This window comes from Pelodiscus sinensis, chromosome 1 (assembly GCF_052426305.1).
Source record: "Pelodiscus sinensis isolate ZL-2025 chromosome 1, ASM5242630v1, whole genome shotgun sequence".
NCBI classification, from domain to species: domain Eukaryota; kingdom Metazoa; phylum Chordata; order Testudines; family Trionychidae; genus Pelodiscus; species Pelodiscus sinensis.
The window spans coordinates 160359075-160503253 of record NC_143052.1 but is presented as its reverse complement, the minus strand read 5'-3'; the positions used below and the strand labels follow the sequence as shown (position 1 = coordinate 160503253).

Below are 144179 nucleotides of genomic sequence, written 5' to 3'. Positions count from 1 at the left end.
ATTTCATTGTTCAGTGATGCATTCCTTGTTTATTGCAGGAGTTCCTATGCCAGTTTTTTGTAAAATACTCGGATGTTGTTCTGAATAAAGGGTATAGTGAAAATGTACCATCAAAATCATTCTCACATGACACTAATTCAATTAAGCACCATATTTCCAGCCCCGGCAAGTTCTTTCTCCACACCATAGATGAAGCCCAGAACACTGAGCCTGATTGCACCCTGGAGTTTTTATAGTATTCTGGCCTCTGAAAGAAAAAGGTCGAGAATCCGTGATTTAAGACACACTTCAGTGTACATAACAGTCAGCAATCAAAAACAGCACTTGTTGCTGAGAACTTGTAAATGACGTTGTTCCCTTGGTGCTGTCAGTTGTCAAGTGTGAATAACACAGATGGAGGAACAGAAATGATAAAAGAAGCCACAGAGATGAATGTGTACATGATTTATGTTTAACTAATTATACATCTTTTCTTGAGTGGCACCATTTTCCTTATAAGGAGAGGATTAGTGGGTGTTTACCTTCATATTGGATTTTTTTGGGGTGGTGCCCAAAAAAGACAATTTCCCTAAAACTATATTTAACAAAGAATCTTTATGATGGGACTTGCATTGAATTAAGGAATGCTGACGGAGAGGGGTAATTTTGTATGTTATGCCATCATATTTTTGCAAAAGTCACAGGGTATTTTCAATGTGATTGTATTATATGACGTAACTACTGTTAGCTGAAATCTTTTCACATAAAATAACGTTGTGCCAGTTGGCCATTGGTGGAATCCTTAGCAGTTTAAACCTGATTTCTAGAGAGTTGCTTCTGCAACTTTTTTTAGAAAGTGAATTCAGTTTCCTTTAAAGTATCCGAACAGTTTGGTCAATAGTAGGCGCTCTTTGTCCCTTGGTATGGCAGTTTCATGCTGCTCCCAAGTATACAATGCAGAGTCTTGTCCTTGCAGCTTAGGTTGATATCTGCTTCAAATAAACTGTTCCCAAAATGGCTATGTCAGATGTGCTTGGAAGTCCATATTAGTTAGTTAATTCTTTGAATGGCATTTGGCATGCCAACTTTCGCTGTAATGGAGAGAGTGATTCAGTATCTACTGCATCTGTCAACTGATTGTTTGCTTGTGTGTGTGCGAGGGGGAAACGTATAGAAAGTATCTGCAAATGCAAAGTATCTGGTAATGCAAAGTAGTCTGTGGTGTAGGAATGTGGCTCATGATCTAGCTTTTATTTCAAACTTGACCAGAGATCTTATATCATTTTGGTCAAGTCACGTAACTTCTGGTGTATCAGTTACCTTAATCAGGAGAGCACAGTGCTTTATGTGCTGAGGATCAACTCGTTCTTAGTTTTTAAAGTGCTTGGCTCTTCCAGTAAAAGGAGCTGTAATTACAAAATACCTCATATTAGATATGATTTAATTGTGGCATGTACAGTTCCAAGGCCTAGTGTCATTCTGGAGTTAAGTGAGGGAAGGAGTATTAAGATTTGCTAAATTTGATCAGACCATTGTCAGCAGTCACACCCAATTATAGCATTTGTTTGGCTACCTCTCTGTTGACTAAGACTAACCTGTGTCTGTTTTGTATCTTGCACCATAGCTATTTACAACCAACATAAGGTCTCAGCAAACCAAGTGAGACCTGTGTAGGTTTTTAAAGTTTTCAGTCTGATGTTTTCTGATGAGTGTCCCAGATGCATGTTTTAACAATAACAGTACAATTTTATTGCAGAGGAAGCTACTGATCTAATTTATTTTGGAAGGTCTTCTAAGCGGACATCTACCTCAAGAATGATTGGACGCTATGGCAATGGACTTAAATCGTAAGCATGTTTTCTAAACCCTAGTGTCTTGATTATCTCTTCCTGAGTATTTTTTTAAATTCATTCCTTAACTCAAAAATGTAATGGAATAATTGAATATAATCCTAGTAAAACCAATCTTCTAGTTGGTCACATAATACAGCTCTATTTTGAACTCTGTATTGTTCCTAATACAGATTGTGCCTACCTAAACCCAGACTCTTTGGTCCAGCAGTATCCATGGTCTAGCAGGACCACGAATGTTCCTGGCCCAGAGAGCCCAGGGGCAGGGAGGTTAGTGGTGGCCCTGGGATGGGGGGGTTCAGGCGGCGCAAGGAGTCCCATGGTGCGACAGGCAGCCCTGAGGCAGGGAGCTCTGGTGGCATAAGGAACCTCGCATCAGGGGGCTTCTCTAGTGTGGGGAGCTGCAGTGATACAGTCGGGAGTGTGGCAGGGGCTCAGGCAGAACAGGGAGCCCTGTGGTTCAGCTATGAGCTGTGCGGTAGGGGTCTCAGGCAGCATGGGGAGTGCTGCGGCAAGAGGATCCAACAGTGCAACTGGGAATCCTGGGGCTGAGGTGTCCAGCCGGGGCTGGCAGTATAGCTGACTGAAGGCAGTGGGGACCGGCTGGAGCCACAAATGGAGCCAGCAGGTTCCTGGGAGGCAAGTGACAGGGGACATCCCATGGTCTAGCAAATTCCCTTGTTCAGGACCGGTCAGGTACCAAGGGTGTGAGACCACAGAGGTCCAACTTATAGTGCGTACTGAAGCTCCTGGTGGTTCTAGTGTCCAGTTATTTCTAAAGTATATTTCAAAATCGAATATATTCACCATATTTCCCTCAGGTTTCTCTTTTTTGTAATGGGAAGGAGAATTTTGGGGAAATTTCCAGCCATTTTCAGGCCAGATTCTTGCTAGTGCCGGGAGGCAAAAATAGCACTGCCTGTGCTAGTCTAGTCTTGCAAGTCCGGGCCAGAATCAGTCTCCTGACAGAAGACAGTTAATATACTTCCACTTCTTAGTGGTTCCGTTGGGCAAAGGCAACAGTATTTGCTGCTGTAGGATCTCCACCAAAAGAAACTGTTTGAGGGATAGTCCGGATAAGCCCCTCCACCAGCTATTCTGGCACTGAAGTCCAGTTTTGGTATAGCTGGCTGATGGAAAGGCCTTAGGACCTGATGGAAAGATCCACCATCACATGTAAGATTGCTGAAGGCTTGGTTTGAATCTCCCTCTCTGTACGGCTGATTTGATGGTTCATTAAGCAGCACAGTGCATCTTGTAATATGTGTTGTTCACTGATCCGTGATTCTTAATCAGGGGTGGACGATAATTTTTGGCCAGGGGCCACTTCAAAAACTTCAAAAATTTTTGAAGTGGCCCTGGCTTCCCCAGAAGGGGCAGGGCCTAAACTGGAAGGGGCGGGGCCATGATTGGTCTTGGGGTGGAGGAGCCCCTTTGCACCCCCTTTCCCATTAGGCACCCATGCCCCTGGAAGGGCAGGAAGAGGCTTCGCATGCTCCCCCACCCCCAGGCCAATCAGGGCTTGGGGGCAGGGGAGCGCGTGAAGTCTCCTCCCGCCCTACTCCCCCTACCTGCTGCCAGGAGCACGCGGCACTTCTGTCCTCCTCGCAGGGCAGGAGGAGGTTTCGCGCACTACCCCTTCCTCCAGGCTAATCAGAACTTGGGAGCAGGGAAGAACGTGACATCTCCTCCCGCCTCATGAGCAGCACATGATGCTTCAAAGCGCCGCGTGCTCCTGGCAGGGCAGGAGGAAGCTTTGCACGCTCCCCTGCTTCCAGGCCCTAATTGGCCTGAGGGCAGGGGAGCAGCGGGGCCTCCACGGGCTAGATCAACCCGTTTATTGGGCCAGATCTGACCCGCCGAGGCCCTTTTGCTCACCCCTGCTCTTAATATTCATGTGGCTTTATGTATGTGTTTTGCAACCGATAGTCTAAAACTCAAACTTTGTTAGTTTTGTGTACACTTTCAACGTGACAGGGTGGCTGCCTCATTTGGCTGAGAGGTTTAGATGAGGAAAGGGGTCCCTTAAGGTTTAGGCTCTCCCTGTTCACAAGAGCTGCTTTTTCTTGTGTGCCTAACTCCCATTGGCAGGAGTAGATATTTAATGTGAACATGTTAGAACATGACCATCAGGCCAATTAATTATATGCTCTGTCTTTATTACTTAAAGTAAATTAACATTCTGGCAACAAGCTAGCTTAGAGTCATGACATCTTCTCTATCTTTACTATAGCGGGTCAATGCGAATAGGGAAAGACTTCATATTATTCACAAAGAAAGAAGATACAATGACAAGTGTTCTCTTCTCTCAAACATTCTGTGAAACAGAAGGCATTGATGAGGTATCATTTTTTATCATTTGTTTTTAAATACTTTCAAATAGACCATAGGCAAGACTATGAAGTGCTTAGATCCCACTGAAATTGGACGGAATTTAGCCTTCTTGATCATTTGAGTGAGTGGCACTTTTAAAACACCTACCACGATTGCTGTGAATGTTACTGTGATGGGATTCTCCAGAGTGCAGACCCAGGGTCGACTGTATCCTCTACTCTGCAGCCTAGGCTGTGTCTCTCAATGCTTTGCTAGGGATAAGCAACAAACTCCTCCAGGTGATGTTATCCCTCAGCACAACCCCACACCCAGATTGAACGAATGATCCCAAGCCATTCATGAGTCACAGAGAGAAAGGCCCTAAATGAATCCCTCCCTCATAGATGAGCAGTGCAAATGTATTAACTGGTTCACCACTTCATCAATAGAAAGCGAATATATACATCAGCCTTTGCAAACCTGAGGAAGCACTGTTGTGCCACTGCCAACACTTCAGGCAAACTGACTGGTAAAGATAAACAGTTAAACAATTCATTGTCCAGAAAAGATTGATTGTAAGTGACATTAAATGATAGACAAAAAGTCAGAATTAGTTACCAAAACAAATAAAATATCAGCAAGCAGGCAAGCATTGCCCTATGAGGCTGGGCAATGACTGGATTAAGAAGTTTTTCACACCTATTGGATATGGCAATACGTAGTACACAGCTTTCGTCCTAGAAACCTGGGCAAGTCCTCTGTTGAAGTCTTCAGTGTCTTAGTTGTTTGCAGTATAGATGGGAGCAGGAGAGAGAGAGCAAGCATGGGACCTCTGTGGTCTCTGTTATACCCTTAGTCCCATGTGCTTGGAGGATGCAAGTCCAGGTATGTCGGGCGGGCAATACTGAATCCCCAGGCAAGGTTGCGCAATTGGTGTGGCCTCACGCAGGTGAGTCACTGAATTGTATCTCCCTTGTTGTCAATGGCTGTTGATAGTTGTTTGTCACCTCACCCGGACATTGGTTGCTCTACTTTCTATTGTCACTCAGAAGCTTATCTAGCTAATTCCCCAACTTACAGCATGTATTAGTGATAACCATACAACACAATCTCATAACTTCATATGTATTCGAGATACACATATTTAGATAGGTTACGATTTGGTGAAAATCATTGTTTTGTCTCCCGATACCTCGCATGGCAGGCTTTATATGAAAGATCACAATTATATATAAATGAGGAATACGGCAATTAACCAGGGGCTGTCTCAAAGCATAGAACGGGGTGGCCAACTTGTGCCTCCAGCCACATGTGGCTCTTCAGAAACTCCTTATATAAGTACCAAATCCAGGGCTGGAGCTACAGGTGCCAACTTTCTACTGGGCCGGAGGGTGCTCACTGTTTAACTCCCAGCTCTACCCTAGGCAGTGTCCGCCTCCACCCTTTCCTCCTAGGATACTGCCACTTCCTACCGACTCCACTGAGCCTGTCACACCCATGCTTCCCCCCTCCAGTGTCTCCCACTGAGAGAGAGCTGATCCCAGTGGGTAGGAGGAGAAGGAGAAGGAGGCACTGACTGGTGGGGCTGCCCGTGAGCAGGATGTGCTGAGAGTGGTGGTAGGGAGATGATCAAGGCTGGTGACACAGAACTGTTGCTTTTTGGCAATGTGCTTTGGTAAATTCTGGCTCCTTCACAGGTTTAGGTTGATCACTCCTGGCATAAAATGTCACAGTTATGTTTTAATAATTATTGCTTATTAATATAAATGAAACTTCTCATTTGTCCTTAGAAATGTTGTTTATGAAATACAGGCAGTCCCCGGGTTACATGGATCCGACTTACATCGGATCCCTACTTACAAACGGGGTGAGGCAACCCCGCACTAGCTGCTTCCCCGCAGCAGACCAGGGAGACGCGAAGCTAGCGCCCCCCCCCCCCCCCCCCCCCCGCAGATGACCAGGGAGACGCAGAACAGCTTTTCTCAGCAGACACCTCAGCTTGAGAATAAAGGACTGAGGGAAGTGAGGTTTGGGAGAATAAAACTGAGCTCTGGAGAAATGTTTGGCTAGAGTTTCCCCTACAATATGTACCAGTTCCGACTTGCATACAAATTCAACTTAAGAACAAACCTACAGTCCCTATCTAGTACGTAACCCGGGGACTGCCTGTACATAAATGGCTGTTCATGTAGAGAAAAAGTTGTCCAAGTCTGCTTTGTTTCTATTTTATTTTTCTTTATGGAACTGGTGAAGTAGAGCTTTATCAGGTAGTACACTCTGCCGACATCTGAAGCATACGCATAGACCAAAACTGATCCTGTGCTTCAGTCTGTTGGCTTAATCGCAATCAACAATTTATACTGTTTGGACCCTTCCTGTCAGATCTTATGTCAGATGGCGACCTGGTAGAACCAGTGAGAATCTTCCGTCTTTAGCAACTCCTTTCTGTCTCCCAAAATGACTAGATAGGTTTTGGAAAGATTCAGGCGTAGCTTTCCTTATTGGAATGTGAGTGGTTAAGAAGGAGGTATGATGTTGTAGCCCATAGGTTTGTCAGTGTAGCAAGGAACAAGGTAAAGCTCAGGAATATGACGAGTGAGGGATGGAACTGAAAACAAAAGTAAGAGAAAAGAGGGATCAATGAAAGAGAGGCATGAGAAATGAAAAATACAGCAAGAGTATCTTAATAGGATGTCTGCTTGTAAAACAACACCTGGAATCCTTAAATGCTATACCTATGCTACAAGCTATGGGCGTGATTGCACTGTTTGTGCACACATACTTGTGCTAACCTGGAGGACAGCATGCACATAAGTGGCAGTGTAGCTAGAGTAGAACGGGTAGTGGCAGCGTAGGCACAGCTGAGTCGAACTGTGTACAAATCTGCCTGAAACGTGGATATGTACTCATCATGGCTCATCCATGGCTTTGATGCCACTGCCTCTATGACAGCTATCTTGCTATTTATACTTGTGCTAGTTCTCATCAAGCTACCATGAGATTTATACAGGATCAGGGGAACCACACCCCTGTCTTGTAGTGTAGATGTAACCCAACACCATGTGTTCATAAGGGTACTTACTGGTATAAATATACTATACCAGCAAAACACCACTTGTGTTAACAAAGCTGTGCTTTCTACTAATATCTTCACCATCCCACAAGAGAAACAGGCTTTGCCAGTAAAAGCACAGTAATGCCAGTTTAACTGCGCCTACATTATGGGCTTCTTTTGACAGTTATGTCTGTTGAGGATCACACCTCTTCACACACTCAGGAACATAGCTATGCTGGCAGAAGTGTATAGTGTAGACATGGCCCAAGAGGTCATCTGAATGACCAAATACAGAACTGGACACTTTTATTTGAACACACTGAGAATTGAATAGAGATGGATGTGACACCAGAAAAAGAACGAGTACAGATGAGAGAATTTATTGGCAAGTCAGTAATTTCAGCTGTTTTAAATATGAAGCCCATTTTCTCTTGGCTTTAGGTCATGACTGACAAATTACCCTTCTCCTCTGTAAATTGGGCTTTACCCTCGAGCTTATGAGAATAAATGGGCCACTCTCTTGTCTCGGTCTCACAAAAAAGGAGGAAAAAACAGATTTATATTTTATTAGAACACTGCTCTACTCTCTTGCATCCCAGGAAAATTTTATGTCCCTGGCTAGTTGAGAATAGTTCCCATTGTGTTTAAAATGAATTCCCTGCTTGGGAATGTTTGAAGTTCAGAATTTTTCAAAAGGACAAATTTTGATACCCTAAGGGTTTGGCACAACTGTCATGTAAACCCTCAATAGTTCCATTCTGCATTGACACACATTCTGTATTGAATATGAAGATGTTGTAATCATAGCAGATTGGAGAGACATCAGGGATGATCTAGTGTTCTAGATGGCACTTGGTCCTGCCATGAGGGCAGGGGACTGGACTTGATGATTTCTCAAGGTCCTTTCCACTTCTAGTACTTTATAATACAATGATTCTGTAACCATGGATAGCAGTGACAGGTTTCCCTAATAAACTTGTCTCTCTGTGTGTGATTTTGCCTCTTTATAGTACGGTATAGCTTTTCATAAGAGAAATAGGCTCTTCTATTTGGGAGGAAAATAATTGAATTTTCCAATGATTACTATTTATTTTGGCAACTCTTTTTTGGCCTTGTAAGGTATCTTCATTGTTGTGTGTGTTCTAAAGCAGTCTTTCTTAGGTGTTTGGTATTGGGGGCCATTTGTAGAATCTGAGTCATTAATGTTCTTGACCATTCTACACCCTGTTCAGTAGGGTACTATATTACCTGCATTTGGTGCACAAGGACTGTGGCAGAGAAGAGTTGAACCTGGTTTTTCATAATCCCAGGTTAGTAGTGTGCTAGCCGCCTTCTTCAGGTGCTAGAACTGATTTCCTTAAGTCCTTAGCTAGGCATTGATGTTTGCCTCTAAAATAGTCCCTATTGTCAGGCCTGAGCCTAGTCACTTTGCAGAAATTGTGTGTGTGATACATTATAGGATGGCAAATCCCAGGTCTGGGAAATAAAAAATTGAATCTAATTTTTACCAGATTTCTTCTGTGGTTTTGTTTTTGTATTGATTTGATTTTTAATTAGTAGCTTTCTGTATCTTGATTGTGTAAACCTGTTTATCTTAAAAATAATTGTAGGATTACAATTTCTCCAAAAAATAATTAAACATAAAATGAAACCAGAACAATCAAAAATATTCAACTTAGTCTATTACTATTTAATATGTAATTGTCCCTGAAATATTGTTTTCACAATTTTTATACAGATGATCGTCCCAATAACCTCCTGGTCAAAAAGCACTAGAAAACCTGTCATAAGTGATCTTGAGAAATTCACTGTACAGATGTCTATCATCTTTAAATATTCCCCTTTTAACAGTGAAACTGAATTGCTGCAGCAATTTGATGCAATCTATGGGAGAAGTGGTAAGCTTTACCAAGCAATGCAATTTTCATGTAAGCAGTTCTTTAAAACACAGCTGTACTGAATTATTGTTAGAGAGGCAATTTGCTTTTAACGCTTATCGTGAAGGTCAATTATTGAAATTCTTATTTGGCCAGATGTTTTTATTAATAAGAAAATGGAAGTACTGGGGTGTTTACCCTACAGTCTGGCAGCTCTTATAAAGAGAGTAAAATGTGTATATTTTATTTGAATGTCAAAACTGGCACGTGTATATGAAAAAACGTCTAGAAAGAATTCTGTAATTCTCCATGCACTTTGGTCCTGACTATTTAGATTTCCTCTCTGCTCGTCCTTCTTATCTGACTAGCCTCTTCTCTGTCTTTTTACACACTGTAATGCTTAATTCAAGAGCCTTGTCCTCAGCATCACCTTCCATTGGGAAGAGTCTCTCTCTCACTCTCCATCTCCTCTCTTGATTCCTAAGAAAGTGTCTGTTTTCTCCTTCAGCCTGATCGCTGAATTCACCCTCTCTCTCCTGTTGCTCTGACTGTCTTAATTTTAGGCCTTGTTTTGAGTTAGTGTGCAACTGGGGTCTACCTGGTCATATGGAGCCTTCTAGTATGCCTTAACTTTGCCCAGTGCCATTTGACCATCCTCTATGTGAAATGTTTACATCCCAGCTTGCTCTGTACTAGCTGTATCTAGACAAGCCCTCAGTGTCTGTAAACTCAATTTGCGTCAGACACAATACTGTAGGTTATACATACATATTTCCATGGCTTTAGTTTAAAAGAGGCCACAAAAATAGCTGCCCTTATTTGGCTATTGTGTATATTATTTAGACAGGCTAGTTTGACAAGATTAAAAAGTAAAGAAGCACCTGAAAAGGATCTTGAAAGCTATTCTAATAGATGCATATTAAAGATGCATATCTTCTCTCCTCAGGAACTTTCATCATTATTTACAATGTGAAACTTACGCTCAGTGGCGAGCCAGAGCTCGATATTAGAACTGACCATGCAGATATTATGATTACCGGTCTTCTGGACAAGTAAGTGGTGTAATTACATTACTGGAGCAAAGATGTGACTGAATATCTGTAATCAGTAGTACATGGCTGCATACATCAGTAAAAGTATTTCATTAGGGAACTGTCAATTGATTATGAATGGAATGGAATGGATATGTTCTCCTTCAGAAAAGAGACCAAGGTGTCAGGGAAAAGCGATGCAGAAATGCCTTTCTTTGACAAAGTGATGGAGGAGGTAACATAAGATCAAGAGGCAAATATAGCATGGTTGGCCAGTTGTGCAAATGACGATATTCACTTACTAATAAAACTGGATAAACAAGGCAAATGAGAAATTATATAATAGATAAACATTCACTGCTCTCTGTGTTGTCTGTAACAAATGGATGGTATGCTCTTGGATGCCCCTTTGGGATCAGTGTTGAGGGACTGCCCGTGAATATTAGAGGCAAGTAAAAAAGTGGGTGTAATCCTTAAAACCAGCAGTATAACGTATCCTGGATTTTAGATGACTCTTGACTTAGCACGTCATCTTTCCAAAGCATCCTGTGTATAGAGCCTTTAGGTAGGTGGCCACAGTTTATTTCCTTAGAGGACTCACTAACCCTTGCTCCTTAAAAAATGAGGTTTAAGGGTTATTTCAAAAGAAGGTTTTTTGTTTTTTTTTCAAAATAACCCAGTCTACACAGCGGATTTTTTTTTTCAAAATAGGGTATTTCGAAAAAGCGCCCAGACACCATTATGCAAGTGAAGCACGGGAAATTCAAATCCACGCTTTATTTGCAGTTTCGCTCAGCTGCATTTGCATTCCTTTCTCAAAAGACGAATGCAGTGTAGACATACCCTAAGTGAATGAACATTTTAATTAAAAGGAACATGTAATTTTTTTTCAGAAAGGACAGTAAAGAGAAGGGACAATAAAGAGAAAGTTAGATAAAGGAAGATAAAGAAGGGATCTGAAGGCAAAGGAAAGATGTGAAAAACTAAAAGGGACGAGAAGAGAGGTTATGAAGAAAAAAAGGAAAAAGAAAAATGTGTGAAAAGGAAAGTGTTTGATTTGGTATCATAATCTGAGCATTTTCATAATGCTGTGGATAACCCTGAGTTTATACCAGTAGCATCTACTACATATTTGAGAGATTTTGTCTATTGGTCTGTCTGTGCAATGTCTATGTGTCTGTCTATCTGTTCAAGAGCTCCTCTTAAGTGGTAAGAGCTAGGACCATTAAATTCAGTATACAGCTTTCTCTTATAACTAAAAGCAAGGTAAGGTTTGGTTGTGTCAGGAAAATGGGATCGCTTCTCATAAAACTATACAGAAAAGAGACTGAATCATCAGGCAGGTGAAAAGTGGGATTCCCCCACCTTTTGGTACTGCTGCAGCCCTGAGCCTCACTCCCTTCCCCCAGAACCCTTTAGGGAGGATGGAAGGGCTGAAGCTCCCCCACCCCTATTCATATGGGAACATGGCAGGCTGTTCCTGTTCGTCAGGGAGCGAGGGGAAAGTGCACAGTTTGCTACATTACTTATTTTGGCTGGGCAGCACAGGGGCCAGATGAACCTGGACCTGCCTCAGTCAGGGGACATGCATACCTCCCACTGCCATGCCCACTGTAGCTGCTGTGGCCATGGAGAGGTGTTTCTCACCTAGCCCCACGCTGCTATAGTAACCGAGGACTGGCATAGTCCTCTCTCCCTGGGGAAACTTGCATACTGAACTCATCCCCATCTCCATCCCTGAGCAATGATTTAAATGAAGAAAAACAAAAATTGAGTTAAGGACCCGAGCAACGCTGGGTAAATGTTCTGGTAATAGATAAAACTGATGTAACATGTTTTCTCAAGCATGCTATAGGTGTGGATCTAGGAATACTCTCTTTCTTCAATCCCTAATGCTGTGTTCAGGAAGCAGACAGAACTTGGTTGCAAGTTGTTGAAAGCACAAAGTGCAGGGCTGGTGAATAATTTAAAATACCAATGGTACTTGTCACTGGGGGGTGGAAGCTATTTGGTCTGTGGGGGTCATGCTTATGATCTTAAAATATCTTTTGGCTGAAATATGGTTTTGCCTTATTCACATTAGTATTTTAAACACATATATTTGATCCATTAGAGATATCACCAGAATAAGTCATCTTTCTCTAGTCCTTGGGTTGCTTTAGTAAAGATTCCTTCCCCATCCCACTCACCCTGTCCAGCTTCCCCTCCCCTTTGGTAAGGCAGGAAGCTTGTCTTCTGACTTGGCCTTCTCCCACTGCCTGCATGGGGAATGGTGCCCAAAGATATTGGCTGGAAAGTCTCTTGTTCGTTCTATAGTGTAGTGAAGCTAGGGGCCCCAGAGAGCCCACTAGGGTGAGAGTCCTCCATACTCTCCAGCCAGGAAACCAGGAAAAGAAGGAGAACTAAGGAGATAAGAAAGGGATTGAGGAGCAAGGCTACCCAGAAGGGCTTTTTGCTCTCCAGCCCAGCTCATCAGACTGAACTCGTGTCTCATATTTTCACATCTCTTCCTTATCTATAAAGCACTGTAGATATGTGTGGCATAATACTATGGGGAAATGACTGTATTTACTTTCTTTACTTTACGCCTGAAGCTATGTGGCAGTGAATCCCATTGTTAGTGAGATGTTCATACTGTATATCAACAGCATCCCATTATAAATCTAATTTTGAGCCAAATCAAGAACTAGATTGTAGTTTTTAGTACCATCAGCTGAAGCCCACTGTACAAATTGCAGTTTATTGGCAAAGTTCTGACAGATTTACTCTGGACAAAACCTTCAAAAATCTTTTAATACCTACAGAGAGCACGACGGGGATCCAGTGCATTTTAGTTTAATGAGCCTGGGGTAGGCATCTTATCTTAGGTTATTATGCATCTAATTTTCTCCATGTAGTAGAGTTCATGCTTTGTGGTCTTGTTGACATACCAGATATTTCAGCCTTCCAGAACGATGGTCACTCAGAGCCTATACAACTATATTATATTTTGAACCACACATGAGAATATTCATTCAAGCTGAGAAAGTAGAAACCAAGCGCCTGCCTTACTGCTTTTACAGACCCAGGTGAGTGAGTCTCCTTTGTGGTTACACTCTGAGAGATTTTCATTTGCAATCCAGTGTACTTGAAAGCCTAAGTAGCCTTTTTGTCATGGTGGGAAATTGATTTTGATGGCAACGTGACTTATAATTTAAGCAAAGTTCAAATCGCATTGGCAGGCCAATCTGCTAAAGTGTAATCATCTGTGACAAATATGCTTGGCAGTTACCATGACCTGGGGCAAAGAACATGCTACATAAGATAATCAACTAAAGCGGGATTTTTGTTTTCACTTCAGTGCATCCAAGGTGCTTCTGTTCTTGTAGGAAAGATACCGTTTATTTTTAATTACCCTCTAATCCTGAGAAGTGATGGTCTGCATGGGGGTTGCTCCTAAAGCAAATCTTACTAAGCCCAGTTATGGCACTAATCATATTCCCACAGTAGTTAGAATCCCAACTCCTTTTGGTAACAGTACAGGGAATCTGACTAAATATACAAACTAATGTGATCAGTTAGTTAGTAATTTTCCTTCCATAGAGATGTTAAAAAATGGCTTTCATTGCGGAGGCTAGCTGTGTGGTTCTCTAGTTGGTATGTCATCTGCAACAGAGATACTAATATACAAAACTAGCAGAAACATTGCAGTGTAGTTGGGGGCCTAGGCACTTGGGTCCTATTAAAGGAGGCTTGTATTTTAATATCTAACATGAGATTTTTCAGACCACATGTGTAGGGTTTTCTTGCACTAGAATGATTAGTATACACACATATTGGGTGTGCACTGTACTGGATGAAAGGTTCATTTAGTATTCACCAGCAGGGTCTACTTGGACCAAATAATGTACAGAATGTTGGTGTGCTATAGCAATCACACCCCCATAGAGTGCATTACCCTGCTGAAGCCCTTAGTCTTCCCTCTGTGACTACCATGGTGGTCCAAGACAAGGAAAACTTATAGCTGAAAGCACAGCCAGATTGTTTCACCCATATGTAAATAAAGAGGCAAATGTTGTGAACAGGAAGACAGATTAGAGGCATATTTTAGAATTTGGAATTAAAATACATAAGTTAATACTTAGTGTCCAGTTGAATTTTTGCACAAGTGCTCAGTGTTGATCTAACTTTGTTCCGATTAAAGTAGAAGATTTTCTTAAATGAAAACAGAGTTTGGCCAACCTGGAGTGATTTTGAAAATCCCACTCTACGTGTTGTTTTCAGACACTTTAGGCTGCGTCTAGACTGGCATGATTTTGTGGAAATACTTTTAACGGAAAAGTTTTTCCGTTACAAATATTTCCGCAAAAGCCCATATAGATTGGCAAGTGCCTTTGCGCAAACGATTTGCTTTTGTGCAAAAGCATCCGTGGCCAGTCTAGATGCGATTTTGTGCAAGAAAGCCCCGGTCGCTATTTTAGCCATCGGGGCTTTTTTGCGCAAAACAGTTCTTCCCTGTCTACACTGGCCCACTTGCACAAGTATTCTTGCGCAAGACGGCTTTTTCCCGAGCGGGAGCGTGAAAGTATTTGTGCAAGAAGCACTGATTTTGTATATTACAAAGTCAGTGCTCTTGCGCAAATTCAAGTGGCCAGTGTAGACAGCTGGCAAGTTTTTGAGTAAAAGCAGCTGCTTTTGCGCAAAATCTTGCCAGTCTAGACACACCCTCTAGGATAAATCAGTTTCTTCATTAATAAATTGATTACTTCAGGATGAGTCCCCATTTATTCTATCTGGCGTAACACAACTGGATTTTATGGAAGTTGCATCTGTTTTCAGACTAGACTATCTCTTTTAGAATATATTTTATATCAAGCTGTGTAAACACGTGTGTAACTACCTATAGCAGTCCACACTCGAGAACACCATATATCTACTTTAAGTTAAAAGGGTATGTCTAGACTACATGGTTTTTTCAAAAAAACTGCCCTTTTTTTGAAAAAACTTCACCTGCATCCACACTGCAATCACGTTCTTTCGAAATTAAATTGAAAGAACGCAGGGGGGGGTTTCAACGCAGGGGGGTTTCCGAAAGAGCTCTTTCGGAAAAAGGCCTGTGTGGATGCAGAACAGGGTCATTTTTCGGAAGAAGAGGCAATCAAAACAATGCACAGGTGCCCTCGTGGCCGTTCTGTGAATCAGGGCTTTCTTTCGAGAGAGCATCCATGCAGTCTGGACGCTCTCTTTTGAAAAAGCAGATCGCTTTTTCAATCCGGTTTTGAGGTGTGGATGCTCTCTTTCGAAAGAAGCTTGATGCACCCATAGTGTTCTGATGACTAATCAAAAGGAAAATGTCAGATCCGTGACTCTAGTTTAGGGGTCAATAACCTTTGGTTCTCAGTCTGTCAGTAAGCAGCTGGCAGGTGATGAGATATTTTGCTTATGTTGATTGTCCGCAGGCATGGCCCCCTGCAGCTCCTAGAGGACAAGGTTTGCCATTCCCAGACAATGGAGGCAGTGGGAAGTAGCAGTCAGCACATTCCTGCAGCCTGTGCCGCCCCCCACAGCTTCCATTGGCAAACCACAGCCACTGGGAGCCGGGGTGGGGGGCCAATATAAGCAAAATTTCTCATGGCCTGCCTGTCAGCAGATTATCCTAACAGACTCAGCTCAGACTCAAAGATTGCCAACCCTTGCTCTAGCTTCTACGATTTAGACTTCTCAGACTATAGATCAGTAACTCGTGGCTTTCCTCCAGTACTCGTAGATGGCTTAAAGTTTCCAATCTCTATTTTATTACCCTGGTGGACCTGCTGTAGGGCTTTCCTGGAGCAGCTGGCCTTTCTTAACTTTGTTAAGGGGCTTGGATTTACAGTAATAGTTCTCTTTTCCAAAGCTACTAGCTTTTATCCAGATATACTGAGAGTGGCTCCTACTAATTGTGAACTATATTCTGTACTGAATAGATTAATAACAGAGAAGGAGTTTGCAGTGTAGAGTGTGCATATCTAAGCTAGGAACAGTTCAGTCACACAATACAATTAAATAAATTAAATCTCCAAATAACTGATAATACGTTTGTAAAAAAAAATTAAACTGGGTTAGATACTGCATGTCTTGGTCTCATAGAAAAGCAGTTAATGGAAGGATTTGAATGAGGCACAGTTGAAAGGGAAGAGATTCTGAGTTCAAGGGGCATTGTGTAAAAATATTTGGTAAATTAGGGTGCGTCTACACAGCAGGGCTTAGCTCAATTTGCGCAGCTTATTTTGAAATAGCTTATTTCATAATTGGGAGCATCTACATGGCACTTACTTCGAAATGAGCACTCTTCCACTGACTTCCCTTACTCTTCATACAATGAGGGTTACAGGAGTCGGAGTAAGAAGTCCTCCAGCTTGACAGTAGTTTGACATTATTTTGAAATAACTGCCTGCTGTGTAGACGCGGACTAAGTTATTTCGGAATATCGCCAGTTATTTCAAAACAGTGTTGCAGAGTAGATGTACCCTTAGAGAAGGAAGGGGTGTGAAGATGAGTGGCTTGGAATGAATGTAGACCAACGTTTTAAAGAGAGTAGTAGGAGATAGGCAAACATGTAACACAGTGGAATCATTCATTTTCTATCCTAGATTGTTCTGTAGTGTTGCGCTGTGGTGTTTCACAGCTGTCACGTAACTTCTTTACACATTATAAATAACAGGAGGTTGCTTATTAAGTGGTGTGTCGAATAATCTTTTTGTGTAGTTTGTGAGATTAAATTGGAAAATCATAGAATCATACAGCTGGAAGAGACCTCAGAAGGTCATCAAGTCCAGCCCAATCCCAACTAAATCAACCCAGCAAGGGCTTTGTCAAGCCGAGACTTAAAAACCTCTAGGGATGGAGATTCCACCACCTTCCTAGTGCTTCCAGTGCTTCACCGCCTTCCTAGTGAGATAGTTTTTCCTAATATCCAACCTAGACCTCCCCCACTGTAACTTGAGACCATTGCTCCTTGTTCTGCCATCCATCACTACTGAGAACAGCCTCTCTCCAGCCTCTTTGGAACCTCCCTTCAGGAAGTTGAAGGCTGCTATCAAGTCCTCCCTCACTCTTCTCTTCTGCAGACTAAACAAACTCCTTCAGTTTCTCCTCATAAGTCATGTGCTCCAGCCCCCTAATCATTTTGATTGCCCTCCGCTGGACCCTCTCCAATGCGTCCATATCCTTTCTATAGTGGAGGGCCTAGAACTGGGCACAGTATTCTAGATGTGGCCTTACCAGAGCCGAATAAAGGGGAATAATCACTTCTCTGGATCTGCTGGCAATGTTCTCCTAATGCACCCCAATATGCCATTAGCCTGCTTGGCTACAAGGGCACACTGTTGACTCATATCCAGCTTCTCATCCACTGTAATCCCAGGTCCTTTTCTGCAGAACTGCTCCTTAGCCATTTGGTCCCCAGCCTGTAACTATGCTTGGCATTCTTCCTTCCCACGTGCAGGACTCTACACTTGCCCTTGTTAAACCTCATCAGATTTCTTTTGGCCCAGTCCTCTAATCTATCCAGGTCACTCTGGACCCTATCCCTTCCCTCCAGCATATTTACCTCTTCCCCTAGATTGGTGTCATCTGCAAACTTGCTGAGGGCGCAATCCATCCCCTCATCCAGGTCATTAATAAAGATGTTGAACAAAACTGTTCCAAGAACAGATGGGGCACTCTCCTAGAAACCGACTGCCAACCTGACATCGAGACGTTGATCACTACCTGTTGGGCCCACCTTATAGTCCATTTATCCAATCCGTACTCCCTTAACTTGCTGGCAAGAATATTGTGGGAGACCGAATCAAAAGCTTTGCTAAAGTCAGAGTATATCACATCCACCGACTTTCCCATATCTACAGAGCCAGTTACTTCATCATAGAAGCTAATCAGATTGGTCAGGCATGACTTGCCCTTCGTGAATCCATGTTGACTATTCCTGATCACTTTCCCCTCTTCCAAGTGCTTCAAAATGGATTCCTTGAGGTTTCCCTCCATGATTTTTCTAGGGACTGAGGTAAGGCCGATAGGTCTGTAGTTCCCTGAATTGTCCTCCTTCCCTTTTTTAAAGATGGGCACTACGTTTGCCTTTTTCCAGTCTTTTGGGATCTGTCCTGATCTCCACGAGTTTTCAAAGATAATGGCCAAAGACGCCGCAGTGACACTTGCCAACTCCCTCAGAACCCTCCCATGCATTAAATCCGGACCCATGTTTAGCTTTTCTAAATAGTTCCTATTGTTGTTGGAGCATCTCTTGCATTCACAAGTGCCTACCTAGAGGACCCACTCCTCAGTTGGACCTAAGCCTAGTCCTGCCCAGGCTCATGGGTCCTCCATTTGAACCCTCTGCCATCTGTCCTACATTTCTGGGAAGGTGGCCTTTCTGGTGGCTATAATCTAATCTACAAGGGTCTTGAACTCAAAGCATATACTTCTGAGCCCCCTCACATGCTCCCTCACATGGTCTCTCATAAAGACCGAGTGCAGCTACACCCTCAGCCAGCACTAGTACCCAACGTGGTCTCCCACTTGCATGTGAACCAGGACATGTTTTTACCTGTGTCTTCTCCCTAACCCATGTGCCAGAACAGAGATAAATGCTCCATTCCATTGGATGTCAGGCTTGCCCCTAGCCCTCCTCATTGAGTGCACAAAGCCATTTCGTAAGTCACCACTGCTCTTTATTACAATCACCTAGGGTATGTCTACACTACAAAGCTAGTTCATAAGTCATGTGCTCCAGCCCCCTAATCATTTAGGGACGTTAGTTCGAACTAACTTTGATAGGCGCTACACAAGCACTCCGCTAGTTGGAACTTAATTCGAACTAGCGGAGCGCTTAGTTCGAACTAGGAAAACCTAATTCCACGAGGATTAAGCCTAGTTCGAACTAGCTAGTTCGAATTAAGGGGTGTGTAACCCCTTAATTCGAACTAGTGGGAGGCTAGCCCTCCCCAGGTTTCCCTGGTGGCCACTCTGGCCAACACCAGGGAAACTCATCTGCCCCCCTCCCGGCCCCGGAGCCCTTAAAGGGGCACGGGCTGGCTACGGTGCCCGTGCCAGGTGCAAGCCTGCCAGCACCCAGCCAGCAGACCCTGCACCTGGCACGGATCGAGCCACCCACCCAATGCCCCCTCAGCCCTCCCCCTCTTCCCGGGACCAGGCTGGCGGCTCTCGGGACCGCAAGAGGCGGGCACCTGCCTGGGCTAGTGCGGACATCGTGGACCTCGTCCACAGCCTCCGCACTAGGCACAGGAAAGTGGCCGGCTAGGGCAGGAGAGCTGCCAGCCTGGCCACCCAGGAGCAAGTGTGCAAGAGAATCAAGGGGGTCCACTGAGACCCCCGACCCTGAGCCCTGAGCTTACAATGGCCGTCCTGGGTCAGACCAAAGGTCCATCTAGCCCAGTAGCCTGTCTGCCGACAGCAGCCAACCCTAGGGACCCTGGAGGGGATGGACCGAAGACAGTGACCAAGCCATTTGTCTCGTGCCATCCCTCTCCAGCCTTCCACAAACCTTGGGCAGGGACACCACTCCTACCCCCTGGCTAATACCACTCCATGGACCCAACCTCCATGACTTGATCTCACTTCCCTTTAAACTCTGTTCTAGTTGTAGCCTTCACAGCCTCCTGCAGCAAGGAGTTCCACAGGTTGACGCTTTGCTTTGTGAAGAACAACTTTCTGTTACTAGTTTGAAGCCTGCTACCCATTCCTTTCCTTTGGTGTCCTCTAGTCCTTCTTTATGGGAACTAATGAAGAACTTTTCTGTATGCACCCTCTCCACCCAACTCCTGCTTTTAGAGACCTCTATCCTGTCCCCCCTCCGCCTCCTCTTTTCTAAGCTGAAAAGTCCCAGTCTCTTTAGCCTCTCTTCATATGGGACCTATTCCCAACCCCTGATCATTTTAGTTGCCCTCCCCTCTCCCACCTCCTTTTCCCAGTCTCCCCCAGTTTTGTTCAATAAAGATAGATTCCATTTTTGAACACAATTGTCCTTTATTTTGTACATCAAGAAAAGGGGCTAGGGATGGGTAAGTGGAAGGAGGTGAGGGAGGAATGGGGCACGAGCCCCCTATGGGGAGGACTGAGCTGGCTCTGCGGGCTTTTGGGGTGGAAGCTCTCCTGCAGCCCCCCAATTGCCCCCTCTCCCCAGATGGCAGCCTGCGGCAAGTGCAGCCGGTCTGATGGCCGAGTGCTGTGATGTGCCCAGTGTGGGTAGTCCGGGCAATCCAAGCCAGGACTGCTTTGCAAGCGGGGCACCCCTGAGAACTGTCTGTCCGGGGTGGGGGTCGTGACCCTTTAAGCACAGCCCTCGGCTAGCCTGAGACAGCATCTCCATGCTCTAAGTTCTTCTCTGATGCCCTGCCGGCACTGCTTCTGGCCATCCTTAAGCCCGGTTCAGGGTCCACTTAATGTGGACATGCTAGTTCGAATTAGCAAAACGCTAATTCGAACTAGTTTTTTAGTCAGGATCCGTTAGTTCGAATTAGCTTAGTTCGAATTAACTAATTCGAACTAAGTTAGTTCGAATTAGCGCTGTAGTGTAGACATACCCCAAAAGAATGAGAGAGCTTCCCATCTCCTCCTTGCACATTTTGTCATGGATCACATCTTGCATTGGAACAGGCTACAACTTACCTAAGATTCCAGCCCTGCCATTGACAGTGCACTCCACCAGAGTGCAGGCTTCATCTGCAGCATTCCTCATGCGCGTCCCTATTCCAGACACATGCAAAGCAGCAACATGGCCTTCCACCCGCACCTTCATGTCACACTGTGCCGTCACCCAACAGGTGAGGAATGATGCAGCCTTTGGCAGAGAAGCCCTGTAATCGGCAACCAGGTGAACTGTGACCTCTCCTCTGAGAGAACATTTTGGGAGTCATCTATTGGGATGAACATGAGAAATTACTCAAGAAAAAAAAAGGTTACCTTCCTCTCAGAACTGTTGTTCTTTTGAGATGTGTTCCACACGTCCATTCCACATCCTGCCCAACTCCTCTCTCTTAGAGTATCCTGACAAGAAGGAACTGAGCAGATGGCAGGTCAACAGGGATCTGTATACACCACCATGCTGCTCCAGAGGGCTACACAGGTACTGCTATGGGAAAAACCTGGGACAATTGTGTGCACAGCATGTGCACCACCAATTGCAGTGGACATGAGCAACACATCTCAAAGAACAATATTTACAAGAGGTAGTTAACTGTTTTTTTTTTTTTATAATTTGCAGCCCCCCAAGTCAGTCGCTCAAGGGGAAGTGATTGCATATGAGATGCTGCTGGCATGTTTCATTATATGCCACTTTGTGACTGATGCTTACCATAACTTCAGTGTTCATATTCTTGCAGTAGTGTAATAGTATTCATCATAAACTATATATTAACATCAATTTTACAGCACCAGAAGTATTGTTCCTTCTGAAAAATAACTGCCATGAATATCCCAATAATTGTAGAAGTGTTTGAAGAATTGTAAAAGACTTGTACAGGGATATTGTGTGGGGGCATGATGGGGGTACCCTGCCCAACGCTGTGGGTGAGGGGGGTGAGGAGGCAGATCTTCTGGGTGGCGTGGGGGTCTGCAGAAGGAGTCAGGGGCCCCCACACAGTGTGGCAGCCGTGGAGGGAAGCTGGGCAATGTGGCCATAGCCTACTCCACTCTGCCAACTCCTGGCCACATTCCTCAGGGCAGGGGGTGGGACAGTGGGAAGTAGAGTGGAACAGCCAGGAGCCAGAGGAGTGGAACAGCCTGGGGATGGGTAGCTCCACTTCCCCCACCACTACCGGTTACTGCAGTGGGGGGGGGGAACCATGCTGCTGGCACCAGACCCCCACTACGCCTCTGGGCCACGTTACTTGAGGGGAAGAGACAGGGAGAAACAGGGAAAAGGTGGGGAGGGAGTAAGACAGGGATAGGGCGGGAATGGAGCAGAGTTAAAATGGGCAAGATGGGAAGAAGTGAGGTCAGGCCTAAGACAGGAAGATTTCCCAGCCTGCCCCCAGGCTAGATAGGGGTGGAGCAGAGAGGAGTCACATGAGGGACAGGCCCAATATCCTCCCATGTCCCTCTTCAGTAGTTGCTCCTGGTGCTGTATGTGGAATACTCACTCTTTCATTCACTTTCATTCATTTCATCTATTCTATTTTAATCTCCTTTGTATTTTTCTTGTTCCATTTGCATGACCCTCTTTATCTGATCACGTTTGAATTATTGAGCCCATTATCCTGGTTCTCAGTCATTTTTAATGGACTCTCTTGAGATTTTGCGCTGTATTAAGTACACAGTGTCAGTTTCCTTTGTTAACATATTGTATCTGCTCTTGCTCACTTTTCAGTAAAATGAGAATACAGGCAGTCCCCGGGTTAAGTACAAGATAGGGACTGTAGGTTTGTTCTTAAGTTGAATCTGTATGTAAGTCGGAACTGGTGTCCAGATTCAGCCGCTGCTGAAACTGACCAGCGGCTGATTACAGGAAGCCCGAGGCAGAGTTGCTCTGCCCCCGGCTTCCTGGAATCAGCCGCTGATCAGTTTCAACAGGCTGAATCTGGACGCCAGTTCCGACTTACATACAGATTCAACTTAAGAACTCCAGGCGTCCCCAAGTCAGCTGCTGCTGAAACTGATCAGCAGCTGATTCCAAGGAGCCCGGGCAGAGCAACTCTGCCTCGGGCTTCCTGTAGTCAGTGCTGGTCAGTTTCAGCAGCGGCTGACTCAGGGACGCCTGGGGCAGAACAGCTGGGGTGCTGCTGGGTTGGTCCAGTAGCGCCCAGAGCGGCACTGCGAGACCAAGCAGCAGCGCCCCAGCTGCTCCACCACAGGCGTCTGGAGAAAAGCCTGGTCTGCTGGGGGGTGGGGAGGACGTACTAGCTGCGCCCCCCCCCCCCCAGCAGACCAGAGAGACGCGGGCAGTGGACCGAGACGCACCGCGGTCCCGCCGCCCGGGTCCTCCGCGGCTTTGCTCCGTGTCTCCCTGGTCTGCTGGAGACCAGCAGACCAGGGAGACAGGGAGCAAAGCCTCTGAAGACGCCGGCAGCGGGACAGCCGCGGTGCATCTGGGCTGTCCCTCTGCCCGCGTGCTCCGCGGCTTTGTTCCGCTTCTCCCTGGTCTGCTGGTCTCCAGCAGACCAGGGAGACGCGGAGCAAACCCCGTTCGTAACTGTGGATCCGACATAAGTCGGATCCGCGTAACTCGGAGACTGCCTGTACTTTTAGTCCTTAGGTTATCATAGTGTAATAATTTGTTCCAAATTGAGAACTTGATGTAATATAATGAGTTCTTCAGGATTCCTTATGATTTCATTCAGCAGGGTGGCCCTCCAAAAAACTGCAGAATTAGTTTCTGCCACCAGCTTCCCCACTCCCTTCCCAAAATCATTTTTGCTTTCTCCCCTTATGACTGGCTCTAAGTAGAAGTAAAGGAAAGCTGCTTTGGAAATTGCAGATGGTGAGATCTCTGTAATCCATATGTTGATCCTACATCCGTTCTCAGTAGGGGAACTGGCCATGGAACAAGCATTTCTATCACATTGACCAGCTTGAGGTGGTGCAAATTGAGCCTCCATCCAGTCTGGAAGCAATGGAGGCCCTGTCTCAGTTCTCTTCTTGCTAATTCCTTTAGCTTTACACTTAGGCTATGTCTAGACTACAGGGTATTTTCCCCCCTAAAAGTGGCCTTTTTTAGAAAAAACTTCACTTGCTCTAGACTGCTGCTGCGTTCTTTCGAAATTATATTGAAAGCATGTGGGGTTTTTTTGACAGCGGTAAACCTCATTTTATGAGGAAGAACGACTTTTTTCAAAAGAACTCTTTTGAAAAAAGGTGTTCTTGAATGAAAACAGGGCTTTTTCGAAAGAGAGCATCCAGATTGCCTGGGTGCTCTCTTTCGAAAAAGTGGATTGCTTTTTTCAAAAAAAGCAATGGCTGTCTAGACGATCTCTTTCGAAAGAAGCTTTTTCGAATTATTATTTTGAAAAAGCTTCTTTTGAAAGAAGTGTGTAGTCTAGAAGTACTGCAGAAGTGCTGTGAATGGGAGAGAACAGAATATTCTCTCCAACTCGCACCTGTTTGGGATCACACCTCTCCTGAGAAGGACATCACTTCCTTTCAAGTCACCTCATTGCCATCAGCATTCCCCAAATGTGGACACCTAGGCTGTGTCTACACTGGCCACTTATTCCGGAAATCAGCCACTTTTCCGGAATAACTTGCCAGCTGTCTACACTGGCCCCTTGAATTTCCAGAAAAGCACTGACCATCTCATGTAAAATCATCAGTGCTTTTCCGGAAAAACTATGCTGCTCCCGTTCGGGCAAAAGTCCTTTTCCGGAAAACTGTTCCGGAAAAGGGCCAGTGTAGAGAGCACAGCTTTCTTTTCTGCAAAAAAGCCCCGATCGCGAAAATGACGATTGGGGCTTTTTTGCGGAAAAGCGCATCTACATTGGCACGGATGCTTTTCTGGAAAAAGTGCTTTTCCAGAAAAGCATCCTGCCAATGTGGACTCGTTTTTTCCAGAAATACTTATAAGGGAAAACTGTTCCGTTTTAAGCATTTCCGGAAAAGGGTGCCAGTGTAGACGTAGCCCTAATGTCTAGTTTTCCAGTCTAGTGAGGTTCCTTGTTCTACTCTACCTCAGAACCATTTTCTGACACCTTGTGCTTGTCAGCATGACTCATTTCTTTCTATAGCCTTCATCTGTCAACCAACAATTTGGAAAGACTGGTGGTTGGTAAGGCCTGCTCTGTAACCTCCTAGGCTTGTGTGGGAAATAATTGTGGCCACATTTCACCATGATGTTTTCCGTGTAAGGATTTTTGATGTCTGCCAGTAAAGAGTGGCTTCTGTAATTTTCCTCACCACTGAATACTTTGTATATTATTCTGTATAGATAACTTTCCCTTCATCTGCCTGGTAACTTCTGCTTCTTGGCAGTCAGTATAAACCCCATCCACACTCCAGGTGTGCACATTTCACCAAGAAATTTCTCATCAAATGTACTAATTCTTCAGGCTTTCATTGAAGTAATTGCCTGTAGGTAGATGCAATCGTTGTCTGTATTCTGCAATATAATAATGAACCATGTAGCCCATCGCGCACTTTCATTTTTCTGTCATAGGTTGACTGTTTACACACCTAATCTTTTTTTTCACCCAGCCCACAGAACTCTTGAAGAAAAGTCAGGTCAAACTAGATCAAATGGCCTTCTTACAGTTAATCCTTGGCTCAATATATTTGTCTCCTTAACTTCCATGAGCTTGTGGAAGTTTCCACTTCAGTAACCACATCTCCCTCCCCATCCTCAGCCATGTAACCTCTCTGCTTGCTGATACTCCTGGCTACACACTTTTTTTCTGAACAAGATTATTTCTGTTTACCTTCCAGATGCCATTCCTACAGTTTTCAGTGAACTTCATATTAACCTTTCCTCTCCAGCCTTTGTCATGAAATCAGATGACATTAAAGAGGGCGCAAATTGTCACTGTGCATCAAGAAAATGCACTATGAAAACCACAACAGCTAAAATATCCTGCTGAATTGAACACTGTGCATTCAAAACTTGGCTTACAGTCTACATGACAATCTCTCTCTATTAGAGTTCAAATTTTCATAAATGTATCTGTATTCATTTATAATTCTGTCACATAGGCACCTACAGGTTGCTATTTTAGGTATGGTAAATTCACTACTACTTTTAATACTGGTTGGTACATTTAATAGTACTTCTGCATGTTCCTGTGTAGGAGAGTGAGATGTTCCTGTATAGGAGACTGAGAGTTGAGAAAAACAATTATGTAACAATATTTTCTGTTGCTCTTTCCTCAATCCACACAGACTTTCTGCTTTTTTTAATTATGAAATTAGTTATGGGGGATAATTACATTGCAGTTAGGTCCCCCTGTGATTTTTTTCTTCCTCTTTGGTTCAGTAGATGGAGCTATAACATCTGACTAATTTTCCCTTGTACAAGAACTAAAAGAAAGAAGCATAGCAGACAAAATGACCCAAAGAACTCTGTCGCTCAAAAGCTTGTCTCTCCCTAGCAGAAGTTGGTCCAATAACAAATATTACCTCACCCACTGTATCTCTTAAAACACGTTGATTAATAATTGTCTCATTTGGAAGTGAGACATCCTTTATTTTTTATTTTTTAAAGCTAATGTTAACACATATTTATACTGCAAGATATTGGAAGCTGACTATCTCTCTAGTAGCTTTAAATGTCTTCCTGTTTACTGTATCACTATGGTTTATCATTATCATACATGTGAAAGGATGGCCAAAAGACTTTAAGGCTGGTCTGGCAAATGTTCATGAACCTCTTGAAACAATAATAAAAGGGCTAAGCAGATTAATTCAAGGACTCCGAGCCACAGCTTGTATATAAATGATAGGAGAAACATCAACTACAATACTATGTTAAATTTACCAGTGCAACATTAAGTGACAAGTAACTTACCTAATTATTATTATTATTTATTATTTACAGTTTGGAAATTTCTCATTGTTTTTGCAAGGTAGTTTCATAGAAATCTCAAGTCCTTGGTCAGTCTTATTTTTAAACAGTATTTTCATCCACAAATCTCAGTTCAGTTCCAAAATACATGACTACTTAACTTCAAACTTGGTACCAGAAGAAATGTTCAAGTGAAACTTCACTCAATTTACTACTTTTCTTTGCATAGCTAGATTTTTATTTAAATGCTTACTGTTTAGATCAGAGTCTTCAAAATAATTAGATATTCATGAAATCTTTCCTCCAGTTGTTTTTGTAGTTCCATATTATAACAGATCCATTGACAGTTACTCATTTCCATGTTTATAGATAGCTTATACTTCATGTTGTTTAAACAGAATAAATTGATAATATACAGTGTATACACTCTTCTGAATCATTAGTTAAAGGGAACCACAGACCTGTCTACACTATGGGCACTGCAGTGACATGGATATGGTGCAGCAACACCATAGCATAGACACTTTCTACAGTACTCCAGAGAATTTTTCCATTGCTAAAGATTACTCATCTCCCTGAAGAACAGTAATTAGGTTGACAGAAGCATCCTTCCATCAACCTAGCTGTATTTGCACTGGTTGGGAAGGGCTAGGACAGCATAGAGTGGATTGTCACATTCTGAGTTATGTCAGCCTAAATTGTAAATGTACATCAGGTCCTAGTAATGAGACTAATTCACTTTTCAGATGTTTACAGCATCATATGACTATATCCCAGCATGTTAGATCATTCTTGATGTCTCAGGACCCTTTCCCATTTCAGGTTTATCTGTAAAAAAAAGCTTCCTGTTCTAGCAATTAGTAGTTTTTCCAAACATCAAACTAATTCTTGAGATCACAATATTGCTGATTTTTTTAAATACAAAACCACTCCAGTTCAATCTCTTACATGCAAAGTTGTCATAAAGACATCTTTTTCCATCTTAGTTTCCTCCACTGAGCAGTTTGGCAGCAATCAAAAGGACAGCAAGGTATTAAAACATAAATCTGCATAGTGACCATTATGTTTACAAATGTGTCCACTTTTGGTTATAGGCCATTCTTTAATTTGAAATTAGAGTCATTAAAGTTATTGTGCTGACAATAATAAAAACATGCATGTAAACAGGTGGCAGTGTGTAAAAAGTAATTGACGTTAAATATTATACTGTTATGAAAGTTGTCCCCTGACTTTTTAAAATCTGCTGCTTTATATATAGAATTGCATACTTGTTACTTGAAGTACAAATTCCTTTTATAAATGATATTAAGCAGGTAATGTCAAATTCTGCTGGTTCATTTAGTGCATTTGGCTTGAGTGATAGGTGCACGAGTAAGGGGAGCAGTCAGGTGCTCCAAAGGGTTGATATAGTTGTGTTGGTATGTGTTAAACTGACATGTTGTAATTCACCCAGGCCAGCAAGGGGTTGTTTTGTAAATCTGGATATCTTGTGGTTATAGAATTTTGTCCAGAGCTCTGATGCCAACAGCTGCCAGCAGTCCACAAGCCTCATGCTGTCTTTGTCCAGCCTGATTACTCTTTGCAGACTGACTTTAGTATCTGTCCGGCCTCCTGCAGTCACCTTACTGCAGGGACCAGTTCTTTTCACTTGCCTCTCACAGAGAAAGTGCTAAGTTTGCTGCCTGTTAAGAGACAGTGAAATAATCCAATTGGTCAGCTTTCTAGCACACGCTTCACTGAACATACTCAGCTCTGATGATTTTTAATGGAAGTAAAATGAGTTTAGCAACAAAAGAACATGGATTAAGTATTACCCAGTAAAAAGGATAAAGGTAGAGATGGTTACAAGCAAATAAAAGTAAAACTACACATCTAAAAGCTAAACTTTTAAAAGATACAGACGTTCCACATGGTTCCTTTCACCCACAGTCGCCTTTCCAGATTTTACTGCCTGGGATCCACCAGAGAGATCAGATTGTTTGGTTTCTTTGTCTCCTAAAATGGAGTCTCTTTCCATTCCTTTTATCCCCAAAGGAATTTTCTTTGTTTTGCCAGGGAAGAATGTCTCCTCTGGATTCAGTCTCCTGTGTCACTGTGGTGCAGGGGTCATGTGCTTTCTCTGTGGCTGCATCTACACAGGCAATTGGATGCCAAAACTTTTGTCATTCAGAGGAGCTATCTTCTCCCTGAAAGACACTAGTTTTGCTGAGAAAAGTGTGGATGTAGTGTGGGTTGTGAACAGCTTTTAGTCAGCTCGAACACTTGCACCCGCTGCTCATAGGGGTAAAAGTATTTTGTAGGCAAAAGAGTTGACATACAGCAGCTATGCTGCCTGACTTTTAGCAACAAAGCTGTGCTGACACAGCCTTGTCACCAAAAGGTTTATAATGTAGACAAAGCCTGTGTCCAGAGCTGATGCAGGATGTCTTGGTTTATTCCTAATATGTAAACGGAGGGAAATCCACATTCCTTTGTCCAGGACAAACATGTTGTGCACCTGTCTGGTTTTAAACAGGTTCTGGTAACATCAGACAGAGGGAATTCGTAACTTCACATATAATAACACATGCATTTTATAATGATAATGAACAGTGTGTTATTAGCTTTCATACGATAGCTTACACAGTACCTTTTGGATAAATACCATAGCGTCAGTGTTTGGTTTAGTGAGGTGATTAGGTCTAATGAGAGATAATGTACCCAGTGCCAGTGTGCTTAAGGATTCAGGGCATTTCTACGTTGCAATTAAAAACCCTCTACTCGTCCATGCCAGCTGACTTGGCAAGTGGCTCTGGAACTATTTTTAGAGTGGGATTCCTCAGCCGGGCTGGGCCCTCCCTAAAACCGTTTTGCATCCCTCACCACCCCAGGCTGGGGTCACACCTAGAGTTACCAGATGGGAGGGACCAGACGCTATTGCTAGTAATGGCAGTCTACTCCCACAGCTGGAAGTAGCAGCGGAGTCCTGAGCTGATAGCAGGACCTGAAACAGTAGTGCATTTTCCAGAGCTGGTGTCCTGGACCCTATCGACAGCAGGCTGCAGAGCCTGTGAGAACAGCAAGCAGCAGGACCCCAAAGGGTGCTGTAACTGGTGGGGTTAGCAGGACAGTGGAGGAACCCACCAGGAGTCCAGGACCTGGGGTCAATGGGACTTTGGAGGGGCTGCCCCCTGGGTGTAGAGAAGCCGGTTGGAAAACTGGGGGATACTGCGGCACCCCTTCCCACACACACACACCTCTACTTCATGTGCTTATGGACTCGGCCCTGTGGGGTTTGGACCACAGGGCTTTTTAATTGCAGTGCAGACTTCCAGGCTCATCCTACAGACTGAGTTCTGGGAAACTCCCACCTCACAGGGTGTCAGAACCCACTCTCCAGCCCATTTGTTTGCTCCTGTGACTGCTCTGATGTGTGCTGAAAATGCAGCTCATAATGATTTTACCATTCTCTCTTAACAGAATGTATCCATATATCATGTCATCATTTAAAGACATTGCAAGGAAAGAAATAAAGAAGGCAGAAGTGGATATGAAAATGGGTATGCCAGTCCTGAATTGGCCACTTTTATTGTACTGTAACTTTGCTTTTTACTTCAAAATTGTGGTTTAATTGTGCTATTAGTAAAATGTTTTGGTAAATGGAAATCAGTAACACTTTTGTAGCACTTCATATTTTTTATATAATCACAAGAATCCCACAAGTGCTCTGTTCCTGTTAAAGTATAAAACAGGAAAAAGCATAGTCACAAATTCCCTTGCAAGATAGAATGGGGAGCTTTAATTCAAGAAAGCAAGATTTTAAAAGAGAAGTACAGTAGACTTCCGATAATCCGGAACCTATGGGACCTAGGTGGTGCCGGATTATCAGATATGCCGGACTATCAGGAGGTACTATAAACTGGTTATATATATACTGTATACATTATATACTGTATATAAAGTGTTCTTAACCCTTTTTATTGTACATACTATATACAGTATACTGTAATGTTTTAGTTTTTTAAAGCATTTTTTACACTTTTTGCTCAATTTAGCTGCTGCCGCTGTTGCCTTGTGACTCCTTTTTTGCCGAAGCTCACTCACTAGGCTCTTGCCATTTTGATGCCGGACTATCAGGAGTGCCGGACTATTGGATGCCGGACTATTGGAGTTTTACTGTAGTGATTTTCCTCCAAAAGCCAAGGTCATCCTGAGATGGTGGGGAGACTCAATCCTGGGAACCAGGGACTCTGAAAAAGATTTTTGGAGTCATGAGGGATATTTATCTGAACATGAGCTCCCAGTGCAGCACTATGGCTAAAAGGGCTAATGCAATCCTGGGAGAAAGAGGAGTATCATAAGGAGGAGCACAGAGGTTATTTTACCTCTGTGTTTGGTACTGGTGCCACAACTGTTGGAAAACTGTTTTCAGTTCTAATGCCCACAATTTAGGAAGGATGTTGATAAGTTGGAGAGGTTTTAGAGTCGAGCTATGAGAATGATTAAAGGATTATATAATATACATTATGGACGGTGATAGACTCGAAGAGCTCAATTTTAGCTTAACAAATAAATGGTTGAAAAGTGAGTGGATTACAGTCTATAAGTACATAAAAGGGGAGCACATGTAATAATGGGTTCTTCAGTCTAGCAGCGAAAGGTGTAACACAATCTGGCAGCTGCAAATTCAGTATGGAAATAAGGTATACATTTTTATCAGCGAGTGCAATTAACCTTCGCAACCATTTACCAAGACTCCTAGTGGATTCCCCATCACTGAGAATTTTTAAATCAAGATTGGATATTTTTTTTCCTTGCAGATCTACACTAGAAATTATTTTGTGAAGTTTGCTGGCCTCTGTTATTCAGGAGGTCAGTCTAGATCAGTGTTTCTCAACCAGTGGAATGAGTGTCTTTAGGGGTACTCGAGAAGTCTGGGGGGGAAGGGAAAACATCAACACAACTGAAATTTGGAGAAAACTGAATTTTTGTTTTAAGTTTTACAGCGCTTTATTATTTTTGTACTTTTTACACCCAAAAATTTCATTACCCACCCGGCTGTGATTAAGTGGTTTAAACAAACGTGTTGCAGTGGTAGAAAAAAATTGTGCATGTCTGAGAACTGTAGGTACTGGGAGCACTTACAATTTTGGGGAGGGGGGGTAGGGATGCTTTATAAAAAAAAGGTTGAGAAACATTGGTCTAGATGATCAGAATGGTCTCTTCCAGCCTTAGAATCTAAGGCCATGGCTCTACTATGAGATTAGGTCTAATTTATTAAGGCTGATTTTTTTTTTTTAGCACACGCTTTTATAAAGTCAAAGGTTAGATCTCAGCAGAAAAAGCAACATTCTCATTGTTGTGGCAGCCTGCTAGATGCTTCATAATATATGTGAAAGTAAAGGGGAAAATGTTATGCCAGAGTGTGGAGTCAAAGCAAATTGCCCTGCCACTAATTATATGAGCAGCCAGATGACAATAAGGAAAGCATGTGGAGGGACACTGTAAATCGAAGAGAAAAACAGCACCTTCAACTTTACAAAACTGACCATGGCCAGAGGGCTGCTCCTAGGTGCCGGTTAAAACGGCTATCTGGTAAGCATCACCCTTATCAGGTAACAGTTAACTGGCTACCCATTCACATCCCTAGTTAGGATCTCAGGAAATGCTCACATGGTGCCATCTCAGTCATTCTCTAGGTGCCCTTTATTCCCTCAGATTTCAGTAAGAGCAGAGGATATGCAGCACTTCACAAATGCCTCATCTGAGATTTAAAACATTTAACAGTACCCGGTTGTCATGGTGTTTACTCAGTGAATGTTCTCTTTTCCTGTAGAGTATTTTCCAGTATTTTATAATGCCTCTGAGCATACTTTGAGTCATTGCTTTGCTTATGTTTTCTAGCTGAACAAGCTGTAGAAGAAGCTAAGTGTCGATTAAAGCATTTGGAAGAATTTCTTCTGCATGAGGTCAATGAGGTATTGTAGCAATGATAGTATTTCTTAAGCATATTCAGAAATATTGCTTGTTATAACTGATACTCTATAGCAGCTCATGTTTACTGGCCATAGGAGCCGGTATGAAAAATTAATTAGAGCAGCTATTTTGGAAAGATACCTATTTTTTTTTCAAAAACACAGGCTAGAAACAGTTTTATTGAAGGCTTTTGAAATGTAGCCTAGCAGTAATGTTAAATGCCAAAAGACAATAACTAGAACTTCTCTGTCAATTATGTCTGTACTGTTATTGAGGAGTTTTACAAAGATAAGATATCTAGTTCATTGGTCTTGGATTCAATTACATTTCCACGGAAATATTTTAAGAAACTTCACAGTTGCCTTTAAATGTGCTAATTTTATTGTATGGAGGTACTGTATTCATAAAACTATTATAACATTTTTGACTTCTTCATTGGGCCTCCAGCCTGTTGTCCCCATGCATTCATGGGGACTTGAATTTTTAATGATTTGCCTGTGAAATGCTGAAGGCAAGGCTTACTGTCAGTAGAAGGGCACATGTCATTTGCAAAATATGAAATTGTGAGAGATAGAAGAAGCAGCAAGTGTGGTGATTAATTCTCAAAACCTATTTTAAGAGTCCATCACCTACAACTTAACTTCTATTCTCCTCTCAGAAATATTCTAATGATTCTTTCTTTTTCTTGTAGAGTGTCACTGAAATTAATAAAAACAACAAGGAGTCCTGTGGCATATTAGGGACTAACAGATTTATTAAGGCATGAGCTTTCATGGGTAAAACCCACTTCATCAGATGAATTAGAGTGCAAGTTACAGAAGCAAAGATGTGTATATAAGGAAGAAAATGGTGGAAGTTATAAAAGCATTGGTATAAATAACTTCCATTCCAATTCATTTGATGAAGTGGGTTTTACCCACAGAAGCTTATGCCTTAATAAATCTGTTAGTCTAAGGTTTCTCAGGCAGTGTTCCCTCTAAGCTGCGCGGCCGCACAGCTTCACAGGTGATTAATCAGCTCCACCCAGTCAGAGGCTCCATGCATGGAGCTGACTGACTGCTTGGAGGGAACACTGGTCACAAGACTCCTCATAGTCTGTACCTTCAAAAACAAACACGGCTATTCCTCTGAGATTTAAATTGATGTTGGTGCTGTTTGGCTGGTCAGAACCACAAGTAGTTTTTCTCCTATGTCTTACCCTGCCCTTGTGCATCATTGACTACTCCAGGGGTGGCCAACCCGTGGCTCGCGAGCCGCATGCGGCTCTTCTCCCCCAAAAGTGCAGCTTGCAAAGTCACTCCTGCGCCCCCCAAATGGCCCCTGCTTCCGCACTCCCACCCCCCGTGCTCACCGGGGCGGCAATTGAAAATGGCGCCCAAGATGGTGGCCGTTGATGAGAGCCTGATATGGCCCAAAAGCCTAAGCTTGTTTCTTAAAGGGGCAGCCTCCTTTTTTTTGTTTGTTTTTTTGCTTGACAATTTTGGTGCAGCTCTTTGCATTATTTCCGCTGCTGTTTTGGCTCTTTGTTAAAGAGTTGGCTACCCCAGAACTACTCTTACTTGCACTTTATGGCACAGTGTTTTGGTGCAATGTGAAATGGCCAGTATCATTGAAGTTTTACTCTGGGGCCTCAGATATATATAATTGGAGGAAAGAGTTAAAACCTACTGCCTTGTGCTCCATTTCTTTGAGTTTTGTGCTCTGAGCAGCAAAGTGAAAATGTATCACTATATCCAGATTTAAGCTTTTGTGTACTAACTCTGCCTGGAAGCTTCCAGCTTGTTAACAGACTGTAGTGACAGATAGACTTGGAAGTAGGGTGGGTTCCAGAATATTGACTTTCTCAGAATTGGGTAGCAGGTTGCGGGGGAGACGGGGAGGGAACATAGGGTATTAATTGATGCTGTAGTAATTTGTTTTACTTCTCTTTCTCCTAAATGGAAAAGTCTGCTCAGCTTGCCTTACAGGATGCTCTAGAAAATGCAAAAAGAATGCGTGAGAAGCTGGAGGAGAAACAAAGGCAAGATGTGAGACTATTTAACCATTAAATCAGTGTTTCAGAAAAAGTGTCTGTGCACTATATGTTGTAAATATGTTTAATCCAGAGTCTGATACTTATAGTGCTTTCTCAAGTTTCAGCTGTTTCAAGGTGCTTTTCAATTACTTAGATGCTCCAGTCGTTTATTCTTTTCTGGAAATTTTCAGTCCTTATAATTTTTTGCTCAAGTCTTTTAGAAGGAATATTTTTATTTAGACACTTAGATTATGTTTCTTTCCATGCACCAGATTAAACAAATATTTAATATTTGTAATATGATTACAAAAATCTGGAAGACGCTCAAATGCTGATTCTATGATGTTGAGATATTGGAGAAAAATCGACCTTGGGTTTATTGGGTCAAATCTAAGCAGTATTACACAAGACATTTCAAAATCCCATACCTTGTCACATGGTAATTCAGTTAGAAATAGAAGTATGATAGAGACATAGGGCCATTGATCTTGCAAAAACAAGTATTTTTAGGAGTCTGCTTCCAACAAACCCTAACAACATTTTAAGGTGTGCTTGAGCCTACAACTCACAACTGTTGCCTAGATTAGTGTCAACAGCTTATTTTTCTAATTAATATCCAAAACAGTGCTTCAACTCAAACATCCTCTCTTCAGGGAAAAAAAGTGAAATTTGTAGTCCCTCAGTTTGGGTCCCTTTGGGAAGTTGGAAGGCAAGCCAGAGGGTGGATAACTTTCTGTTTACCAGATCCTCTTCAGCATGGGTCCAAAGGGTGCTCAGATTTTATCCATGAGGAAATAATTATTGTCACCTTCTCAATAAGGCTGTAGCACAAAATCTCCTTTTAGAGCATGCAGTGGCTGCGTGTGTCTATTTTTATGGCTTGCAAAACAGATTGCAATTGAACAGAATGAAGAACACCTCCTCCACATACAGGCATATTTGTCAGACCAAGAGTGTTACCAAGGATAACAAATTTACTTCAGTGTCCAAAGAAACTGAAGATTGCAGGTAAATATTACCCTGGTTGAAAGCTGTAAAATAATGACCTCTTCAGGTCAGACATTCAAGTAGTCAAATTGAAGGCATTCATGTTGACAGTATCTGAGACACACATACTTGCACTTCCTTGGGGAAGTGTGTGTGCATGAAGGGGGAGCGTTGTTTTTGCCTCAAAGTCACTACTTAAGCCTATTGCTACATTACAGCACTTCAGTACTTAACACAGTATTAGGTGAGGTGGATGCCTCATCCCGTTTCCCCATATCATGACTGTTAAAAGAGAGAAAGCTTGCTTTCTTTGTTGTCTGCCCTCCTGGCTATTGGGAAATTATTTCCCCTCTTTGTTCTTACCTCCTTTTTTCCTTTACCCAGTTTCTATCAAAGATGCAGGTCTTCCCCTTTTTAATCCTGCATGAAGAGAATAACGTGATTACATCTACCTATTTTCTCTTTACTCCTTGATTAGACTCTATGCTGGGCTCTTTGCCTAGTATGGCCAGAACAAATTGAGTGTCATTCAGATGCCTGGACTTTGCAAGAGCAACTTATGGGCTAAGACTAATTAACATAGAGATTGTAAAATCTTCTTAGGTGTGACAGTCCATACCAGTTATCTAATGACCCATGGATATGCCCATATGTAATCCATAAAGTGGTAAAATTGAGTTCAAACCTTGCTCGAAAGAGCAATTTCTTGCTGGTAGGTTGTCTAATGTATAGGGACAAGAATAAACTAACAGTGGGTAGGTATTTATTTCATTGGGCTATTTTCCTTTTTCTCCCCACAAAACCCTTCACAGTATAGTTAGGCAAGTTTCACTCCATGCACTCTGTCGACATAAATTTTTAAGTAAGTATGAGGAGAGAGAAACTAATACAAAGAAAACACTACTTCCATCAATGCAGCAGAAAAAAAGTCTTTGGTTACTTTGCTTTTTTTTTTTTTCCTGCAAGACAAGTAATTCTACCAGACTTGCCTTTCTGTTTTTAATGGCTTTAAATCTCAGTTTGATGCCAGCACTTCTGAACACTGCATCAGTTTGATGCCAGAATTATTTTAAGACTTCCTGGGAATGAGCCATGAATTTTGGAATGGATAACAACTCTGAAACAAAAAGTGTATAGGTTCATAGATTCCAAGGACACAAGGGACATTTGTGGTGATTTCTGTTGGAACTAGAGGATATTGTTGAGGAAACAAACCAAGTTAAGTGTAGAGTTTCCTCTTTAGGTAACAGTAAACACATTCTTGCTTAGGTGATCCTCACTTCAAGGAAAACCACTAATATTATTTCCTGAAAGTAAAATTCTCATTTCCCAGAATCTGAAGCTCACCTGTAGTACATGGGCTTTGTGTTCTTCTTTAACTGGTTAATGCTGCTACATTTTCTAACGTTACTGGCAAATGCAGCATATAAGCAGTGATTACACAATGGTGCTTACCTGAGAGTTGTCATACCAGTTTTAATACTTTAGGCTTACCCTCAAAACTGTGGTTCATGTTACTCGAAGTTCTTCATTCATGATTAGTCTCTTTGACAGGGGCAGTTCCTTGCAGAAAGTTCCACAAAGCCAATAGGAACGTTAACCTTTCATTTTTCAGCAGTTAAATGGGAGGAAACTTGAAGTGTATGGAATTATACAAGTCAACTCTAAGAACAAAACTGGCTGATTTTCTGTTGCTTACTAATGGATGATGGTTACAGTATGTTTAATTTTAAAAAAATTCATAAGCCAGAAACTTTATGAAATGAAAACAAGTGCCAGTTTGGGAAGGCATTTTTCCTCTACAACTGCAATGAAATAATGCCTTTAACTGTGCTCATATTGAAACATGAAAATTTTCATAGTAATTTGGAGGTTAAGTTGGAAGTTATCAGTTAGTGCTGTTTTCAAGCTGCCAAAGTGCTTTGGCATTCGATTTTAAGTACTACTTGGTTTGATTTTAAGCAGGAATTTTCTGTTTTCAAAAATGGGTGAATGTGATCTTCCTTTAATCTGTTTCCAGTAGACGGATGTATGTCCCATCACTTTGAAATCCAAGAATCATATTAATCTTTACAACTTTGGATATTTTTGTCATTGAGAATTAATTTTTTATCATATATATTTCTGGCTAAAGTGAACTGTTCAACCTCTGTATTTCCTAAACCAGATTAGCTGCAGCTATTAAGCTGATAACTGTAGATAAAAAAATATTTTTAAAAAAACGTTAAAATGAAATTTATGAAAGAAAACTGTTCATTTTACCCTCCTTAGAGAATTGAGAAGGCCAAAGAAGCTCTATTTAATTTTTGGAATAAACATAGAAAACAGAAGTCAAGATGGAATGTTCATCTATAACAACAGTCGCTTAATCAGAATGTATGAGAAAGTGGGACCACATCTTAAGCAGGGGTCTCAGTAAGCTTTCTTTATTATCACTCTCTCTAGGGACTTGATTTAAAACTTTGTTTTATGATGCAGGTATTCTATATACCAGCAGGAGCCTAAAATCCATCATCTCACCTCATGGAGGTTATTTCCTTTTCAAGCATATGAACAACTTGGGTTATTTATATATTTTTGAGAGTTATGTACATGTACTGAGGGAAAAGTAAATTATTCCAAAAATAGTTCTGTGGTTCTCAAAGTAATTTTTAGAGTAATTCACTATTGTTAAATTTGTGATTGCAGTTTGGAAATTGTTGATAGTTTCTCTGAGTTTTTACCTGCGTATAAGTGTTGCTCTTTTTATACCCTCTAATCCCTGATGTGTGTCTGTTCCTTTTCCTATCCTGCCCCTTCTGATATGTCCTTACAGTTTAAATCTTAGTATTTTGAGGTTTATTTCATGTATTCATTTGAAAAGAAGACACTTAAATACAATTCTGCATTTGACTCTGATCAGACAGGATGTTAGGCTCAGTTTTCTATTAGAATAATGTTACTGAATAGAAAATACTTATTTTTAAAATGAGGTGAGGGAAGCTGCAAACAAGATAGGTGATTTTTTTCTTTGAATTTGGATCAACATGCTTTGAACTCATGGTTTTATTTCCCCATTTCAGTGGTGGTACAGTTGGAATGGTAGATGTGCCCCTGGAAACCATGGAGCCAACACACAATAAACAGGCCTTTGTCAATGTTAAAGAATATAACCACTTGCTCACATCCATGAGGCATCATCTGATCCAGTACTGGAAGGACATAGGAATAAGTAACTATTTATTTTTAGCCTGGCTTGTTTTATATACAGCTGTTTAAAAAAATTGGTGTCAAATTGTTAATTTATCAAATACATCAGATACGTCAGAAGATTGTAGCTTTTACAGTCACCCGAGGCCGTCGGTGTGGACCGGGCACAGTAACAGCTTCAATTCCTTGTACAGTGCCCATTTGCAATATCTCTTAAAAGCTACTGGTCTCTCAGGGCTCATCTACACAGCAGGGCTTAACTTGGAATAAGCTATGCAAATTGAGCTACGTCAATTGTATAGCTTATTTCAAAATAGTTTATTTCAAGTTTTGGTGCTGTCTCCACAGCACTTATTTTGAAATAGAGCACTCTTCCTCCATCTTCCCTTAATCCTCATACAATGAGGGCTACAAGAGTCGGAGTAACAAATCCTCCAGCTTGACAGTATTTCAACATTATTTCTAAATAACTGCCTGCTGTGTAGATGCGAACTAAGTTATTTCAAAATAATGTTGCTGTGTAGATATAGCCTCAGTTGCAATATTCATTAACTAACATCTGTAGTTTACATTTCAACGGATTCTTCTACCACTGAAAATTATTAATATCATATCATATCATATCATATCATATATACATACTTCTTTAGGTCAGAAAGGAGTAACTTCATTCTGGAATGAGTTTGGATATATAAGTGACAAATGGTTGGATAAACCCTCAGATGCAATTCAGTACAAGAGAAGACGTGCAGAGGAAATTCCTGTCGTGGCTCAGTGTGGTGAGTTTATATATAATTGGATTCATAAAAGGAGATATGAGAAGAGGATTTAATGGGATAATAAAAAGCCTTTAAATGGAAACACCTCAATCTCAACTTTCCCCAATATTTTGACACTGTATACTGCTGTGCTTTTTTATTCTTCTTCCTTCGAAAGATCCTCATGTAGCCCTTGTGTTTCATTATCCTTCTTTTCCTTTTAAAAAGCCATTCAGAGCTGTTTTTCATAATTGTACATGTTCCACTTCTATAAGCTTCATCTCATCATATTTAAAGCTGCCAAAAAACTGCTGCGTGGTTTTGATGTGCTCCAGAGTGATTGGATTATTGGTAAAGAACAGCAGAATTGGAACATGGCTTTTGCTTTTAGTCAATAGTTAACCATTGCTTAAGATTAATTTGCCAAATTCCTTTTAAAAATTCTCCTTACATGGCATTTTTTGGTAGAATTGTTTCATTTTTCCCAGCAGTTTGCTTCTCTACCATGTAAGAATAGGTTCTTTATTGCTCTGCATCAGGACAGGATCAAACTGCAAATTGAGCAGTTTTTATTTGATTTGGGATTTTTTTCCAGTTTGTTAACTTTTGCTGCTTGCTTTTTACCAGCATTATCTTTGTATAGACCTTGCTCTTTTAACTTTGAAATGTTTCCTGAGTTTCCAGCTTCCTGTGGCAAAATTTGGGTTTACAGGCAGCTTGCTGTGCCTCTAGTATCCTAGCATGAAACTGATCTCACATTTCAATTGAGCACAGTATAATTAAATGATTACCGTGTTTTGTTATCCTACTAAGTAGCTTTGAGCTCCTGTTCCTGCAGTTCTGAGTCAGAAGTTTAATAAAAGGCTTTTTCATAAAAAAGCCCAATAAGTGAATTTTCCCACATCCCTGTCACAGAAATAGTGTTCCCTACATTAAATTGTCTGTTTCCAGAAAGGAAACTGCCAGTCATAAAAATGTGAGCACAGAACATGACATTTAAATTACCTCTTGAATTTAAAAAAATCAAGAGAAAAAAATTAATTTTATTACAGACATACCAGTTAAAACTTCTGTCAAGTAAAAATCATTGATGGAAAACAACGTTTTTAAGGTATCCCATTAGAGTACTTTTGTCCATTGCCAATTCTGAAACTATTCTAACATAACAAAAACCTCACACCAGCATGAAATTTGCTGTTTAGTCCCAGTTCAGTGCCAAAAAAAACCCCTCCATGTCCCTGGCCTTGAATCATCAGGACTCACTAACACTTCCCATAGATCATCAGATAGCTTCAGTGCTGAACTTTACAGTTTTATATACAGTATTCATTTCCACCCATGTCAGGGCGTGTTGCTTATTGGAAATGAGACCCTCAAAATTACATCAATCTTGTCTCTCCATCCCATTCCGATACAGATGTAATCCACCATTTGAAAGAAACCCACTGCATTTCAAAGCAGTCTGCAGTTTATTTCTTGGACACATAAAGCACTTCACAAATTTGTCAGATCTGCTTGCTAAATTCATGTCAGAATTAAAGAGAGAGGCAAGGTGCAGGAGGGCTGGGGGGAGAAAAACAATAGTCTATTTACCATATAATATTTCGTGATTTATCATGTCCGGATATAGTTTTGTACAGGTTGCATCTTCCTGGTCCGGCATCCTTGGGACCTGAGCAGTCCCAAACCAGGAGTTTGCTGGACCACCGACCCCACTCCCTGGCCAGTGCTCCTCTGCTGGCTGCCAGCCCTGATCCCGGACTAACCTCCTGACCTTTGATCCTGGTTCCAGCCCTGGCAGAGCTCCAGGCCACTGGCCTCCCTCTGCCAGACCATCTGTACTCCCAGATGGTAGCCCCCCTGCCACCAGCTTAGCTACTCTCCTGGGCCTGGCTAGACTCCCAAGTGCTGGCCCAGCAGTGCTCTGGGCCCAGCTGATGCTCCCAGCTGCCAGCTCACCCAAGGCTCCCAGTCGCCAGCTCCCCTGCCGTTGGCCCAGCTGGGTTTCTGGACCTGGTTGCACTCTTGCTCACCAGCCCGACTGAACTCCTGGCCCAGCTGAGGCTACCAGCTGCTGGCCCCCACTGCTGCTAGCCGGGCTGCGCTTCTAGCCCCAGCAGAGCTCCTGCCTGCCAGCCCCCCTGCTACTGGCCCAGCTGCACACCTAACCCTGGCCAGGCTTCCAGCCATGCTTCAATCCCAACCAGGCTGGGCTTCTGACTGCCAGCCCCTTTGCCCCCAGACTCCAAGCTGGCTCCCACTCCCAGCCACCAGGGGCTTTCTGGGCCAGCACAAAGTAAAGAGGTTCAGCCTATATCTTGAAAGCATTTGTAATGGTTAACTGCTCCTTAACTGATCCTCAAATATTTCAAAATGTTGATCCTGGTCTAGAAATTAGTGAAACTTTAGTGCCTCTAATATAGTTGGCACAATAACTACCACTATACAGAAATATACTCCCCACCTTTTCTTACTATTAATCCTAATAGAGTATTTAAACCTACATTGGGTCAGTTCTTGCCCAGCAGGTATTGCAGCACTTTATATTTTCCAAATGCCTACTGCAATGTGATCAGCTACCTTCCGGAAAGTGTTCAGTAACAAGTGTCCTTGGGGTAGAAATAACAAAATAAGTGACAGTGTTGGACAACATACACTAACTACCTAACATTACAGTAGTAATGTTAAATGGGAAGTATCTGTCAATCTGTATGTTAAATGTGAAATTATACATGGTGATTTCTTTGCTAACATGAGTCCAACTAACTGGATTTCCCTCAGAGAGAGAACAATTCTAACTTAGAAACTTCAAAAGGTGACCTGCAACTGATATGATTCGTGTAAAGCTATTACAGGGCCCTGTATGTTCTTTGTTTGTGGGGTTGGAAGCCTTATGCCACATAGAATGTGAGCTTGGTTCCTAATTTTCTGAGAGCTTGGGGGTGCTAAAATCATCCATTTCTATCTTTGATGGGTCACTTTGCTCAAGGTGGAATGCTGCCTGGCCTGGAATTTGGGGCAGCTGGACTTTGGAGGAATAAGGAAAGGGGAAATGTTTATTGCTTGTTGCCTTTTTTTTTATATATATATATATATATGACAGACATTTTCTAGACTTACTCTTAATATGCCGAGATTCTAACAGCTTCAGAGAGGGGTTAGTAGACAGAGGCACATGTTGAATGCCATTAATCACATTACCACAATAAATGGGGAGTGGGTTTTTTTTTATATTTACTGTGAGGTAGTAATTTTTTTCTAACCATTTAATTAGATGTCTGCCTTAAATGGAGGGTTCTGTCATCTTCTACTGATATTAAAAATGGATACCAGCATGGCATCTGGACTTGTGCAAAAATCCCTGGTCCTCTGGAGAACAAGTAAGCTTTTGACTAGCAATATTGTATCACTGATTAATATACTGATGAAGTTGACCATTTATTAGCCATTTCCTCTGAAGCCAGAGGACTGCAGTAAATGCAAACAGTGAAACATACGTGTTATAAAATATTTGCATAAGCAAACACTATGTGAAACTAATATTGTGATCATTATATTAGAGAACAACAACAGAAAAATGGGGATATATTGAACCTTTTTAATCCAGTAAGTAGTAGGTAGCATATGTATCAGTTCTGGTACTATACAAGTCTGTCTGGCATAGTCCATGACTTTAGTGCCAAAAGTTCCACTTCAGTGAAATCATGCTTGCCTCAATGCTAGTCTGGCATCAGTGTGGTCCCAACAGGGTGCTGTGTGTGTGTGTGCAGTATGTGGCAAAGAGAAAGACAGAGTGAAATTCTATGCCACTGGGAATGGGGACCCTTTTTCCTTTAGACAAAAGCTATTTTTAAGAAAAAGCAAACACATTCTTCCTGCACAGCCAAGGTATGTCTTTATTATGAAAGGTAAAAAATGGCATCCTATGTTTGTACTAAATACAATGAAATTACAGGTAAGTATTTTTTTTCTGACTGCCAGTCTCCATAATCCAAAAATGGGCTCTCACAGTCAAGCTTTGTTCCATATTCATCTCACTTGTCACATTATCAGTCCTTGTCTTCATTAAGCTGGGTTGCCATATAGCCACCAGTTATTAAATTGCTTGTGTGCATTGCACACTTGACTTCCTATGTCAGGGGTAGATGGATTGTGTTGTCGGAGGGGGAAGGGCATTGTGGAACAGCTCCTGAAAGCCAGTAACAGTTGGCATCAGCAAAGCAGCATCTATATTGACATAGCATCCATATGAGGCACTTATGTCAGTGGCAGCTAAATTTAAGTGAAGACACATCTACAGCTGGGTTGAAGCAAGGCAGCTTATGTTGACCTAACTGTGTAGTGTAGACCGGGCCTTGGTAGTCCCTGTGCAATTAGCAATTTAGGAATTAGAGCATTGCCCAAGTTCATAGTAAAAGTCTCTGGGGGATAGCTGTGTTAGTCTGTAACTAAAAAAACTTAAAATTTTAGAGACTAACATTTTTATATATATATATATATATATATATATATATATATATATATATATATATTGCTACTGGACCATTTTTAAAGGTTTTTTTTAGGTCATGGTATGTAATTCTGGTGCACGAGAAAGAATAGAAACCATCTTTCTTCCTGTAATTTGTGTTTGCACCGAGAACTAATGAGAGTTAAAAGTAGTAAGGCTTATTTTTTTCACTGAAATTAACAGAAGGGATGTGGAGTACATTCAGAGAACAGTTCTATTCTGTAAGATGATTCCTCCTTTAGTCACTTTGGAGGGCAGTACTGTACTTTGAACCATGGCAGGTAATTCCTTGCCAGACAATAGAAGATACCAGTGCACGTATTCCTTTTCACTCATTTTTGTCTTATATCGATTGAAACCTTATATTGTAGGTGTAATAGACCAGAACATTTACCCTCCATCCCTTTGGGCACTTTGAACAGACTATCACTGTCATTGAATGACAAAGAAAAAGTCCTCATAGACTCAATCCAGCGACATCAAAGGAAACTGGAAAACTTACAGTTCCAGGTAAACTGTTACAAATTAACCTTTTTTCCCCTGGAAGCATGGGTAGAAAAGCAGACTGTGTAAAAACTCTTGATTCAGGTAGAATATGTTCCATGGCATTTTTTTCAGTGATAGAGTTGGACTTGTTAATTAAAAGATAATCATTTGATTAACTTTGATTTATTACCTGTCAGATTCTGAGTTGATGTTTAGGGTTTTTTTTTTTTTTTTAAAGTGAATCATGTGAGGTGAGATTCAGTTCTACTAGTTAGTAAGAAAAGCAATATGTAATTGATGTTATCTTCAGAGATGAGAATTGAATATTTTTTTTTGCTTTATCATTTATTTTCTAATACACATTAGGATTCTAGAAACTTTTACTGTATTCTTCATTACCAAATTCTGAGTGGGAGTTATGTGTAGTAGATGAACTCCAGAAATATTGGTATCTTTTGACAGAATTTATATTTACTGGGTACTAAAAAGATAAATAGCTTAATTTATAGATGAAAAATAATCCTCTCATTAAAGCATATATAAACATTGTTGTCCTTTTTTGGTTTGGCGTGGTAGTAGATATTGAGGGCTTAATTGTTTGTTGGAAGTAAAATCAGTGGATTATGGTCAAAATAGGTTCCTAGTGTGACTAGTTCATTTTACACTACATGCTTCAGTCCTTGAACAGAGCTGGTCACAATCAGCATGTAGAAATACTATTCTTTTGGGAATAAAGCCAAAACACCAGTGCCTGGTTACAAAAGAAACATCTCTTTTCACCTAGGCATTTCTGAGGGCAGAAAGCAAACTCTTTACATTAGTGACAACGTTTTCAAAAATAACCTGATTCAAAACACTAACAGTGCTACGTTCTTCAGACTGAAAAGTGCTTGTGCTCGAAGAAGAAAGTTGTAATACTGTAGAAGAGAGCCATAACAATATAGAAACAGAAAAGACCATTCTGCCAAACAATCCATTTCAGAGCTCGCTCACCATATTTTTTGGTACTGAGTCTCGTATCTTATTATTTGTTATGGTAGCTGTAGTTTTTGTCCTTACTTACTCATGCTCACTCATAAATTTGCCTAATTCTGCTGAAATAGTCCCATGCAGGGGGACAAACTCCACAATTAGATTTTAAAAATCTTCTACCATTACTTTAGATAACTTAGCACACCTTGGGCATGTCTACACAGCAGTGTTATTTCGAAAAAACTTACGTTATTCACCCTGCCACCACTAAGAAGGTGGGGTCATGAACACACACAGCAGTGCCACACATGGCACAGAGTCATATCCACACTCTCGGGGCAGTGTCTGCTCATGGTTAAGTGTGGTGAGGGGGAGGAACACCAAGCCCCTGCCAGGGGACTCTGCCAAAAGGGAGGACATGGAGGGGACCCCAGTGGCACCCTCCCTGGCAAGTGGCATCTGCCATTCACACACATCTCCTCCAAACCCCCTCTGTCCCCACTGCCTGCTCTAGGGGGCGGGGATACAAGTCCTCTCCCTGTGGGATGCCACCACTGCCACCCCCAAATCAGCAGCACAGCCATGGGTACACGCATGGCCCCACAGTATGCTAACATCTTTATGGCTGACCTAGAACAACGTTTCCTCAACTCCCGTCCCCTTTCACCCCTTCTCTACCTACGGTACATCGATGACATCTTTATGATCCGGACGCATGGCCAAGAAACACTGGAGATATTCCACAGAGATTTCAACAACCTACACCCCACCATCAACCTCAGCCTGGACCATTCTACACGAGAGATCCACTTCCTGGACACCACCGTACAAATCAACAATGGAAAATTAGACACCACTCTCTACAGAAAACCCACCGACTCATATAGTTACCTACATGCTTCCAGCTCCCATCCAGAACACACCACACGATCCATTGTCTATAGCCAAGCCCTTCGATACAACCGCATCTGCTCTAATCCCACTGACAGAGACCAGAAGCTTCAGGATCTCTACCAAGCATTTATAAACCTCAACTACCCACCCAGAGAAATAAAAAAGCAAATTGAAAGAGCCAGACGAATACCTAGAAACCATCTACTTCAAGACAGACCCAAGAAAACCAACAATAGAACACCACTTGTCATCACCTACAACCCCCAACTTAAACCTGTCCAACACATTATCAATAAACTACAGCCTATACTGGAACAGGATACCATACTCCAAGAGGCTCTGGGAGACAGACCCATAGTCTCCTATAGACAACCACCTAACCTCAAGATGATTCTTACCAACAACCACAGGACATACCACACTAATACCAACCCTGGTACCTTCCCTTGCAACAAACCCCGTTGCCAGCTTTGTCCACATATTCATTCTGCTGATACCATTATTGGACCTAACCAAGTGAGTTATAAGATCAAGAACACATATTCCTGCGCATCCAGAAATATAATTTATGCTATCATGTGCCGAAAGTGTCCGTCTGCTATGTACATTGGACAAACATCTCAGACACTTCGCCAAAGGATTAATGCCCACAAAACAGATATCAGACAAGATCACAAAGAAAAAACCATTTTAACCAGAAAGGACACTCTCTCAATGACTTAACCACCTGCATTCTGCTACAAAGACCTTTTACATCTGCACTTGAAAGGAAATCCTCTGAACTGTCATTCATGTTAAAATTTGACACTCTCCGAGAAGGAATGAACAAACACTCAAACTATCTTACCCATTACCAAGATAGCTTCCCCAATTATCACCTCTAATACCATTAGCTCACAGACATCCCACTCTCCCCACCTCTAATATCATCAATTCACAGACACTTACCTTCCTTCCTTTCCCCCCCCACTGCATCCCCCTCCTGTTCTGAAATGTGATTTGTCCTTTTCATATGTGTTCATTTTTTTTAATTGTATCCTTTGGTATATATGGTTGTGACTATTTTCTTCCACTATTTGATCTGAGGAAGTGGGTCTGGTCCACGAAAGCTCATCATCTAATAAACCATCTTGTTAGTCTTTAAAGTGCTACATTGTCCTGCATTTTGCTTCAGCTACCCCAGACTAACACGGCTACATTTCTATCACTGTTCATGAAGAGAAGGCGAGCTGCCCATCGCCCCCCCTCCCGCCCACCTACAGGCTCCCTGCCTGGCTGGCACCTTCCCATTCCTGCTTGTCCCTGGGGCATGGGTGTTGTGATGCTCTCCCTGGGACATCTGTGCCCCTGCAGGAAAGGGACCACTGAGTAGGCCTCAGATAGCTTTGTTTGAGGCACATCACCTTCATCTGACCCAAGACCTTTTGGTGTCAGCTCAGAGATGAGGGTCGGGCTTCATGCACGCTGTCTTCTGTGATGACTGCCCTTCTCACTGTTCTTCACAGCTGGACCAGCTGTGAGTGAAGCATGAGCCACGTCTCCCACATCAGCCTCCTGACCCCATGAGATCTGCAGGTGCCAAACATGCCATGACAACCTCAAACGGGAGCACATAGCCTGCCCCTGTTGGCTTCATCAGTCTCTGGAGTGGCAGGACCATAAGATGGACCAAGACCTGGAGGAGTGCTGTGCTGACCAAGAGCTGCACTGCTCCACCTAGCGGGAGCTGTCCTAGGAGGCCCAGAGCTTGTGCACAGCATACATCACCACTGCCAACTACATGGTCACCGCGATTGAGTTGTGCATCAGCCACCCCTGCAGCTCCAGCCTCAGCTCCCGCTCCCACCCCTCTGGCTTCTCCCTGTAACCGCAAGAGGCAGTGAGACCACCTGAGGCAGGCACCAGTCCCAGCCCCATCCCTGAGCCTCTCCTCCTCCTCTCCCCTCCCAGGTTCTTTCCCCAGTCCCTCCTCAGTTACATTTACTCCAAATTTTAAAAACAGCTTATTCTTTCAAAACAAAAAAGTGTGGTTTATTGTGCCTGCAGGGGAGGGGTGGAGGAGAGGAAGGTGGGAAGGGAGGGCAGGGGAAGGGATGGGGAGGAAAGGCACAGAGGGGAAATGAAGAGGCCCCTTGTGAAGAGGCCCGGGGAGAGTCTCACAGGTGTCTTTGTCTGAAACTCTTCCTCAGGACCTCCCAAGTGCGCACAGCCGTGTGCGGCTGCTCAAAGGCCCTTCTGAGCTTCTCAGCCTCTGCCCCCCACCCTGGCAGGAATGTCTCCCCATTGTTTTCACACAGGTTGTGCAGGACAGAGTAGGCCACCAGTTCTTGGGAAATATTCTACTCACCATGGTTGAGCCAGGTGGGGAAGCAACAGAACCTCCTTTTAAGATGGCCGAAGGCACCCTCCACAACAATTCAAGCCCTGCTGAGCCTGCCGTTGAAACATTCCTTGCTTTGGTCAAGGTGTCCCATGTAGGGCTTCATCAGCTAGGGGAGCAAAGGGTAGTCTGTGTCCTCCATGATGCACATGGGCATATCCACATCCCCGACGCTGATATTGCAGTTGGGGAAAAAAGTGCCGGTGTGCATCTTTTAGAACAGGCTGGAGTTGTGAAAGACACAGGTGTCATGTGCCTTCCCTAACCACCCAATGTTTATGTCAGGCCTCCGTGATACACAAGGGTCTGCAGGACCATGGAAAAGTACCCTTTCCAGTTGATATAATCTGATGCCCAGAGGTCGGAGGCCTGGATAGGGTTGTGGGTGCTGTCAGTGGCTCCCCTGCAGTTGGGAAAGTCCATGGCAGCAAAGCTGGCAACGATGGGGTCCATGTCGCCCAGGATGATGACCCTGCACAGCAGGATGGTGTTGATGGCCCTCACCACCTGTAGAAAGATACAGAGAATAGCAGGGTTTCCAGAGCCCTCTGGAATTCCCTGAGTCCAAAACCCTGCCTGCAGGCACCACTCCTCAACAATGGAACCATGGCCAGTAGGAGCTGTGGTCTCAGTGCCTATAGATGAGGGGCAGCACATGGAGCCATTGCTGTACATGCCAGCTGCTTTCAGGAGTGGAGCAGGGCCAGGGCAGGAGTAAGCCTGCCTTTACCACCGAGCTCCACCACCCGGGATGCCATCTCAGTTAAATGGTGCCCAGCCTGAGCCTGTTTCCTGAACCCCTGTCCCAGCCTCCTATACCCAACCTGCTGCCCAGGACTTGAGTCCCCCTGCACCCAAACTCCTCCCAGAGCTTGTACCCTGAAACCCCTCCTGGACCCCAATGCCCCACCTAGGGCTAAGCCCGGAGCCCCTCCCACATTTAGGGTTGCCAGATGGTTTCAGCAAAAATACCGGACACATTTGACATTACATCACAATCTACATTACAACTTATTTCCCAAACAGAAAGCTCAAATACTGGACTGTCCAGTTCAAAACCGGACACCTGGCAACCCTACCCACACTCCAAATCCCTTGCCCCAAGACTGGAGCTTGCACCCGAATCCTTACCCCCAGCCTGGTGAAAGTGAATGAGGTTTGGAGAGGAAGGGGAATGGAGTGAGCAGGGGGAGGCCTCGGAGAAGGGGTGGAGTGGGGCAGGGTCTCAAAGGAGAGGCGAGAAGGAAGTGGGGGCAAAGGTATTTGAGTTTGAGATAGATCTTACATTGCCCTTAAATTGAAAAAGTGATCTTGTGGTTAAAAGGTTGGAGACCACTGATTTAATATCTTGTAAATAGGGAAGAATTGGCTTTGAATCTGAAGGTGGGAGGCAATTTGGATGAAAAAGTGGTCATAAAGTGATAGATTTAATGATTCTAAGGAAAGGAAGGAGAGGGAGCAGCTGAATAAGGACAAAGTACTTCAGCGGACTTAGGTAACTGGTAAGATCTCACGGGAAGAAAATGTAAGGGAAAAAGATCGGGGAACTGGAAGTTTCTCAAGGAAATAATATTAAAGGCACAACTTCAAACTTGGTCTTATCTCAGTATAGGGGACTGGACATTGTGACTTCACAAGATCTCTTGCAGTATTACATTTCTGTGTTGACCAGCATTAATTATAATAGTTGTAAGTTTCATGTATAGTGTATATTTCCTATATAGATGTGACTAACATGCAAGTTGTGGCTTCTTTAGGAGGCAGCACGGTCTTATAGAGCTGAAAAGTAGGAGTTGGGACACTTGCTTTGTGTTCCTAGCTGTGCCACTGACTCTCTAATGCTCACACTGTAAGTGAGTTACCTAACATCACTTTTCCCACCTCTAAAATAGGACATATGCTACTACCATATGAACTACACACAAAAACCTTGTGACTTGAGCAGAACTTCTCCCAGTCACTCTGGGCAAGAGAATAGGCTATCTCATTGTCCAGTCCTCACTCTAGCAAAGTTGGTCAAAAATGTTATGTGAATTACCTTGCTTTTGGTATTTTGGCATTTTTGCATACAGTGTCAGCCCCAAAAGTGTCTTTCTATTGGGGTGTCTTGTGCACCTGGGAAACAAGATGCCCAAATAGACTGGGATTGTCTGGAGTGCAAGTGTGGAATAATTCTTTACTGCCCATCTCTAATAAATATTTTAAACCATTTCAGATTTTGAGTTATTTCTCAAGTAAACTATGTTTCACATGCAAGTGAAGTATTGTCAGGTCAAATGTCACTTGGACCATGTGGCTGCTTCTATCAGGTGTAACTATTTGTTATTATAACAACATCAACCCAGAGATGAGATTGGGCCAGCTGTCACCTCCTTTCCTGCTTCTGCCCACCTCTTGTACTGTTGATGACATAGCTAGGACAGGGAACATTTTACATATGATCAGAGTTAGTAGTACAGAATATAGATTACCCTAAGTTAAGGATGGAAGTGCACTTGGAATCAGACACTGAAGTGGAACATGACTGCTGAAATGACTTAGTACCTGGGTTAGGAACCAGGGCCCAGCACAAACTGCTTTTACCATTCACAGATTATGAGACAGATTGTATCACTACATTTCTGGCACAAGTTGGGGCAGTGTGGAGTTATGTTGCCCCAGTGGAAGTTAGAAGTTAGTCTGTGTCTGAGCTTATTGCCATGTCAGGTATAATCTAACATTCATCTGTCCTTGGAACAGTATTTAAATACTGTATTAGTGGTTACCATAGACATGCCTATAACATTCTAGACAAATGACTCTGTTTTCCTTAGTGAGTGTGGTGTGACTTATGGTTTGCACTCTCTTGGCATGGAGCTCATTCTTGACTAAAGTCATTCCGCTGATTCTTAGAAAGCTTTTCTTAGCTCACTTACACCAAGTTTTATTTGTTTTAAGGAAACAACCATTTATTACTTGCTCCAACTATATTTGTGTGTTCACAGCTGGCAATCTAATCTCAGGCTGTTGGTGGTTAATTAAATTAGACAAATACCTACTCTCCATAGATATATCATAGCTTTTCTGTTCGGCTATAGCTGCAAGAATTGAATTAGGAATTAATTGCCTTTTACTGCCTCGACAGCTTTTGTTCCATTAAACCGATAGTTATTGGCCTGCTTTAGTTCATCTTACCCCCTCTCTTGTTTGTCATAAAATGGTACAATGGCTGTATGCAGCTACTTGTGTCTCTTGCCACATGGACCCAGATTGTCTTGGCAAAAAATGTCCTCACTAAATATTTTGGCTCTGACTCTTAGCTAGTGCAACTGGGATATCTTCTTGTAAGTCAATAGAGTTTGCCAATTCACACCAACTGAAAATCTGGCCCTTCATCTGTCAAATGAAGTACATCAAAATGGCTCTGATATATGAATATAGATGACTTTTACATAGTACAGGTAACTATAGTACTGGCATCTGGAACATCTGATTATCATACTTCATACTATATTTTATGCCAGATGAGCAGGGCTCAACAAACCGCTGATTCTACTCACCTGTGACGAGTAGATTTGTGCACCCCATTAACCGGCGCTGCGTGCATGCGCAGTGCCGGTCTGGTGTATGCGCGGTGCAGGGCTGGCGAGTAGCTCTCGCTGCGGTTTGTCAAGCCCTGCAAATGAGTATAGAGTGGATAGCTATGACGGGATGTACAGTCCCCACACTGGAGTGGAAGGGGTTAAGGAGCAACTCTGGGTCCAAGTAGCTGTGCCCTGCCAAACCTGTAGTTCATGCACAAGTGGTAGGAGGATCCTTTTCAGCTCTTCTTCCTGCCTGTGCATGCACTGCAAGCAGTCGGTGGAGGAGAGCAGACCTAGACTCTGAAACTCTCTAAAAAGAGCCCTACTGAGGCCTCTGACTACTGATGGTCTGTTCGATCTGCTGAGGGGAGCAGACTCTGGGTATCTTCAAGATCATTTATTTGATTTATGCTGTTTACAAGCTTTTGTATTTCTCTCTTGAGCAGGGAGGCTGATAAGAAGTGATCTAGGATGGCATGGTGCTTCAGGGTACTGAGTTCAGCTGTCTTCTTTGAGCTGTGGATTGGAATCTGTGGGCAAGGGGTGGACCCATGTTCCCTTATCTACCTTCTGATGGGTCTGGAGGCAAAACAACAGAGACTTGGGACTAGAAAGACCCAAGATCTCATTCTGGGACTTGGGCTGGGTGAAGCCTGAAGTCCTAGCAGGGCAGCAGAATTAGCCCTTTGTTGAGCTTTTGACACACCCTGGAACAGGTGGACACAACTTGTGGCCCTGTTGGAAGGCCAAGCAACAGAAGCGGACAGATTGCTACAAGACAGGAGTGGCTATCAACAGGGCATGTGCCACAATGGAAGAGCACTTGTCACATCCTCACTGATCTGTAGGTGTCACCTGTGTGAGAGTAGATCCCCCCCCCTCACAGTAGCTTATTACCTTTGCCACTTTTCTTTGTGTCTGAGGAAACAATATCAGGATCTCCACTGATATATCCCACTTCTAAGATAAACAGTATATTCTGTTGTAATAACTATCTTTCTAGATGACTTATTTTGTAGACGAAATTGATGCTGTCACCTTTATGTCTTCATTCGTCTGTTTGACTTGGCTAATTAGTAGTTACATATCACCTAACATAGGCAGTATAGTAAAAGGCTTCTCTAAATAAAATTAAAATCCTAATTTATATTCATAAGATTTAATTCCTCGCCATTCCGCTGTATTGCACATTACATCCTAGATATATGAGCCAGGACAGCAGTATTGATTTATGGTGAGTCAACTTTCTTGGCTCTTGTTACTTCCTTTTTAACATTTCTATGTATTATTGACTTGCTTTAAGCATTCATGTGTGCTTTAGATTAGGGTGATAATCATTCTCGTCCAGCAGAGTACTTGGCTTCCCATCACTTGTATCTGCATCAAATATCTCCCCATCTTGGTTTATCTTTCTTTGCCATCCTGATTTATCTGTAGCTGATCATCAATTTGCCTTTACTAGAAAACTGTATTAAAGTACTATACATGGGCCCTTCATAAAGTCAGCCTTGCTCATTTCTGTGCATATAAACATGATGGTGCATATGAGGGAGAAGAATCAGTGTCTGTGTAAAAACAATTATTCTGTATTCCAGCCTTTCTTGTTGTCAAAACACTGCTCACTATTGTCATTATCAATAAAGCCCTGCCATCTGTTCCATTGTAAATCCCTGATTTTTAGCATTTGTTAGAGCAGTAAAACCTCACTCCAGGCTGAAAGTTGGTTTACGAGACCTAATGTCTAGGAATGATGTGAAATTATCTGGACACTTTATAGTAGGTAATAAATTGGCAGCTCCTGCAGTAGTATGCTACATATGACATAATATGATGAAAAATGGCAGGGCAGAATAAAGAACATTGTTCCTTTGTCCTAAGCTAGAAGTGCACCGGATGGAAGCAACAGAAATGAGGTGGCGATCTTGTATTTGGAATAGTTCCTGAGTAGGCCATTCATGAGGGTTATGTGCGATTGAAAGAGATGGCGGATAAAATAGTGATTGATTTCAAGAGGACTGATGTGAAGGTGCAAATGTCAACAAAATGAAACCAGTTAGCTAGCTGGCCAGAGTTTGAAAAGTTTCACACCCTATGTGGAATTTAGGTAGTTTTATATACTGTTTGTTAGAGATGTTTACATTTTGAGTATCACAGTTTATGTAATGCAATACCTATGTGATGAAGTAGGAAATCTCCCGAGCGCTCTGAGCACTTCTTAGTGTATGGCAACATGCCACAGGTGACATGTAACCAGTGTTCATCACTAAATCTGGTCAAGTAAGTGGAACATTCCCTTCCCCAACCTGGGCTGTGAATGCTGACCCATGACCCCCTTGCGTACTATATCTCCATGCAAGGGGGCATGAATGCAGTCATAGCTTTCGTGGCTTTAGATGGCTCAAATATGCTGCTCTGGGGAGTTTGCTTCCAAAAATGGGGATCAGCAGAAACAGTAGTTGAAAAACAACATATTTGTATTGTCATTAGCTTTAACTGTTCATTTCTTTCTTGTCTGAATATCTTCTTCTTCGTTGCTATCTGAAAATTTAGTAATATGCCAGCTCATTTTTTATGGAGTGGGGGTGGGGTAGTATTCTTTCTCTATTCAAACTGTGAACAAAAGAAACTCACAGATGTGGCCAATGCACATATTAACTGGGCTATTAGCTAGAAGTGATTTTCTGTTTGATTCTGTCACTGATATGATCAGCATTACCAAGTCACTTAGCTATCTTACAGACATAGGGGGGAAAACTCAGAAAGACTGCTGCTTACTCAACTTCATAAAGCACTATGACATCTCTGGATTCTAAGTGCTAAGCAATATTGACTAAGTTTCATGTGGAAGATGTGAGTGGTAGTTCTCCTCATACGTTTCCCCCACTAGAACAGTTGTTAACCAAGTGAAACATAGGGTTTGTCACCATGGATGAGAGGTTAATCCACAGTGAGTTGATGTGTGTTAGTTAACATGCTATACCCAAGCTGCAGTTAATAATATACACGTGAGATAAAACTATATTCTCTTTCAGTTCTCATCACTGTATGCACATGGGGTTGAGGGTTTTCTGTGAGCTAAGTGCACGGCATTTTCAAAGGGTCCCTAGCTTTGCTCCTGAGCAGTGTTCATTCTGTGGTTTCTCTCTCTGCACATTGGGAGGGTGAACTGGTTGCAATATCTGTCGCCCCATTGAGTTCCATGATTGTGGGATAAGTAGAAGAAGCCCCTAAAATTCTGGGATTTGGTGTCAGTGGTTTTTTGGGAGTGGGGGGTGGTGGTGGTGGTGGTTGTTTACAAAAAAAAGTCCCGTGATTCTGCTCTCTCTGTCTAATGCTTCCTCTCCTTCTGGATGGGCTAACACCAAATTGCTGTCTGCCACCATGGACCCAACAATGCTCCACACTACTATGCTGACACCCTGTCATGTGGTTCAGTTTTTAGATACAGGAGGAACCAGTAAAAACACATCAGATGAACTCATGTTAACTTTATTGTGCACTGAATAGTAAAGGAAAGCAGTGCAAAGTTACACAATCTATTTCAATACATGGGATAGTTAGCACAGACGGTATAATAACACCTTTACCTAGGACAATACACAAACTACTCAGTTATAAGACTATGAATATACATATACTTATTCCTATGAATCTCACACATTCACATACACAGTTCCAATGCTGTTACCCTTACGATTGTCAGAGGGGAGGTCGTGGCCTCTTTCTTTCCCCACGCGTAGAGGTGTCCCCAGTGCATTGGGCAATAGAAACTGGTTCAACTTCTTGTTGCAGTGAGTAAGGTAATGGGGACACCTTACTCAATCCTTCCCACTGATTAGATCTTCTACCCCTATATTTCTAGCAAAGCGAGACTTGATCATTCTAGTAATATCTATCAATCAACTACATTTTGCGTAAAATACCTATTATGCCAATATCTAGGATGCATTTTGCAATGGCAAAATATTGCAAAAGAGCTTCATTAATAGTTTTTCTTGCTGTCTCTGGAATTTTTCTCTTATCAAAAAATGGGATGTACTAGTACCAGGTTGTTTCTGCTCTTTTTGTCCCGGTTTCGCTGTCCTGTACAAGTTCTGCATAATTGGGCAAGCATTCCTTATTTTTCCCACCTTTTCTGGCCTGGCCTGTGTGCATGCATACATGCATGCCCAGGTTTGAATCAGACCTGAGGTGCTTTGTTAAAGATCCATACTTTGGACAAGGCCAGAACGAGGCCTAGCACTGTAGATATTGTTCTGGTCAAGGGAGGGCTGTCCAGGCTCCCCTACACGCTTGCAAACATGCAGACAGGAATGGCTGTCTTTCAGTTCTCAAAGTCCGGCGATTTTGCGTTTTGGACTGTACCTGCCACACCACCCTCCCTATGATGCAGCAGTAGTATCTTCAGCATCAGGAGAGGAAGGAAGATGTGGACAATGGTGATACCAAGCAACTGCTTCTACAAGAGCTGTTCTGGGAGCAACTTCACACATTACAGTGCTGTTTCTGGGCTTAGAAAACCAGTATGGATTGGTGGGAAAGCATCGTTTTGTAGGCCTGGGATGACCAGCAGTGAGAGAATTTCAGGATGGTGAAGATGATTTTTCTGGGATCTCTGCTGAACAACAGTGGCAGTGTACCGCCAAGCAGTGCCCCATGCACAAGGACAAGTGGGTCACAATCACCACTGGGGAAACTGGCCACTCCGGCATGCTGTCAGTCCACTGACAAAGCAATACTGTGTAGGGAGATCCACTGTTGAAGCCGCTGTCCTGGATAAGACACTGTTCCAGTTCAGGACTATATTCTTAAAGATATTATACAATTCGTAGTAAATGAGGGCTTACTGCACTCTAATGAATGTTGTCTTGTGAACTAAGGCATTTTCCCTTTAACTTACTTGAGTTACTGGGAGCAAACCCCCAAAGGCAGACTAACCCTTAATTAGTAATAGCGATTGTGGAACTAAGACCTACAGTAATCTAAAAAGGATGACTGTACCTTTTGTGCAAGGATTCTGGAGGTAGCTTAGTGCTGGTACTAGGTTACTGGGGACAGTCTGTGCCCCTTATTAACTAATTCTGTTAACCATATTAATGCACTGTCCCAGAGATCCATTGTGTTAGGGGTGGGACATGTATATAAACATTCCCAGCCCTGAAGAGTTCACAGTCTAAGTGGACAAGACATCCAGGGTATGTCTACACTACCCTCCTAGTTCGAACTAGGAATGAGGAGTAACGGTAGTTCGGACTAGGAAATCTAGTCCGAACTACCTAGTCCATGCCGCGAGTAGCCACGTGGCACGGGGTTCGAACGAGCCGGGATTTAAAAATGGCGGCGCCCGGCTTATGCAAATGAAGCCCAGGAAATTCAAATCCCGGGCTTCATTTGCAAATGCGGTATGCCTACATTACCCCGCTAGTTCGAACTAGGAGGGTAGTGTAGACATACCCACAGAGAGTGGAAGAAGGAAATGTTATTCCTCTTTTAGAGATGAGGAACTCAGGTACAGGTTAAATAACTAGGCAAAGATGTGTCAGACCAGGGGTCAGTTCCCATCTCTGCCAGGCCTCCAACTGAGTACATTCTCCACAGTCTTCCTCTAGCTTCCTATTAGAAGATCTGCTTACAATGGCAAAATGAGTTGGCAGCTAATTTCCTTTCCGCTTTATTTTTAGCCCTTTATCTCTCTTTTCCAGGCAGCAGTAAGCTCTTCCTATGCTTCTCCACCTCTACCTAGAAGCCCACGGTGCAGTAAAGCTTTTGTCCTCTGTTTTACAATGGCAGTGCCTCCTTGTCATCCCCACCCTGCCCCTTCATGGCAAAGTGCCCTAGGGAACACCAGGCAGAAAGCAAATACTGCTTGTTTGTGAGGCAGATTTCTCACAGCATTGAAGTTGACCTCTGCCAAGTCTGTTCTCAGGCAGCAGCCTCTCATTTTCTATCAAGGTGAGAGACCAGAGGAGTTAGTTTCCACCTTCAAAACATATGGGGCAATGGATGGAACTCTAAATAGCACTGAAAAGATCCCCCTATCCCAGCAAGACATTTGGGTTGAGAATGTCATACTGAATAAAAATCTGTGAGATAGAACAATGGATTACAGGAAAAGTAACTAGCCTGAAATATGGAGTTTACCACCTGCTTTGGGCTGCATTCCCAAGCAACCCGACTCCGAGAAGACTCGGTCTCATGGGAGCCGCTACCAGCCTCATACCATCCACGGGAATCTCTTAACAGTTTCACGTCCTCTTGAACTCTCTCTTCAAAGTTCTTTTCAACTTTCCCTTACAGTACTTGTTGACTATTGGTCTTGTGCCGGTATTTAGCCTTAGATGGAGTTTACCTGAAATAGTCACACAGCGGTATCAGAAAATCACCACTGTCGTGGGTTACAAACTGGCATTCAGAGTACTTTAGACTTGTATCTCCAGTTTGTAACATGAGAAAGCTTATCAGATCATATGATGATGAAAATGAGTTATCTTTAAGCCACTAAAGAGTTCCTTTCATATGTTGCCCATACCCACTGTCTGCATTAGGACTGCTCATGTGTTTACCTTCCTGAATAAGGGCCACAATAAGGACTTATTTAGAACATTTTAAAAGTATCAAACTGCTTGTTAAGCAGTTTAATCTTTTCTACCAGATCTACAAAACAAGTTTTTTGCCCACATATCCCTGCCTTATCTCCATCTGGTTAAAAACAAAACCTTGAGCTGAAAAGACAAATATCAAAGAAACATATAAAGCCTGATTCTGCCAGTGTGAGTCTGTTGACTTGGTGGGGTCATTTCTGAGTTATGTCTGTGGAAGCAAGAAAATCAAACTCGAATTAAACGTGCAGCTAACTTCCAATTAACATGTATTATTTTGTGATTTAACTTTTGCTATGTAGGTACATGGCTTTTTTAGGAGAAGTCAATTTCTGAAGACATAGAAAAAATAATAAAGTAAACTTTATGCATTTTAGGTAATGGCATCTGAGGACGAGACTGAAGATTTGCCTAAGTGTGGGAAAAGTAAAGAATTTCTTTGGTTGAATAAAGGTAACATAAACAATTATTTGTGCTTTCAATGTAGACTATGTTTACAAAATTATATCGCTGTATTTAAAATAAAGTAACATTATACATAAGAGGGACCTGCAACTGACATGAGTCTCTCTTTCATATGACTGTTGGGAAATACTTAATTGAAAGCAACATCTTCCCACAGAGGCCAGGAAACTGACTATTCACTAAGGATATACCTATACTACAGTGCTATTTCAAATTAACTTATTTCGAATTAGTTAATTCGAAATAAGCTAATTTGAAATAACGCATCTAGACACAAAAACTAATTCGAAATAGCATTTTGCTATTTCAGAATAGCGCGTCCATACTGATTGGACGCTGGATCGCATTTAAGGACGGCTGAAACTGGTTCCAGCAGGGCATTAGGTCAGTAGTTGCTTTGTGTGGCTGCTGTCTGAGGCTATCTGAGGCTCGTGCTTAAAGGGACCCCCCCCCGGACAGCCGGTTCTCAGCTTTCCCGCTTGCTTGCCTATCTTGCCGAGGGACAGCAAAGCATTTTCCTCTCCGCCTGCTTCAGTCGCTTCTCCTTTAGGACACCACTGCAGTCGGCACCATGGAGCCAGAGCCGTCCCTGGGCACTCTAGTGCTCATGCTGAAAGCCTGGCAGCAATTGCTGGAGGCTACCTGGCACCTTCTGCTGCAGTCCAGCCCCCTGGCCCTTCCCCTGCCCCCTCTGGGGACTCTGGCGGAGCGGCGCCCAGATGCCAGCGTGCCCCGCTGCATTTGGCATCTGGACACCAGTAGCGACTGGTGGCACCACATTGTCCTGGAGCACTGGGGAGACCAACAGTGGACCCAGAACTTCAGGATTAAGAAGGACACCTTCCTTGAGCTCTGCAAGTGGCTCGCCCCTGCTCTGCAGCGACGGAACACACGCATGAGGCCCGCCATTCCCCTCTACAAGCGGGTGGCCATTGCCCTCTGGAAGCTCTCCACGCCGGATAGCAACCGATCTGTCGGGAACCAGTTCGGCATGGGGAGATCCACCGTCGGAGCGGTGCTCACGGCACTTACCAGCCAGGAGGGGGGGCTGCAAGGAGGACATGGGCTGCCCCAAGGAAAACAGGGGGAAGGTGGTGTAAGTGCCATCCCCGGGAGGGTTCTGTCTGTCCCGGCCGCGCAACAGACCAACCGTGGTGGCCAGGATTGCAGCAGGGGTTGCTCCTGGGAGTGGGGTGCGGGGCAGTGGCAGGGAACGAACACTCCCAGTCACCCAGGCGTCCCAGTGACCCTCGGTTTTGTGTCTCTCTCTGCAGGTGGTGAAGGCCATCAACAGGGTGCTGCTCCGCACCTGGATGTGGTCATCCAGGGGAAACCTGGGAGGAGGGAGCTGAGAGCGGGAGGCGAGGAGAGGAAGGGGGAGGAGAAGCTCAGGGTTGGGGGTCTTGCCAGCCCTCCCATCTCGCAGTACTGTGGATGCGGGGGCCTTGGCATTCCAGGGGGGGAGTGGGTATGGAGGGTGGGGCAGGAGGGATGGGGGGGCAGAAGAAGTGGGAGGGGGAACAGGGTGGAAGGAGGAGCGATAGCTGGGGCGGCCACAGGGGCTGGAGGAGCAGGAGGCAGCAATCGGTCCAGCAGGGCCTGCAGGTGCTCGCGGAGGGCACGTCCCTGCTCCCGCAAGCTCTCCCGCCGCAGCTGCAGGTCCTCTTGTACCCACTGCTCCTGGCTGTGGACCTGCCATCCCTGCAACTGCAGCTGCTGCCTCTGGAACTCCTCCAGGTTGCGGGTGCGCCTGCTGGCCCGGGTGAGGGTGGATGTTCCAGGCAGGGTGGTGAGCCCTGCACTCGCAGGTGCTGCGGCTGTGGTGAAACGAGAAGTGGTCAGTTCTCTCTGAGGACACAGTGGGTGAAATCCAGCCCCGCTCTGCAAGGCGAGGATGGCAGGTCTCCGAACCAGCATGTCCTGCTGTCCCCGGGAGTGTGGCTGGCCCAGGACTGCACCCCAGCCCCTGTGCTGCATATAGTGTGGTGTGTGGTGGGGAGATGGGAGATGTGCCCTGCCTCTGTGTAGAGGGGGTGTCTGGAGGGAGGGCAGCGTCTCTTCCTGGGGTCAGGAGCCTGTCATGTGCCTTCACGCATAGACGTATGTGGGGAACAGGCCAGGGCCCCTGCATGGCACCCAGCTGGGGCCACATGTCCTGGCTGGCATGGCAGATGCACAAGTTGCTCCCTGCTCCGTGGTCGTCAAGGCCGACGCACACGGTCCCTGGGCTCCCTCTCCCTCCACCCCGCATAAGGGGACCGTGATGTCACTCACATGTGGAGGCCTCCTCAACCTCAGATGAGGCTGCTGACGGGCTCTCCAGTTCGGCTCGGGGGTTCTGGATGCAGGTCACACTCCCTGCAGGCTCCTGGCTGCCGTCGTCCTCCTTTTCCCCTGTGTCAGGGGCAGGGCCCTCTCCCCGGGGTCGATGATGACCGGAGGGGCACGGACTGTCTGACCCCCAGGACCAGACCAGGGCCTCATAATGCGGGCAGTCCTTTGGGTCAGCCCCTGGTTGGGAGGCCCTGGCATATGCCTGCCGCAGTTCTGTAATTTTTGTCCGCACCTTCTCTTGGCTATACATGTGGCCTCTGGTGGCCAGGCTGACAGCCATGCAGCTGTAGACGGCCACATTCATGCGCCTAGTGCAGAGATTGTGGGCATTGGAGGCCTCCCCCCAAATCTCAATGAGGCCCATGATCTCTGTACTAGACCAGGAAGGCGCCTGCCTTTTGTGGCCCCTGCCAGGCTCCTGGGAGCCTGGTCCTGGGGAGCGGTGGAGGGCTGGTTGGCAGCGGGTGGCTGGCTCATCCTGTGCCAGGTGCACGGTGTGCTGGCTGTGTGCTGGCAGGCTAGCAACTGGCACAGGTGCTGTGGCCAGAGTCTGCCCCTTTAAGGGCTCCAGGGTTGCGGGGGAGCAGAGAAGTTTTCCTGGTTGTGCCCAGAGTGGCCACCAGGGCTCCCTGGGAAGGGCTAGAGGCCCCCTAAAATAAGCACTTATTTCGAATTAGCTATTTCAAATTTGGTATAATTCCTCGTAGAATGAGGTTAACCAAATTCGAAATAAGGGCTCCACTGTTTTAAATTTATTTCAAAATAGCAGTTTGTATGTGTAGACGCTATAAAGTTAATTTGAAATAACGGCTGTTATTGCGAATTAACTTTGTAATGTAGACATACCCTAAGAGGACAGATTTCAGTTTCAAAGAACAATTTATGTAGATAACTTCTTTTTTCCACATGTGTTAGTGTTACAGCATTCTTTGAAAAATTACTTCAAAGTAACGTGAACACTGTTTTTTCCAAGTTAATGTGTTTTGCTAAATGTTTAGGTTCGCCTGGCAGCAATCAGAAGCAGCGTGACTTACAAAGGTATATTTGTTCTGATCAGAAAAAAGCAACAAAAATATCGGGAAATAATTTGCCTTCTTCAAAATTGGAAAGGTGAGAATAATTATAGAAGCAAAATTCAAAGCCTCTATTCCATAATGTTTTGTAATGGTTCTGTAGCTAATGATACCAAATATTGCAGTGTTTTGCAAACACTGAATATACTATACAAAACAGTGAGTTAGGAATAAAGTCATAATCTCACATGTCATATTGATAACTTGAAGCTTCATTGTGAGGTTAAGATTTTTTTAATGATTTATGTCTTGAATTTATACTGTGTTGATAGTGGCTTTTGTTTTTTATATATATATATATATATATATATATATATATATATATATATATATAGTTTGAGACTCTAATCCGTCACTATTTGGTCCAGCAGCATCCGTGTTCGCAACCTGATTTTAGTTAGCCAGATGTTCATTACTATGGGTGTAGCTAAGTTTCCTGCAGTCCCATAAAAGTTTGTTTATGGCCACCAGTCCTGGCTCTCAGTGTTCTTTACTATTATTTAACTCTAATTTACTCTTAACTGTCTTCTAAGAGCCCAGGAAGAAATGGAGGTGTTGGTAATGCTGCTAGGCAATACAGGTGGCCCCCAACTTTTGACACGATTAGTTCCTGAGGAAGCATTACAAGTCAGAGGCATCGTAACTCGAACCCTCATTTACGATAGGCACCGTGCACCATTATAAATGCGGGGCCGAGGTCATAAATCACGAGGAGTAATGGTAGTTCGAATTAGAAAGCCTAATTCGAACTACCTACTCAGTGCCGTGTGTAGCCGCGGTCACGGAGTCCACACTAAGAGGGGGATTTAAAAATGGCGGCGCCCGGCAAGATGCAAATGAAGCCTGGCATATTTAAATCCCGGGCTTCATTTGCAACTTCGAATGACTACATTAACCACCCTAGTTCGAACTAGGGTGGTAGTGTAGACATACCCATAGAGAGGCAGCAGCATGGGGTGAGAGAAGGCAGCTGAGAGCTGGTACATGCCAGAAGCAGCTTTCAAGACAGCTCCTTGCATGTACCAGCTCCCACGGAGTCACCTTCCAACCCCTACACTGCTGTCTCTTTATCAGGGGGAGTCAGATGGGAGCTGGTGCTCATGGAGAGCTGGCTTGAAATGCCGCTCCCCCTGAGCACTGGCTTCCACCGGCTTCCCCCCTGCGTAGTGTTCTCAGGTCACTAAACATGTTTTATGTTCTTCAGGATTCCATGGTGTCGTTTTTATTTGTAGCCATGCTCCCCCTATGAACTCAATGATGAATAAGGGTGTAGCTACACTGCACTATTATTTTGAGATAACTAGCGTTATTTAGAAATAACAGTGAGAGCATCTACACAGCCATTCTGTAATTTCTAAATAACAGACAGCTTATTCAGAAATCTGTAAACCTCATTCTACGAGAATGCTATTTTGAAATGAGACGTGTAGTCCTTCCACTGCTGCTATTTTGAAATAGCCCCTCACCAGGGCCATTCTAAGTTATTCCTTCCCAGTGCCTCCTGGGGCTCTAAATCAAGATAGCACGTCTACATTAAGGAAGCCTGCCTTGGACTAATTTCGAGGCTTCCCTGCAGTGTATACGTGCTATTTTGAAATAAGCTATTTCAGAATAACTATTCCAGAATAGCTTATTTCAAAATAGCCACACAATCTAGATATACCCTAAGGGAAGAGAAATTGTCTCTTCAATTTCCTTTTGGTGTAATACTTAAATATGATCTTTGGTTTACTTGATATCCAGTGCATTGGGTAAAGATCCAGAAGGATGTGCCAAAGGAAAAGTCAAAGTTGTTATGCAAGAGATAGGCGTTGTAGCCCACACAGAAGAATCTTCTCAGTGTACATCTAGAAAGGAAACTATAAAAACATTAACATCTCTTTTAAGGTGAGCGTTAAGATAAATGCCTTAACTTTAATAGTTCTAATACTTTCACTGCATCTTACCAATTGCAACTGTTGATGTGACCTTCACTGAGTAGTGTCACAATTTAAGCTTCTGTTTCAGAGGTTCATAAGTGAATCTAACTAGAATTTAAATCTATGTAGACTGACCAAAATATTACAAAAACTGGATCAGATCGTCAAAAGCCTATGCAATGCACTTTAGTGTGGCCAGCTTAAATTGATACTTGTTCTCAGATGCTGTATGCAGATCAGGGTCTACATACTTAGACTTTTGCAAATGTTAGATTCAATCTATTCACTTCCTTGCACAATGTTGGTTGTATATTTAGAAAAATCCAGTTCAGTAAATGCTATGTAACATGCGCTAGCAAAGCTTTTAACAAGAACATGAATTTTTTGAGAATGAAATATGTTCCTCTTTTAACCAGTTGAGTTCTTGGGTTTTGTATTTTGAATAGCAGAAATTCTATTTTCCAGATGGAACTGTTAAGTATTTGGCTCTTTTCTTACCACAGTAGTTGGCTTAATATTTTTGTATCAAAAGTAATTATCTGTATAGCCATCTGAAATACTGTCCACATCCAATTTTGCAGCTAAGCTTTCAGTGGATAAAATGAAACTTGCAGAAAACCCATTTCCCTTCTTCATTTGTTGCATAGTAATTTACTGAGTGAAGTGGGATTTTACAAGAGCTTACACTGGAGCTTTCATGAATGCTGGACTTCTGACTTTGATTGCTCATATAATTCAGTTGCTGGAGCTAGTGGGAGTGAATTTAAAACATCAGGAACAAATACTGCATAGGAAGTGTTTAATTATTCAAGAATCAAATGCTTCATAACAAAGATTATTGGCTTGGCAAGCCATATAAATGTTGTAAATAACACTGTTATCGAACAACATAGTCACCCCATCCATGCTCCCTGTTTCAGCTATTTTTTTTATCCCCATGTCTGTAAAGGGCAACCACTATCCATTCAGCCAGTGGACTGAATTGATTTTGGAGCCAAACCACATCTCCCACAAAACTTATTGCTTAGTATGGGCAGTCACACTCTCCCAGGGGTTCAGAGCACTGTTAGGCCACATCCTTGAGCTGAATGAAATGGCTGGAAAGATTTTAGTCTGTGGTTGTCCAGAGATGCCCCCTTAGTGCAGTTCTTGTCCTCTCCCACTGATTCATTATCATTTTTCTTTCTACCTCAATCTGCCCCTCTGAAAAATAGGGATGACATTTTTTATAAATAATATCTTTGGGCATCCTTGGTTGAAAGACTATTTCTTGGTGTAAAGTACTATTCCAGCTCCTTGTTGGTATAGTATTGAAGGAGGAAGGATCGCTCAGTGGTTTGCACGTTGGCCTGCTAAACCCAGGTTTGTGCGTTCAGTTCTTAAGGGGGTCATTTAGGGATCTGGGGCAGATCTGTTAGAGATGGTACTTGGCCCTGCCATGAGGGCAGGGGACTGGACTCAACTCAATGACCTCTCAAGGTCCCTTCCAGTTGTATTAAAAAAAAGACCTGAACTGAAATTTCAAAAATTATATCCAGGCCTCAGGTCCATTTCCTTAACTTAGACACAATGGATCCCACAGAGTGTGGCTGCTGGATGAGTTCATGTTGTTTATTATTGTATTTAGCTAATTTAAAAACAGGTTTTTAATTTTTTCCAATTTGGTGGTTCTCATATTTTTTACCGAGTTCTGAGGCGCTATAGCATTTATACACACACGTTGGACCTCACTGGTCTGGCACCCTCGAGACCTGATTGGTCCCAGATGAGGGGATTTGCTCCCTTGTGGCGGTGCTGCTTCTGGGCTAGGGCTCCAGTCTGCCCCTGCTGCTGTCTCAGCCCCCTGGGACTCTCCTCACCCCCACTACTTCCGGGACTGGATATGCTACGGCCAGAGTTGCACAGCCAGGGCAGAGCTCCATAGTGCCAGAGTGAAGGGACAAGATGGAGCCCCCTGGGTCTGGGCCAGAGCTCACCGGCTGCTGCTGGGGCTGGAGTTCCCTGGCCACTGGAGACAGAATGGAGCCAGAGCTCCGTGGTTGCCTCTGAGGTTGGAGCTCGCTGGCTGGGGCCAGAGGTACACGGCTGTGGCCAGGCTAGAACTCCCCGGCCACTGGAGCCAGAACTCCCCGCCATGCCATCAGCCCTTCCCCTCCGCCCCCACCACACACACACACACTCTGGACTCCTGGCTGAGTCGACAATGCTCCTTACGGCACTCCTGCTGTGCTGCCAGACTTCCCTCTTCCTGGGCTCCGTTGACCGCTGCTGGATCAGGGAGTCCCAGTTAAGGGAGGTACAACCCGGGTGTATATATAGTGTCCTGACATATCTAAATCATTTCTTACAGTCCAGTCTGTCGCACCTGAGTAAGAGGGACACTTTTTACAACAAGTTACTGTTAGGTGTCTTGATTAGACGCATTCAGGCTGGATCCCTTGGACTCCACAGTACAAGACTTGAGGTTACTGACACACAACTTATTTTCTTGACATATTTTAGGGAAGTCCTGTTGTATTTTTTGCCAGACTGCAAACTGTCAAGAGAACAGCTTAATTGCATGTCTGCTGAGGATCTTGTATCTATGTTTAAGGTATGTGAACTTGCAATTTCAGGCTGTGTATGGGCAACTAGAAACAAGATGTCTCATGAGTCACACATAGAACCCTGAGGGGCTGCATGCAGCCCATGGACCAAAGAGTTGCCCATGACTCAATTACAACTGTAGCGAAGAAAAGAATGGCCAGCAAGAGGTTTCCTTTAAATCAAATTAGAAAGATTTCTTAGTACAGTAATTTCTCATTTAACACTATAGATGCGTTTCTGAAAACGTTCGTGCTAAGTGAAAACATGCTATGCGGGGTCAATTTTCCCATTAAAAATAATGGAAAAGGTGAAGGTTGCGTTTCAGGTGGTGGTGACAAAGTCAATTTTTTTGTTGGTGCTGGGTCGTCAACATCAGCATTAGATATCTAGCAACACAAGTCGCCATAGTTTGTTAAAACACAAAGATAAACACGTGACTGAGCGGAAGAACGCTGCGACCAGGTGTATTCATCAGCCCATGCGTATTGCCACTGTTTTCACCAACTTATACTGCCGCACAAAGTTGTCCACCACTTCATTATTTTTGTGTTATTTCGGGGATGGTCATGTTATTCGAAAAAAGTTCCCCCCAAAAAATTGTGCTATTGTGAAAATGTGTTAAGCGGGCATGTGTTAAATGAGTAATTACTGTACTAGAGGGTGGAAGGTTCTAGATCTAACTCCTCAGAGGTGTGTGACTCAACCCATCACCGTTTTCTGCAGCTTATAGAGTTTTTACATCCCAGCTTTAGCTTAGAATGAAATAGGTGAATAACTCATCTGTGGGAAAAGTTTCAGTGTGTCCTCCAGTGGGGACTAAAGATTTGCTTTGCCTCTTCAGAGTTCTTGCAACAACTCTCAGGAACCTGCATTTCTCTTCTCTCAGGTGCTCCTGGGTTGATTGATGTTTGACTCTGAATCTTGCCCTCCTTATTCCTCATTTCTGTCTTTGCATCTATTTAGCAACTCATTATTATACAAATGTTTCTTCACTACTACTAAGTTCAAGCATAGAAATTAATATCCTCATTATAAATATTAATTCTGCTTTATTTATGAATATAGCCAGAGGAGCCTTCAGAACCACCAAAGAACTCAACATTGTGCTGCGGCCAGGTAACACTATTTTATGTAATTGGTTTGTATTCTAAATTGATGTTGTATCAGGTAAGTAGAGTAGTTTTGTGTTGGTTTCCTAGGAAAAGGACATGCTATCATATATAGTCAGTGTAACTGTCTAACAAGAATTGTTATGGGGAAGCACAGTGATAAGGATTCATCCATGTTTTTTACAAACTAGAGTAGTCAAATGATTTAAGACCTATGATAAAGGGCTTGTTATGCAAGTAAGGGAATGCAGTTTCATATTTGTACTGTGTTACATGATCCTAATATGCCCATAGCCTGTTTTTATTGACAGTTGAGGATTGTTGATGTAATCTTTGTTCTGGTTACAGCTGTAAATGAACACTCACCATGAGATTTGTAAGGGATTAAACTAATTTCTTAATATCCTCCTCTCTCTCCAAGCCCTTTTTCTCTTTCCCGGGCTATCAATTCAAGTGTTGCTGCTAAGAGGATTTTAAAAAAGGGCTGTGGTGGGTGGATTGGTGAGGAAGGCTTGTAGGGTCGGGTTTGGGAGGGTTGGTTTTTTTTGTTTTGTTTAAGTTCTTAAAAAGCCATTTAGTGAGTCTGGAGGATATGCTGAGGATTCCCATCTCCCAACACAATACTAAAAGAGCTGAGTGGAACCTGCTTGATTCCACATATTGCGCACTCTATGTCTGTTTCGTATGCTAGATAGCTATGTTCTGAGAGATTAAACCTGCCAAAAGCATTCTGCAGCCAAATCATTTTTCTCCTATTTCTCTTGAAATTACTATTGGCAAATTGACTCTAATTTAAGAGATGCATCTGGGTGAACATTAAACTTCTTAATGCCTGACTAGTGACTTTAAATATTCTAATAAATTGAATTTGATTCCTTCCTGCACTATCACATGTCACTTAAAATTCCACTTTTACTGCCCATCCTGGTCCTCCTGTTTCAAATGTGCTGAATCAGCCATCGTGATAAATTAGCACTGACCAATTTCTCCCTTTGAAAAGCAATGTGTGTTTTAATACAATACATCTGAAATAATTTTTCTGCTTGTAAGTAAAATAAAATGTCTGTGCACTTCTATCCCCAGATCATGAAAGACTATTTTATTCAGTATGAGAGGAAAATACTGAGAAAAATTCAGTGCCTAACTCAGCATAGCTGTGAAGTAGCGTATGTTAGTGAACTGCAACAGAAACGCTGTGAGTTGCAAATAAAAGCTACTCAAGAAAAAATGAAGACTCTTCAGGAAAAGATGTCACAGTTAATAAAGCAGAGTCATCCAGTGCGTGGTATTTAATTCAGATATTTATTATTAATGAGCTATTGGCTTTTTTCATAAGGAAAAAAAGTACAACTTGTCCTGGGTTAGCTGTTTCAGACTAAAGTGCCTCAGTCAGAATAAGAATCTGTACATGAATTCCTTTACAGGTGGATTTACAAAACAATGATGCTGCACAGACTGGAAAGAATCCAGCTTCACTCAGATCCCAAGTTAGGCTGGCAATAGGGCAATTTCAAAAAACACCCTTTTACATGTAAACGAGCAGGTTTTGTTTGGGAATCATTAACATACTATCTGAAAAACTATGCTAAAATGGCTCACAGCAGAGCACAGACAAACTCCTACAATGGAAGAAGGTTAGCAGACTAATGACATAACTATTGCTACGATACGAAACAAATGGTTGTCTATCCCTTTTTTAATGACTCCTAACATTCTGTTTGCTTTTTTGACTGCCGCTGCACACTGAGTGGATGTTTTTAGAGAACTATCCACAGTGACTCCAAGATCTCTCTCTTGAGTAGTTGTAGCTAAATTAGTCCCCATCATATTTTATGTATAGTTTTTTCCAATGTGCATTACCTTACATTTATACACATTAAATTTCATTTGCCATTTTGTTGCCCAATCACTTAGTTTTGTGAGATCTTTTTGAAACTCTTCACAATCTCCTTTGGTCTGAACTATCTTGAGTAGTTTGGTATCATCTGCAAATTTTTCCACCTCTCTGTTTACCCTTTTCTCTAGATCATTTATAAATACAGGCAGTCCCCGGGTTACGTACAAGATAGGGACTGTAGGTTTGTTCTTAAGTTGAATCTGTATGTAAGTCGGAACTGGCGTCCAGATTCAGACACTGCTGAAACTGACCGCCAGTTCTGACTTACATACAGAATCAACTTAAGAACCCCAGGCGTCCCCAAGTCAGCTGCTGCTGAAACTGATCAGCAGCTGATTCCAGGAAGCCCGGGGCAGAGCAACTCTGCCTGGGGCTTCCTGTAGTCAGCGCTGGTCAGTTTCAGCAGAAGCTGACTTGGGGACGCCTGGGGCAGAGCAGCTGGGGTGCTACTGGACCAACCCAGCAGCACCCCATCTGCTCTGCCCCAGACGTCCTGATTCAGCCGCTGCTGAAACTGACCAGCAGCGGCTGAATCAGGACCTGGGGCAGAGCAGCTGGGGTGCTGCCGGGTTGGTCCAGTAGTGCCCACGGGCGCTGCAGGACCAATCGGCAGCGCCCCAGCTGCTCTGCCCCAGAGTCCAAAACAAAAGCCTGGTCTGCTGGGGGGGGGAGCACACTAGCTGCGCCCCCCCCCCAGCAGACCAGGGACACGGGGAGCAGAGCCGCAGCGGCAGCGGGGTGCCGCGCCTCTGAGGCTTTGCTCTGGCAAAGCCTCAGAGGCGAGGGACCCCGCCACGGCTGCGGCTTCAGTCTGGGTGCCTGTGGTCTGCTGGGGACGGTCCCCAGCAGACCACAGGCACCCGGACTGAAGCCGCAGCCGCGGGGGGTCCCGCGCCTCTGAGGCTTTGCTAGAGCAAAGCCTCAGAGGCGCGGGGAACCGCCGCTGCTGCCGCTCCAGTCTGGGTGCCTGTGGTCTGCTGGGGACGGTCCTCAGCAGACCACAGGCACGCTGACTGAAGCCGCAGCCGCGGGGGGGTCCCGCGCCTCTGAGGCTTTGCCAGAGCAAAGCCTCAGAGGCGCGGGGAACCGCCGCTGCTGCCGCTCCAGTCTGGGTGCCTGTGGTCTGCTGGGGACGGTCCCCAGCAGACCACAGGCACCCGGACTGAAGCCTCAGCCGCGGGGGGGTCCCGCGCCTCTGAGGCTTTGCCAGAGCAAAGCCTCAGAGGCGCGGGGAACCGCCGCTGCTGCCGCTTCAGTCAAAGCGGCAGCAGCGGCGGTTCCCCGCGCCTCTGAGGCTTTGCTCTGGCAAAGCCTCAGAGGCGCGGGACCCCCCCGCGGCTGCGGCTTCAGTCCGGGTGCCTGTGGTCTGCTGGGGACCGTCCCCAGCAGACCACAGGCACCGGGTCTCAAGGGGCAGCAGCAGCGGTTCCCGCGCTTCTGAGGCTTTGCTCTGGCAAAGCCTCAGAAGCGCGGGAACCCGCCCAGTGCCCCTGGTCTGCTGGAGACGGTCTCCAGCAGACCAGGGGCACCGGAGCAGCTTACGAACGGGGCTTTCTCGCCCCGACTTCCGGGGCGAGAAAGCTCCGTTCGTAAGTGCGGATCCGACATAAGTCGGATCCGCGTAAGTCAGGGTCTGCCTGTAAGTTGAATAGTATGGGTCCCAAGACAGACCCTTGCACTCTTGCAGGACCCCACTAGTTACCTCTCTCCACTCCGAAAACTTACCGTTTATTCCTACTCTTTGTTTCCTGTCTTTTAACCAGTTATCAATTCACAAAAGGACCTTCCCTCTTATCTGATGACAATTTACTTTACTTAAGAACCTTTAGGGAGGGACCTTGTCTAAGGCTTTCCGGAAATCTAAGTCTACTATATTTACTGGATCCCCCTTATCTACCTATTTGTTGACCACCTCAAAGAACTCTAGCAGATTAGTAAGGCGTGATTTCCCTTTACAGAAACCTTATTGACTTCACCCAATAAATTGTATTCATCCATGTGTCTGACAATTTTATTCTTTAGTATAGTTTCAGCTAATTTGCCCGGTACTGACATTAGACTTACCAGTCTGTAATTGCCAGGACCACCTATAGAGCCCTTTTTAAATATTGGCGTCAATATCTTCCAATCATTTGGTACAGAAGCTGATTTAAAGCATAGGTTACAAACCACAGTTAATAGTTCCGCAATTTCCCATTTTGAGTTCTTTCAGAACTCTTGAGTGAATGTCATCTGGTCCTGGTGACTTGTTACTGTTAAGTTTATCAATTTGTTCCAAAACCTCCTCTAATGAGACCTCGATCTGGGACAATTCCTCAGATTTGTCACCTAAAAAGAATGGCTCAGGTTTGGGAATCTCCCCAATACCCTCAGCCATGAAGACTGAAGCAAAGAATTCATTCAGCTTCTCCGCTATGACTTTATCATCTTTGAGTGCTCCTTTCGCATCTTTCTCATCCATGGGCCCCACTGGTTGTTTAGCCAGATTCCTGCTTCTGATATACTTAAAAAACATTTTACTGTTACTTTTTGAGTTTTTGGCTAGCTGTTCTTCAAACTTCTTTTGGGGTTTTCTTATTATATTTTTACACTTAATTTGACAAAGTTTATGGTCCTTTCTATTTTCCTCACTAGGATTTGACTTCCACTTTTTATCTGTCACTGCTTCTTTTACTTGGTTGTTAAGCCATGGTGGCACTTTTTTGTCTCTCTCTCTGTGTTTTTTAATTTGGGGTATACATTTAAGTTGGGCCTCTATTAGGGTGACTGAAAAGTTTCCATACAGCTTGCAGAGATTTTCCTTTTGTCACTGTACCTTTTAATTTCTGTTAACTAACTTCTTCATTTCTGTGTAGTTCCCCTTTCTGAAATTAAATGCCACGGTGTTGGGATGTTGAGGTATTTTTCCCACCACAGGGATGTTAAATTTTATTACATTATGGTCACTATTTCCAAGCAGTCCAGGTATATTTACCTCTTGAACCAGATCCTGCGCTCCACTTAGGACTAAATTAAGAATAGCCTCTTCCTATGTGGGTTCCAGAACCAGATGTTCCAAGAAGCAGTCATTTAAGGTATCAAGAAATTTTATTTCTGCATCCCGTCCTAAGGTGACATGTACCCAGTCCATATGGGAATAGTTGAAATCCCCCACTGTTATCGAGTTTTTTATTTTGATAGCCTCTCTCATCTCCCTTAGCATTTCATAATTACTATCAGTGTCCTGATCTGGTGGTCGATAATATATCCCTACTGCTATGTAAATGTAAAATATTGTAAAAATAATGTAAAATATTGAAGTGTGACAGATGATTTAAATGGCACTTCTGCTTAAACACTTTCTAATTAATATTACAGTGATGATGATGATTATTAACTCAGAACTCCTATCTTCTGTATTAGTATGTATCTAACTGTTGACCATATCCTCATAGGGTATAAATCTTAGCTCTAGTGAAATCAGTGGGAGCTTACATTTAACTTAAAAGGTACCAGAATTTGGCTCTAAATGCATCATGTGTTAATTGGGGGGGTAGTTTTTTTTTTTTTTTGCACTGATGTGAATCGTGTCCACGAAGACAGAAATAGAAACTTGTTCATGTTCTGTAAACTAAGTTGGCTTCAAAGAATAAGTGGATTCAGGCAGATGAATTAAATGTGGGAACTAGTCAGACCTGGGAGCGCTAAAAGGCTATGTGAGGAAATAAACATAAGGTACAAATAAGAAATCTAAACACTAACGTTTGCAAGGCGCTCCTGGTGTCTGGAAATAAACTGGATTTGTTCTGGACTGTCTCCAGGATCCTCCTTGAGACGTGGTCATCTTCAGTAGTAGCTGAGGTCTTTCTAGTCCAAAATGCTTCTGCTCTTTAAGAGAAACCAGAAATGGTATAGGATATAGAAAAAGCAGACAACCATACAGGAGTTGTTGACAGAACTCAGGAAGCACTGCCAGTCAGTCAAGGCAAACATGGCATTTCTCTTGAGGTAGGTGAGCTGGTCACTTTCCTGGCCAAGGTTAAGATTGTCTCTTGGTCCCTGAGTAAAGGAGCCAGCAAAACATTCTGGATAGTGCAGAGTCCCATACATTCACAGCCTCCCGTTCCCTTTTACTGCAGAAGCTAATGGTGATTAAGTATTTAAAACATTTGAATTTTGATATGAAATAGACCAGGTTGCGTGGTCCCTTGGGTGCTCTGCCACAGAAGTAACTCCTGTTTCTCATGCTTTTCATCGTATAAAGATTTAACCAATCTTTCCAGGCTTACAGCCTTCTAGTTCTGAAGCCCTTCATTACATTTACCTGGGTGTTACATAATGTCACAAAATCTTTTGAAATCTTACAAAGGCTCTTAATTGTATTATGCATTGTGTCAATTGTCTCTGTCACAGGAGTCCAGCTAGGGTTACGTCCAAGGAAGTAACATCCTCAGTGTTGGGTAGAGTTGCCATCTGGTGTGCCCCTCTGAGGTTCTGTGAGAGCTGACTTTTTTCCAGGGTCAGTGAAAACCAGCTACAGCTCAGTCATCTGGGAAAACCACTAACCAGATAGCAGTGTTTAGCTTAGTACACCTTTATGGAGGAGGGCTTTTTGCTGGTGGTATGGAGCTTATTGGAAATACAGCATGCCTTTTGTGGTGCTCCAGAGCACTCTCCTTCTTTTTCTTTATCTATTTCAAGCAAAAATGTTTCAGCCTCCCTAATACAATCACTCTCTCTCCTGAAGTTAAAGAACATCAAAATATTATTAAAGACAGCAAAAATCTGTGCCTAAGTGTTATTTACAACAGGTCTGGAAAACGTGTAGGGTGCTGGAGCAGTGAGTTGCTTTGTCATCTGAAAAAAAAATTGGCTAATGAGTACTATAGACAACATTATTTCAGTCCTGGCACCCTCTGAAACTGAAGACACTCAGCACCTTGTAAGATAAGATAGTAAATGAGCAACTGGTTCTCATAAATCATGTGTGTAATTTTTGGTTTAGGAGTTTAGTGAGACTGTCATTAATTATATTCTGAGCTAATGCTGAAGTGTTGCTATTGAATAGGTTTTCAATGGATAGGATGCATAGACTCCTTTAACTCTGGTCTTAAGCCTCTTAGTGCAAGTGTTCTTATGGTATAACACATTGTTGTAAAAATATCCTATCTGCCCTTCACTACCTTTCACATCCCCCTCTCCACACCATCCAAACCCTTTTGCTAACTCCCATCTTCAGTGGCCATTCTGTCTCTTCACTGGTCCTATCTTTTTTCAAGCTTCTCATTTTCTTCTGTAGGGTTCTGTAAAATCACACCCCCATCCTTTGTGTCTCTGCTTTCATGTTCTTTCTGCTACATGCTTTCTCTTGCTCGGATTACTTTTCTTCCAGATCCTTCCTTACCTGCCCCTATAAGTACTCTCTTTTCACTTTCTGTCACTAATTGCCATGCACACTCTGTCTCCTGGACTGTGGTTTTGGGTTGGTTTGTTTGTTTTCTGTTTGCTTTATCTGTTTTAGATTGTGTGTTCTCAGAACTGAGGAGAGACAGCTATATTAGTATCTTTGTAAAAATTATTTGTAAATGATTTCAAAATGTTTATATATCCCTACATGTTTGTTTTTTAGGGTGACCACTTAGATGACTTAAAACAAACCGATGGCTATCTTGAAGAGCTCCATAAGCAAGATGTGTGTCAATCTAGCATTGTAAGGTTACCCGTTGTAAATACAAACACAGCAGAGTTAGGAAAGCCTGCCAGGCCATGTGAAGAAATTTTGGATGTTTTCAAGAAATGAAATGGCTTGGTCTCATAGCTCATCCATTTCTACTATCACAAAGTTTAGGACCACATTGAAAAATTAATGTTAGCATAAATATGAATGTAAACTGTTAGAACAGAAAATTATCCTGGTTGGATTTTAATGCAATTTTGCTTGTGCTTTTGAAAAATTGAACCAGTCAGCTTCTCCTTTGAATCTTTGAGCATTATACTCTTGAGAAGTTGTTTTAATTTACCTTTAAGCTCTAATGTTCGTTTATTTGATGTTTTAACTGCATAGATACACACAGACCTGTGTATCTTACATTAGCACTTGGTTATAATAGATATTATTGAAGATTTATGTTTAGTCAATGAAGATAAAAGATTTGAAACGTTATTTTAGACTGTCTTTTCTAGATGTTTCCTATTATTGTATATTACAAATACAGTTTTTCTAGAACGTTTGCAAACCTTTGGCTAATTTATTTGCATTTATGAAGGGACTGTTTCCGGCTGTTTGATATTTAGTCTACTTTTCTCAGGCATTACAGAAAAATGCCTTAGTCCAGATGTCAGTGGGAGCTTGCTTGAATTACAAACTCCATCCTCAATCCAGCAACTGATAGCATATTGGAAGACATCTGCATCCATATAGAGTCTCTTTGAAGGACTGGAGCCCCAGAAAATACATCACCATTTGATCCACTGGAGTTATTTGAAAAATGTTTTTAACAATAGTTAATTTGTAATATACCTTTGTTTTTGAAGTCCTCTCTGGTTGTCTTACACAAACCATACTAGTACAGATCTTCACCATTTGCCTACTGAGATATTCTTGGACTTCTGGTTTTTACTTGGTTCTACCGTTCTAGGACTTTAACTATCTAATAATGGAACTTAAATGAAAAGCTCAGGATGTTGAATAACCCAAGCACAGACTTCACAAAGTGAAATAATAATAGTGTTTCTTACCTTAACACTCAGCATTAATGTTGGCAAATGTAGTACCAAGAAAGAATTTGCTGGTCTACACTGGCACTTCCTTGTTCTTCCGAAGAATTAACTACAATTACTCCAGTGTGCTTTAAATTGTTCAACCGCCAAGTTAATTCTAATATACTAAGAAATTATCTGTAAATTCTTACCCTAAACTGTTGATTTAAGCATGTCTTTCACAAACCAAGCAGCCTCCCAGCTTATGCTCAGAGAATCAGTAATCGCTCTCATCAGCATATTTAGAATTATAAACAGATCCACACTTCATATTTCTAACTTTGCATACAAGAGTGATACACGCAAAAAATAGGATATACATATTTAGCAGATTATTAAATTGATATGTTACTTTGTTGGGTTAAGTATATTCATATTGATAAGCCAAATTTCATAAAGCTTCAGGGGCCATGACACTGGGTACTAGACTAGGTCGACCATTGGTCTGACCCAGCATGGCCACTCTTATATTCTTACAGGCAAAAAGATGGCATGAGCTGACAGTAAACAGTAAGTGAACCAGCTTACATAATTTCCTCACATGCAAAGCCCTTACGTATGCAACAGAACAGCTGGGCCCCAGAGTTTACTGAGAAACTACACCTGACATCTCTATTCCTATGAAGTACTGAAACAAGTGTTGTGCAACTTTTTCAAAATGCCTAAATCTTATCTCCTTCACATCATTTTTACACTGGTTTAACTCTATAAACCTGGGTGTGAAAATCAAAACCTAGCCAGCCTCTTCTCATTATACAGAATGTCCTAGCACCATGAGAACTGAGTAGGAAGAAAGAATGTGTTTGACTGATAAAACCCTTCTGCATTTAAATGTGGACTAAAGGTAATCTCAGTAGGATACTATATTTACTTAACCTATATCTGTGGAGATCTGTAAGAGGTTTACAGTAGCTCTTAGATGCTGATTTAGTGTCTAAGTGATAGTTGTCGGCAAACCATTAGATCTAAGCAGCATAAGCATTTGGATGACTAAATACTGAAAAAGAGTACTTGGAATGTTTGACACTATGGGTGCCAATGGATCATCAGATGATATTGACGCCATGGAAATTCATCACTGGTATACAAAATTTATGAAGGAGTGCCCATCTGGACAGCTTTGTCTGCATGAATTTAAACATGTTCTGGGTCTGCAAGGTCTTACTTTAGAGGCAAACAAGTATGTTGAACAAGTATTTCACACCTTTGACATGAATAAGGTAAGAATTCATGGCTTTGTTGAAGCTGTGTAACTTGATTCACAGAATGGTATGTCTCAATGCTCTGGTCACACCGGTTATCTAGACCTATGATTTGGATATAATGAGAAACTCCATGTGAATATATTTAAAATTGCCAGAAGCTAGTGTTGCACTAGCCTTTGTAGTTGGCCTTTTGTAAAGTATCTTTGTACAATATTCTTAGGGTATGGCTAGACTTCAAGGATCTATCGGAAAAAGATATGCAATATGAGAAGTGCATTTTGCGTATCTTTTTCCGATAGATCTTTACAGTCTAGCTGCTCCGCATTTTGCATATCTTTTTCCGATACTTTTGTCAGAAGAGGCTTTTTGAAATTTGGCCCATCTAGACTGGGACAAATTTTGGAAAAAACCCTCTTTCAAAAGCCCCCTCTTCCTTGTAGAACGAGGAATACAGGGGCTTCCGAAATAGCGCATTTGCTCTTCCACAAAAAAAATAGGACGAGCAAACAACCCCCTGCAGTCTAGCCCTACCCATAGTATGTTCTGTATCAAATCTAATCACCAAAGCCTGAATTTCAAAGACTTTTTTTTTTAGAGTGTGTTAGACAGTGGAGTTTTTTTCCTATGAATCTACTTGAAAAAGAGTAATTGTTTGACTGAGTCCATGTAAAGCCATGCTTGCAAAGAACTGTTAAATATACTGTTCACCGAATGAAACATTTCTTCATAATGCTAAGTGTGCTGTAAATTATAGTTGGAAATGAAGTGTCCTCCAGAAATGGCTCCTACCCCAAAGGACTTTTATTCAACGCCTCAGTTTTCAATGTTGCACAGTGCGGTTTCATAGCAGCAGCTGTTACCTGCATCACTGCCTAGTACTCTGGTCATGTCTGTGCTTCATACAGAGTTCCTCAGATCACAGGAGTCACATCCAAATGAGCTCACCTTCCTAATTCTCCTCTTGGGTCTAGGAAGCACCTTGAAATATGAAATAATCCGACTCCCACTGAAGCCATTAGGACTTTAGCCATGGACTGAAGTGAGAACAGCCTTGGACTCCAAACTAGCAGGCTCACATCAGTAATTCCAAGGCTCACATGAGTAATTCCAAAATTCAGTGGATTTATCCTTGCTCACAAACCCATGGAAACAGTATTCTGACATTTCTTTCCTGTTCCAATGAACCCAGTGAGATTGGAGTGACTGCCTTAGTAGGAAAGCAAAATGCATTCATGACTCATAGCAGGGATTAAATTTGGTGATCCGAGGTGCAGACAAGGACCATTAATCCCAGCTTGTTTTAATCTTTAGACAATCCCTTTCTCTAAAGAGTTTAATTACGATCATAAGTTAAATTAGTATAAGAACATTTTCAAAATAATGGAGATTTGGGGCATTTGTGCATGCAATGGCTGCGATGTTACATTGTACCTAATGGCCCAGGAATTTCTACAGAGCTAATGTGCATTTTTAGCTAGTCATGTGATAAAATTGTATATTGGTAACTTTCATATTAATTTGCTCTAACAGGTTTTTTTTAATATTGAGAAATTATTGTACACGTAAGTGCTTTAATTTATGTTTATGTATTCTGAGTACTGCTGGTTGCTGTAATACAAGATTCTGCAGTGTACGATAGAATATTTTGCTCTGTAGTATTGACACTTGCTATTTATATTAACTTCATTTATCATTGGAGATCTCTAGACCACCCCATGGGGGACTAACTACAATTTGGTTAATCAAAATAACTAATTCAATCAGTGTAGCAGTGTGGCTGGCCACCTAGCAAGCTCTGAATCCATTAAAATGAAATCTGATTTGCAGGGAAGATATCATTTTTCTCTCTCAAATACTTACAAATAATTTTTTAATGCTTAACAATATAACATTAACAACATTTTAGTGACTTTCTTTAGCTGCTACAGAATTTCTTTGGCCATTTGTTAGTCTCCTACAAGAGCTTCTTTCAACTCCCCTACAAGTAATCTATGGTCCACAATGGCAGATCGTAGAATACTAGAACTAGAAGGGACCTCGAGAGTTCATCAGGTCCAGTCCCCTACTTTCACAGCAGAACCAAGCATTTAGATAGCTAAATGCTGTTACATTTAATTCAGCATTTTGATTTTATGCCAATATTTTTACACGGGTCTAGTGTTTTGTTGGTGCCCCAACAAATCAGGGTCTCATAAAGTGTCTCAGTTCAGGTTTCCAGGAATATAAATGGGATCTGAACACTTGCTGGGAATCAGATTTTTAAGGTGTCAAATGGAGCACCCACAAATAGAAGCACCTAGAATTGCAAATCACTTCCCAAAATATTGGTATAGATATTTGAAAATGTTTACTCTTTTAATACCAGCTTATACATTATAATATCTGCAAAATAATTTTCTGATATCTAACACACTGACTTCTCTGATTTCTGTTGGGATTTATCCTTTATTTTTATCAGATTGTAGACAGATAATTAAAAAATGTCTGTATGAGGGGGAAGAATTAAACTATGGATCAGCATGACTGACATTCCTACTTTTGGCAGCCAATTAAAATGGTGACTGAATGCTAAGTTTTGGAAATATCCATTCTCAATAAATTAATGAAGTTTTAAAATATTTGTACAAAGAAATGAATGTTTATTAAGATGATGTCAATAACTAGAAAAGGAAAACTATTATCAAAATAGTGCATGACTATATATTTCTGAATGAAATTCTAAATTTGAGAGTAGAAAATGCTTCTCGTGTAATCTGGTTTGGAAACCTTCCTAATTTCAGGGAAGTTTGACAACTTGTTTGTTTTAAGAGGTCATAAAATCCAACATAAAACTACGGGTCCCACACTTTTAACTTCATGTTTAATTATGGGTTTTGACCTGTTGCTTCTTTCCCATTCTGTAAGATACAGAGATATTGTATAATGTCATCTGTTGACTTATGTAATCTAAAAGAGTCTTTCTCCTAGTAGGGTTGTCACAGCAATAGATACAGGAAAAGCTATTGGAAGGACTAGAAACTGCACCTATATATTTTTTTTAGAATTAGTGGTATGCTTAAGACTTTATATTCTATACCTTTTACAGCCAATAACATTAAATAGGGTGGCTTCTATGATAAGAAAAAAGACTTTTGGTGTCTTTCCCTTTGCTTGCTCTTTTCATGTATCTTTTGGCTTAAAAAAATGGAACATCAAATGAATGAACTTGTGTGTTTTACTCAAAGCAGAATGAAATAAGGGCATTCCACAGTTGTAATCTACCTCTTTAATTAAATATATATATATATATATATATATATATATATATATATATATATATATATATATATTTAAGGTTACAGAATCCAGGTGTACAACCTGATGTCTGCAAAAGGGGTTAGCTACAACTCAAGTTTCCATCCCTCCTTGTTGAGAGTTGACCACATTTGAATATGAACAATGGGATCTGTGGCAAATCAGGGACCCATGCTTTGATGGTCATGGAAGTTCTCAATTTGAGTTTTGACCACTTTCTGTTTGCACTGATGTGAAATACCTCACTTTCTTCTTGTAAAATATGTTATCTGCTGAGCCATTCCACAGTCTTGCAGTCTGGTATCAAAAGATAAACTTAATTTAGGAAAACAAATTATTTGTTATCATTCTAGCCATTCTACAGTAAGATGTGCTGGGTTTTTATGGTCTGGTTCAGATTTTCTTAGTAGCTCTCTATACTTGATCTGTGTACTTGATCATCCTGAATGTATTGACACCTTATGTCAAAAATAATAACTTAGCAATGAAGTAATTCATGAGAGAAGCAGACAACTGTAGCTGCCAAAGAGACATATAGTACAATCAGTGCCTTTTGCCTGTGAAGAGCATATCAAAGTAAAGCCTGCAGCTACTTGAAGTGAAAATAAGCTCATAGCAAAAATTCTCTCACTACCGGGCAAATTCAGTCAGATAAGTCATGAGAAAATGCAACCTCAAAGCAAAGTAGTACTTTTGCCCAGAAATGTTTGCATCCGTGTGAAAGTGCTTAAACTTCACTTCGTACTAAAAACCTTTTCATGTGGCACAAAGGCAAAAAGACTTCAGCCTTGATACTTATCCTTCATAGCTGAAGAGAATATCCATTTTTTTAGCTCCAGTAGCACAAATACGTCTATCTCTTTTTGAGTAAGTGAAGGCCACATCCACAGCAAATGTGTATAACCGTAATTCCATATATTTTAGTAGAGCTAAGCCAGTGTACACTTGCTAAGGATTTTTCCCAAAATGTTGAAAGAATTTATAAATCAGATCTGAGTTCCCCAGTTAACTTTTTAGACAGCTTGGATTGTATTATAGTACTGATACATGAGTGCTGGAATAGAGTCTTTGATCAAGATTCCATGTACAGTTTCTTAAAGTCCTAAGTAGCAAAATGGTATGATATAAAAACACAGCAATACATGGTGTATTGTGTTTGGAATTTCTTCAACTCACAGAGAAAAAGTTAAAGAAGTTCCACTTACTGGTTTTATAGTTCAAGGATAATATATGCCTACTGCACTTTTTTTCGGTCTTCTGTGGGCCATATTTGAGCAGTGTATATTGGACTTAAGAATATCAAAGTACTACATACATTGTGTCCAGAGTCAAGGTATTTTTAGAGATAAAACTTCATTGTCACAATGATTTTTTAAGACATCTAATGAGACTTTTAAGCAGAATATGTTTGAATTTATAGTCTCAAATTACTTTGAAGCACATAATTCCACTGTAGCCCACTTTCTAGTTTCTTCCACCTTCCTCGGAAGCATCTGATGGTGGACTACTAGGGGAGACAAGAGACGGCACTAGACGAACTCCTGCTCTGATACCATTCAGCAACTGGTATATTCATACACACAATTGCTTACCATCCCCGGGGCAACTGTAGCAATTGTTTACATAAAGCACCATTACAAAAGTAATATATTCTTAGCTGTCATCCCTTCTTAGAATTTACACAGAAGGGAATTCTGTAGTTGTAGGACCCAGTTTTCTATTTTCCTATTATTAGACTTCCCATATCAAATTATATCAAATTTATCTCCGAACTTTTTAAACCAAGTACCTGCATCTGATGACTTTATCTGCAATGCACTGGTAGAGCATATTATTATTATGCAGAGATCAGAAATTGAACCCGGTTTTTCCACCAATTGGCCCCTTTTTATTCCAAGACCCTGAAATCCAAGGCAACTTGAAACTAGTGACTTTAAACATGGAAGAAATTCTTACATGTGTAAGGGTTATGTGAATTGGTCTATAAAGGCTACACGCTGTACCATCACAATTTATTTGCCATCTAGATTTTTGTGTTGCTAACAAAAAATTAACAAAGTTCAACTTAAGCCTTTTCCCCATGCTCAGCTAATCCAAAAGATCCTTCTTCACTATCCAGGCCACACTCTACATCCTCTTTATATCTTACTTTGGTCAGCAGAAAGCTCTTAATTCTTTCTCAGCAAAATAAATATAATTAACAATGGGCTATTCTAAGGAGAAAGCTGCCAGCCTTCTACAAGTCATTTATGAAAGGCTTAAACAGAACTTAAGGTTTTATAGTACTGAATAGTTTCAGTAGTGGACAAAGGAATTTGAGTACAGTCTGCATTTGGGGTAAGAACTACTGTGGCATTTTTCAGGGAGTTAAGTACTACAGCCATCTGTTATGTTTGTTCCTGTATTGAACATTAGCCCACCACTGTCAAGTATGTATTGTTTTTTATTGGTAACTTTTCTAAGAACAGCTATAGCTGTAAATTAAGGAGAAGGTCTTTCGGAGAACAATCATACAATTGTTTACTAGAACGTCCCTTCCATTGTGTTTTGTTAGGCACACCAAAATTGAAGCTCGGGGAAAAGTGTATCTGACCTTTGTGTTAAGAATTTAGAGTTTCCTATTTTAGGGTGAGAATCTAGAGAAAAGGTCTAATTACCAGGCTTCTAAAGAAGAGTGATCTGGCCCTTCACAAGGGCCAGCCTCAGTGATGGAATATCCACATGGCTTCCCTGACGCTAACATTCAGGGTCACCAAATTGATGCATTCTGGGGTAACAAAGTTGGGAATGGAGTGAAGGATTGAGGGGAGGGGTTGTGTTTTGCAATTCCAAGACCCGGTAAGAAGGGTTGCTATGCACTACAGATCCCCTGGAGGGAGTGGAAAAAACACCTCATAAACACAACATTTTGCAGATTATTGAGTCTAGAAAAGTGTCACTCCTCATTAATGAAGTCATCTTCAAACCTGCCAAGGTGGTCTGGCTACATGCACCTCCCACTCCAAAGAGGGCAGAAATAGTTTGTACCAGTGTAAGAAGCAAAATTGTTATTCACACCTCTCATTTGTAGGCCAAGCAATCACTGAAACAAGCAGGCAACATCAATCAAGATCCACCCCTTCCAATAAGAAATCAGAACAAATCTTAGCTGGAGACTAGATCAGTTCAGCTGTGCATCAGTTTTGCTCAAAATAGGCATTAGTTTTATAACAATGTGTTTAGTGTTTATACTTTATTAAATGCTTCTAAGTTGCTGCATGCATCAATCTCTCTTGCAATGTTTCTATTCCATACTGTAAGAAAATACTTCAGTTTTGCTTTATAACGTTGGAAATGTTTTCTCTGGATTTGTGAACTCAGGCATCTAGAAGAATATCAGAATCCAAAGAGCTAGCAAAGAACATTGCAATACAAAGGCTTGTCTAATGGCCCTGTTGCACCTGTGAAATGCTACAGTCAAGGAAGCTTATCCTGTGGGCTTAGAAGCTGAATGAAGAAAATAAAACAAAGACTGAGCAAAGTTTTCCATCTTTTTAGTTGTTTGAACTCTGAGGCTACATCCACACTGCAAGGTTTTTGCGCAAGAAGTCTTTTGCGGAAGAGTTCTTGCACAAAAACTTCTTGCACAAAAACACGTCTACACCTCAAAGTGCATTGCAAAAGTGATGTTCTTTTGCGCAAGAGAGCATCCACACTGCATGGATGCTCTTGCGCAGGAAAGCTTTGATTGCCATTCACAGAATGGCCATCAGAGCGCCTGTGCTTTTTCCCATAGAGGTTTCTTGCACAAGAAACCCCTCTGGAGCATCCACACTTGCCTTTTTGCACAATAGTTGTAGCGCAAAAGGGAGTTATGCCTCGTAGAAGGATGTTTACCTACACCGGCAAAAGCCCTCTGTTCTGCCGTTTTGCTGCTGATTTACTTGTGCAAAAGCACATTTGAGATGTGGACGCTCCAAAGGTTTTTGCGCAAAAACCTTGCAGTGTAGACGTAGCCTGAAGAGGCAAGAGACTCTAAACCAGTGATGGGCAAACTAGGCTAGTGAGAGGGCTGCATGAATGACCTTTTTTCATCTCAGTAGGCTTCAAGATTGTCGTAACAAAGACGGTATTCCAAGAAAGGGTAATTTTGCTAACGTAGAATTTGCACTTACCTAGAATTTGTGGGGTGTTCCTATTGAACTGTAGCAGCACTTTGGATTCAGAGGAAGCGCACGGCTGTCACCATCAATATTGTGTGCAATCAGCATGCACCTCACTTCATGTGCCCTTGCTTTACGTGAGTATCCGTCAGTAATACTGGTAGGGGGGGAAAACTGACTCAGACAGAAACCAACAGAATCTAGCAACCCTGCACATGGGCAATGATAAACAAAATGTCTTGCAGACCATCCATAGCAGCTGGGGAAGAAATCTGCATAGCTGAGCAATCCTGACAGGAAGGAGAAAAGACCTGACTTTCTCTCCCCTTGTAAGCACCCGGGGATAAATGGGAGGTGTTGGCAGCTCTTAAAAAAACACAGATTGATCTTACAGGAAAAATGGAAAGAAAGCTGAAGGAAGGAGGTGATATTGGGTTGCAAAATCAAAGGAAGAGCTTGTGAGGCCCTGAAGGGTTAACTATGACAATAGCTTTTGAGATTCCAACCACCAGTGCAGGAGAAATTCCTTTTTCTGTGTTGGGGGGAGATGCTGTGGATGAGTCTGCTTCAGTTCTGGACTCTGTGTGGTGGCCTTTCTCATTCTTTAAAAAAAAAAACCTCTTGATTCTTCTTGATCTCCCCTCCCCCGCTTTATTAGGTAGGGGCAACCTGCCGTAATGTTCCAACAGTGTTACACGTGGAAGGTTGCTCTCGGAGGCCCACTACAAACTAGCCATGCTCTTAGGGATTCTGTAGTGTTGTCGTTTTCCACATTTTAAAATATAATGTCAGGGTTGGAGGCTCTTAGGATTCAGCTCTGCTTGGGGATTCAGCCCCCTCCTCAGGCAGAGAGTCCCAAGCTTCAGCCCTGATTGGACTCCAGCCCTCTGTGGGGCCATGGGCTCCTTTGGGGCATAAAGATGTGGGCCCTCTTAGCGCTCCAGGCTCCCTTGGGGTGCAGGCTCCCTCAGGGCTCCATTGCCCCCTGCCACCCAGGAATCTGCTGACTGGAGTTGCTCCAGCCCCCCCACTACTACTTCGGAAGCTTCAGGATGGGGCTGCTTCAGTGCCCTCTATCTGGTGCCTACTGCCAACCCCGCATATGTGCAATTAACATATTAGAAAATGAAGTCCTTAATTTTTCTTTCAATTATTCACAGGCATTAACTGGGATTGACAGCCCTACTTACTAGTTATCAATTCTCTATGTGCTATGATTAGGGAGCAGCAAAGAATGGCAGTGGAATACAGAGGAATAGAAAATGTTGGTTCAATAAAAGACATTACCTCATCTATCTTGTCTTCCTCAAATCCTGGCACCATGGCCACACCAGCACGGCAAACAATGGAAGGTGGGAAAGCAAGGAAAGCTGAACTAAAGAAATGGTACATTTCTTAATACAGGGTTAATACAGGAAAGGAAATAATGCTTTTCCAAGAGAACTATAAATAGAAAAGGGCGGAAATGTGAGGAAAGAAAAAGGGTGATTTGGAGATTAATAGAATGCCCCTGCTGTGAGAGAGGAAAGGGGAAAAGATGGAAAGTGAATAGGCAAGAATAAAAGTGATACAACTTTTAGATGAGTTCAATAACCTTTAGTTTACTGTGGGTGCATTTAAAACTCAATGTTTGCTACTTAAAGTACCAATCATCTTTGTATCTTTAATCTTAGAATAGGTAGCACCCAGCTGAACCTGTCACTCTATAAAAATAATACAAATAACACCCAATGGAGTAAGAATTTCCTTTATATGTTTTAGTAGGACACTTTCTATGCCTTCTCTTGTTGAAATAGACCTGCTGTGAAATTACAAAAACAGCAGGTATGGTGTCAAACTTCTTTTGTTCCTACTTGCAAATAAATTTAAATAACATGTTGCTGTCTTCTAAGTTAAATGGTTGCTGTAGCAATCTCAGGACAAGTTTAAGATTCTAACCCTTCTGTGTTGCCCTCATAAAGTGGTTATGCTTTACTATTAGCCTACAGATTTTGTGTTTGTGTGTGTACCCCAATTTCTTGCCACTTCTCTAAGGGTCATCCAACAATTATTTGCATTGAAAGACCAAATGCTCTGAGTGTTTGATTCCAAATGCTATTGCCACTCTTTAGCATCCTCCATTCTACTAGTCTCTCAAGAGGACAGAATTAGAACAGCTAATAGAATCTGACATTTGTAAATCAGTAGGGCTCAATATCTTGCTTCAAAGAGTATTAAAAGAGCTGTGAGGTGCTTGCTAGACCATTAATGTTGAATTTCAATACATCGTGGAACACTGGGAAAGTTCAGAAGACTAATGTTGTGCCAATAATTTAAAAGTGTGCTTGGGCCTGCCAATATGACATAAATCCTGGACAAAATAATGGAACAGCTGATAGGGATTTGATTAACAAAGAATGAAAGGGGTGTAACATAATAAATTCTGATCAACATGAGTTTATAGAAAACAGATCCTGTCAAATTAACTTGAAATCTTTTTGATGAGATTACAAATTTAGTTGATCATAGTAATAGCATTCTTAAAATATACAAAGTTATCTGTAAGGTGTTTAACTTGGTACCATGTCACATTTTGATTAAGACTCTAGAGCGATATAAAACTTACATGACACACATTAAATGGGTAGAAAGCTAGCTATCTAACTGGTCTGAAAGTGAAATTGTACATTGGGAGTCCTGGATCAGATGTGTTTTCACTGGGGTCCTGCAAGGACTGGATCTTGACCCTATTTTATGTAACATTTGTATCAATAATCTGGAAAAAAAGATAAAATCATCACTGATGAAGTATGCAGATGACACTAAAATTAAGGCATTTGTACATAATGAAGAAGAGAGGTCACTGATACAAAGTCATCTTGATTGCTTGGTAAGCATGTGCAAGCAAACAAAATGCATTTTAATATAGCTAAATGTAAATGTATATATCTAGGAAAAAACAACAAATGGTCTGGTAGCACTTTATAGACTAACAAAACATGTAGATGGTATCATGAGCTTTCGTGGGCACAGCCCACAAGAAGTGGGCTGTGCCCACGAAAGCTCATGATACCATCTACATGTTTTGTTAGTCTATAAAGTGCTACCAGACCATTTGTTGTTTTTCCCTGTACAGACTAACTCGGCCACCCCCTGAAGCTTTGTATATATCTAGGACAGAGAATGTAAGCCTTACTTAAAGGATGGGAGACTCTATCCTGGGAAGCAATGACTCTGAAAAAGATTTGGGAGTCAAAAGGGATGATTAGCTGAACATGAATCCCCCAGTGCAACACTGTGGATAAAGAAGCATGTGCGATGTTTGGATGCATAAATCGGGGGATCTCAAGTAGGAGTTGAGAGGTTATTTAACCTCTGTATTTAGCCCTGCTGGAGCAGTGTTCATAGTTTAACAAGAATGTTGAGAAATGGCAGAAAAAAGCCACAAGAATGATTGATTAAAGAATTAGAAAACATGCCTCCAAGCAATGGACGTAAGGCGCTCAATATGTTTAGTTTAACAAAGAGATGGTTACAAAGTGACTTGATTACAGTTTATAAGTATCTATGTGGGGAACAAATACTTGATAATGAGCTCTTCAATCAAATGGGGAAAGTATAACATGATCCAATAGCTGGAAGTAGAATTTGACACATTCAGAGCTGAAATAAGGTGTAATTTCTTAACAGTGAGAATAATTATTAGAACCATTTACTGAGACTCGTGGTGGATTTCCATCCCGGGATGTTTTTAAAAAAGATTTGTTCTTTGAATTATTCTGCGGGTAAGGATAATGGTCTGTGTTAAACTGGAGGTCAGACTAAGGGTATGCCTACACTTGCATCCTATTTCGAAATAGGGATGCAAATGAAGACATTTGAAATAAATGAAACCGGGATTTAAATATTCTGTGCTTCATTTGCATAATCGTGTTATGGCGCTATTTCGAAATGTTGCTATTTCAAAATAAAACACACTGTGTAGACACGTCATTTCGAGAGAAAACCCTTTTCTCAAAATAACCCTTATTCCTCATACAATGAGGTTTACCAGATATTTCGAGAGAAGAGTTTTCTCTTGAAATAACAGCATCTTAACAGCATGTGTTTTTTTGAAACAGCGCTAATTCGAAATGCGCCAAAATGTGAATATGCAAATGAAGTGCAGGAATGTGAAATCCTGGCTTCATTTGCAATTTCGAATGTCTTCATTTGCATCCCTATTTTGAAATAGGGTGCAAGTGTAGACATACCCTAGATGATCAGAATGGTCCATTGTGGCCTTGGAATCTATGGATCTTTAACTGTCTCTACTGATAAAGCAGTTTTAATGTACTTTTTAGGGCCACATGAGCCTCTGGTGATGGCAGTTCTTTCGATTGCTTCATGTTGTTTACAGCACACAACCTGATCCCAAATCATCATTTAAACTCCCTCAAAACTGGCAATGTTCCCTTATATTTCCTTAATCCAGCCACACACTCACAAGTCATTTTTTATTGTTTTGTATTTTTTCCTGTTTACAAAAGTAGTAATACACTATCACCAGTGGCTTTGGGAAGAGGTGATTTTTGTAGAATTGCTAGTGTCAGTGAATGCTTTGTGGGTTTAATAGAAGCTGTTAAAGTACACCGCAGATTATCAATTTTAGCCCCCCTTGTACTCCATAAAATCACCACCTTTTTCCATCAGTTGTGCTATCAGCCATTATATACATTTGCACTCTCTCCATAGAGGCAGGAAATTCCTTTATTGATCTACAAAGTCCATTTCCCCCCTATATTTTAGCTGATGTTTACAGGCTTTTTAGCTGTGGCTAAGTAAATAAAATGTAATTTCAGTCTAATATTTTTTTCCAGATCCCTTTAAAGGGTGTTGCACAGTTTGGGTACATCCTATCCAAGCTGCATGTGCAAATTATGATGGAGGCAACATACAAGCACCACTGGATACCTGAGACCCTGAATAAAACCAGGGCAGAGTGTTGGATTCATTGGAATCCATCCGTGTTAGAAGACTAGAAGTCAAAGAAACTGGGTTCTGAATAGTGCTCATTGTATAAAGTACATCCAACAGAACTTTGGTTTAGAAAAGGCTTCATTCTCCCACATCTTTACTGTCTAAGATCTCACACTTCCTCACATCACATGTGCCCATTAATTTCTTAACCTTTCCCTTCTTATTAGTTACAGTACTTGTTAGTTACAACCACTTAGGGATCAGACTTTTGTGTGGCCTTAAGAGTTACAAAGACAACTAGTTTGAGGACATACTAACATATTTTTGCAAGTAGTTGCCTTACTTATCAGTGGGGGAAACTTACTGGATCAAATCACATCCTTTGGAGTTTGACAAGATAATCTTTTAAGTATCTCTATTTGCTTTGTCTGTAAACATGTTACAAAATGTTTCTGGTTTAAAACTGCGTACTAAACGTAATCTCACTTAGCTTTCTATTTTTGCTTGGCTTGTATCTGTATTAGTCTCATAAGAGGTTTACATTAGCTCTTTAGATATGGGGCTTGTATTTGAATTCTAGTTGGGTGCAAACCACTGAAGCTGAGAAGCGTAAGTGTATGAATAAACACCAGGGGGGGGGGAAGATTTTATTGTGTGATACTATGGGAGCCAGTACATCAGCAGTAGATGATATCAATGCTGCGGATACCCATCAGTTGTACACCAAATTTATGAAAGAATGCCCTTCTGGGCAACTTACTCTCTATGAATTCAAGACACTTCTGGATCTGCATGGTCTGAATCCACAGGCAGATACATATGTTGATCAAGTGTTCAATACCTTTGACTTGAATAAGGTAAGCTTTGTTTAGTTATAATGGTACACATTTTATTTTACTGTGTAACCCATGATCTACTCTGAATTGCTCACAAAGCCTAACACTGCAGAGGGTTGTGTAATATAATTTCAGCTGCATGCATGTAAGTGTGGCAATTGAGACAAAGGTAAATTTCCTTCTGAGTACTTAGAGGGGCATGTTTGGAAAACTAAAGCTGTGACTTTTAATAATGATATTAAGAAATCTTCTTGAAAACTGGTTTGTTTAAAGTTTGTTGTTTGTTAATATGCTTTATTCTTCTGCTCATCAATCTAGTATTTGAGCACATCTTAAACATAAATTAATGTACTTTCACAATGCCCAGAGGGAATGACTATACCCCAAAAGCTGTGCACAGGCTGACCTACCCAAGCTAACCTGAAGCCAGCACAGCATGGGCTAACAAGTTGAATATGTTCCTAAGGTACAATGTGTTGGGCTCGTATGACCCATGTTGTACAATCTGCATTGCTATTGCTAATTGTGCTAGCTGGAATCAAGTAGGATCAGGTAGGCTTGCCTGTTCCCAGCTTAGCGAGAGACAGAGTTATATTCTCTATATTACAGATGGGGAACTGAAGCAGAGAGAGGAGCTGTGACTTTCCAAGAGACACACAGCAAGTGGCAGATCTGCAAATATTATTGTAGGTAGTGCTTTATCTATAGCCCCAGACAGAATCATAGAATGAATAAGTGAAGCCACCGTTTTAGTCTACATGTCTCTTTTTTATTCCCTGTCAACACCAAGATAGTTTGTCTAGCATCATCAATGTGTTCTAATTTATTTTGAACTAAATCATACTACAGAACTCCAGTCATCTGAAGAAGTGGGCTGTGCCCAGAAAAGCTCATGATACCATCTACATGTTTTGTTTGTCTATAAAATGCTACCAGACCATTTGTTTTTGTTTTTCTGAGACAACTAACTTGGCTATCCCCTGAAGCTACAGAAACAGTCACCTCTTCTATCCGCTGGCTATTATACTGTCTAATAATTGTATTTTACCTACATGCAGACTCAATGTTTTTTCGTTCCATCTTATATTATTACTTACAGCTTTTTATTTCCATTACATCATTTTTCTTAATTTCAGAGACCAAATAACTACTGCTACTTAAGCAAAAATAATAGAAACAAAAATACATTTCCCCAATAATTTGTATTTTGATGGGTTTGGAGTAAAATTTGAGTGTATATGATTTTGCAACGTGTAAGTATAACCTGTAGGTAGGCTAAAGTTTACTTTATTACCCTTCCTCAGTACCTAAAAACTCAACTACCAAAGAATTCAATCTCAGTCTAAAGGATTTTCAGCCAGGATTACACAGGGTGAACCTTCCCACACTGAAGGCCCCTCCCCTCACAAAAAAGGATGAACTTAAAAATTAAGTACTAACTTTCTAAAATCTTATGATAAATATAATAATAATTAATAATCAATAGCTACAACTTATTTCTTTAAAACCTAACATGGCTACTTTATAATTCACATGCATTATTTTCACAGTTATACATAACATAAAGAAAAAAAATTAAATCTAAACAGGCCATTTTCCACAGAAACAGAAGTCTGCACAGTCCGCAAGAGCAACATATTTCTCCCACTTGCTTGTAGAAATCTTCACTTCAAATGAATGCAGACACTTCCTCCTCCTCCTCTGAAGAAATCACTCAGGGTACATCTACACGTCACAGCTATTTTGAAATAAGCTATTCCGGAACAGTTATTCCAAAATAGCTTATTTAAAATAGCACATCTAATCTGCAGGGAAGCCTCAAAATTAGTCTGAGGCAGGCTTCCCTAATGTAGACGTGCTATCTCAATTTAGAGTCCCAGGAAGCAGTGGGGAGGAATAACGTAGAATGTTCCTGGTGAGGGACTATTTTGAAATAGCAGCAATGGAGCATCTGCACATGCCTTGTTTATAAATAGCTATTTTAGAATAGACATTATTTACAAATTTCGGAATAAGCCCTCAGTTATTTTGAAATTATTCAAAATAACACTAGTTTCTTGAAATAATGGTGCAGTATAGACACACCCACCGTTAGCTAGTCAGCTAACTAGTTAACTAACCACTCCTTTAAGCATATAGAGTATCTTTGAAAACATGTTACAAGAAAACATAACACTGAGAACAGCACAACAAAACTAACTCTTTTCACCATTATCACATTTAAATAAAAGAATAATTGGTGAATCATACCAATTGAGACAATTGAATTAAAACAATTTAGCTACAATCAAACAACATTCAAAATATACAATTAAAATAAAAAATATTTTCCCTCCCAATTTCCCCTTTCTATAATTAACACAACTAGGCCTTTCCTGTCGGTGGATTAACACTATCACTAACCTGCTGCAAAATGCTTCAGAGTTAGAGAAAACAGCCTGCTTTCCACTCCTGGGGATTAGCTTCTCTTAACACACACAGTCCACATGACCTTTTGCAAAGCAGCAGCCCTGACTACTTGTCCTCATGGAGTCTGACACCAACAAACTCTCTTTTCTCTCTTTGCCTTATGACCTTTCCACAGTTTTTCTCCCGCATTTGTGCTGCCTCTTTTGACTCAGCAGCTAACCAAAGTTCAGGAACATTAATGGGGCTTTCAGCTTACTAATGGTGATGTACCAGTTAGGAACAGAAATTATAAGAGTCTGGTATTTTGTTTGCGAAAGCCTTTAGATACAAATATAGTGAACAATGTCCTGCGAATCTGCATGCAGGAGGAACCAAAAACAAAAGAGTAATTTCTTAGCTGGCAGCCCCAAGCCTCTGTAGCCAATACCAGACACTTACACCCCCAAAAAAACCCTTTCTAGCTTTTTTCAAGGGTCACACACCAAGTTCAGAGGCTGCTTCTTGTTTTTTTTTCCTGTGTGTCTATCTGCTTTTCCTACACACACCACTCTCTCTCTCTCTCTCGCTCTCTTTAAAACACTACCCAGTCAAGAGAAACGTAAGGTCAGAAGTCAAATCAGATCCATTTTATAGTGTTTCTATGTATTCAGCTTTTACTTGTTAACCTTACTGCTTCTAGCCAGTTAAGCAGTTCCTGACAGACACATATACAATACTTTAGCCGTATGCATTTCAGTCAAAGCTAAGGATTTACTTCACGTCATCTTGTCCCCATGCTCCAACGATGCTTTACCATTGCTTACAGTTCAGTAATGGTCTTTCCAATCTGTGATAACTGACAGAAAGCTCAGTCGTGGAGTTATCCAATCATTCCACTTAGCGTCCATTTCAGAGACTCTAGAAACTCTAGTTTTCAAGACTGCACAGCAACGTACTGCAGAAGGCATAGCTTCCTTTAAAGCAAGAGACTTTAAAAAAATTCTGTGGTTTTAAATACAGATTGTTTTAGACAACCAGCAGTTCTGGCCATCCATCTTAACTATGTACAATATTTCATTAGATGCGCCTCATTGGTGTATGGCCCTGTTAGAATACATAAATTCAGAGGGCTCAGGGCCTATCCATCTTCTCTTAAGGCATGTCTAGGCTACCCTTGGCTTCCAAAAGAAGATATGCAAATTTGGCTCAAATTCACATATCTTCTTCCAATCCCTTTTTCAGAAAAGGTTTTTCAAGAAAAAAAAAAAGCAGTCTAGATGGGGTTTTTTTCACAAGCCCCCCCCCCCTTTTTTAAAGAACCCTTATTCCTCAAAAAATGAGGTTTACAGGGATCTTTTGAAAAAGGGGAGGTTTTGCATGAAAAACTCTGTCTAGACTGATTGTTTTTTAAACTTCTTCCGAAAAATGAATTGGAAGAAGATATGCAAATTTGGTGTGAATTTGCATATCTTCTTTCGGAAGCCGAGGGTAGTCTAGATGTGTTATTACATTTGCTTCATGGTAGAAAGCAACATGTTTTTCTTATGAGACAGGCCCTCAAACCTAAAAAGGCCACTAGAGATTCTTTTTCTGGACAATGGTGAGGCCTACAATTATCCAAGTGAGATTGTATTGAGGGCAGTCAACATAGAAGCCAAATGTACATGTCAAAACTCAACGACCCTCCTTATTGATAAAATTAATATTTAACCATTGTTAAAATTGTCTTGGGATGCTGGGAAATATGCCTAAACCCCACCATGCCCTGAACTTTCCTAAGAGATTTTTCTGGACGTACCCTCTCACCTCAAATAGTGCATGACAATCCTTTATTGCTTTCAATCAAATTAGCCATGCATTCATGTAAAGATGTTTGGCTGAAAGGAGAATTTGAGAACTCCTAGCATCACTGTCAAATATGTGGTCACAAGATTACTGGGCTCACACCCTCAAGCTCTGTAAAACCCAATAGCTCAATAATCAAGCATTAGTACTTCATATTGGGCAAGGATCTGCCCCTGAGCACCCTGCTCAGAGGAATCTTTATAATCAGTGGGCAAAACTTGGTCTGCTTCCATTGGGCCAGGCCAGAGCAAGCTATAATGCTTCTGTGCTAGCTGCAAGTTATATCTAATATGGTCTTTTGGAGGCAAAGTGAATTGGCTATGCTATAAGTTGGTTAGTATATGGAAGGTGGGGGGGGGAGGGGTCATTAATATAGAATCCCCAAAAGAAAAACAAATCCATACTGATACATTTCCATCAGAAAGGTTTCTTATCTTTCTTTAACTGACAGGACCAATTTAGAGTGGTAACCCCTGACCAGAATGTACACTACCTCTCACAAGCTACTTGCACTATCTAATGCCTACAGAGGCATTGACAGACTCTAGAATGAGTTACATTTTAGCCCAAGAAGGCTAAAGTATTTGTGCCACAAGTTAAGTAAAGCCAGGGGAGACTGAACGTGAAATTATAGCAATATACCCATAGGAATACCTACAGAGAAAATAAATCTGCACAGTTGGTATGCTTCTCAGAATGCAGAGCCCATAAAATCTGAACATTATTGGAGTGTCTTTCTATCAAAAGGTCACTTAATTGCAGTTTTCAATTCCCTTGGAACACAAAGTGTTTTTGTATTATAAGGTAAGCAATGTCTCTGTTTTTTCCATGTTTCCAAGTACCAAATCTTCTGTGTCAAAATCCTTCATCCCTAACTTGGTTTCTCACAAATGCATTACAAAAACAATGTCTAATTGATTTTAAAAGCTGCTCTTTAACACTGTTAGCTTCATTGAAGAGAGGACAGAAAGGTGCTAAATATGAAAAACGGCAATTGCACAATTAATCTTTTGGATGTAGCATTTAAAAAAACCTGCTTTATTCATAACAGTTCCATTCATGTTAACAACTATTGCTGAAACAAGGGGAAGACGTGCACAATGGCTAATGGGTTTAATCTCTATTCATACACACAACTCCCCAAGCAAAGTGACTAAAACGGAAGTGTAACTAAGGCCATGGTTACGATGTTTGTTCTGAGGTTATTAGTTTAAGAAAGTGAGGAACATGTCACTCATCCCAGGCAACTCAGCTCGTTGTTTATCTACTACATATTTCAGAGAGTTTGTCCGTCTGTGCATGTGCATGTGTCTTGTCTGTTTGTGAAAGAGGCTGGTTGGGGACATGCCCCCCACCTCCAGGTGGAAGTACCCAGCCCTAAGCCTCCCAAGCCACAGGCATCCTTTTGGGAAGGCCGGGAGTTGATGCTCCCCTCTTCTTCCCTCCGATTCATATAGGGATGTTGCTGGCTGTTTCCCTTCATCAGGGAGCAAGGGAAAAGTGCACAGTTTGCTGCATTCCTCGCTCTGGCTGGGGAGCACAGGACCAGATGAACCTGGACTTGTCCCAGCCAGAGGACATGCACTCCTCCGCTGGCTGTGCTCACTGGAGCTGCAGCGACCATGGAGAGGTGCTTCTCACTTGGCCCCAACCTGCTGCAGTGAGAGAGGGCTGGGATAGTCCTCTCTCCTCAGGGCAACCTGCAAACTGAACCCCTCATCATCAGTCCCACCCCAGAGCACTGATTTAAATGAAGAAAAACAAACATATTTTCAGTTAAGCACCTGAGCAACCCCCGATAAATCTTCTAGTAATGTTATAAAGGGAAACATCCTATAACTGCAACAATTCAAAAACTAAACTAATAAATTCACCACTTAAAATCACTAGCAGTAAACCCTTATAGTGAACTTGCATGTAGTAAAATATGGACTGCTCTTGTAATGAAAAAGCTTTTACACCAAGTACTTGTACAAGAGAAGCACCAAAAGGAGGAGAGGTACTCAGAAATTTGGTCACTTTAGCAACCTCACAAGATGAGGGTTCTCCAACCAACAAACTAGAATCTTGAGTCACATTCTTTGAATATTACTTAGTAATGTACGTATACACGCAATATGAATAAGTAACAAGTAATGTACAATGTAGTATTTCAGAGTTTTATTGTAACTTTGCCTTAATAAAATTTTACACGTATAAAACCCTGTAGGCTCACTCCCCTGCTGGTTCTCCTATTCCGTCTGCTCTTTGGACATGGTGTATGACTAGGTGACCGCCTAGTCCTCTGCCGTGTGCCCCATGGAATGTACTTCCAGGCAGAAGCACCTTTGTTTATACAACACAGCAACACAGGCTACGTCTAGACTACAGGGTTTTTGCGGGATACCAGAGTTATCCCGCAAAAACCCTGCCACGTCCAAGGAATGTGTTTCCCTTCCACTTTTGTTCATGGAAGAGCAAATGCTTTCTTTCGGGCAGCCCAGTATATCTCATTTCACAAGGCAAAGGGCTCTGCCGAAAGAGGAGGCTTTTCCACCATGTGACCCCTCTTCCGAAAAAATAAAGTGGAAAAAGATACACAAAAAGCGAAGTGCATTTTGCGTAGCTTTTTCCACAAAAACATTCAAGTCTAGACCTAGCCCTCAGCGTGCATGACACAGCTCATGTTTCAGAGAGCTTATGTACGTGGCAGGCACAAACACATTCAAGAAGTGAGATTACAGTGACCCTAATGCAGTAGCAATTCTCGAGATTGTAATACCTTGCACATTGACAATAAAGACAACATGATAGGGAAATATTTCCTAAATGTTACATTTCTATTAATTAAATGTTCTCATTCTGGCCCATAGATAAGAATGTCTTATTTGTCAGCTTAAATATGGAACCAATTCATAATGGTCTAGGCAATTAGGCTTTGATTGAGTGTAAGGAGAAAATCCTCGTAACCCAAATGTACATGAAATCTTGTTAAAATTGCCTACAATATTTTAATGACATTTCCTGAGATATGAAAAGGTATACAGGCAGTCCCCGAGTTATGCGGATCCGACTTATGTCTGATCCGCAGTTACGAACGGGGCTTTTCTCGCCCAGGAGGACTGGAGCGGCGGGACGCCCAGATGAGCTGCAGTCCCGCCGCCCCCGTCCTCCAGGGCGAGAAAAGCTGCTCCACGTCTCCCTGGTCTGCTGGGGGGAGCCCCCCCCCCCCCAGTAGACCAGGGAGATGCGGAGCAAAGCTGCGGAGCACACCCGCAGCGGGACAGCCCGGGCGCGCCTGGGCTGTCCCGCTGCGGGTGTGCTCCAAGGCTTTGCTCCCCGTCTCCCTGGTCAGCAGACCAGGGAGACGGAGCAAAGCCGTGGAGGACACGGGCGGTCCCGCCACCCGTGTCTCCCTGGTCTGCTGGGGGGGGGGGGGGTGCAACTAGTGCCCTTCCTCCCCCCCAGCAGACCAGGCTTTTCTTGCCTACGCCCGGGGTAGAGCAGCTGGGGCGCTGCTGGGTTGGTCCCGCAGCACTGCTCCTCGGCGCTACTGTACCAACCCGGCAGCACCCCAGCTGCTCTGCCCCAGGCGTCCTGATTCAGCCGCTGCTGGTCAGTTTCAGCAGCGGCTGAATCAGGACGCCTGTGGCAGAGCAGCTGGGGTGCTGCTGGGTTGCTTCAGTAGTGCCGAGGAGCAGCGCTACTGGAGCAACCCAGCAGCACCCCAGCTGCTCTGCCCCAGGCGTCCCCAAGTCAGCCGCTGCTGAAACTGACCAGGGGCTGACTACAGGAAGCCCGAGGCAGAGTTGAGACAATCTGTAGAGACAATCGACTTTTGCTCCAGAATTTAAGCTTTCCTTTAAAAAAAAGTCTCTAGATATTGTATTTGTAAACAGAACTTTCAACATGCAAAGGAGGTACTATAAACCAAGAGTATCTATTTGAATTTGCAAACAGCTTGCCATAATTGAAGAGAGTTATGAACTGCTCTTTTACATCATTGGGAAAATTAACAATGTTCATATCACTATCATTAGGCTTCAGTCTGAAGAGCAGGTCAAAGTGCACAAGGAAGAAGAAGGGTGATAATGTTATGAATATGCACACAGGCTACTTCAAGCAGTGGCCACTTTTGGTATTGCAAGTCCAGGGGCAGCCCGAGGTGGGCTGCAGCAGCTGGTCCCCCAAGTGGAACGCGCGATCGGCGCCCCTGCCTGCACTGCCGTCAATGGCGTGACATTGTCATTGGGCACCCCATTGAAGAAGGTGCCCTAGGGGATGGCCTAGTCGACCTATACTCACGGGCCACCCCTGTGCAAGTCTGCAGGGTTTTGTGTCAAGGGAAATGTGGGGGAGGGGAGAATTGATAACTTAGAAGTAGCGCTACTTTCTTTCCCAATCTGAGCCCTGCTTCCATGAATACCATCCCCAGTAATCAAGTTTCTGATATTAAAACTTTGGACTTTCCCTCGTTTCATTGAAAAAAAAATCTTGCTCTCCTACAGCCATGTTGTTTGTATGGCAAAGCCAGTAGTAAAAGCATTTGTGTCAATAAATTAAGCAGATTCTGTACAAAGATCTAGAGGGAGCAGATAAATAAATAGGAGAACCACTGAACATTTTTTATTACATCTAGAAAGGACAGTACCATTCTCTCTCATATTTTAAATACTGTGTGTGCTTGTGTCTCTATACACAACCTCAGCTAAATTGAGAAACAAAACCACAAATGAAAAGAAAATCATTTGCCCCTCAATCAATTTATTGTGCCCACGTAATGGTACATGAAATTATGTTGTATATAAAATAACTAACAGCTTTGGTTTGCAGCACTTGGTTATGACAGTGCAGCTTATTAGTTAACTATAAATCATCAGCTTTGAAGGGATATAGGTTACATTGTTTGAGCCTCATATTCAAGGATCTTTAACATTTAGTTCACCTTTATAGAAATTCTTGGGGAATGCAGTAGAAATTAAGCTGGCCTATGGTCTGCAAATATTTAATCGGATTATATAGAAACTCTATTAGCAAATTATATCTTTTCTATAGATTTCAACTTCCTAAAGAATTGTATAAACAGACTTTTCTATTAAACTCTGCAGAATAGTTCAAGAAACTGCCTCATTTTGTTACATTGTAAAATCTTTCCACATAACAAAAAGTACAAAGCTAAGCATCAGAATATTTTCTTCATAAATGTATTCTATAATGGTTTGGCCAAGTGCACTCTGGCAGGCTGTAGCATTGTACTGTCAGCTAGGTCCCCAAGCTCCAAACCTTAATATGCTTTCTAGTGAACTTTAGCTATTTTCTTGTTAAGAGTAAAAAATAGCCTAAAATGTACCATATAACACACACAGCTTTCCTGTTGTATTCTAAATATCTTTTTAATGTGGTAAAGATCTTGTGCTTTTGCTGTGACTTTGTTCAGTGACTAGAGATGTCTGTCACCTGTGTTACCCTTTGATTATGAAAAAACTTTAAAAAAACAACAACTAATAGTCCTGCAGCACCTTAGGCTGTGTCCAGACTCAGGGGTTTTTCGAAAAAAGTAGCCTTTTTTCGAAAAAAACTTCCCCTGCGTCCAGACTCAAGCCACGTTCTTTCGAAATTAATTCGAAAGAACGCGGCTTTTCTTTCGATGGCGGTAAACCTCATTTCACGAGGAAGAACGCCTTCTTTCGAAAGTTCCTCTCGAAAGAAGGCGTTCTTGAATGTAAATAGGGCTTCTTCAAAAGAGAGCATCCAGACTCACTGGATGCTTTCTTTCGAAAAAGCAAGCCGCTTTTTCGAAATTTCTCCGTGCAGTCTAGACGCTCTCTTTCGAAAGAGGCTCTTTCGAAAGAAGCCTGCAGTCTAGACATAGCCTTAGAGACTAACAAAAATGTAGATGGTATCATGAGCTTTTGAGGGCAGAACCCACTTCTTCAGTAAGTCTGCTGGAAATGTTGTTGGCTATTTTTCACATTGCAGCAATGTTGCCCTGTTGAGGAGAAGAGCAAAGGACAGTATTGATGATCTCTTAAATAAATTGCTTTTGGACCATGCCTTTCAGTGAATGGGTTGCATGACTTCTAGTCTGTCTGCTCTGAGGTGTACTTAGGACTGGCTGTCTTGGATGATATTCATGACTTCCAGCACACACTGTTACCTTCCTTGGCATTCCACAGAATGAAAACTGAGTGGGAACATGCCCAATCAAGTGTGAAACTGTGGTGCCTTCAAGGGCCACTACTTCTGAGAAGTTGAGGGAACAGTCCATTATGAATGGTCACGTGGCTGCGTTCCCAATATCAATGAGGATTCTGGAGGGTGTTCTTTCTACTTACCTTCCCTGTAGCTCAGGATGTCTCCTCACTCCCTCTTTCATTTGTGACCAGAAAGGCTTCTCTGCCTTAGTCATCTGAAAGCATTTTGCATTTATCCTTTCCATCCCTGACAACTTGTTCTTATGGTTATTTCCCCCTGCAATCACAAACTGCTCTTTTATAATAATTAAAATGCAGGTGAGAAAGTTGAACTTCTCCATCCATCACTTGCAGCTTGTATTATTGCTTGAAGTGTGTCATCCGTGGTTATTTCTCTTTCCATTTCAGACCATATTCCTGCTGCTCACAATGATTTTTATCATATTCTCACGTTACAAGAGTTTGTGACAGATAATCTGGTAGGATGTGCCCTGGAGATAGGGGCATCAAAGAACCATTGCCCTCCCTGCTCCTCCCACCCCCTACACACACACTTCTGAATACCTTAACTTGGCAGGGGCAAAATTAATGGGAGGCACAAACGTGGAACCTCTTTCCTGCTGGCATGATGAGGGGTAGCTAGGCCAAATGTGAGTGACACTGGAGCCCTGTGCCCAAGGTTGTAACACCACTCACTCAGAATTGGCCAGGTTGCTCTTTTCCGGTGCACAGATTACAGCACTACTGAATTTTGGCCTGTTTGAGTTATTTCTGCCCTCACTCCACCCACCACATTACCCTTCCCATAGATACTTCTTGCAGTCTTTCTGGAGTTATTGTCTGGTTGTGTCACCAGAAAACACATGTGCTCTTGACAGCACATCTGTCGTTAATGGGTGATTTCCCGGCTGGGAGCAGAGTGTACGTGTGGCACTGAAAATCCGACCCTTTTAAAAATGTCAAATTGGACACCTACAAATGGATTACTACGCTTGTAAATCTGAACTTGAAGTTCCTTTATCTTCATGTGTCTGCATGTTCAAAATAACCTGATTTTAAACCATAAAATTTATTCCCTAGGGATGTGTCTATACAGAAAAGTTATTTCGGAATAGTAGCCGTTATTCTGAAATAACTATGCAAGCGTCTACACAGCAATTCTATTATTTCGAAATAATTTTGAAATAACAGATGGCTTATTCTGACCTCCGTAAACCTCATTTTATGAAGAATAACACCTATTCCAAAATAGATATTTTGAAATAAGGCATGCATAGATGCTCCACTTCTGCTATTTCAAAATAGCCCCTCACCAGAGCCATTTTAAGTTATTCCTCTTGGGGATCTAAATCGAGATAGCACGTCTACATTGGGGAGGCCTACCTCAGACTAATTTTGAGGCTTCACTGTAGAGTAGACGTTCTATTTTGAAATAAGCTGTTTCAGAATAACTATTCCAGAATAGCTTATTCCAAAATAACTGTGCAATGTAGATGTAGTCTGCGTGACCAATTTCTCTCAAGTAGGTGATTTCAGTTATAGGAAACTGACTCCTGTGTTTATTCAAGTTAAAGTTGCTGCTTCTTGCCATTTCCAATACTTTCTGCATTTAATATTCGAGAGCAGCACAGCCCCACATCAAATTACCAGTGTACATGTCTCAAAATCCAGTGTTCAATATATTCTACAAGGCAATCTCAAGAAGCAATAACTGTCAAACTGCATTGAAAGAACAAAACTTGGTGCCTTGTGTCCCAGAAAAAGAAATTTTGCCAAGATTTTTGGAAGGAAAGAAAAAAAAAAAGCTTCCGTCTTCTCCATACATATTGTTGTTCCTTGTGGAACAAGTGGAAATGTTGTTTTGTAATGTACCTTTCCTTGTTCAGCTCCTCAAACTCAACGCAAAGTTTGTTTCTGTCTTTGTAGCAATGAAGGGCGGGGTCAGATTCAGAGTGTGGGCTCTTCTAATCTAGTATTTATTATTATTTGACTTTATGTGGTGCTTAATCAAGTCTCATTTATTATATAACAATACCAAAAACTAGCAGTTTAATTAGGTAGTAGTTGCTTATCATATTAGTAGTTAGTAGGTGTTTATCATAGTTATCAATTGTAATAACTATGGCATTTTCCCATTGTGGTTTTTTTTCTATTATGGACAACTTATTTTATGACCCCTGGATTACCTGCCAATTTCAGGCAATGTAAGGTATCGGAGTCTGATACCTGTCCAAAACAAATATTTAACCTATTTTACTGGGCTTTTTAACTGGGGTTTTAAAAAGGCCTGGGTGTGGTGAGTGTTAAGTAATCTAAGGCCTTGACTTTGAAATCCCTAGACTCACAACAAGTTTATCATCCAGGTGACTCATCCTTTCTTTCTTCTGATGTAGACAGAGCTCTGTGAGGTTTACAATATAGGAGCCCTTCAGGAGCAAAGCTAAAACCAAGACCCTGCTTGTTCTGCATAGCCCCTTAAAGACCCCATGATGCTCTTACTAAGCTTGAGGATTCACCATGTGTTTCTTGTCAAAATGACTCCTTCCCACATTGTTAAGCAGTGGCAGAGTGCAACTGGGAGGAAGAGGGAAGCAATGGGTCATTGGTGGTGCCTCTCTATTCAGTGGGTGCACTCTGCTGCTACAACTGTCTCCCCTTTCTCACCCCACTAAGAGGGAATGGGTCACCAGCAGCAGTGCCCTCCATCACTCCCTGCAAACCTAACCCTGTGTTGCAGGGTAAAAGGGAGGCCCCAGGGCAGAGAGATGAGGAAAAGGAGAGTAACTGAGCAAGTGTGCCCAAAATTCATGCCACAAGGGCAGCTCCTATCTCACAGGGCTGGACCCAACTCTGGGTGTTGTGGCCTGAAACTTGGCTTCACACCACCATTCAAGTTTGACCCGGCTGCCCCTGTATCATGACATGTATTGTGACATGGCACATGAGGTCATGGTACCACACGATGTAGAGTGCCATGTTGCACCACCCAGAGTGGGAAGCCAGGCCCAGCACCATGGGACAAGATCTGAGCTGTAGGGCAGGTGTACTCACCAGTTCACATGGAAATTCATGCCCTGTGCCTGCTGTCAGTTCTATAATGCAGTGATTCTCAAACTTTTTTGTGGAGGGTAGACCACTTGAAAATTGCTGAGGATGTCAGTGGGGACCACTTAACGGACTTTCCAAATGCTGTGTGTACCATTAACTAACTATTAATAATTGCTTTGGATAAAAGCATTATAAAAACAAACCTTAATCATAATTAATGCTTTTTTGTTCCACAAAAAGAAGCGCACAACTCATAGTTTAATATCAAGAGGGGTCTCTTCCCCCACCACAGCAGCCACAGAACTGAGGCTGGGAAGGAGGCCATCTCTCCTTGGCAGCACCCAGCCAGCCCTGGTGCTGGGGAAAATTGCTTCTTTCTCTGTCACAGTCCTGCACATCCCAAATTCCTCCCCACCCCTTCTTCTCACCCCACTGACCCCCTCCCACCTCCTACATCCTCCACTTCACCCCACTGACCCCCCCTCATCTCCTACATCCTCCACCTCACCACACTGCCCCCTCCCATGTACCTCTCATTCACCCTAAGGCCATCACCCCAGCTTACATGTGAGAGTCCAGGGTCCAGGTGCCTCATTAGTGAAGCCACACAGTATGAGATACCAATTAGATGGTACCAATTCTCTCTCGTGAGGCATCTCAGATGCACACCTTAGAAGGAACTATCCATCAGACACCTGAATGGAGGTTGCAGACCACTGGTGCTCCATGGACCACAGCTGGAGAACCTCTGGCATAATAGGTTTGAAAAGGCAACACACATACACCTAAAGTCTGCTGAGGCAGGTGGTTGTCATCTCTCTTAGCTCAGTCCCTGTTGCTAAGCAGTGATTTTTGTGCTAATTGGTTAGCTCACATCCTCCTACAGTTGTCTACGCTACTTTTACATGGTTAGTAAATCACTTTGGAATATAAGCACTATGCAAATTTTAACATTATAACTAACATACACAGCTTTGATAGTACTGGCTGAATGGAAACATCCATCACATCTAACCTGCTTTTTGTGAATTCTGAATTCAGTGCAAAAAATGTGAGTTTCGACCCTCTTAAAACCAGTTCTGCATTCACTAGATCGGAATTGACTGTTTAAAGTACTTGCACATAAAGTAATGTTTGAATGGCCATTGGGAAGGCAATGTTTAGATCTTTTAAAGTAATTCTGCGGATTATCAACACTATTCTGGGTACAAAAGGATAATGTTCTTGTTAAACTCCTGGTGCAGGAGTGTTACCTAATTATCATTGCATAATGTCGTAATTCCTTTAGTGCCCCATTTTCTTTTTTCAGACCACAGAGCTCTGCTGAATGACTAAAGGGAGCAGCCACCAGCAATGGCACACAGCTCACATTCTAAAGCAAGATCCTGTCATAAAAGTATGAAAATAAATTGTCCCTTTCCTTATGAAATGAAGCTGCTACTGAACAAGCCCCCTTTAAAAACCTCATCAGCCTTGCCGGCTGCACACTAATGTCTTCTCATTACATCCAGAGCAAGAGCTTTCACCTTTTGCATTTAATATGTTTAATCTGTCAAATTAAGTGCATAGAAATCTGGTCTTGATACAAATGCCACACAAATTCTCAAAGCCTGTGTATCATTCCCTTCAGCAGAAGCACCATATAATTCAACTAAGATAATTAACTGGAAGTAAATAGTGCTTCTATTTAACCTTTCAGAATTAACTCTCATTTACTAACTAATTATTTAATTTCCTTCTTGCTGCCCAATTTTTTTTTCATGGTTTCCAACCCAAACCATGCAGAATGTGGCCGCTTCAATGTAATTTTACTGGGATTTTTAAAAGACATTGGAAAGCCTATTCAAAAGCTAACTCCCCCCCCTCTCCAGTTTTGATGTCTGCTTTCTCCAGTGCTGTTTAGAGCAGAACAGTTCTCAGGGGAGCAGGGAAGAATGTCCGCCACCAATGCCCACATACCCAGGGAGATTTAATAAAAATCAGGAAGTTTCCTAATAAGGGTATAGTCTTAGATGGGTTTCACTGGACTAATTACAGTGTTAGAAAGTCCAGATTTTTTTTAAAGTTGTATTCAAGCATCTCATGTTACTATAGGGTCTATGTTGTGTCAGTGCACTGAGAAAAATTGCACAGGAACTGAATAGTAAAAACAGGATCCAAGCAATAAGTTTTTAGTGTGTGAATTTGATAATCTGTCATAGAATTAGATGTTGATGTTTTCTTTGGTCTGGTTGGTTGGATTACTTGGTGGTGCAAGTGTGGGGAAGGCTGCTTGTTAACACCAAAGCTGGATGTTTTAGGTCAGGGATCCCCAAGTTTATTTTGTGCAGCAGATTTAAAGAAAGGATTTTGGTCTTGATTCCTTTAAGAGTTCGGTGTCTATGAAAGTAGCTAGGCTGCTGTTCAGTTGTAGCACAGTAGAGCTGCCTCTCAGTTATGTTTAAACAAAGCACGAGAGATCTTTTATAGGAGAAAAGGCAGTACGCTGCATTTATTGAGAATACAACAGTAGTATGTGCTTTTCAGTCACTCACACACACCATACACACAGTCCTACCAGACGATGTTATAGTTACCAGCCCAGAGTCTGGATCAATCTAGTGGCCAGCCAGATCGATCACAGAGCTGGGCTTTGTCAGTCATGATCCAATGCTTTCCTGGAGTTGGTGGCAAGACAAACCCGAAGTTCCATGGCAAAGCACCCTGCTTTTATAATCCTTTCCTCTATAGATTTCGCTGTGTCAGTCTGTGACCAGTTACTGTTATCTTTTGATGTTGACATTTCAGACATCCCTGAGAGGTCATCCTGTCCTGGATTGTTAATCAGTTGTTTTTAGGGATGCCTTCACCTTTAGAGCCGTCAATCTTGCCCCTTCCTTACTCACGATGTTCAATGATGATTTTTCTGACACTGACAAGTCTGTCTTTCACAGTCTGTCTTCACCCTGCATTCTCCCCCTTCTCTCTTGACCACCTGGCTCTAATGACGACCTTCACACCTTATCTCATTCACACAAACAGTCTTTCACAGAGATACAAACCAGTAGAGTTTTATATTGAACGAAAGCAAACAGCATTGTAAATTGCCTTACTAAATCTTGTAATAAAAACAGTTCACATTGAAGGCCCATGCCTCTGATATTTCTAATCTCATTAACATAGACACAATATCAAAATCCTGTCTCTTTACTTACTAAACTTTAAAAGAAATGTGTGTGTGTGTGTGTGTATATATTTAACTAAAAGCCTAAAAATCTATCCCTACCTTAACATGTCATACATTACTACATTATTAAACCTAAAATACAAAAATAAAACTCTTACTCCAACATCTCTTCACTTTTAGAGGAGTGTAATACTCCTCAGAGCTATCCTGGTTTGCAAGGCACCACAATACCCCCTGCAATTAGCATTTTGATGCTTTGCCTGTGCCTGAGGTGGATCAGCTCCCTGAAACCGCCAACCTCAGGCAACACAAGCATTGCCTTGTAGGCCTCATTCTCTCAATAGGCCCACATCAATCATGCGGTGTGCAGCCCCAGACCTTCACTGCCTTACCAGGCCAAACCACCCTGGTCCAGTACACTGTTCTGACAAACTGAAGAGAGATAAGTGACATGATCCCTCCTGCAGCAACCAAGGCGGTGGTAGACAAAGAGGTCCAGGTAATGGTGGACGTTGGGGTTATCACAAGGCCTTAGAGAGAAGGGTATAATCTCATGGTGTTTGTCTCAAAACCAGTCAGGATTCTTTGCTTCTGAATCAATTTTAAGAAGGTCAATGCCATCTCCATGTTCAATACCAACACAATGCCCTGAATGAAAAAGCTACTTGACTGGCTCAGAGAGGCCCAGTATGTAATTACCCTCAATCTCACCATAAGTTATCCACAAATCCCGCTCAACACAGGATCAAAAGAAAAATAGCCTTTGTCACCCCGAGCAGGCTCTGTTAATTCACCTGCATACTCTTTTGCTTCTGTGCATGGCTGCAACTTTCCAATGACTGATGGACTGCCTACTTCAGCCCCACACTTAGTATGCCACCACTTTTCTCAGTGATGTGGTAGTATACAATCACTGCTGGGAGAACCACCTAAAGCAGGTGGTGCTGTAGTGAGAGCTCTCCCCAGGGAGATGGAGGAATCCTAAAAGATTGAGGTACACTCAGAAGGGGTAATAAGAAGCAGTCCAGGGACACCACACGTTAGTTCAGTTGCATTAAGAGAGTCTAGATCATGTTTTGGTGGGATCCCCAGTAACCAAATGGCAGAACTCTCTGCCACTGTCAAGGTCCTGGGCTGGAACCCAGTGGAGTAGGGCAGACCTGAGTCCTCTACCGCTCTGCCACCTCCTCCTTTTTGGGGTTAGCAGCCTACTCACAGAGCCCTTAGACTGCTTACTACTCTATGAGGGGGCCAGAGCTATTAGAGAGCTAATTCCCCTCTTGAGCTTTGCATTTATAGGTGCAACACAGTGAGTTATATGACCCCTTCATTTTGAAAGGGATATTATCTTTGTAAATCTGATGGATGTCATGCATTTGGAGACAAGGAATAGTGTTTAATCTCTTATCAGCACTCCTGTGTCACGTTTCTATTACGGTGTGCAGTGAGTAGACATGCTTCTTGTCTGCCTGCACTTAAAAAGTAATTATGATCTGGGCTTGGGAGTCTAGTAAGTGTTCTGCACCAGCCATGTGGTAGTTATGTGCTCAGTTCTTGAGGCCTCCACTAATTTCTACACTACAAAATGATGTTGGCACATAACCCACCATAAGTAAATAAATAAATTAATTTAATTTAATTGCATTAAATCAAATTAAATAACTTGTGTGTGCATACTCAACTCCTTGTGTCACCATTGTGGCTCCGTTTATATTGCATATTGTTTGCGGAAGAGGAAGTGCAAATTAAGTGCTCATTAGCATTTCTCGCACTCTCATTTGCATGTTCTCTTCCGATCCTTTTTGTGTAAGAGGTTTTTGCAGAAAAAAATGCATGTAGATGGGGCCATTTTGTGCAAAAAAAACCCCTTTTGCGCAAGAACCCTTATTCTTCATTTTTGAATGCCAGACACATTTTTGAGGAATAAGGGTTCTCATGTAAAAGGGTTTTTTGGCGCAAAATGGCCCCATCTACACTACATTTTTCTGCAAAAACCTCTTCCGCAAAAAGGATCGGAGGAGAATATGCAAATAAGAGTGCGAGAAATGCTAATGAGAGCTTCATTTGCATTTCCTCTTCCACAAAAATGCAGAGTAGACAGAGCCTGTCTGTGTCCTCACCAGGTACGCTTGTATTGATTGTAGCGGCAATGTGGTACAGCTCCTGAAAGCAAGTAACACTCAACATGCAGCGACTACACTGATACTTTGTGAACCAAATTACATCAACCATGTGTCTATGCTGTCTAGATGGTGTTACTAAATCAGCAACTGTCAGTGGGAGCTAAATTTAAGTGATCACAGCTAGGTCAATGTAAGGCACTTTACATTGGCCTAATTGTGTCATGGAGATCCAGGCCTCATTCTACCCAGATTACCAAATAGAGATGGGTGAATTTCAAAATTTTCAGAGTTTAGTTCAGATAGGCATCCAACAACTTCTCCTTTAGTTTTTCCAGACATTTAAGCTCCTATTGAAAATTGTCAGAACTATCTATATCTCCAGTCCTAAGTAAACAAAACTGACCTGAAAATCTGTTTTTAAGGGGGAATTTTTAATGTCATTTTTGGATTTCCTTATCCTGGCACAAGATGGAAATATTGCTGCAATTCCTTATCCAGTAATAGATACTAAATACTAATGATTACTAAATACTACCATTAGCTGATGCTTCAGGCATAGATACTCTAGAAATACTCACTTATGCATCTCTATCCCTCCCTCTGGTACACTGGCTGCTCAGTTTAAGATGTGGCTGAAGGTCTTTGCAGATCTATAGTTTTGCCGGTGATTAGCTATGTTGGTTTCAGTATCACTGTTAGTCATGCTTTCCATGTTGGCCTGACAGCCCATCATTACTTGGAGAGTGGATAGACATTCACATGACAAAGCAGCACATTCTAGATCAGGATCCGTACCCCATATGGTAACAGATTAGCTAATAAATGTTTTCACCCATTGACAGTTTTTAAAAAGTGAAACACCAATGGAACCTGAGTACTGGAAAGACACAGATATGATACCATTCTCCAAAAAACAAAATAAAATAATGAGTGTGGGGAATAGATCCTGGCATGACTGCTGAGTAAACCTATAGTTATAAATAAGTAGAATGAACTTCTCAAAAAGCAACAGTGCCAGACACATTCAATCATTTTAACAGAATTATAAAATTAAAGGTAGTAGGTTATGTGCACAATATAATAAATCTGATTTTCAGTAAAGCATTTACAAATTGTTTCATGAGATTACATTTGAAAAATCAGAATTCAAACTGATGTGCATGTGATAGTGGAATGGAGAATAGACATTCTTCAAAGAAGCATATACAAGAGGTTGAGCACTATGACATACCAAATTCTGGTGAGGTGTCCAATTGCATATTGTCAAGTTTAGTATCAGGCTTGGTCTTAACGCCTTTTGCAATGACTGACAAAGTTCACTGACAGTCTGTTTATCCCATAGCTATGAATGAGGATTTTATCTTTATTTGATTCTTGGGAGGGTGTAAATGCTAAGACACATATTCTTCTCTTTCTTATAGCAGTAAAAATAATTCCACTGAGTAAATAATTAGTCCCTATCACTATAACACACTGAGATCCAGTTAGTTGCCTCTTCCTGGATCAGAAAAGTATTCACAACATACTGGAGTAAGGGTCTGGCTTAGCCAGTCAGGATAGATTTAATCTTACAATCCTTGGCTCTGACCACCTTGGCAAGGTTAAAAACAATTTCTGAGCAACCTGATCTCTTCAATTGTTAGCTGTGATTCCCAGAGGTCTTAAATGGCACATGTGTTGTCTGTGCAGCTGAATTACAGACCTGAGACATTTTGCCAACTCTTGGTATTCTTGCCCCTCACATTTTATATCCGCGTTTCCTTTTGGAGAAGAAATAGAAAAGGCTTTTAATAGCCCATAAAAACTGAGAGCTGCCATCCACAAAAACAATTTCTATTATTTAAAACTTTCAAGCAAGGATTGATCTCTTTAAACACATAAGCAAAGTCCCCTATTTTCTCCCTTTCTATAGTCTTTTTAAAGAGTTTTTATTGATAAAACTTATTATTTAATGTGAACACCAAACAAATGTTAGCATTTATTAATTGCAAAGTCTTCAATAGTCCAAATTCCTCCTAATGTTGTGGCAGTAACTATAAGTTACAAATTATAACCTCTTAAATAGCCAGGAAGTCCTTGCTTTGCTGCTACGCTTTTATTATTAACACGAACAAGCAGGCTGCACCCTGTGCTCGCTACACTCACCAACACTGCTTTGTCTGGCCATTTTCACTTTCACAGCCAGAGAGGAGAGAGTGTGATGACAAAATTCTCTCATCTGCTCAACAACTTTGGTCTCCCCCTTTTTTTTTTCTCCACAGAATTTTTTCCCTGGTAGCTTTTTTTTTGGTGGGGGAGGGGAGGGCATGTTCGGTATTTTTGGTTAAACCATCTGGCAACCCTACCAAAGAGGCAGCGCAACACGGAGCCCAGGACTCCCCAACTGACCCTGGGTTCCACTGTCCCTTTGAAACGCACAGAGGTGGTGTTTGAAAGGGGCAGCCGCCCCACAGCTGAGCTGAGGATCAGCTGTGCAGCGACTGCCCCTTGGGAACGCCACCTCCACCACCCAGCTGACCCCGGTTTCTGGGGAAATGCTATGTGGAGCCCAGAATCAGCTGGGGAGTTGCCAGCTGACCCCACGGTCCAGGGTTGCCCCTTTGAAACACGCGCGGAGGCGGCATTTTAAAAGGGCAGCCCTGGAGCCTGGGCTTCACATGGCAGTGGGACCGGGGGTCCCCAGTGGATCCTGGGCTCTGTGCAGCATTTCCCCAGAACCCAGGATCAGCTAGGCAGTCCACAGCTGACTCCGGTCTCCATGGCAGCTGCCCCTTTGAAATGCCAGAGGCGGTATTTTAAAGGGGCAGCTGTGTAGCCCGGGATCAGCTGGGGACTCTCAGCTGATCCTGGGCTCCCCATGGCAGCGGAACCCAGGGTCAGCTGACGCTGGGTTCTGGGGAAATGCTGCACAGAGCCCAGGATCAGCTGGGGAGTTCCCAGCTGACCCCAGGCTCCTAATGTGCTGCCCCTTTGAGGTGCCAGAGCAGTGTTTCCAAGGGGCAGTGCAACGCGGAGCCCGGGATCCTGGGCTTCGTGTTGCGCTGCCCCTTTGATGCACCACCGTGGCTCTTCAAAGGGGCAGCACTGCATGGAGCCCAGGGTCAGCTGGGGACTTTAGCTGATCCCGGCTCCCTGCAGCACTGTCCCATTGAAACACTGCAGCAGCATTTCAAAGAGGAGGCACACGCAATTAATCACGCGATTAATCGCTGACAGCCCTAATCCCAATGCCTTCTGATTTATTATCTCCACCTCCCTAGAGCCCAAGCTGGTGAGATGAACACTCCTGCACATGGGGAGTGGGAAGGAGCAAATCAACAATGTTATTGTAACACAATGGTCCATTTGGATTCAATGGTCCGTCCTGATAGATATGAGATAATACCTTCTGTAGGAATCCAGCATTTTGCATTAGGTGACTTTTTTTCCCCTATGTAGTGAACTAACACAGTTTCAGAACAAACAGTTGTGGAACAAACACTTTAAATATTACCTTTTTTTGCAAGGATACAGATACAATTAGGAAAATTAGCACACATGGCATCCTACAAGCATTCCATAAAGTCTAAACACTTCACACATTCTTATAACATTAATATTCTATTTTAACTATACAGACTCACAGGTAAACCAGACTGGTTTCCAGCTGTACACTTGTCAGTGAGGCCTGTCTCCCATAAAGGTTTCTTCCTAATCCCTAGTAGGTAAAAGACTGGTTTAAACTCGGAAGCATGAGGTTTTTACAGCCATTCCAAAATTCCATGGCTGGAGATGAAGAGCATCTGGAGACTTTGATGGATAATCAATATCCATAAATTCTTGGCCCTAATGCCCTGTAACAATGGCCTCCCATCTTAAAAATCAAGTCCCTGCCCTTTTTCCTTGCTCCCAAGATGAAGTTGTCTCTAGATCTGCACACTGCTCAAAGCCTTCTGCGTTGCATCATTTCTACCCTTCCTTTATAACTAGGCAACAGAGAGAAAAGAAACAGGTTCTGGATCTCTGAGGGATATGAGTGGTGCCACGGCAGGAAAACAGTAGAATGCTGGGACAGTTTTATTTAAATATGTTCTTTTTAAAAATTTGTGAGGGGGGAGTTTAAGGAGGGGTCTATCCACCCACGATGCCATTTTACTGACACGGTTTACCACGTGATTTCTCACTTGGATATCACAGAAAGCAGGGTACAAAGATGTTATTTTTCAATTGCTTTGTCAAGGCAGATACACATTTTAAAGAACCCTATTTTGGATCCTTAGTACCAGTGAAGTCAGGCTGATGGAATTCTTCGGTGCGTGGAAGTATAATGAGAAGCCATTTTCTGTATTGCATTCCAGTCAATGTCAATATCAGCTGCTAAGGATGGAGCTGCCCCATGGTTGGGATGATATGATATGCACTAAATCTCTTTTCCATATTGCTTTAAGGTGTGTTATCCTTTTGAAATGCCATAGGAGATTTTCACAGCAAGGTGCTTTATAAATGAGCTTATATTATACTGCCTTAGATGACCTGCTTATGCAAGATTGCTTCCAGAATGTTAAACACATTTTTTTTTCTTGTTGAACACTTTTTTTTATCTTTCTTAGGATGGATTTATAGACTTTCTGGAGTTTATTGCTGCAATAAATTTGGTTATACGAGGAAAAATCGACCAAAAACTGAAATGGTATTTTAAGTTATATGATGCTGATGGAAATGGATCTATTGACAAGAAAGAACTGCTAAGCATATTCACAGTAAGCAAGTGAATTTAATATAACACATTGCCTCTGGAGAAGTGATTTGCCAAGTAACTTAAATGATTCAACTACAGTTTACTAATGTTTCTGGTTGGTAATGTTCTTGCTACTATTTATGTTTGCCGATGTACATGTATCTGAGTATTTTACTTCAAGACTTATCCTACAGCTGTACCACTTGAGTAAATAGGGATACTATAAAACGGTTATTTGCTGTAGAGATATTCTTTTGATAAACAACACTATACAGAAGAATGGGCCTGTAATAGCATAATAAATAGAGCTGATAGACAGCCCTGATGTGCCTACTTTTAAGATGCGACACAGGCATAGTACAGTATTTACATTTTCTCTCTCTGCTGCTGCCTGATTGTTTGCTTCTGGTTTTCAGTAGAATAGTTACTTACATTTTCTCACCCGGCTCATCTTACTGTGTAAAAAACAGTTGTTGTTTTTAAATGCACAGAACATTAGGCACTATCCAAACTACAGAATTATCTAAGGCAGGATATAAATGCTGCTGTGAAATCTGAAGTGTGTTTCAGGACTGAGGTGTCACATGGTTTGACAAGCTCTATAATAGTATGTAAATTAGGTCTATAATCCTGCAGGCTCTGTTATGCTAATTAAATTTCCAATCCTCATTACTGAAGATTTACTTGAAATCGTATCTGTTCCTTTTAGTGGCTCAAGTGGATTGGTGAGCTGAAGTGTCATAGCCAAGTGCCACAGTTGCTACATGTCCTTTCTTGGTATGAAAGAAAAAACTTAAAAGCTCTCCCTTTATTTGTTTTTTCAGGCTATCCAGGCTATTAATGGCCACCAGAGTATGACTCCTGAAGAGTTCACAGACATGGTATTTCAGAAGATAGATGTAAACAGTGATGGTAACAGTCTTTACTTCACTTGACTTTGTTGTTTTTTTCTGAAAGGAATGGGGACATTAGGGGAAAATATATATGTGTGTGTGTGTGTGTGTGTGTGTGTGTGTGCATGTATATATATGTATAAATGTATTGAAGTGACTAGCAGTAGATATTATTCTTTTCTCATTTACATGTGACTCAGAGGAGTTCCTTCTGATTTAAACTAATAGTAACAACTAGAGTATCATCAGGCCCATTGACTAACATGCACATTATGATAGTAGGGTGTGATGGTATTTTTTCTAAAATACTGTATATCACAGGATAACAGAATTGAAAATGCATTTGGAAACTAAACTCTTCATCCATGATTTGGGCATTGGGGCAAGTGTTTGTAATATGACATCTTCATAATTTGGGCCACATCTTAATAGTGTCTTGTGGTCACCTCTCCTGCCACTGGTGATCATGTAGACAACATCTTCCCCCTATTTGCAATCATATCACATCTTTATGACTACTGCCACAATTGTTGACAAATCAGCAATATTAGGAAAATATTGTGTAGCAGAACCATATATTAGCAGGTTTGTATTGTATACCTATTGGTATCTAAAGGTTACTTTTAAAAATAACCTGTGTACAATACTTGCAGGGCATAAATAGTAACCCCTTGGAGGCACTGAATAATGTGGTAGGGTTTTTTTCCCCTATCATTTGGCTCATTTTTTGTCAGAATCCAGGTTCTAGACCCCAAATGTCTGTTCCAGACTCTAAAACGAATCGTATAATTACATTTAATTTTGTTTCTGTTTTGAACATCTATTTGTTACAAAAATATGTTTTTGAATTAGACCTGCAAAAAAAAGGTATCAATGGTGTCACCATTCCACCTTATTGTTGTTATCAATAAGGTGGCATGATGTTCATTAGAATGGGTTCTTCAGCACGCCCTCCTCATGATGCACCCATTTCCCCTCCAAGTTTAGTTCCTTCTTAGACTGAAACAGTAAGTACTAGGGAAACAGGGTTCCCCCAGCTTCAAATGAAGAGTCAACCCCTCCACTCCCTGATTTTAGCCAAGCAGGGAAGCTGTGCTCCCCTTGCATTTAATTCCTGTAGGACATAGAGAAAATTTGAATGGTGCCTTTCCCCATACTAAAATAGAAGGGAATAATCCATGATTGTGGGTCGATAATGAAAGCAGTTCTTGTGAAGGCAGAAGTGCTATTGAATTGTATATGAGATCAGGAACGTCCCAAGGCCAGCTGCAGCAGCTGACGCCCCAGGTGGAATGTGCGATCGGCGCCCCCTCATGCACAGGCATCAATAGCATGACGGAATCATTGGGCGTCCCGTGACATCATCATCAGGCACCCCGGGCGCCCTGTTGAAGGCAGCACCCTAGGCGACCGCTGAGTCGGCCTATACTCACATGCTGCCCCTGTACGTGATTGCCTAGGTTGGCTGGCTCTCTGGAATCCCAATCAGTGGGTATCTCTTGATATAACTTCCTATCCCCTCCCTCCCTCCTATTTATAATTAAAATGTTTTCATGTGCATATAAGTGAGTGCTCATACACCTGTCATAAACTTTTCAAGTTGCCTGGAAGTGGGGAGGAGTTAGTTCAGGGCAGTCTGGTTGTTGGCACAGGGAGGATTGACTCAGGTCATTATGAAGGAAGGGAAATTGAGAAAGAGGGAAAAAATGTAGCAAGTTGTGAGGAATGGTGTGGAGGGGTGGGTCTCCCCCTCGGTGTTGGGGCCACCTGTTCAGGTTCTAGGACCTTCCCCTAGGGTATATTTGGCCCTTGCGCCAAGTCACAAAGTTCATGCCCCTCTATCAGGGCATATAGGGCACCTGCTGCCCAGTCACAAAAAAAGCCCCAAAAAAAGCCCACAAAAAAAAGTCAGAGGTAGATGGCCAAGGTAGGGAAAAGGGTGGTGGGGGGACCCGGGCCCTCCCTCTCCACTGGGTCCTAACCCAGGGCCCTTTAGGCAGAGACTATGGCTCCTGTCTGCTTAGTGGGGAATCTGGCTGATACATGCCGCGCCCCTCTATCAATCCTCTGCCCTGGGCTGCTTCCTACCACACCCTGGCTCCCCTGTAGTCCCAGATCGGTCCTTACCAGGGCTGGCGCTGGGTCTGAGGGTGCTCCTGCCTCCCCGGGGGTGGCGGCTGCTTGCTCGGCTCTGGAGTCGGCTGTGGGCAGCGACTCAGGTTTCAGCTGCTGCAGAAACACAGGTGCTGCCTGGCCTACTCCTTCCCCCAGCAGCCTTCCTCGCTGCAGGGCTCTCTCTGCTTTTATGCTCTGGCTCTGCTGGGAGCATGCCCAGCAGAGCTGGATGGGCAGGACCTTCTCAGACAGCTGGGCCTGGGCTACTCCCTGCCCTTCAGTGTGGAGTCTGTCCTCTTGGAGGCATCTGTGTAGAGGATAAAGTTGTTAGAAAAGTCTGGAGGAAACAACACTGGCACCTCCATCAAATGTCTTTACAATGCTTGGAAAGCCCCCTCATGCTCCTGTGCCCATTGTATCTTGGTCAGCATGGAATTTCTGGTCAGGTCCAATAGTGGTGCCGCCAATGCTGAAAAGTCGGGCATCTATTGGAGATAATATCCCACCAGTCCCGGGAATTGCTGAATCTGTCTCTTCGTCGTTGGCCTTTTCCACTCCACTAAGGGTCTCAAAGTCCCTCTCCCACACCATATAAGTCACCTCCCTATGTCCCAAGTGACACTTTCCGGGGTTTGCTGTAAGGTTCGCTCCCCAGGGTCTTTAGTACCACTTCCAGGTGTTGGAGATATTCCGGCCATGTGTGGCTATAGACCACTATATCATCTCTGTATGCAATGGCATATAGCTGGTGGGGGTGCAATAGTTAGTCTACTAAGCGTTGGAAGGTGGCAGCCACCCCATGTAGTCCGAAGAGCATGGTGATGAATTGATACAGCCCAAACAGTGTGGGGAAGGCAGTCTTCTTTTGGAGGCCTGGGTCAGCGGGATTTGCCAGTACCCCTTCATTAAGTCCAATGTGGAGAGGTACCGGGCTTTACCTAGTCTTTCTAACAACTCATCCACTCGTGGCATGGGATAGGCATCGAACCTTCCGGAAGTCAATACAAAATTGTATCGATCCATCTGGTTTTGGGACAAGCACAATGGGGCTCCGCCCCTCACTGCGTGATTCTTCTATTACTCCCATTTCCAGCATCACCAGGAGCTCTTTCTGTACGGGCCCCCACATCTTCCTTGGTAGCAGGCAATGATGATTACGTACTTTATTGCCCGGTAGGGTGCTTATATGATGGCTGATCAAGCTAGTCCAGCCTGGATGCGTGGATAAGACGTGGGAGTACTTTAGGACCAAGCAGTGTAACTCCTTCCTTTCTTCCGGGTTCAGTTCTTCTCCCAGGGTGATCGGTTGGTTGGTGGTGGTGTCCATGGTCGAAGGTCCTAAGTCATCGTCGAGCGGGCCAGAGGTGATCAAGATTCCTTCATGCAACTTCCATTTTTTTAGCCAGTTCACGTGATAAATCTGCACACCTTTCTTCCTACCTGTCAATCTCACCTCGTAATCTATGGGTCCTACCTGGTACACTACCTCAAACAGGCCTTGCCATTTGGTGAGCAATTTTGATTCCTTAGAGGGTAAGCGTAGGAGCGCACAGTCTCCGGGCTCAAAAGTCCATAGTTTTGTCCCCCTATTATAGTACAGGGCTTGGATCTCCTGAGCCTGCAGCAGGTTGGTCCATGCAAATTCCCCTAACTTCTGCAGGCACTCCCTCAACTGCAACACATAGGGGACCGTGCCCATCACCCGGGACTCCTGCACCTCACAGTCCTCTCTCAGGAGGTCAAGCATCCCCTGGAGTTGCTGCCTGTAGAGGAGCTCGAAAGGGGAGAAACGTGTCAATGTTTGCGGCACTTCCTGCATGGCGAAAAGTAAGGCTGGGAGAATTTTGTCCCAGCCCCAGGGATCCTCTTCTACAAACTTCCAGAGCATTGATTTCAATGTCTGAATAAACCACTCTACCAAGCCGTCTCTTTAGGGATTGTATACGGTAGTTTGCAGGGCTCAGATGTTTAACAGCCGGAGTAGCTCTGCCATTCATTTGGATGAAACGTTGGTGCCCTGATCTGTCAGTATCTCCTTCAGTATCCCCACTCTGGAGAACACCTTAAGGAGTTCAGCGGCTATGGTAGGGGCTGTGGTATTCGGTAACGGCACTGCCTCGGGGTACCTTGTAGCACAATCCACTATAACCAGGATATATTGGCACCCCGAGCTTGCCTTCTCGAAGAGCCCCACCAAGTCCAACCCGATCTGCTCAAAGCAGACTCCTACCACTCGCAGGGCCACCAGCGCAGCCTTGAGTACTCCCTTTGGGTTGGTGTGCTGATATTCGGGGCAGGATTCACAGAACTAATGTACCTCCCAGTGGATTCCTGGCCAAAAAAATCTCTGGGCCACACACTGCAGGGTTTTCTCCCAACCCAAGTGTCCAGCCTAGGGGTTGGCATGGCCCAACCGCAGCACCCCCTTTTTGTAACTGGAGGGCACTAGAAGCTGCGCAAATTCCTCGTCCATCTGCGGGTCTCGAACCACCCGGTAAAGCCGGTTGTTTCAAATCTCAAACCTCAGTCCTCACCGCCAGCCTGTCTCTTGGTTCCTCGCTCTCTGTCTCTTGGACTTGCTCCCAGGCTTGGCTTAACGTTGGGTCCTCTCGCTGGTCCCACAGAAAATCCTCTCTGGCCTCCGGTCACTCTGTCTCTTTCCCATCTACCAGCAGCCGCTGGGGTCTCGCTTGGCCTGCTGTCCCAGTTTCAGCTCCCAGTTCTTTATCAGGTTCTGGGGTGTCACCCTGAGCTACCACCGTTCCTCCTCAGGGCTGCCTTCCTATTTCTGATGGTTCTTGCTGGGCCCAGTGTTGGAGCAACCTGCGGAGACCTGGCCAATCTTGTCCCAATATTACCAGGTACGCCAGTCGGGGGACCAATCCCACCCGACAAATCTTTTCCTCACAGGAGTCTGCTATTCGCAACCAAGCTATCGGGTACGACCTTACATCCCCATGTACACACTGCAGTAGGACAGGACCCCCTGAAGGTTCGGGGTCCATCACAGGTTATCCTGTATCAAGGTCTGGCTACACCTGGAGTCTATTAGGGCCCTGACAGGGGTCCCTTCCACCTATACCTCAGCCACAACCTTTGCTGGCCCGCTTCCCTGAGACCGGTGCCCCACGGTCAATCCCTGGGCGTATCCACAGTCCGCCATCTCCCACGATCACAGCCATTGATCCTGTTGGGCTTGCCACAACTCCACTAGCTTCTGGAACAGCTGCTGTTGTTGCTGCAGTTGTTAAGCAGTCCATTGCTGCAGCATCTGGCTCAGTTGTTGGAGCTGCTCCCACTGTCTCTTGGCCAGCCCTTCCAGAAATTTTGCGGGTTCCATCCCACCCTCTTTAAATCACTGTTTTGTCCCTCTAATTGCACTAACATCATCTTACCTCCTCTAGGTTCAGGGGTGATCCAGTACCCAGATTCTCCACCAAGTTGTCGAGGGGCAGGTCTCCCTCTTGGTGTTGGGGCTGCCTGTTCGGGTTCTAGGACCTGCCCCCCAAAATGAGGAATAACATTAGTTCGAACCAAGAGGCTTGGTTCAAACTAACACATCCCCGCGTTCACTTTCACTTTCGGAACAGCTGTTGAGCGGAGTAACACACCGGCGAGATCATGCTAATGAAGGGTGGGATATTTTAATCCCTGATTCATTAGCAATTTCGGTTGCCTACATTTGCATCCCTAGTTCGAACTATGGTGCAAGTGTAGACGCACCCTGAAGCGTTTTTGAAAATCCCACAATTGCATTTCATTTCATTCATACTTCTTTAACTTGCTGGTAAGAATATTGTGGGAATACCGAAAAAAAAAATGCGTCCTTAAAGACTAAGTGCCAGAAGCGCAGGTCCCACTGAATGTCAGTGGAACTTATGGTCTGAAATCATTAAGTTATCTTGAAAATCCTACACTACATTCTTAAAATTCATGTTTCGGCTGTTCATGAAACTGATTTATGTACCAACTGGGCTGTATCATGAATCCATAGCACAAAGACTTTGTAAATAACATTGAAAGGATACTAGGATTTGGACCTACTGTGTTGGAGTGGGTGCTCCCATCCTTCCCATGGTAGAAAAATCAGCCGAAGACTAAAAAAGTTTCTCGTTCTGAATGCTGAATTTCAGCGCTGTCTTTAAGTCATTCTGGTGTTCAACACAGTCTCTGGAAATTGGGAGCACTTCACATAAGGCTGTCATTATCTAATCAATATTGATCATCAGAGTGTCCAGTTATAACCCACACTTCAAATACATCAGGACTAAATACTACAGCAGAGCATAGATGTCACTGTCCATTTGGCTAACTGTAAATGCCATAGTTTGAGAAGCTTGCCTACATGACTGTTATTATTTTCTTTATAGGGCTGTGCAGTTAGGTTCAGCCTTTATGATGCTTTCATTTGTGATCTTTTTCTTTGCTGACAATGCTGAGCATTGGTAGCTGCCATTCACTTCAATAGGAGTTGTGGTTGATAGCACCCATGTTAACAGATATAAACTACCAATGTTCTGATTTTCAGTTTGAAATGCAACATGCAGGGTAGACAAGGCCTGTTTTATATTTCAGTGATCTCTGTTCAAATCTCAAGTGAGACAGAACATGAAAATGACAATGAACCCAATCCATGGAAAATAGCCATGTGGTGGGTGTTGTTTTAATTCAGAAGGAATCAATGGCTCCAAAGAGTCAAAGGTATTAACACATCCCAGTCACTGCCCAACATAAAAAGTGTTAAGCAAGATTTGGGGTTTGGTATACAGTTTACCCCCAGCTTGCTTAGTGCCAGGGTAAACTCACCATTAGCAATCATTTAAGCCACATAGAGATGCAGAGAAAGAAAGAAAAACAGTTAAAGCCTTGGAAATGTGAGATATTAAGTAAGGATTTCATTTCAACAATATCCCTTGTTCGCGTTCTGTGTAGAAAACTTTTAAAAGAAAACTCCTTGTCTGACTGTCTTTGGTATCAAAGATGGTAATAGCTTGCATTTGGGGGGAAAAGATAGGAAGTTAGCTGGAATTGGCTGGAGCTCCCACTGAAGTTAAAGTTGGATCCCATTTCCCAATAGAAACAAAACAAGATAAGTACACTAAGAGGATAGAAAAAGAACAGCAACGATAGAATGTGCAGCTTCTATCTCTTGTGTTGAATTTCACATGCGACATCATTTCTGTAGAAACACAGGCATGTCATCATGTAGTTGATTCTCAGTAGTTTTGAGATCTGCCCACACAATAGTTAGGCTCTTTAAGGTATTGCTTTTAGCTGCCTTTCTGGTAACAGGCTTACAGACAAGGCCAGCTAGACCAGATATTCATTAGAAGGAAGAAGGATAGGAAAGACAAGAAATAAGTTGTGGAAGGCTAAGGATAAACAAGAGGGAGAAGGATGTAACAGTCTTTCACATCCATGGTGGTGGTTGGGATTCAGCCAGAGTCAGTGGAAAAAGTGAGGATGTCATCTTAAATTCTGTCCTGGCCGAGTCTGGTCAGGAAATTTCTGGATCAGGATGACAAATGCCCAACAACATTACAATAGATTCCAGTGTCCATGAAGATGGTGGGAGTGGTAGCCATGATGGTTCCGCTCACTTCAGAGGTGGTCGGCTGACAGCTTCTTTTCTGCTTCTCCTAATTACATTCCCCAAGCCTTTCCTTTTAAGTCTCCTAAAAGGGACCGATGGACAAAATCATTGGTATCCTCATTGTTTTATCTACCAGTTAGGCCTAATTTCTGACACGCTAATATGGGTTCACTGATTTCCAGTCCCACAAACCTCTTATTTACCAGACATGATATTAAACACTCCTTGAGTTATATCAGGAGGCCTTTTTGTTTGGACTAATAATTCTAGTTCCCTTTGCACCTTTTCACATCAATATTTATAGTTATAGGTCACTGAGCCACTTTACAAATGTTACTCCACACTCCCACAGGGATGTTCGCAAATGGGATAAATGTGTAAACCCAGTTATTACAGCAGGGTTCAGCGGGACCTAATAATCTCTGGCCTCCAGTTTCTAAACTGAATTTTGTTTCATTTTAGGGGAATTGACTTTAGAAGAGTTTATCAATGGCGTGGAAAGTGACACAAGCCTCTTGGAACTGATTTCAAAAAGTTTTGACCTTTCCAATGTACTTAAAGTCATACAAAGTGGGAGGCGTCATAGCATCTGAGGTTTGCTGACCCTGAGACCACCACAGATATTAGAAATCTTCAAGACTCTGCATAGACAGTCACTGACGTCAACCTCCAGGAATAATTGTCACCTCAGAGACTTCACTCTTGTGTCTGTACCTTATTTTTTTCTTTCTTGTCAATGGATACAGTGACTACTGAACATGAAACTTTATCCACACACAATAGTAAACTTATTTGTGGCAGCACAACCAGCCTCTCTGATCACTATCAACAATGTTTAGAGTAATGGATAAACACTGACAATAGCAAAACAAAAAAAAAAACCACACACACACTTTGCAGAAGATATTGAGCTAGTGAATTGGTTCTTTTAAGCACTGGTTTTACCTGCAATTTACAATGTGGTGATAAACCACTAAATAGGATTGGCTTCTATCTGGATCAATTAAGAATGAAGCATGGTTTGTATTAACATTTGCACTAATCAGTGCTTAAAATAGGAGTGGATTATCTTGGAAATACCTCCATCAGCTTACTGTGCCAGAGATAAACATCCATTTGGAAAACTTTCTTGGTTTTATTACATCTTTAAATTAAAATGACTTAATGCTTTGATGTCCAATGGGGGGTTTATTAAACCTAGTTTTCTTCTCACCTTAATCTGAATACAACCATTAATCAATTCATTACCCTTTGGAACTGTTGAGTAACACTGCCCTTTATGGAGTAATTATTTAAAAAGTCCAGAGGACAGTTTAAAAAAAACCCCACAATTTTACTTCAGAAATAATAAGATTAATTGCCTGAGCTGAAAAGAAACTGCAGGAGCAAGTAGTAGAGGGAGAATTGTAGTTCTCTTTGGTTCTATTGAAGATGGAGTGTCTCTCAAATCTGAAACAGGTTATCAAATTACAAGCACTCAATTATGAAAATAAATTCTCATTGTCTGATCATACTCAGGGGCATGGTTGCTAGGTGTTTTGAAAGCAGCAGTTTCATGCCCATTAATGATTGTGTGGGCTATTGCACCCCACAGATGAAGGGAAATTATCAAGGCTTGAACATAGAATGTTTTTTTCTCCCAGATTCACTTCAAATCTGTATCCAATTGCACATGATATGTGCCACATCATCTGTAATTATCATACCAGTTGCTGGTTTGCTCAAGACAGCAGACAGCGTATGCAACCAGCAACACTTGACATTATAAACAGTCCTGACATTATAGCTTTGACATTTAAATCTTTTATTTCCCTTCCAAAAATGGAATGATAAATGAGACTGCTGGTGGGTTAGAACTTTAAAATCTTCTGTTTATTCATTATAGACACATTAATATGTCAACATTAGTCTCAGTTTTTTCCAACTTAAGTACTAAAAAGTGAGCTTAAAAAAGGACAAAGAATATTTCTGATTTTAGATGCTTTTGAGGGCATTTATCATGTGAAATAGGCTTTCGTTTAACATGTGAAGTGTTAATGGTGTTTTTCAATCAACGTGGGTATAGTGCATTGAAACAGTTAGATTTTAGCCTCTTAAGCAAGTGAAGTTTTTTTTTAAACTGCTTACTCCACAACTATGACTTTTTTCAGACAGGGTTTTTACTATTCAGAGGGTTTTTTTTTTAACTTGCCTCGTGTATCTAACTGTAATTACATGACAAAAATGACCAGGTCCAAAGGAGTGTTTATGGTCTGTGAAAGAAATAATGAACATGAAACAATTTAGTTTACTCTTTGTTAAACTATGGGCAAGACTAACTTAGGCCGATGTCTATGCCTACCAGCTGACAGCAGCAGAGCAGTACCAATTTTCACACCCCTAAGTGATCAAAGTTTTGCTGACATAAGTGCAAGAGTAGACATGGCCTTACAAGCTGCAGCTGTGCCACTATCGCACTTCAGTGGAGATGCTACTAACACCAGTAGGAGGGCTTCTTGTGTTGGCATCAATATTCCACTTCCCCCAAGAGATGGTATCTCTGTTGATAAGAGAAGTTCCCTCGCTGCCATAACACTGTTCACATGAGAGGTTGGTGGGATTCATTACATTGCTTAAGGGTGTGGATTTTTTTTTGTCCCCCAGCGTGAGGTACTTATACAAAGCTAATTTTCGTCTTTTAAATAGGCCTAATAATTAAAGGAGGAACTGAAATGCCAAAATATCATATATTAAGATTACTATTATTATTATGATTGTATTCCTGTAACACCTGCGAGCCATAGTCATGAGCCAGAACCAGATTACACCAGGTGCTTTACGAATACTAAAGGACTGTCTAGCAGAAACTCAGGTAATTAAGAGACAATTAGCCTATTTCTGTTATGTCTAGGTATTTGCAGTTCAAATGCCATCTTAAAATTTTACTCATTTTTGGATCTCTGCACTAGCTCTTCATGCATTTGGGTATGTACAAGGGTTTTAAATAGATATCTATATATAATATAATCCATTTTCCATAGCCACTTACGATAGACTTATCTAGTTCAGGAGACAGTTTGATGCACAGGTGCATTATGAAACAAATGCATTATGGCTACAAAATTACCATTGATCCCACCTCATGAATTCATCACCTGCTCAGGAAGTATATGCAAGGAAATTGGATGACATCTGTAAAGTGTATCAATTTTCACAGCCTAAAGGTTTGCTCAGCACCAAACTACAACAGTAAGAAAAGACTTCGGGACACACCTGTAATGGATATGAAGCTACACTGTAATAATCTATGCATAGTGTATGTTGACCTGATCACTGGAATGTTTATAGTGTGGATAGCATGGTTTCGTGTAACAGGGATAATGTATGGAAAAACTAGAAGGAAAGAAAAGAATAGCTCAAGATAAGCCATTTCTCAGCAAACACGTGGGGGGTGTTAAAGGACAATGTCAGAGTCATTTGGCTTGATATCCTACTGAGTCTACCAGACTGGTTTTGTCCCAAACCCTCTCTACGCAGAACAACAAATGAACAATAGCAGTGTACAAGGAATACTCTCTCTTCACAAGAGAAGGAAGTTACTTGAGGGGACAACTGAGACTGACAGGTGCTGGAACATTTGGGAAAAAAAGAGGCCTGTCTATGTAACCATCAGAGTATGGAGGGGACTGGATAAGACAGATGTGTGTGTGGACTATTTGTTGTTTTAAAATCCTTTTGCTCTTTTTGAATTGTTTCTGCTGTTAAAATAAACAGTACTTTGGTTCCAGAAGGCTGTCTGATCATTGTTCACTGCTTCCTGAAGGGAAGAACTGCACATGCCAAACCCAGTCAGACCTGTTGGCAATCACAGTTGGTACTCAAGAGGATGAAGCCCTGTCTAAAGCTATGTCTACACTAAAAATAAGTCTACCTGTGTTAGGTTGACTTACAGACATCACATTAATTACAGTGGTGGCTGATGTCCACACTACGGTGGTGTACTTCCACCCATTGAAACAGGGCAGGTTGGGGGACTGAAAACCAGGGCTCTCAGCTCCATGCTGCCCCCCCCCCCACTCACCCCAGGGGCTTTTTGCCTTCTCACTCCAGCCAGGAACAGAGGGGCAGCCATCCAGGGCTTCTCACCTGCTTATGGAAAGCCAGGATCCCAGAGGGCAGCAAGGCTCCCATCAGGTCTCTGGCTTAGAGCAGAGACTGGACAGCCCCGCATGAAATTAACAATGACAGCCAACAGCTGATGTAAGGAACAAAGCGCACAGAACCTGCATCACCTTAACTACACTGACATAAGTCCTACTCCTCTCATTGAGGTAGTTTTGTTCTGTTGGCCTAGCAAAGGCGTTACAACAGTGGGAGGAGCTGTTCACGGTGCATCCCTCCATTGTTTTGTCCACAGAAGCTAACTTTTGTCAACAAAACTGTGCAAGTGTAGACAAGGTCTTAAAGTGTGAACATTGTAGAATTTCTTACTGAGATAGGAAACCATATGAGAGCAGAGAAGGAACAGAGGTACAGCCAGCCCTGTAAGTTTGTAGCCACTCTGTGTGCTCAATTCAGAGGTGAGGGTTCCAGCAATTGATTGACTGAGCCCTGGATATTACCTAGCAATTGGCAGACTCCTCCTGCCCTGCTAAGCCTTCATTGAGTAGACAGTATAACTGTGGTTTCCTTGGCAGCTTTGCTCTCTGCATATGAGTTTTTTAATGTTAAAATGCTTACATGTCTGTATGTTCCCATTTGGGGAACAAACGTAATCAGTGGTACAAGCCCCCTTTCTGAACTAATTTATAAATTGTAGCAGTTGCTATCTTTTTAAATATTTTTTTTCACAATAATTTAATTTAGCAAGGATTAAACAGCTAATTTTGCCAATCAGAGCCCAGGAAGCAAGGCTACAATGAAATTGCCTTTTTCTACAGGTAATTATTTGCATGTTTATTACAGTTTAAGTGACTTTGATACAACTGATGGTAATTCCATACACCCCCAAAGAAGTAGGAAGGAAGTCTGATGTTACATGCAAAAGCTATAACTGCTCCATTTCATTTGTGACCTGATGTAAGATTGCTTCTATTATACAGGTCAACAAGCAGCTAAATGTTCAAAGCTCTTTGTCTGGGTAACTACATTCTGGGATGCAGCAGAAATTTGTCCATGTGCTTAAGGAAGCAAAAGCTCATAGAACTAGTCCAAGAATGAATAAGTGGAATGGTTAAAAGACCATTGAATTATCAGAACAATAGAGCTGTTAAATAACTTTTTAGGAACTATATAATGTGAGTTGTTTACACAGCGTAAATTGTCAACTCCCTCCACAAAATATTTCAGAAAAATTGAACCAAGCATGCCAGATCTTGTTTTCACAAATGTCCTACTGGCTTTTTCTTATGCAAAAAACAAACATACATAGGGATGATTCAGATTTGAAGTCCACCTTATCCAAGCTATCAAAGGTCAAAAGTGATAGAGGCTGGGAGTGTCAGTAAACATTTGCTTCTTTTCAATCTACAGTCTTGGGTGCTTGCAATTTAAAGAAATTGAGCTAAGGAATACATAGCAAAATTTTAAACTGACTGGATTATCTAGAAATATCCCATGACAGGGAACAAAAGGTCTGCTTGCTTTCCAGAAAGCTGGGAATTTATGTCCTGCTTATACCTTGCATAAGTGTACCAGACTGTGGCATTGAAAGCCTAATTACAGGTTCTGAGGATCTAAAGGCATCTTGACATTATCTGCTAATTGCCAGAAGGAGAAAGGGGCTTTGAGGATATGTCTACATTTAAAACGCTGCATCTGAACCTCTGTAGTGCTTCAGGATAGACACTACTGCAATAGAGGACATTTCCCCATTACTGTAGTTAATGTGCCTCTCCAAGAGCTGGATGGAAGAATTCTTCCTTCAACTTCGCACCATTTACTCGGGGCACAGGGGAGGGGTGGAAGGGAAGAGGGAGGGATGTCAACATAGTCACATCTCTCAGGGGCATGGATTTTTGATACCTCTGAGATATGGAGATATGCTGATATAAAGTCCCAGGGCAGATCAGATCTGAGCTCGCAGAATTTCTGTTTTACAGTGCTGGACATAAGATCAGATTTCTCAGTATGGCATTCAGTTATTTTAAATGATGTTGGTTTTGTTTTTCTAGCTCCAAACAATGCACTCTACAAACCCCAAGAGCATAACCTTAAAGGAGAAATTTGCTAGATGACTTTTTTTTTCAACTAAGTTGATGGCTGATCCACACCATCAACTTGCAGGTCCATTTTAATTAAAAATTGAAAGATTGTTCCTGAATTCCCTCACCCAGCGAGACAAATCACAATCATGCTCTTTAACTCCATATACAGAAGCATTTGAAAATCTAACATCACTGAAACATATCTCTCCCTGAGCTGTTATCTCATCTAGCTTGTAGATAGGACCGAACCGACGCTAGACCTAACAGATGCCAGTAAATCAAATGCCAGTTCTGGCCAAGGCTATGTTAGCTAAGAACTGACATTCATATTTCAAAATAGGTATTAGTGTTATAAGAATGTATTCAGTATTAAGATCTATGAAAGGTGGGTAAAATGTTGCATGGATAAATTTTACTTGTAATGTCTGTATTCAGTGTTTTAAGGAAATAAGTAAGTTTTGCTTTATAACTTTGAAATTGTTTGCTCTGAGATTGTGAACCCATGCATGGAAATCTTCTCCCCCATCCCACCCCCATGCCCATCCAGGGGAACTATCAAAAATTAAGTGGGCCATTATAAGACAAAGTTATGTTAATTGCCCTATCCACCCATGGAGAAGTAAACACAGAAGACTTCATCCCACCAGTTTAAATGTGGGAAGAGGATAAAATATTTGACTTGAAGATTTTTCATCTCTTAGCTATTTGAATTCTCACAAGACCAGTGACATTAAACTAAGGCAAAGATACCCAGTGGTTACTCTTGTATATTGCTTGAAAAGACGTTCTGAATTGACAGATTACCACATCTCTGGTATTTTTAGGAATCATAGGCACTAATTCATTTGTGTGCCTATACTTGGTTTGCATTAACTAGTAAATAACTTTCTTTTTTTCCTAGTAAATACTTTCTAGTTAAAAACTTTTTTTTCTTTTTCTTAATAAACCCTTTGGGTAGCTTATTACAGGATTGGCTTCAAGGGTTGTTGGCTTCTAGGGTTGTTGGGACCTAAAAGTGGGTCACCAGAATGTTTCAACAAAAACAAGGAGGCCGGTGGCACTTTAAAGACTAACAAACTTACAAGTATAAGCTTTTGTGTGTGATTCCTGTGGGTCCAGGCTAATAGGACAAGCTGGCTCCCCTCCTTGCTATAGGCATTTCCACCCCGGAGTCCCAGCACCACTCAGGTTTAGCCCAGATGTGAGTTCGGGTAGGCTTGCATGTGAGTAGGAAGGCATAGTATTGTTCACTGGGCACAGAGGCGGGCTTCCTGGTTGTTTGAAGGTTCACAAGCTGGGCTTTGGTGGTGAAGGAGTCCTGAGCTGGCATGAGTTCACAAGGAGGGCCTTGTTATGGGGATAGATAATGCCAGGTCAGTACGGCACCAGATATGATTGTGGTTCACCTCAGCAAAAATGGCTTGGGCACAGGTACCAGAGAGGATTTAATGATCAAAACAAAGAGGGACATGGGGCAAATTCTGGAACTTTTCCCAGAAGTAAAAATTAATTGATGAGACATGTTGCAATGCAGGCTGTAGCAAGGAGCTTTTAAGCACCTGTGCATTGAAAAAGACTAGGAGATATGTGAACACAGAGGTGGCCAAATTCAGTGGGGAGGGGCTCATATTTCTCATCTTGGCATGGTATATGGGGCATCAGAATGATTTAGGGAGGGTGGGGTCCACCTGTTAGATTTGAAAGCTGATACCTTTTTAGCCTATCAGGAAAAGTCTGGGATTCCAACTAGGTCTGCAGGGAAGGCAGCCAAGCTAATTGTTATCCCCTCCTTGCTGCAGATGCCCAGTGAAGGTACTCTGGAGGGAATGAATATGGTGATTAGAAAGCAAATGGATTGAGAAGTGGTTTAAAGGGGGTATTCTTTGATAGAGCTTGTGATGGGGCATCTCCCCTATACTTACATATAAGGGTTAATACAGCCTTGAGGAGACTATGAGGGGAAGCAGCCAATAGGAGAGAGGCTATAAGGAATAGCCAATTGGGGACCAGCAGACCCATATAAGAAGAGCTGCAGGGCAGCAGAGAATCAGTAGCTGCCCGGAGGTTGAGGAAAGAAGACTGTGTCCCTAATTAGGCTGTAACCTTGTAGCACCTTGGACAGCACAGTGCAGGCAGGGATCCAGGAGGTAGAGAAGATGCTCCAGATGAGCTGCTAGGATTGAGTACGGTATGTGGCTGCAGGGAAGCAGCCTTGGGAAATGCAGCACTTGTCAAGGTAAAGGAATGCAGTGACTGTGGTTCAGAGGTTCCCTGGGTTAAAACTCAGACCCTCGACTTGCTGCTGAGGAAAGGGCTGGACAGGGGGATGGCTGTGCTAAACTCCAGAAGTGGGGAGTACATCTGAGGACACAGCCAGAGGGCCATGTGATGAAGAGAGCACTGCAATCCCTGGAGTGATGCAGGTCAGAGCAGATGTGACAGTGAATGAGGCACCATCAGGAGGGGCATACCAATCTGAGGAACTGATCCCCAATACAGGCCTCAATAAAAGGCATCCATCTTAAGAGTGATCTATCTTCAGTTCCTTTTGTCTTCACTCCAAGTTGAAAATGCTGAACACCCTAGAGGCAGCTTTCTGCAAATCAGGATCTTCTAGCTCCCGAGATCATCAAAGATTACCATCACCCGAGGCAAGCATGAGGAAAAGAGGATGTTCTTTTATTTTGTTTGTTGGGCCTATCTTGAATAAGCTGATGCCTGGGTACCCATCTGGGTCTGTCAATCTGTTTTTTCACTTCCCTGGGTGGGTATTTCAGTTTTAAGAACACCTCATAGATATCCTGTAGGTGTTTGTCTCTGACTGTGGGATTGGAGCAAATCCGGTTGTATCTAAGAGCCTGTCTGTAAACAATTAAATGGGAAATGTGTCTTGGATGGAAGCTAGAGGCATGTAGGGAAGTGTAACAGTCGGTATGTTTCTGGTATAAGGTGATGGAAATGTGGCTGTCATTTAATTGTTCTGTAGTGTCAAGGAAGTGGCTCTCTTGTGTGGACTGGTCCAGGCTAAAGCTGATGATGGGAGCGGGTTGTTGAAATCCTTGTGGAATTCTTCACCTGGGGAAGTGAAAAAACAGTTTGACAGAGCCAGATCTGACACAGTTATGAATCTGTCCTTGGGAGGCCCTGACTACAAATGAATTCAAATAACTTCCTATGAATTGTATTTTCTGTATGGAGCTCAATGTGGATTTTTTAAAATTTACCTAGAGACCTTCCTAGAAAAGAGCCAGGACTGTCTGGTTGGAGATGGTTCTGTTTTATAGGATCAGACTTTGGGTAGTCAATCATCAATATATGGTAAGACTAGAATTGCTTCTCATTGGAGGTAAGCAGCCAGGATCTTTGAGAGCATCACTGGGGCCAAAGAAAGTCTAAAGAGAAGTATTTGTTATTTAATAGGCAGCAGGTTTAAAACAAACAAAAGGAAGTTTTTCTTCACTCAGCACACAGTCAATCTGTGGAACTCCTTGCCAGAGGATGCGGTGAGGCTAGAGCTTTAACAGGATTTTTAAAAGAGATTGATAGATTCATGGAGGTTAGGTCCATCAATGGCTATTACCCAGGATGGGTAGGAATGGTATCCTTAGCCTCTGTTTCTCTGGAAGTGGGTGACAGGGGAGGATCACATGGGGATTACCTGTTGTGATCCCTCGCTCTCGGGCACTGTTGGCAGACAGGATATTGGGCTAAATGGACCTTTGGTCTGACCCAGTATGGCCATTCTTATGTTCTTATGAAAATGATCCTATTCTATAGTGAAACGCTATTTTCTTTGTGAGCAGTGCATCACTTTATGAAAATAGGCATTTTGTAGGTCAAGGGCTGAAAATTAATCTCCTACCTATAGTAAGGGAATTATAACTGCTAGAGCTACCACCTAGAACTTTTTAGATTTTGTAATTTTGTTCAGTAGCCTTAGATCCAAGATCAACCTCTGCCCTTCTTTAACATAAGGAAATGCTTTGAGAAAAGCTTTTTTCCCTTGTAAGGAGGTGGGACCAAGTATACAGTTCCTTCAATTAGCAGCAAATTTTTGTCTCAATAAAAGTTTGTGAGAGGGGTCCTGATTGGGTCTGAGAAAGGAAGAGAGGATGAAAACTGAATGGTGTAACCTAATGTTAGGATCTCTCTGACCTACCTGTCTGTTGTGATCTGCCTCAAAGCCTACTGGAAAACGTGAAAGGCAGTCTCCAAAAGGAAGAAGGTGGGCAACCATGTGAGAGGTGTGGGATTTGAACCCTCAACCCGCCCATCAAAACTGTTGCTTCGAAGATGATTGGGTACTCACAGAGGGTGAGTGAGCAGCCCTTTTTCTCTGGAATTATCTTTTTTCCTTGGAGGTCCAGAGTATCTATTAAATCCAAAAATCTGAGCAGGAAATGAGCTCTTGACAGCCTGCGACCTATTAAATCCTGTCCTATGCATAGATATATATACACCCGGAGATTTTAGAGTGGCCCTGAAGTCCTTTAGTGTATGCAGGAACTCATCCATGAATTCACAGAACAATTTTTGACCATTAAAGAAGAAGTCCTTAATAGTCATCTGGACCTCTCTTGGGAACCCCAACAGTTGGAGCCATTATGCCCTAAATATAACTACTGCCATGGAAACTGACCTGGCAGTCATATCTTCAGGATTAATGGCTGCTTAGAGAGAGGTTTGGTCAATAATTGGCCTTCCAAATTGATGGCTTGGAATTGTTCCCTATGGTGCTGCAGCCAATGTTCAATAAAGGCAGTAAATCTACAATAGTTTGTAACTGATATTTGGCCGTGTTTGCCTGATAATTCATGATCAAAATTTCAGGGTCACTGATGAACAGGACTTCCATCCAAAAAGATCCAGTCTCTTTTGGTCCCTGTTATGCAAGGCAGGTGTGAAGTAGTATTGCCTATTCTGCTCATTTACCATATCCACCACTAGATGGGGATGTGGGAGAACAAAAATTGAGTTCTGAGGGTGAACATAATTAATATTGCTTATCCATCCATTTACCTATCAGAGGAATGGTAGCAAGTGTTTGCCAAGTGTAAGTCCAAGAGCACCTTATTTCTGGGTATTGTAACCTTGGTGGGCATTGCCGACTATAGGATGTCAAACAGTTTGTGGTGCAAATCCTTAATCACTTCAAGTAGTATTTGAAGAGTGTCACGTATCCTCTTTATAAGGTTCTGGAACTGGCACAGCCCACTAGGCATGGAAGATGATGGAGGCATAGTCACCTCATCTGGAGAGGTGCAGGAAAAAGGGGCTTGAGGGGTGTCTTCTTTATCCTCCAGCTCCTCAGATATGTCCTCTTGTCATGAAGCTGTTCATACAAATCTAGCTTCACTATATCACAGTGTTGGGCTGTGTCCAGACTCAGGGTTTTTTTCGAAAAAAGTAGCCTTTTTTCGAAAAAAGTAGCCTTTTTTCGAAAAAACTTCACCTGCGTCTAGACTGCAGCCGCGTTCTTTCGAAATTAAATCAAAAGAACGCAGCTTTTCTTTCGACGGCGGTAAACCTCATTGCACGAGGAAGAACGCCTTTTTTCTAAAGTGCTCTTTCGAAAAAAGGCGTTCTTGAATGCCAACAGGGGTTTTTCGAAAGAGAGCATCCAGACTGCCTGGGTGCTCTCTTTCGAAAAAGCGGCTTGCTTTTTCGAAAGTTCTGCTTGCAGTCTAGACGCTCTTTTTCGAAAGAGGCTTTTTCAAAAGTATCTTTCAAAAAAGCCTCTTTCGAAAGAGGCTTGCAGTCTAGACATAGCCTTGGTGAAATGCTGTCAACAACTGGTTCAGGGATACTAGTATGACCATTGGAAAGGAGGGGAGCTACAGAAGTGGAGGGTGGTAGGAAGGCTTGGTTCCACCTCACAAAGAGCATGTTCCTACATAGTTGTACATAAGAACCCTGGGCAGAGATTGGGGAGACTAACTAGACATCTCCTTCATCCTCCTCGATACCTCCAACAGTGGGGGAAACACCCGCAGAAAATGATGGAAAATCCTGCAGTACCAGAGATGTACAGCAGGGAGGTCTTCTGAACTGGCTTAGAAGTTAAAGAGAAAGTTCCAGCATCAGTAGTCTCGGCTAATCACCCTGTTCTACCTTGCCCTGGATTTAAAGGTCAGGGACACATTGTGTTTTGGGGAGATATGAGACTCCCCCAAGTCACAGACATGCCTGGAGTGGACATTGCTAAGAGGGAGGCAGCATTTAAACCTGGCAAGCCACAAGTGCCCTGCCAAGAGGATAAGGCACCCTGTAGGGAAGAAAAGGAAACAAGTTAACCTTCTCACTATGTGTAGCTAGCTGAAGACCTATAAGCTATCACTAACTAACTATACTAAAATTATCCGAAGCAACCAATGATAGGTAACTATGCATGACACACACCCAGGGTATACATGCTAAGACTCTCTCTCAGGCAATTCACCACAGCCCTATATAGGTTGCAGCACATGTGTGGGCCAAACTATCTATTCTAATGGAAAATCTCCAGTCTAGGACTCAAGAGTATGCTTATCTGAAATGGAGCATACATAGGGACTTTACATAAAGGAGAATGATGGTTTCATCCTGCCAACCTCACAAGGTATTCCATAACCAGTGAGTTCTTTTCCTGATGGGCATCATGTAACAGCAGTCAAATCCAAATTCCCTCTATGGCAGGACATAGAACTAAACCCGAGAAAGCTCTATACTAAAAAATAACCGCAGTCAGCTTTCTATCAAACTTCTATGACAGACAAAAAGTGTCTGAAGTGAGACTAGTTTACCACTGAACTGTTAATTTAAAATTTAAAAAATTCTATTAAAAATCCAACATTGTATTTTCTGTGGGGAATGGATTAATTGTACCAGAAAACTGTGGTTCCTAGCCTTTCAGTATTAGACTGTACATTGTGCAAGCCATCCTGAACAGGTTACATTCCGTTCAGAAATATGACCAGGACCAGAAGCAGCCTGGCCACTACATGGGCACCAAATGGTAGAAAGAGCAAGAAGCCTTTCTCTAGGATAAACACAGTCTTTAATTTATATACATCAATCAGACCCTCCTTCCATAAGACAGCCCTGAGAAGGGAGAGGAAGGGTGCAAGCAAAGTCCATTCGCTCTACCATATCACAGTGCTGGGTGTCTGCAGAAAGATGAACTAGCTCCACCATCATTTAGGATGGTGCCTCAGGGGCTCACTTATGCTGATGCAAAACCCCTCCTTCCTCTGTGCAATAGTGTGCTTTTGCCTCCTTCATGATAGAGCTGCACTTATCAAGCTAATTAGAACCCTTAAAGTGTAATGATGATTTGCTTTAAAATGTTGCTATGGGTGGTGGTAGTATTTGTGGCTAAGGATCCTTCTCCCCGTGTCTCTCTGCTCACACGGTGCAAAATGAAAAGCTGAAGCAGCCTGAATTAGCAGCGTGCGGCACATGTTACTAAACAGATTACCTTGGCCCTTTATTTAGAGTCTACTTAATAGTAATCCAGTTAGCTGTATAAACACTAAATATAGCATATTTAAATCCACCTCTAATTCCCACCCCCAAGCTAAACCTAAATCTATTACTATAAATGATGCCTGATCTTTATAGGTCAGAGTGCTCCTTATGAAAGATACTACCAGAGGTTCCCAAGAAAAATAAAAGAGGGGAAAAAGCTGTTCCCCTTGTGTCTCCACAGTCTTTCTCTCACAACACACATTAGAATGGCCATAGTGAGTCAGACCAATGGCCCATCTAGCCCAGTATCCTGTCTTCTGACAGTGGCCAATGCCAGGTGCTTCAGACACAGGGAACAGAACAAGGCAATTATTAAGGGATAGATCTTTGTCAACATCCAGGCCATGGGACTATGTTTGTGGTGGCTTACAACCATTGATGGGCCTATCTTCCATGAACTTATCACATTATTTTTTGAGCTTAGTTATACTTTTGGCCTTCACAACATCCCCTGGCAACAAGTTCTACAGGTTGGCTGTTCATTATGTGAAGTACCTGCTTTTGTTTATTTTAAATCTGCTGCCTGTTAATTTCATTAAGTGATTCCTGGTTCTTATGTTGTGTGAAAGGGGTAAATAATACATACTGGCTTACATGATTTTGTAGACCTTGATCATATCCCCCCAATAGTCTCTATTTTAATCTGAACCATCACAGTCTTTTAAATGTCCTCATATGGAAGCTATTCTACATTCTATGGGTATGTCTACACAGCAGCGTTACTTCTGAATAATTGAACTACAAGCCTTTATTTTGAAATAATGTTGAGCTGGAGGACTTCTTACTCCAACTCCCTGTAACCCTCATTTCATGAGGAGTACGGGAAGTTGAAGGAAGAGCGTTCTTCCTTTGACTTCTTGCTGTGTAGACAGCGCCAAAAGCAAAATAAAGCTATTTCAACTTCAGTTATGCAATTGACATAGCTGAAGTTGCATAGCTTAATTTGACTTTAGCTTTGCTGTGTAGACATATTCTAACTGTTTTTCCCTTGGCTGTAGGGTTTTTTTCCCCAATTTTAATATGTCTATTTTGAGTCTGGGGCAAAATTGAATTCCATAGGCTATTTGGTTGCTCAGTCATCCAGTCTTGTATGATCCCTTTATATCTCTTTGCAGTCAGCATTGGACTTAACTGTTTTTGGTAATTGAGTATTGTCTGCAAACTTTGCCATCTCACTATTTACCCCTTTTTTCCAGAACATTTATGAATACATTGAACAGCATTGGTCCCAAGACAGACTTTTAGGGGACCCCACTATTTACATCTCTCCACAGTGAAAATTGTCCATTTATTCTTACTCTTTGTTTTCTGTATTTTAACCAGTTACTGATGACTGCCTCTTATCCTTAAAAGTTTTTGGTGAGGGACCTTGTCAGAGGCTTTCTGAAAGTCCAAGCACTTTATATCCCCTGGATCATCTTTGTCCACGTTTGTGGATATCTTCAAAGAATTCTGACAAATGGATCAGGCATGATTTCCTTTTACAAAGCCATGTTGACTCTTTCCCAACATATTGTGTTCACCTATGTGTCTGAGCATTCTGTTCTGTACATGAGTTTCAAATAATTTGCCAGGTACTGAAGTTAGGCTTACCGGCCTGTAATTGATAAGATCACCCTGGAATCTTTTTGAAAAATTGGCAGTACATTAGCTATCCACCAGTCATCTGGTACAGAGACTAATTTAAGTGACTAATTTAAGCAGTTAGTATTTCTTAATTTCATGTCTGATTTCCTTCAGAACATCTGGGTGAATACCATTTGGTCCTGGTGCCTTAATACTGTTTATCGGTCTGTTAAAAAACTCCTCTATTGACTCCTCAGTCTGGGCAGTTCCTCAGATTTGCCACCTGAAAACCACGACTCAGATGTGCAAATCGCCTTCACATACTCTGCAGTGAAGAGCAATAGAAATAATCTTTTTTGTTTGTTTGTTTTCTTGCCTTTTTTTTAATGTGGCGTATACATACATTTCAAGCTTTTATTGTAGTGTTTTTTAAAAAGTTTCCATGCAGCTTGAAGGCATTTCATTCTTGTGACTTTTTATTTCTGCCTAAGTAGCCTCCATGTTTTTGTGTAGTTCCCCTTTTGTGTAGTTCCCCAGTTCAGCTATATTCCTCTCTTGGACCAGATCCTGTGGGCTACTGAGGACTAAATCAAGAACTGCCTCTCTTCTTGTGGATTGCAGGACTAGAGGCTCCAAAAAGTAGCCATAAATGGTGACTAAAATTTTATCTCTGCAACCTGTTCTGAGGTGACACATACCAAGTCAATCTGAGGAGAGTTAAAATCCCCCACCATTACTTCATGAAAGCAGACAACTAAATAGTGACAGATTTTATAGGTGCACGTATACAAATGAAAGAAATCTAAATACTAAAGTGGGTGCATGTGAGTGTAGCATTTATAATGAGGATATTGATATACTATCATCACAGAAACTTGTAACAATAACAATATATATATCTATATTAGAGAGTTTGTCTGTCTCTTTGATTGTTCAAGAACTCCCAAACAGTAAGAGCTGGGATCACCAAATTTGATCTACAACTTCCTTTTATCATACCTTTAAGCAAGATAAAGGTTTGATTGTGCTAGGAAAATGGAATGTTCTTGGAATGGGGTTGCTTCTCGGAAAACCATACAGAAAAGAGATAGAATCACCAGGCACGTGAAAGGGGTTGGTTGGGGGCTTACCTCCCCTCCTCGTCCAGGACTGCCTCAGCCCCAAGCCTCCCACCCCTCAGGCATCCCTTAGAGATGGTGGGGGAACTGAAGTTTTCCCCTCCCCCAATTTATACTGGAGCATTGCAGGCTGTTTCTCTTTGTCAGGGAGTGAAGAGACAGTGCACAATTTGCTGTATTCCTCACTCTGGCTGGGAAGTGCAGAGGACGGATGAACCTGGATCTGCCTCAGCTGGGGAACATGCACCCCTCTCTCAGCTGTTCCTGCTGGAGCTGCCACAGCCATGGAGATGTGCTTTCTACCTGGCTCCAAGCTGCTATGGTAAAAGAAGGTTAGGACAGTACTCTGTCTTCAGTGCAGCCTGCATACCAAACCCCTTATCCCCAGCCTCAGAGCAATGATTTATATGAAGAAAAACAAAAATTGAGTTAAGGATCCTAGCAATGCCAGGGGTGGGTGGGTGCGTGTGGGTGTGTGGGTGTGCGCATCCTTCCCCCATGAGTTCCACATTCTTCCCCCCAGGTTAACTCTTCTCTTTTCAAAACATCAACCCCATTACTGCCATGCCTCCAAAACAAAATCTCTCTTCTTACTTTGTCTGCCCATCCCTTCTTCCGAGTTCCTACAAACACCAGCTAATTCTACTGTTTCCCCTCTGCTACCAACATCCTCTGGCTTCCCTGAAGAGACAATATTGTTGCAGCACAGAAAGCATACATCACCTGCTCTCATATTCCGATGCTGGCCAGGATGGGCCTGCACAGAGAGGAGGAACAGAAATCAACATCTCAGGACTCGGCCAACTCATTTGTCTTTTGCCCTGCGTGAACATTAACCATTGGGAGGACTGCTCCCGGCCTGAGGAAGCATGGGTTTTACTTATTTAGTTTAAATCCTGGCAGTCAGCAACAAGCCAAACAACACGCTGGACCTAAGTGTAGTGGAAGCCAAACTCCTTGTTGTCACAGTAGCCCCTACTGGTCAGAGACTGGCAATGCAGAAAACTCTACCTACTTGGGGCCCTGGCTATGACACTGGCCATGACTCTAACCAGGTTTTCAAAATGTCACTATTCCAGCATATCAAGATTGTTGGTAGCTATGATTTAATGTGAGCTCGGGGAGTGAGAGAGGTGGTGAGTCCAATAGATAGTATCTCTTCCCTCCTCAGTTTTGGAAACAGTGGAGCTTCAATGAAGGGTCTGCCAAAAATAGGGAATAATGCCAAAGACATAACACGTCTCACTTTCTGCTTGTGTTTTTCTCTTCCTACTTGTGGGGCTGATCTTAACTGTCCCCAGCTGGTCCATTCCCTGCTTTCTCTTGAACAGCATTAACTGTTTCCCTGCTCTCAAGCTGCACCATGCTTCTACATCTCATCATGCCAATGGTATTCATGCTAGAAGTGTTCCTGTGGCCATTTTGAAAATGTCCTTTATTTAAACAATAGATTATTCAAAAATGAATGCAAATATTCACAAGTCATTTGCTAACAGGGAGATAAACTCACTGTTTCGATAAAAGTTGCATGATCCAATCAGGGAATAGAAATAATGCCCTATGAGCTAAGTGGTTGGTCATACCACAATGTGAATACCAATAACTGAATATCAATGCTCATAGTGATCAATTCAAAAATAACCCCTAGGCCAAAACTGGTTTGCCCCATTATTTGTTAATCAAGTGCAAATATGGAACAAATTTAGAAAAGTCATCCGTTCACAGATAATTTGTAAACAAGAAGAGCTACATTACTCAGATAAGTCATTTGCAATGAATAATTTTACCATTCGATATAGCTGCAGAGCTTCTGAATTTACAGAACATTATGGAAATGTCTCTGCAGTCCTCATGAGACACAAAAATGTTAATTTCCGGCACTAACAGAACATTTGAATGAGAAAGTGATTAAATATTTATAACTGTTTGATGTTTTCTTGGCTCAATCAATATTCTTTTCAACAAACACTTGGACTTTTTAAAAAACTCCACCAATATTTGCTGTTCAGTAAGTATCCTTGCTGTTCAGTAAGTAGCAATGTATAACATTGGTAACACTGGGCATTGTGATCAGCTTTTTTTATAAACAATTTGATCTCCTTGTTCAAGAGGCAGACTAGAGATCCATATTAATTTTATCAGATCTTTCAGCAGCCTTTAATACAGCTAATATACTTTATTACAGCCTTAGCTCCAGCACATCATGATCATTCATCTGTGTAACCTGGCCGAAATGACTGGGATGACTTTAGAATGGTTCTCTTTGTTCCTTGAAGATAATTACTCATTCCTCCCCAGGGCTATCCTATGGTGGGGGGACCTGTAGACTTCCATCCTATCACCCACCCTGGTATAAATGAAATGACTAAGAAAGAGTAACAAACAATTAGCGGTTTCTATCTATCAATCAGGGATGATCCTTGCTATCATTAGTGAAGCAATTTGAGCTCTAGGGATGTGAATGCCATACAAGTACTAAGTATTATTACCAGCCATGAAAGTAACTTAAAATTTCTTACAGGTACTGTCCTACTGCAACCCAGGTCCCTGTCAGCTCTTTCAACAGATCCCTGCTGGCTTTTGCTGCAGCTCAGCCAGTTCTTGCCGCAGCTGAGCACCTGCGTGCACCTGCTTGCTTATACCTCTGATTATTATTATTATTACTGTGCTGATGATATCTGTGCAGATGCATCTCTCCAATAAATCCAGGTACTACAGTATTCTTTGTTTTCCTACTAGCTGTCTGAAGTGAAGGACTGGGTAAAAGTCAATCCACATTAGTCTGAGTTGATTGATCCTGGTGGATTGGGGAAAGTACCTTGTGGCATTGGATAGGGCTGTACTTCATCCACTGAGTGGGTATTCCCTCCATTTGTCCTACTGGTTTGCAAGAATGAGGTTTTATTAGATCTGTTCCCACACTTGAATTCCAAGATGAGAAAAGTGACCCAAAGTGCTTTTTTCTTATTCAGTCTGCTGCTTAAGGAAGTAATGGCAAGTATTGTATTTCTGAACAATATGTCTCTGAATAACAAGCATCTGGCTTTTCTAGTAATTGCTTCTCTGCAGTCTCTCCTCAGGACTGAACTCACAGAAGATTAGAAGGTTTTGGTCTAGATCTCATCTTCCTTCCCCAGACTGGATTAGGAATGCTGGTAGCCTCAGCTGGCTGCACCCCAAATAAGGAATGGAGAGGATGCAACTTTGTCTGCATGGAAGGTAGGAGAAGTTAACATGATAAGTAAGAGAGGGAAGGCTCTACTAGAGGGCCTAGGCAGCTTTAGGGACAATACCATACACACAGGAGGATTTGACTCTATTGCCACAGCCATGGAAGCAAAAATTGACTTTTCATTTCCAGATTTATCAAATACTCAGAGAATCTAGCATCTGCCTTCCAGATTTTAAGAGGAGTGTTCAAGTTCAGTTTGGGCTGTTGTTATGTCTCCAAAAATCAAATATATCATTTCTCCAGTATCTAATACTGATCCACTGTAATTTGTTGTTGAAAAAGTAGGATAAAACAGAGCATGAGTCTGGGCTCATCTGTTAACCATCACAGTTACATGCAGCCCTCTCCCCCCTCCACGTTGCTGCCTCTGTATCACAACAGTGTAGGGGTGGGAGGCAGGCAGGAGCTGGTGTGCATGGGGAGCCAGCTTTTAAGCCAGTTCCCCATGTGCACTGGCTCCCGGGCAGCTGCCTCCTCCACCCACATGTGTAAACCTGTAACCGCTAAAATTTTCAGCTGTTACACATTTACTTGAATACGTGCATTTTAATAACCCTAGACTAGAGTTGCTATTTTCAACTGCCATTATCGTTTTTTAAATTTTGTTTTCCTCTTTTAAAAAGAAGATAGTAATATTGTCTTGGTGATTTTCCCACAAAAACAAAAAGTGTAACAAAAGAACAACAAAGGCATCTGAACTTTTTCTCATTATATGGGACAGTCCTATATGGCTCCAGAGATCCTCCAGTCACACAAACCAAAAATTCCTTCACTTTACGACAGGGCTACGTCTAGATTGCATCCCTTTTTCATAAAAGGGATGCAAATTAGACGTATCGCAATTGCTAATGAAGCGGGGATTTAAATCTCCCCCGCTTCATTAGCATAAAAATGGCTGCTGCTTTTTTTCGGCACGGAGCTTTGCCGGAAAAAAGCGCCAGTCTAGACACGGATCTTTCGGAAAATAAAGCCTTTTCCAAAAGATCCCTTATCCCTCTTAAAATAAGGGGCTCTTAAAATAAGGGATAAGAGATCTTTCGGAAAAGGCTTTATTTTCCGAAAGATCCGCGTCTAGACTGGCGCTTTTTTCCGGCAAAGCTCCGA

At 42.3% G+C, this 144179-nt stretch overlaps 3 protein-coding genes across 6 annotated transcripts in view; all 3 read left to right on the top strand.

Moving 5' to 3' along the window:
* Positions 1-44694, top strand: part of LOC102458110 (MORC family CW-type zinc finger protein 1) — a 60146-nt gene extending 15452 nt beyond the window's left edge. Inside the window, exons 6-18 of one of the 2 annotated variants that reach the window (XM_089773071.1) lie at positions 1736-1826; positions 4063-4171; positions 8936-9095; positions 10021-10126; positions 13039-13173; positions 30024-30103; positions 32448-32521; positions 34475-34539; positions 37792-37935; positions 38583-38731; positions 39360-39488; positions 42742-42847; positions 44349-44694. In XM_089773071.1, the coding sequence (XP_089629197.1) occupies positions 1736-1826; positions 4063-4171; positions 8936-9095; positions 10021-10126; positions 13039-13173; positions 30024-30103; positions 32448-32521; positions 34475-34539; positions 37792-37935; positions 38583-38731; positions 39360-39488; positions 42742-42847; positions 44349-44550 (1550 nt within the window). In that variant the 3' untranslated portion in view covers positions 44551-44694. Of the gene's footprint in view, positions 1-1735; positions 1827-4062; positions 4172-8935; positions 9096-10020; positions 10127-13038; positions 13174-30023; positions 30104-32447; positions 32522-34465; positions 34540-37791; positions 37936-38582; positions 38732-39359; positions 39489-42741; positions 42848-44348 lie in introns of both variants that reach the window. The other variant, XM_089773063.1, reaches the window with a different exon arrangement.
* Positions 44695-59229: 14535 nt separating this feature from the next.
* MORC1 (MORC family CW-type zinc finger 1) lies at positions 59230-76469 on the top strand. 2 transcript variants are annotated; one of them, XM_089773048.1, is made up of 7 exons: positions 59230-59324; positions 62669-62780; positions 64487-64630; positions 67165-67255; positions 68314-68364; positions 69441-69635; positions 75863-76469. In XM_089773048.1, the coding sequence occupies exons 1-7, from the start codon at positions 59252-59254 to the stop codon at positions 76031-76033; spliced, it is 837 nt and encodes a 278-aa protein (XP_089629174.1). In that variant the 5' UTR covers positions 59230-59251; the 3' UTR covers positions 76034-76469. The 2 variants fall into 2 exon arrangements, with proteins under 2 accessions (XP_089629174.1, XP_089629178.1); XM_089773052.1 differs by lacking the exon at positions 69441-69635.
* A 140-nt stretch (positions 76470-76609) lies between these two features.
* GUCA1C (guanylate cyclase activator 1C) lies at positions 76610-124373 on the top strand. Of its 2 annotated transcripts, none has more exons than XM_089773054.1 (4): positions 76610-78212; positions 114740-114889; positions 115692-115779; positions 123931-124373. In XM_089773054.1, the coding sequence occupies exons 1-4, from the start codon at positions 78009-78011 to the stop codon at positions 124059-124061; spliced, it is 573 nt and encodes a 190-aa protein (XP_089629180.1). In that variant the 5' UTR covers positions 76610-78008; the 3' UTR covers positions 124062-124373. The 2 variants fall into 2 exon arrangements, with proteins under 2 accessions (XP_089629180.1, XP_006116872.2); XM_006116810.5 differs by lacking the exon at positions 76610-78212 and adding an exon at positions 91234-91428.
* Positions 124374-144179: the final 19806 nt, after the last annotated feature.

Coding starts and splice junctions, on each gene's coding strand:
- MORC1 (XM_089773048.1), top strand. CDS start 59,252: ATGGCATCTGAGGACGAGACTGAAGATTTGCCTAAGTGTGGGAAAAGT. Junction 59,325..62,668: donor ATTTCTTTGGTTGAATAAAG/GTAACATAAACA, acceptor CTAAATGTTTAG/GTTCGCCTGGCAGCAATCAG. Junction 62,781..64,486: donor CCTTCTTCAAAATTGGAAAG/GTGAGAATAATT, acceptor CTTGATATCCAG/TGCATTGGGTAAAGATCCAG.
- GUCA1C (XM_089773054.1), top strand. CDS start 78,009: ATGTTTGACACTATGGGTGCCAATGGATCATCAGATGATATTGACGCC. Junction 78,213..114,739: donor ACACCTTTGACATGAATAAG/GTAAGAATTCAT, acceptor TATCTTTCTTAG/GATGGATTTATAGACTTTCT. Junction 114,890..115,691: donor AACTGCTAAGCATATTCACA/GTAAGCAAGTGA, acceptor TTGTTTTTTCAG/GCTATCCAGGCTATTAATGG.